Source organism: Urocitellus parryii, chromosome 10 (assembly GCF_045843805.1).
Source record: "Urocitellus parryii isolate mUroPar1 chromosome 10, mUroPar1.hap1, whole genome shotgun sequence".
Classification (NCBI taxonomy): domain Eukaryota; kingdom Metazoa; phylum Chordata; class Mammalia; order Rodentia; family Sciuridae; genus Urocitellus; species Urocitellus parryii.
The window spans coordinates 131,120,894-131,265,072 of NC_135540.1; positions in this window are offsets into that span (position 1 = coordinate 131,120,894).

Genomic DNA, 144,179 nt, shown 5'->3' on the forward strand with positions numbered 1-144,179 from the left:
CTTCTTCAGATGGGCACTTTGCTCAGAGCTGCACAGTAATAATGCCATTATTATATTAACTTGAATTGTGCTGTTACTCCTCCTGCTGCTGCTGCTATTACTCCTGCTGATACCATTACTAAAATCATCCAATGAGCTTTTATACATGTGATCCTATTTTAAATCCCCTTAACTCAGCAGCCCTATAAACTATGGATGTCTGGTCATTATTAGTGCAATTTTATAAATAGAAAAAGACTCAAAGTGATTAATTTTCCCTATATCATGCACACAAGCAACACCAAAAATGGAATTCATGGTCAAAAGCTAAGTCTTATAGGTAAAAAGTAAATCTTCTGCTATCACACCACACTGCCATTACCATAGTCTTTCCCTTTTCCAGGCATATACAGTGACAACTGAAAAATTAAAAAAAAAAAAAGAGGAGATTCTTCTCCTTTATGTTTGCAATGCTCTCAGATGCATAAGTGAGAAACAGGCCCTTTCACATCTGTTATTTCAAGTTTGAAAATTGTAAAATTAATTAAGGAGACTTATTATATCTGCTCATTTTCAAAGATGCTCTCATCAGAGAGCCAAGATCAGAACACTAGACATAGGGAGGCACATACTGAATCATAAAAGCACATCTTGCCCCTTCATCACTAATACATTAACTGCTGCCAGCTAATGAAAGCAAACTAAAAGCACGTCGCTTTATCTTAATATCTTATTATTCATGAGATGATGGGTTTACTAAAGGATTATCTAGGAAATTACCTTATAACTTATACCACACGTTAATCATAGGAACACAATATATTAAGCAAAACGGTCATTAGAAATGCCCAAATTAAATGATACAATTTGGTATTTCAGGGAGTAAAACATAAAATATTCAATGTTAAATGATAATAATGAATAAAAACAACACCTTTAAATATAATGCAAGATATGTCACAAGATAGGCTGGCAGTCTCATACTGAAAATGATAGGGACTGTGAAGCCAGAAAGACCTATTAGCTTTCCTGAGCTTTCTTTCCTATGGACATTTTCTGGATTATTACACTATTCTAATTCTTTGCATAATACTTACAATAATATGAGTATTCTAATTCTTTGCATAATACTTACAATAATATGAGTGTTTTCCTATTAGCTTATAGTCTCATTGCTTTAAAAAATGTAAACTTTCATGAGAACAAGGAACTTATATTTTGTTTATTTGGTTTTTATACATTTTAGGTCCTACAGGAGTTCATGACATAGACCTAATGAATGACTGAAAGAGTGAATTAATCAGTAAATTTTTCAATGATTATTTGTACAGCTTTGGGGTTTTCTGTCTACTTGGATTTTAAATTTGAATTCTAATTTCTCAAAGAATGATAGAGATTATTACATATAAGGAAATCATTCTTCCCAGTGATAGCAAGTATATAAAGCTTCAGCAAATGGCAACTATTTAAATAAATATGGTACTCTCACTTTCATTGTTCAGTCTGGCAATAATGGTAACCAGATGCATCGTGGCATAAGCCACATCTGATCAGGGCTTCATTTCCCTCACTTTTATTTCTGCCTAAAAATGTGCCTGTTCTAGATCAGGGCTCTGTCTTCTTTGGATCCAGGAGTAAACATGTGGAGCAGACCCAACTCAACTGCCAAATTGAACCTGAGATTCAGAGACCATCAGCCCACTCATTACATGAGTTAGAGTAGACTGTCCCTGACTTCATGATATTCCAACTTATGACTTTTTCAGTCTTGCAATGGTGCAAAAGTGATATGCATTCAGTAGAAACCAAATTTGGATTTCAATAATTCCCTAGATAGTGATGTGCAGTAAAATACTCTCCTGAGATGCTGGGCAGCAGCAGGGAACTTCAACTCCCATTCAACCATGTAACTGGTACTCTTCAGTGTACTATGTTGCTAAACTATGATGCTCTAGAGGTTAGGTGTATTAAATGCATTTTTTTAAAGAGAGAGTGAGAGAGGAGAGAGAGAGAGAGAGAGAATTTTTTAATATTTATTTATTTATTTTTAGTTGGCGGACACAACATCTTTGTTGGTACATGGTGCTGAGGATATTACCCGGGCCGCACGCATGCCAGGCTAGCGCGCTACCACTTGAGCCACATCCCCAGCCCAATTAAATGCATTTTTAACTTACAATGTTTCCAACACTCAGTGGGTGTTTTGGGAAGTAACCCCAATGTAAGGATTTGTTATTGAAAGCCACAAAGATTTTAGAGCTATTAAGCAGAATAAGGTATTGAATAATGGACTATTAAACTAACCATTGATTGTCAAAGGAAGAGCTGTCCAAATTAGAATGAAATGAGTTGAAAGTACTTCTCAAAGAAAGAGTTTGGTAATGAGACAAAGAAGATGGGTTTTAGGGAAAGGGAAACGGGCGATGTATTTTGTCTATATTTATCATAACCACAGTAATATATTTTAGGATGGGCTTATTAATTAATTACCTTTATTATCTTTAGTGATTAACACAAGACCTAGCATATAATATGTGCTCAATAAATACATATTAAAGTGTGTTGAATTTACAGATTACATAAAAGATTAAAAAAAATATGGTTGAGCATGGAGGTGCATGCCTGAAGTCCCAATGGCTCCAGAGAGTGAGACAAGAGTATTGTGAGTTCAAAGCCAACCTCAGCAAAAATCAAGGCTCTAAGCAACTCAGTGAGACCCTGTCTCTAAATAAACTACAAAATTAGGCAGGAGATGTGGCTCAGTGATGGAGTGTACCTGAGTTCAACCTCCAGTACGCCCCCCAAAAAAAATCTGGAAAGAAATATTGTGACTGAAATATAGCATGTAGAGAATGTAGTTGTTATTCTTAAATTTTGATGAATTAATTGGGGGAAAGGTTTTTGAACAGCGGAGGAGGCATTGGGAGGATTTTTAAGCCTATGATGGAGACCTATTTGTCGTTGTTATTGTTTATTGTATCAGCACAGTTTCAACATTATATATCAAATCTTTTCTGTTCTTTACAAAGTCATCTTCAATTAGAGAATTTCTGCTTTGGGGCCAGAAATTCATGAAGGCCTAGATAGATATAGCAAGAACAATGTCAACAAAGGAGAAGATAAAGGAAGATCTCTGTTGAATTCCTTATTTGAAATAAATACCACTTCACTTTTTTAATGTATTCTCCAAGCAGACACGAGCAGGCACAGGACACAAGAAAACTTGAGTCTTTGCATAAAAGAAAAGCTACCTGACATCTAACCTATTTTCCTGGCATTGCCACTTACCCTCATAGCCAGGAATAATAGATAAATGATGAAAAAAAAAACAAACAGAAAACATTATAGTTTTGTTTTTTTAAAGAAAAAAAAGATGGAGAAATAAAAGAAATTCCTGAATGCGTGTAAAAAAAAAGGAAAAGACTAGAGCCCTATCTTTCATGCTACATGGAGTTTTGTTGTCAAGGATCTTTTCAGTTGGGCCTTACAAATGCTAAGGCTAGTGACATATGATGCCTTGCTTATAGATTTGGAAAACATATTAATTTTCCATTTGCTTTTATGTGTTCTCAGTTGGAGAAATGCATTTTCTTTTAATGCCAACAAAAGTGTGTTACAAGGAAGACCTACTTGGCTGCCACAAAGAAATGAAATGCTGAATGGGACCATCAATAATTCACATGCTCTGTGTAGAAGGAACAGATTGCTTGACTGTATAAAATGATTTCTACCTTGTGCAGAAAGAATGGATCACTCCTCTTGGGTCTCTTTGATTCCTTCCTACCTGTGTCTTTTATGTAGAAATCATGTTTCTGTCAAAGGATATGCCAATTACAGGTAGAAAGAGCTCATGTTCAATTTAGTTTTAATGAAAGCCAGACTGATATTCAATTTCAAAAAGGTTATGTATTGGAAAAAATAACCTATATATAGTTTCATTAAAATCACCCATTTAAGTATTTTTCTTAATCACAAATGTAGAGATTGATATAAAACTTAAACTGGGTTATATGATCTTGATGTTGATGAATCAAAATATTGAGATGATTGATATTTTTTCAAGTGTTTTTTTCCCCCACAATTTTATGGTTCTATTGGTTAGAGTGAAAAGAATCTGAATTCACATAATGTTTCAAGGAAATTTGCAGATATAAGTAGAACCTTGGCAAAATTCCTTGAAACCCCTCAGATCCCCCATCATGATCTTGATTAAATGAATGGAAGATGTTAATGTACCATATCTCTCATGCTTCAAGGGAGTGTTTTCTCAAACTTGTGCTGTGATCAGATGGGCAATAGACATTTTGGGCAGTGAAAGAGGAAATAAAATCTGTTCAGTGAAGGAAAAGCTGAGAGTTGAAATGTTCCCAGGAATTGCAGTTCACCTACAACTGTGTATATAGGATTATTCCACAGAAGTAATTTTGCAAGTCTCTTGTGGCAGACATAGAATGATAGGGGGAACACTGTGATGTACAGGATGTTTCCATTATGTTCTATAAATTTGCATTAGAGGTTCAGAGTAACATAAATAATGTATGATAAGTTCTATCAAAAGAATTTCTGGCTAGGACGAGTGCACACAGGAAGCTGCCTGTAAGGCCATATTTTAACAGGCCTGCATAATGGCCTGACTTGCCTTGCTCACTTCCATAGAAACTCTGGGGTTTGCAAATTGTCAAAGGTTAATGGAGAAGCAAGAGAAAGAAATTTGATTTAAACTGAAAGCTAGTTTTCTAGGGGAAGATACAAACTCTTACCAAAGTACTTCTAGTTCTTCCAAATCCCTGTATAAGAAGAGCAACTAAAAATTTCTACTGGCCCATGGGCAATGCATGAACTCATGCATCCTGCATCCTCTCATCAGATGATAACTAGACAATGCAGAGTAAAATGTTGACTGCAGGGAGAGTTCATCCACATGCAAAGTGGTTGTAGTAGCTGAGGACTTTGCTCATTTCATGTATGAATCCATGCTAAGAATTTGATACATTACCTCATATTATCCATATAATGACCTTAACACAGAGGGATATCCCATCAAAATAGATAAATGTCTCAGAAAGATTAGATGAGTGCACTATAGGTACATCTATGGAGTGTCTACAACTGATTTCATTTTCTATTCTTCTAATTGTTCCATTTGACTGTTTAATAATAGGCATTGTGAATTTTGAGGGTAACTTGAGAGAAATAACTTGAAGGAAACATCATTGCCTGAATGAGAAGGAAAGGGTAGAACTCCTAGTGGCCCTCAGCAGTCATGACTGATCAAAATGTGGTAAGAAGTAGGAATGAAAAGGACAAGTGATTCTAAGGTCTATCCCAGGGATACAGAAAGAAGGTCCGCAGAACTGTGTGGACCAATTGATGGCCCTAGGAATTGGCAAGATTGGCAGAATGACCTGGGTTATCTGGAGAAAACTGAACCATTGGAGATAGCTTTTTTTAACCATGTTTCAAAATTGTTTTTTTATCTTAACAAATGCAAAAAAAAAAAAAAAAGAATTCGTTTAAATTTCTGTCCTCCCCATTTTTCTTTTCCCAGTATTTATTCCTTCTAAAAGGAAATGTATTGGCCCATGTTCTTCTTAGCTATTACTTGCTTCATGTTATAGTTTGGATATGGGAATATTCTCCAAAAGCTCATGCCTGAGAAAATCCAAGAGTATTCAAAGCTAAAATGACTAACTTATGAAAGCTGTTAACAGGGTGGTATCTGTAGGTGGGTAGGGTGTGGCTAGAAGAGATAGGCCATGGAGAACATACCTTTGAGGTTTATAGTTTGATCCTGGTAAGTGGAGCTGCCTCTGCTTCCTGTTGACATGTCCAGAGTCACTTTCGTCCACCATACTCTTGCACTATGATTCTGCCTCACCTTGGACCCAGATCTGTGAAATTGGCCATCTGTGGACTGAACTTCTGAAAACATGAGGCAAATAAGCTTTGCTTCCTCTAATTTTTCTTGTCAGGATTCTTGGTCACTGAGATGAAAATCTGACTAAAACACACTGTTAGATCCATTCTCCTTCTCCTCTGCTCTGCAGTGTCCAATATGGGGCAGGCAAGTGACCCTGTAGAGGGCATCCCTCTGTGCCTTCTTACTGGGTTTGCCCACTGTAGATTAAGAGAGGGAGAAGTCAGAGGATTTCTTTTCTCTCTTCATTCTTCCCTCCCGCCCCTCACTGGCCCCACTTCTTTGGAAGTAGCTGTTTTTCTACAGATGTAACTGCCAGTGGGAATGCTTTCTCTAAGGTCCTAGGTTTCAATAGCCTCCAGAAATGTACAGTTTCCTTTCCTGTTCCTTAAGCCCAGGCAGTGACAACAATTTACCACTGTGCTTGTTTCTGGGTGCTTCCCCAACCATTGTTTCGTAAAAGATGCTTTCATCATGATTGTGGAATCCCTGAAGTCTCCTTTGAGTTATCCTGAGTAAATTGTTTCCTAAATAATGCTAATAATAGTCTGAAAAATAATACTCTCTCTCTCTCTCTCTCTCTCTCTCTCTCTCTCTCTGTGTGTGTGTGTGTGTGTGTGTGTGTGTGTGTGTGTGTAAAAGGAAAGGATGGGAAGAGAAAGAATGCTTTTGCTCCTCACCCTTGCCTTTATGACCAAGGTTCAGGTTTTAGGTTCCAATTAAAAAGAAGGCAGAAAGTGACAACATCCACAGAAATCATTTTTCTGCTCTGCCCCTACCCGCCCTGTACAGGATCAGGCCACAGTGAAAAAGTACTGATGTGATTCAACTCTTCTTAGAATGAGAGAAAACTGCAGTTTGAGAGAGTGCACTACCATCATTAGGAAGCTCATGTTCCCAAAGATCTCACAACTTGATGTCAAACTTCCTTATCTTTTTTTAAATGATTTTGTATTTTTTCTAAGAAAAAAAAAATACTTTGAGTCCTTCAAACACAAGGAACTTTTATGTATTCACCTATCATTCAAATGGCTTCCTGAGTGGATTTTCCACATTCAAGTACAGAAGGGCCAATGGATCCTTTCTGTTCCCTGCTGATAAATCTTGTTGATGATTCCAAGACAGTTGTAACAGCCCCTGCAGCCAGTAGAGACTAGACTAAAAGAGCAGTCAGGATGTACATCAGAATCTGTGGGTTCCTAAGCACTAGTCTGGGGTGTCTGCACTGCTATGCTTTCAGTAGAGCACCTACCTCCATCCTGGCTCCAGCCTAACACCTGAACTAAAAAATTCTTGGTATACTGCAAATAACACTCAAGGAGTTGGAAACCAGCATATGAGTGAAGACAGGCCTGTTGTTAATCAGAAAGGCTATTTTTGGTGCCTTATCATATGGGAAGAAAAAGAAATACTCTCTCTTTCCAACTTTCTGTTGGGAAAAAAAATGATCCTTTTATAGCTTTTTATGGGCCTATAGTACATAAGGTTTTGGAACATAGGGTCACTATAGGAAAAAAAGTAGAAAGAAAGGTGAGGAGGGTATTTGTAATGTTCAGGAAACAGATTAATGAAACCATCTCCTGACTTTGTCCCACTTACATTTACTGATTCCCCTTCCGTGGCTTTCTGAAGATGGCAGTCAGCCTCATAGTGAGCCCTCAAAAGGTGAACCTCTGCAGGAGGAAGAATCATCAGAGAGCATACTTTCACATGTGTTTGATGTGTGTCCCTTATGTATTCCCATGTAGCATCAGATGAAGAGTTCTTGAGCAGAATTTGAGGCTAGAGGTGAGCTGGACATACATACAGAGGATAAAATGGTCACTGGCATTCTGTACCATTTCCTCTCTATTCTCAGTCCAATGAGGGAGATAGAAAGGAGCCTCTTTCATTATGGACAGTGTGGTTGGCAGTATGAGAGCCAGTCCTGTGCTGGAAGATCAAGAGAAGGATCCCGTGCCATGGCTGGGTCAACCTCTTCATCTGAGAGAGGAAGCCTAAATGAATTGAGCTGAGTTGCACCATCACTCAGAGGTAAGTGTTGACCAAGGCTCAGCTTCTGAGTCATATGTGGCCAGAGAGGAAGACAGAGGAGTATATGTAAAGGCAGAGGGAAGGCATTCTTTTCTCACTTTTCTGGATTTAAAGAGTTGGGTCACTGTGTAGTATTAAGATAGCTTATGGGATCTTGATTTGGGAAACTTCTCTAATCATAGCAGAAGATGAATACAGTCTACTACTACATGTGCAATAAAATACTTTGAAGAGTCTTAGATCTTCATGATTGTATCCCTGCTCCAAGAGTCAAAAGAATTACTGGAAGCCAAACAGCTTCCACAAAGCAAATGTATATTCATGTCACAGAAGTAAAACCTCAAACATTACTAAAAATCCACAACGTCAACTGCATGTGTATTTAAGTGCGATTATTTCTTGACCTGGCTGAATTTTCTGGAAGTATTTTAAAATGCTTAATGCAGATGCTTCATATGGAGTAGTCATTTAATGAAACAGGAACATTAATAAAATCGATTTTCTCTCCACGATGGAGACTTAAATAAAACGAGGTCACTAATCACAGGTATTGAACTGTTTTGCCTGACATATTTAAGCTCTTTGTGCACTAAACAAGTGTTGTTTTTAAAAATCTCAAACAAAGAAGAAACAAAGAAATATGGAATTGATAAAGTCCAGGAGGAAAGTGGATCTCCATTCACTTCCTAGCCAGGCTAGAGAAACAGGACTAGATGAATAATAAGCACTGATTAGATAACAGATAAAAGGCTAATTCCACCTCCAAAGATAAATAATTGCTTTTTTGTTTTCCATAGCTTGAGGGAAGCCTAAAGCCAAGAGTAATTTATATCTTATTTTCAATTGCTTTTTTTTTTCCCTAACATTTTATGAGTATTATGTCTGTGCTTTTAATCAGGAATGTTCAAGCAAAAGCAAATTTGTCTCTGACTTAGCAAATTGTTAATTAAGGGTCCAGATGTGTTTCACAGAGCAAAGGAAGCTAAAAATCAATGAGCATCTAACCGGAGGGTTAGGCTCAGGAAAGACCGGATCTATTCTCAGGCCTGACTAACGAGAACTTAAGTGATTGCTTGAAAGTGGTGCTATGGCAAGGTTACGTGAAATAGACCTTTATATATACTTGCCCCCATCATATTTTCTAACCCTGGAAAACATAACAATTTAATTCCTTTTGATGGTTCCCACTGGAACCACTAGACTTTTCTGGGAGCTGTGAAAAATGAAAAGTCACGTTCAAGCTATGTGCCTCAGGAGGACAAGCAGAGTGTTTCCTGAAAATCAGTTACGAAGAAGAATAGAGACCCCGAACTTTCTCATATCTGCTCCATCCTGGAGTACACGCTTTCCAAGATAATTTGCGTGTCCTGACACTGGTGCTTAGCATGCCTACAGAGGCCTGAAAGCATAATTCTTATAATCCATACAACCCCTAGAGAACCAGTGTGGATTGGTTGCTTCAGTGTGTGAGGAAGGAAATTCACATTTGGGAGAGTAATTAGGTTCCAGGCACAGTGCTAGGCACTTTGTACATGCCGCCAAATGTATTCCTTAGAACAATATTCGTGCTTAGTTGTAGAACATTTCCTATTCATTTTCTGATATGAAAATTCAAGCTTTGAAAATAATGAACTTTGCAAAGTTTTCAGTGCTAAGAAAGGAAAGAATTGGAATAACATGCCACAATAGCCTGTCTTCAGATCAGTGTGTGAGGAGTAAGCTCCTCAGTCCAGCCCAACTGATGAGAAACCTCTGAATCTTTATTCTGTGCCTGGTTGTCTCTTTCAGAAGAAAACTCTTCAAAATAGTCTTTGTAATCATATTGAAATGACACAACTTTAGGAAAGCTGTCTAACCTTTGGGCGACTTAATTTTCACATCAGTAAAATTACCCAGTTTCAAGACGTGATACCAGAAGCTACTCTGAGCCCTGAATGGTTTTATTATCCCACTCTATTGGCAATTTCTTCTTTCCCATTCACATCATTTTGTTTTTTTTTTTTTTCTCTCCCAATATGAACTTGACAAAGTTAGAGAAAATGACAATTTCTCTGAAGGGCATTTTACTTGACCAAGAAATACAGCTGACAGGAAGAAATCTGAAAATAAGGAGGCATTTCTTTCGGTATAAGAAGCCTTTTTGAAAGTTCATAATTCTAATTTACTTTTGAAGATTATGGTATATTTAATTGATTTTTATATCAAAATATTATGTTATTTCATTTTATTATGTTTTTTTTTAATTTTACAAATAGTCACATGGAGACAGACTATAATAACACAAAAAAATTACAGTTTTCTATATCTACCTTTCATTAATTTTGGGGACTATTAAACAATTCATTTCATGGAAGCTTTTAAAAGTAATTAAAATATAAAAACAATGAAGAAAAGATTCAAAGATCTACACAATCTACACAAACTGCCTTTAACATTATATATTTTAAAAGTTCCAGAAGGGAGGATTTTATAATTTAAAAAATGGTGGATGCATTTAAATTAGATTAAAAATCTAACTATACAATAGACAAATCTAAAATGAAATGCCACATCATGATTATAAGTAAAAAAGAATCTATAAGATATTATATGGAAATGAAAACACTGAAATAAAATACAGAAGAAATTATAGTTCATAAAGAATATAAGCAGTGTGTGAACCACTGGATACCCAGCACCAGGGAAAATAGAAGCAGCAAAGTTGAACTCATAGTAGAACTGAATTTGACAAATCAGATTTTAAAACTCTAAAGATACACAAATCTCCATTGCATAATTGACAAGAGGGACTAAATTCCTATTTATGTTGTCTCATAAACTATAAAATAAATATATTTTTCTTATAAGTAAAATTAATCAAGTATCAAATAACTAAGCAAACAAATAAACTGGTTGTAAAATAAAAATCTTAATACATTTCAGAGGGTCAAAAATTTAAAAGTCATATTTTTTGGCTAAATGTCAAAAAGTAGAGTCTTGTAAAAACAATAGAACACATTTTAAATCATGTATAATAAAAAATAATTTGAGTAAATAAAACGGATAGTAAACCTGTAGTTTCAAATTATTTAGAGATTATATGAGCATATGGAATGTGTCTAAAACCATACTCAGAAGAGAAGTTCAATCTTTGAAATACTTTATTAATCAGAAAGCACATCTGTTCAGTAACACTTAATAGTAAACTAAAAACAAATTAAAGGTAAAAAGGAGAAAAAATTATAGCTAAATTTAAACAAGAACTTCACAAGGAATAACCAAAAATACTGTTAAGAAAACATTAATAAAATTTAAAACTGGTCAAATCAAATAGATAATGGTAATATTAAAAACAAAAACTTGCAAGAGCATTCCAACATAATAATGTAAACAATTTATTTAAAAATTATGAAAACTAAATATAACTTAAGAACAATATTTTAGAATAATACAAATTTCTGAATTATTTTAATGATTTTAATAAGCAAAAAATATAATTTTCATGGAAAATTGTAATGATTTCAAGGTCCAACATTCAAAATTTGTGAATCTAGAAAAAGTTGCTTGTAAATTTTATCAACTCTTTTGAGAATAAAAACTATATGTTATAAAATTATTTCATAAAGTAGAAAATATTACTCTCTTGCATTTCTTTATAATAAAATATGATAAAGATGCCACTGGAAAACTATGGAAGAGAAAGACTCTTAAGTTTAAATGAAAAGAAGTATGAAATAAATGAGCAAATAGCATTAAAGAAAATCTGAATATTATATAGAAGTAGAGCTTATCTCAAGAACATAAATTGGTAACTTTAGGAGACTACTCATTTAACATGCTTGTATGAGTAGACACAAAAAGTCAATAATGTTCTATATTTGTAACTGATATTAAAATATTAAATTAAATCTTGATAGAACAAAATTTCCTTTAAAAGTTGAAAAGGCCTATATGTTAGACACAAACAACAAATGCCACAGTAATTGTATTGAGATGTCACACTAAATTCAAAATTAATAGGAATGAGAACTGACCACTCTGCCACTACTATTTAGCATTATTTTAGAATTCCTGGCCAAAGAAGAGGCAATAGAATTATCAAAGTATGATCAGCCATTTGATCAAAAGTCAGAGATGGGTTTTGATTATGGAACAGACATTTATTTCTTGGAAGATCTGGGAAACTCTTTAACCCTGCTAAGCTTCAATTTTCTCAATTACGGAAAAGGACATGTGTCTCTGTCTTTCCTAGAAAAATGTCCAACACTTAATAAATGTGATTGATAATATGCCTAGTGACACACTAAACATTATTATTATTATTTTATCTATGATAGCTACTGGTGTTTATTTAATATTTCAACCAAAACTAAAAAATTCAAATAGGTGACTGGACAGAAGGAAAATATACAAATTCAAGTTATTTATGTTGGCAACAGCAAATTAGAACATTTAGTGATTAAAAAAAATTCAAAAGAGAAAATACCAAATGAACAAACAAAAATCTAACATAAAATTACAAAATATTAAGATATAAACTTAATATAAATCTAAATAAGATCAATATTGAGAAATACATATATTTAAACATATCTCCTCAAACATTTATCCTTTCTCAAATCCTTTCTTTTAGCTTTCTTCAATATATTATACATAATCATTATATATAGTCACTCTAATATACAATGTCATTACCAGAACCTGTTACTTCTTTCCAATTATAACATAAATATACCCATTGACCACCTTTCCGATCCTTCCTTTCCAAATACTATCTTTGGATACTGGTAACCATCATTTTGCTCTCAACATTTATGAGGTGAACTTTTATATTCCACATATGAGTGAGGTCATGTGGTACTTACCTTTCTATGCATTGTTTATTTCATGAGTTGTAAAGTTTCATCTATATCATTGCAATTTCATCCTTTTATATGCATTGAGCTTTGGATATGTGTTGTCCCCACAAAGCTCCTGCCTTAATGCAGGAAGTGAAATGATTAGATTGTGAGATCTGTGAGCTAATCAGTGAATTAATCCATCGGATGGATTAATTATATGAAAGGACCTCCTTACTGGATGGGAACTGTAGACAGGTGGGACATGGCTAGAGGAAGCAGATCTTTGTATCCTTGGGGATTGTAGATTTTCCCTGGTTCCTCCCTGTCTGTCTGCTTCTGGGCCACCATGAGCTGACATCTTTCCTTCACACACTTTTTCATTATGACGTTCTGCTTTACCTTTTGCTCAGAGCAATGGAGTCTGCTGACCATGGATGGATCCTCTGAAACTGAGTCAAAATAAATTTTTACTCCTCTATGTTGTTCTATGACAATGAAAGGTGGCTGAATCATATTCCATTGTGTAAATGTGCCACATTTCCTTTACCCATTCATTATTTGATATACATTTAGGTTGTTGCCTTTTCTTAGCTACTGTAAACAGTGCTACAATAAACATAGGAATACAGATGTCTATTTGACATAATGAACTTATTCCTTTTGGATATATAGACAATAGTGGGATTGTTGCATCATATGGAGAAAATATCTACAAACTATACATCTGAAAATCTATCCAGAATAGATAATGAATTAAAAAACTCCATAGCAAAACAAACAAATAACCCCATTAATATTGAGCAATATATTTTAAATAGGTACTTTACTTTTAGATTTTGTTTGTTTGTTTGGATGTGATAATTGTCTTTCTGTGTCTGGCTTAGATTGCTTGAGTAATGTCCTCCAGTTTCTCAGTTCTGCTGCATATCTACCTTATATCTGTATAGAAATGTCACAGAGAATTCCACTCAGATATACAATTAAGGTCTTAACTAAAAATTGATATTAAAGAGTAAAACTAAATAAATGAGTAACCATTTCTAAAGGAACAGATATAAATTACCAAGAGGTACATGAAAAAAATGCTCAATGTCACTAGTCATCAGAAAAATGCGAATGAAAACCACAGGGAGATGTCATCTCACACTTGAAAGAATAGCTAATATCAAAAATAGAAAAGATATCAAGTGTTGGAGAGGATATGGAAAAAGGTAACCTTTCCATACTGTTAGTGAGAGTGTAAATTAGTACATCCATTATGGAAAACAGTATGGAGTTTCCTCAAAGAATTACAAATAATTATCATATGGTCCTGCACACCTTTTTATTTCAAACTCTGGTCTTCAGAACTGCAAGAACATACATTTTTATTGTTTAAGCCACAAAATTTATAGTAATTTGTTATGGCAGCCCTAAGAAACTAATACAAATGAATACCATTTAGATTTGGCAAATAAGTGGAGTGGTACTATTCCTCCAGCCACATTGAATTACTAGAAGGTATGCATATTAACATAACAAGGAGGCTCATTGAAAGCAAATATAGGGATTCTGCTGTACTTAAATAAACAATCTCTTCCTAATAGGATTGATCTTACCAGAGTTGCTTGAAAACCTAATAGTTCTGATGAACATATGTGAAAACCTTGACTGGGAATAATATTAAAGAGAGATAAATTGAGAAACTGAGAAATGAAGAGCAACATGTTTCCAATGGTGTAATCTTTACACATATATATTGCCATTCCTGGACTTTGATGATTCCTGAACTATTAAAATATATGAACTGATAACCTCCCCTTCCCTCTTGTTTATTGTAATGCAAACAAAAGTTTCTGAGTAACACAAGTATCTTGAGACTCTTTCCTCTCAGTCCAAGCAATGGCTATATTCATGCTAGCCAGATGAGAAAGCTGTGTATGCCAGGACTGTGTGACACACTCCAAGCTCAAATTGAGGTGTCAATAAGTATCTAGTCACTCAGTTCTCTACATTATTCGGGGTACTTTCCTCTCCCTCATAGACATTTAAGCTAAAAACATGAACAAATTTTGTAGTTGATTGGAGAAAGGGAAAAAAAAGACAATTAATAACCAGTTCATATCTTGGCGCTCATATCTCAGGGCTCTCAATGTTAACATCCCAAAGACATTGAGAAAACAGAAAACTTTCCCGTTTGCACTTTCATGAGGTTCAAATCCCCTTAGAAGTTGTTACGTCTCGTCTCTATTATTTTCTTACATACTTTAATATTATCAAGTCCCATTCAATTGAACTGATTTGTGTGGATATCTGATCTTTTAGGAGAAAAAAATTAACTGAAATATTTCTTGAGATGCAATCATCTTTATTTTATATTTGCTGAGAATAGAACTTTTAAAGTGTTATGCTTTAATTTGAAATATGTCCCCCTCTGTCTCCACCTCTCCCTCACCCAAGTTTTATTGGGATTGACAATGATGCCTCTCTGAACATATGTCTACCTCTGCACCATTTTTGACCATTCTTGTGCCCATACTTGTTCTTATTTTTATCTTCGCATTTAAGTCTGCTTTTATATATTAATTGATTGTGACCTTTGAAATTCAGTGTGTCACAGTCAGAGTTATAAACTAAATATAAATTGAGGAAACAGTTTGGCAACCAAAAACAATTTTGCAGTGGCTCAAAATAATTTCCCTGCTTTTTTCAAGTATTGTTAAGATAAGTCACTGAGTGTGGTGGCACATGCCTGCAATCCCAGCAGCTCTGGAGGCTGAGGCAGGAGGATTTCAAGTTTAAAGCCACCCTCAGCAACTCAACAAGGCCCTAAACATCTTAGTGAGAGCCTGTCTCTAAATAAAATGTTAAAAAGGAAAGAGGAAGTGGGTCAGTGGTTAAGCACCCCGGGGTTCAACCCCCAGTACAAAAAAAAAAAAAAAAGATAATTATATCACCAAACACTGCTTTATAAAAATCTTCCTTTGGCTTCACTTTTATTCCTGCACACCCCTCAGCTTTCCCTTTCCTCCATCATCCAGAATATTCTGTATAATGTTGTCAAATTATTGTAAGATTTTTCTTGTAATCTTCCCACTTGTCCTCCTGTCACCAAATATCCAAGGGCTAGTCTATAAATAGGAGGTCTTCATGGAAGGTTGAACAAAAGAGCTGTAAGGAGGACTGGGGAGATAGCTCAGCTGGTAGACTGCTGGCCTCACGGGCACAAGGCCCTGGGTTCAATTCCCAGCACCACACACACACACACACACACACACACACACACACACACACAAAGAGAGAGAGAGAGAGATGGAAGGAGAAATGAGTGAAATTGGGTTTGTAAAGATGAAGTCTGGGAATTCTTTTTGTTAATTCTACCTTGACAAGTGAGAGCTCATTTCCAGGAAACTTTAAGAAATACAAGGGAAAATATTTCTGAATGGATATTATTTTGATCTTCAATCACATATTTTCTTATAAATTTTACAATAGGCCTATGTTGTTACACATCACAAAAATATGTAGTAATTGAAGAAATGAATGTTTGAAAGGCACAAAGTTGTAAGGAAAGTAATACAAAAACTCTAAACATCCTTTGGAGATGTACTTTGAGAAATGTAGCAAACTTTTCCTAAGATTATCCCTGACAGGGAGCCAGGACTTACTGTTATCTCCCGTAGATCTCATCCCTCTTCTAATCTAGGTTGAAATTTCTGTATTTTCAAAATGGCATTACATAAAGCAGAGCTTGTTTCCTGAACACTCTTTAAAAGGACAACAGCAGGTTGATCACAACCTCTGGGTTTCTTCTGTACATTGGTGCTTCTGCTTTGCTTTGATGCATTGAACAAGATCATGGAGCATCTACCAGGTTGTTCACCGCCTCAGCTGCAGAAGCCCTACACGCTCAGCATCCCTCTAGGGCCTTCATTTTTACTATGCCTTCATAAATTGGATGAAGTACTCTTTTGTACCTTCATCTTGGCAGAGAGCCTAACAAATTAAGGCTAAGCTTGGCTGCCTCTAAAGAATAGAAGATATTTCCTTGGAACTCATGAAGGTCAGCCCGACTAGGTGCACATTAGTCACTATCAGGTAACAAGCAAATGTGAATGCATGTCCAGGATCTGACTCACTCACTCATTCGTGATGCACTACAGACACTTTTTTTGTGTGGAAGTGTTGGGGAGTCAACTACCAAGATGCATTCCTTGCCCAGGAAGATATACATGCAAACTTGAGGTTCAAAATATGAGTGCTATTATTAACAATGGAAATTTACTGAATTCCATTTACCATGTATCAGAAACCATTCCTAATCCCAAGTCTCATAGCATCTGTCAAGATTTAGTAATGAACTATTATTATTGTTGTTATTATTTTTTTGTATTTCACAGATAAAATAAGGAAAGTCCAACGAGTTTACGGCTCATTCAAGGTCACATAGTAATAACCTGGTCAGAAAAATTCCAATCCAGCACTTCAGAAATTTCATTCAAAGATGCAGGACAATTGGGAATTTTTCCTAGCTCCTCTGCTCACCATCAGTGTGACAAATATTTTCTTTTCATTATACCTAAGTAGGTATTAGCAAGACCCATTCACAGAGAGGAAAGTAAAGGCTAAGCAGAAGTAGGACTTATGAAACTAATAATAACAACCAGGGTATAAATTAAATTGACTTTACTCCAAGACGGGGTGCTTCCCATGCTGGCTTTCAGATGAAGGAATTATTCATGCAAAATTAAAGTAGTAAAGTGAAGGTGTATTAGTCAATTTGCCTGAAATAGCTGAGCTTGGATACTTTATAAAGTATCTTTTAAAGAAAAGAAGTTTATTTGCCTCACAGTTTGGAAGGCTCAAGCCTGTACCCCCTAGTGCCAGTTCTAGTGAGGGTTCTTCTTAGCTGTGTCACATCATGGCAGATAGCATTATGGTTGAAGTTTGTGCAAGAGGGAGCTATTACACCATGCAACAGGAAGCTATGGAACAATTCAAGGGTCAGACCACTTTCTCATACCAGCTCTTTCACTGGAACTACCCAAGGTCCCGGAGAATCTCATCCATTCATACCAAGCTGACTCAAAAGATTTGAGGACCTTCTGTTAGGACTCACTTCTTTTTTTTTTCCCTAATATTTTTAGTTGTAGATGGACACAATGCCTTTATTTTGTTTTGTTTGTTTGTTTGTTTGTTTATTTATTTATTTATTTATTTATTCATTAATCCATTTATTTATTTATATGGTGCTGGGGATTGAACCCAGTGCCTCACATCTACTAGGCAAGTTCTCTACCACTGAGCCACATCCCCAATGCAGGACTGACTTCTTAAATGTCCCACCACCTTTGACAACCAAGCTCTCAGTAGATAAACACTTGGAAAACATGCTCAAGCCACGTCCAACCCACAGCAGATCAGCATAGCTAAAGAGGTTTAGCAATTGTATAAGTTTGTTTGTAGGAGTTTTATTTTTATCCTTTGAAAAATAATAGTCCAGCATCTCTAGTTCAAAAAGCAAAAACAAGTTCATTAAAAGTATTAAAAAATAAGCTTTTATTTTTTTCTACAATATTTCTCTCAAATTGCATGGTCAGTTTTATTTGTTATTTAGTATCCTTAAAATTTAAGAAAAATTATAAATATAAGTTGTTAGCATATTTTTTTTCTGGTTAAAGTTACATTGTACAATGCTAGTACAAAACGTCCCTGAAATCATCAAAATTGCACAATATGTATTTGTAGGTCGTGTATGCATCTGTATACAGTTATTATCAAAAGAATAGAAATGCTGCTCTGACTCTTGGGTGTTTTTATGTGGTTTATTGATATGTGAATATTCTACCAACACTCAACTTTCATCTTCCTAATGAGTAGGAAAGACCTGAAAGAAATGGAACTAAGTATTCCCCCTATTTTCTGTATTTTCTATGTCATGGCTTTCATCACAAATGGTTGGCTAATATTAAGGAAGTGAATATCAAGTTTAAAAAAACGTATGATAGAGTTCCTTGGTCATTGGTGTTTCTTAGAACATCATTGCCTTCTTTCTGATGTTCTGGTTTGAACAGAAAACATGGTGTGTAGGGCTCCATGCCTCACGTAATCAGTAAAGAAGCAACACACCTCATTCTTGCTCTGAGACCTGCTGACCTCCTATGCTCCACAGGTCCATGAACATTCTGTGTCCACGGATGGGAGAATGGCAAATACTATACTCAAATGGAGTATATGGTGGACATTCATGTTTGTATTTTACTTATCCCATAAGACTTCAGTTATAAAATAAATTTTCCAAGATGACATTATTAATATGAAGACAATAGCATGAAACCAACAAGGGAGGATTTCTAAAACTGGGACTAGGATGACTGTACTGGTGGATTGCTCATAAAGCTACCTTTGGTAATAGAAAAACAATTAGTTTTAAAATACATTTTTGTTCAATCATTCATTCAACTAATAGGTATTAAAAAATAAGCTTCAACTACCTATGATGTCAGACATTGTTTTAGGTGTTTACAATAGTGGACAAGAAGAGAAAAATCTGCCTTCCTCATGGTTGCATTCTGCATATTTTGAGGAGTCAAGTGGATAAGGATATTCTGAACTACCTATTCTTACTTGGAGGAATATTAACTCCTAGAGTACAACTAAAAGAACCAGGTCGACTAGGAAGGACTTCAGTTTAATGGTAGAGCACTTCAATGCATAAAGCTCTGGGTTTGACCTGCAGTACCGTGAAAAAATAAAATAAAAATGAAACATATAACTAAATGAAAATAAATAAATAATAGGAAAAAATATAAAAAGCCAAGCCCTATGGAAAAAAAAATCTCATTATACAACTACATTTTCCCAAAATGATTGCTCATGTTGGAATGCACTAAATGTGTAAATGAGGATAAAGAGTTTTTTGCTCTTTTGATTGTTTTCCTGTTTCAGAATGCCAAAGGAGTTAATCAAATAATTCAGCTAAATGACTTCTACCCCATTTGTTTGTTTTGTTTGTTTCTTTCTTGGCAGCCTGTAGAAGCACAAACCTCTAATTGGATTTGTCCTAAATTTCCTGTGTGCTTTGGTAAAATGGATGAAATGAAACTCTTCATTGGTTTCCCAGAAAAATATGCAAGTGAGAAGAGTTCTATTTCACCATTAATAAATCACTGATTATGGTCACTGTTTTGGCAAATCTAGTTTTCAGCAAGGTGAGCCATTAAGAGGGCTTATATCTTAACAGAATACAGAGATATTAAGACTTGGTCTGGCCTGGAAGGTCTCAAATTTAGCAGGATTGCTGTCACCCAGAGGACTGGTTAAAGCATAGATTGCCAGATTCTACTCACAGTTCCAGGTGGTCAGAGTGGCGCTTGAGCATTTACATTTCTAGCAAGCTTCCTGGTGATACGGATATTAGGATATTACTGGTCCTTTGTAAGTAAGCCAGCTTCTCTGTTGGAAATCAGAAGACCAAGGAGCTCAAGTTCCCTTTTCACTTTAAACTTTTATACCTGAGAGAGAGAGAGAGAGAGAGAGAGAGAGAGAGAGAGAGAGAGAGAGAGAGAGAAACATGAATAAGAGACAGAAAAGCACATAAGGGGTAGGAAGAGAAAAATTCGCCAAAGAGGAATTAAGCAGTTCCCATTGGGAAGTAAAATAATAAAGTAGATTTAGCAAAAAGATTGTAGTTAGCTCACGTTTATTGTGAACAAGTTAGTAAAACATAATGCAATTTATCATGAAGCAATTTTATCAGCATCTCTTGCTGCTTTCTCTCATTTCCACTACATTGTGATCCTTTGCAATACCCTTTCTAGCTCCTCTTAGAGAGGAGAAAATTTAATTTAGTAGAGGTGAATGAAACATCTTGGGTCACATAGTTAGAGAACAACCAGTACTTGAAATTGGAGCACCTTGGTTGGATTTAACTAAACTTTCAGACAGGAAAGTTGTAAGTGAAGCGAAAAAGGTGAATTACTGAATAGATTATCTGCTTAATTTATTTGCTGTGAATGAAGTTATGTTGTTATTACAATTTTCATTCTTACATTTCCAATTAACAATTGAGAAGGATTTTAATAATTCGATCTGATGAAGTTAACAGGGATACAGCAAGAAAATTCCTCCTGAGCTTGCTAAGAAAGCCTAAAGTTTGGCAGGAGGTTAAGGCAAACGATTTGCACCTATGAGGTCCCGATTTGCTGGGTATTCTCTTAGCATGTTTCCCTTGTTGCTTTGACCTTCTAGAAAAATATTAATTACTAATGCTATTTAATGATAATGAATACTTAATTCCAAGTAAACTATGAACCACTGATTGGTGGCATTTCATCTTAAAAAATGAATTCTATATAGTAGGAATTTAATCATATATAAAAGTAAAATAAAATTTGATTTTTCTTCAGAGAATTTCAAGATACTGCTATTGATAAACTAAGCATTTGCATTTACTAAACTTTTTTTCTGTGATCACTTCAAAATTGTATTGAATAAAATTTCCACTGAAAACGTAATGAACCCTTAACTTGAAAGATATGTATAATAAAGATTAAAGAAAAGGAGAAAACCCAGTGGTCTTTCTACTATTCAAAGAGGACAATTAATACAACTTAGAATTTTTCTCCTGCTTTTATTGTGTAAAAGCCCAAATCACAAGATACACTCCTGTTTTCTGTCTTCAATTTTATCTGAAATAGTCCACTATTTTATAAAATCTTTTAAAGCTTCATTTTAAATGTATGTTTTCTTTCAAATAGATGGATACACGTGGGTATTTAATTACCTTTCCATAAGTGGTTTAATATTTTTACTAATATGCACATCATGTAAATGGACATGAATTAAAACAAATGAAATGAATAAATATATTATAGCACTTTGTTTTATTTTTTTGTGATCAATACATCAGAAATGAACAAAAGTGTCTTTCTCACTTGCAGGATTCTTAACACTGCTTTGTGAACAGAGGTGAGTTTACTGCATAGCTAGTGGAGCTAGCAGGACTACTCACTCCTGTGGTCTCTTCTAAGGTCCAGTGGAGGGCTCTAGCATAATAGTTCAATATAACTGCCAAAACCCTACTTTTAAATTCTTTTTTTTTTTATTCATATGCTCAAAAAAGAAAGTATATTAACTTCAAGCTCCATAAAGCTTGAAGCCATCCTGGAATTTAAGGTAGACTTTAGAACATGATTTGATGTTATTGACACAAGTGGCAAGTCAATAAGTTATACAAGCTCCGTGTTAAAATGAAAATTACTATAAGTGTGTGCTGAAAGTCTATTGAGTACGATTTGTGGGGAGGAGGTACATTCCACAGTTTCCTACAACCTGGAAGTGGAAGAAACCTCAGTGGTGTCTCTTTGATAAGTGGAGTAATGGAGATGAGAGTTAAGGAGAGAGACTTTCACAAGTCTGATCAGCCTGGGAGACATGAGGAGAGACACAAACACCACTCAGGCTTCTGGCTTCTGGTCTTTGTCCTCTGTGTCTCTTGCCAGCTCAGTCCTCAGAGTCTTCATTTCTTATTTTCTTTCCTGAGCCTATTTCATTTTGATCAAAGTCATTTCAATGATTTTTATTTTAATCAACCTGATGGATTTGAGGATGAAGTACATTATGTGTGTCTTCTGTAGGAAAATATTTGATGACTCTAAAACCCATATTCTTTGAGAATTTGTTATTGTCAAGTCTTAGGACTTTACATTTACTGAATATTAAATTTTTGTAGGTGTGGATTACAAATGAAAAAGGATAGAAGTGTAGCAAATTGCTGAAAGCTCTTTTGGAGATCATAATGAATAATGCATACTAAATCCATATTGCATATTTTTAGAAATTATGCAAATCATATTAAGTAAATTGCTCATGAAGTGAGGTGTTTTGATAAAAACATTTAATTCTCTTTATGCTACGGCATATAAGTGGTGTTTAAGCTAAGCACATTCTAAACTAACAGTGTCCTGTTAATTTATAAAAAATACGAGAATTTAATTATAATATGCTCTCTACTAATAGCATCAAGGTTTTGAGTTTTTAAATTCAAGTCTTTTTATTATTCTTTCCTTAATTCCACCAAACTAATAATGTGGCATTTATATACTTTCTAAAGTTATTAAGTTCTTCTTATCAGATTTATGATTTGAGCAGATTTAGAGGAAGCGACCTTCCTATTATCTATGCCTCTGTCTAGAGTCAGTTCTTATTGTAATTAGGTGGTAAAGGTGCATAATCAGCAAACATCCCCTGGATTCAAAGAAGTGGCTTAATTTCACTAGCAAGAGGTAGAAAATTTTCTAGAGAAGAGACTCAATGTAAGCCAGCAGGTCTGATCTCAGCAGTGTTGCTGGGAACGTAGGAAGGGAAGGGCTCTCCTGAATTTAGAGGAGACAAATGTTCAGTGAAGATGTCTCAGAGGTACTGATAGGTAAGTTGAAAATTAAGCTATGGGGAAAATTTGAAGATAAATATATGGTAAAGCAGAGAATTTGATACAGAGGAACTGGATGAGGGAATTCTAGAGGTAAGAAAAAAATTCAGATTGTCTTGAGAAAGAAATATCCATTCTGGGATAACAGACAGGTAAGGTAGATGAGGTATGTAAAAACATGTGGTAAAATCTAAAATACCCTTAATAATTGTAACAACAACAATAATAAATTTTAGTAAATACAATGAAAGTAATGAAATTTACCAAATCATAGAAACCCAGCACTGCTGGGCATGGTGGCACATGCACATGCCTGTTCAGGAGGCTAAGGCAGGAGATCATGAGTTCAAAGCCAGCCTGTCTTTAAATAAAAAATACAAATAGGGCTGAGGATGTGGCTGAGTAGTCGAGTGCACCTGAGTTCAATCCCTGGTACCAAAAACAAACAAACAAACAAACAACAACAACAAAACCTTTTAAGATCTAGTATTTAGTGTTTATAATTTCTAACTGAACATTAAGGAGAGGCAGATAGAAGCTACTTCTTCCAGATGAGGAACTTATTCCAGAGATGTTACACATATTTCCTTAAGTTTTAACAGGTGGTGGAGAGTCTTAATGTCACACTGAAGAACTTGTCTTGAGGTCTGTAGGCATCGGATATTCACTGAAGTTCCTGGGCTCAGTATGCTTTGTGCCTTTTTCCCACATCAAAAACAAACAAACAAAAAAAAAACATACTGTGAAAATACATTTTGTTTACAGATATGAACTGAATGTGTCTCAAGAGCCAGGCATATTCTCTCTTCTTCGTATGTATCAGTGAACAAACAGAAAAGGATGCCTTCTTGGAGCTTATATTTGAATGGAAAGAAACAGATTTTTTAATTTTTTTTTAAATTCAAGTCTTTTTATTATTCTGTCTTTAATTAATTAATGATGAAGATATTTCTTGTAAGAAGGGACAAGTAATGTGGAGGGGAAATGGAGCAGACTTGACAAGGTAAAGAAAGCAGGTAGAGGTTCAGAGTTCAGTAGAGTGGCCCACATGGTCTGTATTAGGAAGGTCAGACAAGACCAAAGCACTGAAGAAAGTCAGGAGTCAGTCAGGTAGAAATCAAGAAAAGTGTATCCCAGACAAGAGGACAGTTAACATGGATGATCAAGGCCAGGTTCCTGGGATGTTTGAGAAAAAGTGTAAAGTCAATGAGGTCAGAGGGGAGGTCAGAGAGGAGGTTAAAGGAATATGGGGAAGGCATGAATAACCTTGAAGTCCTGTAAAGGTGTTAGTTTTCTTGTTAAGCAAAATAAGAAGCTACTCTTTTCAGAGCTGTGAGATGGGGAGTGGGGCATCTACTTTACTTTTCCATTGAGGAAGGGCAAAATATATATATACATATGGAAGATTCTGCAGTGATCCAGAAGAAGGAGGATATGTGGGTTTGAACCATTATTGAGATAGTAGAGGTAGTGAGAATTGATAGCATTCTGGATGTAATTTTAAATTTAGATCCAGAAAGAATTGTTAAAATATTCCATGTAGAGTGTGAATAAAAGTATTATTATTAAAAATAGTATTATTTTTTAGAAGTCCTGGTTTGCTGATAAATTTTAAGATGATTGTGGTGTATACAATGACAAGATTCCAAGATTCCGTGCAATGACACACTTGTTCCTGACCTGTTTGAGGACAACTTGTTGACAGAAAACCTTCAGCTCTCAGCATCTCCTGGGTTGCCTCAGATACAGGGAGCCATCTTCTCCAAACTGTTCTTCCTGGGATGCCCTACATCAGTGACTACCAATGAGCAAGCATAGAGGAGTGCCACCTTGACTCTACTTGGGACAATTTGTAAGGGTCATTTTTATTCAGAGCTGCTCATAGAGTTGGTCCAATGTGGCTTTGATACCCACATTCTTTGGCTCATGGCCCCTTCTTTCATTGTCAAAGTTTGCAAAGTCTGGTGGAGAATATTTCAAATAACCTCACTATGACTTCAACTCTTCTGCCTCATTCTTCCCCCTAAAATGGTTCTTTTACGGACCATTAGAATTATATGCACTTACTTAAATAGTTCAAACAAATCCCCCACTTCTTTTTTAAAGAATTAAGCCATTAGATGCTATTTATTTATTTATTTATCTATCTATTTATTTATTTTTAATGAGGTGCTGAGAATCGAACCCAGTGCCTCACACATGCTTGGCAAGCGCTCTACCACTGAGCCCCAATCCCAGCCCAAATCCCACTATTTTAAGTTTAGCTGATTGGAAACCTAATTTGCCTTCTGGAGGTTCTGAGGGCTGGGGTGCGGATATACATTTGGAGGCCCGTTTTTCTGCCTCTCATCCCTGACCTGTCCCTCTGTCTAATCCCGCTTCCTCCCCTGCTCTTTCTGTAGGTGCCAAGTCTGCGTACACACTTTAATACACACCCAGCATGCTAAACTGTATCTGGGATTCTGTTTCCTGAGGCATCCAAGACAGTTAACCTAACAATGGTTAATGTCCTTGCATGGAAGGTAAGAGTCCACTCGAAGTCTTCAATTTGCTGCTGGCACTATCATCACTCTTTTTCATTATATTTAAACATGCCCTGCGTACTGTCTCATAAAAATGCCTCCATTCACTACTTTCTCGATACGAGCTTCCTCTCACATTTGGTGTATTATCTCAGTTTATCTTCATTTTCCATGACCACATGTCATGTTGCTTTCCTCATATTTCTATCACTACTGAGTTGCATCTCTTCTTCTACATACAAACTGCTGTCCAATGTTCAGTCATGCTCACATTTTCAGGTCTCATTCTCCTCAATTGCAGCACTTTGTGATAGCAATACAATGTCACAACACACAATTAAACCGGTCCGGGTCAATCCAAGTGAATTTTGGTGGACTAATTAAAGACACAGACACAGAAAGTACATTTTCTTTGGGTACAGTGACAGCTCCTCAGCTGCAGCTCCCACAAGAGGGACAAGGCAGGCAAGAAAGAGAGGGATCATGCCTCAAAGCCAGGTTTTATTGGGGGAGAAGCCATTCAAATGAGGGAAGGCATCAGGTTTCAGTCTACCTACAGGATGACTTGCTGTCAGATGATTGACTGACATCTTGGAAGGTCACACCCATCTCATGTGCTGTGGTGATAATCAAAGGCAGACCAAGCAAAAGGGACACATAGGTGCATAGCCCCGACAGAGACAGAGCAGCAGCATCTGTCCAGTCCACTTTGCGCACTCAAAATGCTCACAGCTCACACACAGAGCCCACAGCTGGCTCGCCACAGTGCAGTTTGTCTCATATTCTCCCTGTGTTTCGAATCCCTATGCTATTTGAGGGATGTTTAATCTTTTCCATTAATTGGCTTTTATTATTTGGTTCCTTTAAAGCACATATTCTATCATAGACCTCACAGTTACCCTGAAGGCCCCACGCAGTCCTTGAAGGGGGCTCCCACATATAGCGCTTTGTATTTCCCTTGTCATAACACTTGTGATATTGTATCCTAATTGCCTATTTAGTTATTTATAAGCTTGAGATTTCAAGGCCTATATTCGTTATATTTTGCATCATGATTGCCAAGGAATGTTTGCAGAGATATTTGTTGGATCCATAATGAATTAATAATGTTCTATCCTGAAACTAAAAGTTCTCTACCATATATATCTCTCACAATAGTTCTACTGACACTCGAAACCAAAAATATAAAAAAAAATTATTATCATTGTTTGTCATTTCTATTTCTCTTTCTGCTCATGATTTTCCATTTTCCTAATTATCAACACCTTGAATCTGTGTGATAAACATTGATTTTTTTAAATTCTTTTTTTTAACCCCTACCCTATACTGTGCCCAATGGCAGTCTAAGTAGTGAATTAGATTGTAAAGAATCAATCTCTAGAACATAACATATTTTTACTCTCTCCTTCCTCACCTCATTATCATTTAACTCGAATCGCCTGAGCCAAGCTGATAATCTATTATTAAATTGCTCTGCACCATCCTTCCCTTAAATGCCCCCGTATGTATCATTTCTAAGATAGGAAGCAATATATCACACAATGTGTCTCTTTTAAAAGTTAAATGCTTAATTTAATACTCTAGTAGTATTCAAATATAAAACTTCTTATTGCATAATTCAAAGCCTTGCAACAGCATTAGCAAGCTCTTAAGTTACAAGGTGGAATGCATAAAAGATAAACAGAAAGTTCCAGGATGATATTAGTTTTGGAACTGACTAATCTAACTAAACTTACAGATGACAAAATACAGCACCAAGTTGCTTCCATCCCTCTCTGTTGACCTCTTTAGAATTGATGATGGTAACCCATCCTGTAAGAGGGTGGTTTATTTCTCTAATCCCATGATTTTGGAATGAGCTCATGTATTATTTTGATTGATATAATGTGACAGAAAAGAAACTGTGGCATCAGAGCCTGGATCTCAAAATATCCCTTAGCTTTCACTCTCACCTTTTTGGAACACTTCTGCCATCATGTGAAGAAGCCTGAAATTTAAAAATTGAAAGAAGCAAACAGAAATACAACTGATTAAAAAGGAAAAAAAAAAAAAACTGTCATGAGAAGAGTATCCCAGGTGAACTCCATCTACCAGCCAAAAGCAGAGGCCTGAAAGAGCACCAACTGCTCATCCAAACCAGCCATTGGAGTCTTGATGAGTAGTGACATTTGCTCTAAAGCCTCTGTTCAGGAAAGTTGGTTATGGAACAATAGGTAAATGATAACAGGTATGTTTCCCTTTATTGGAAAACTCTAATGTAGATCAGTTCACTAATGCCAAAAAATCCGCACTGAAAAGACATGCTTAACTTTAAACAATCCAGTCAAATTTATTTGACTGAAACATCATTTGTGGTTGCTATTTTTCAACTTTGTTCAGATTTCTAGCACTAGCAATCTGTTTTGGAAACCCACAGTCTCATCATCCATCTGCAATCTTCTCTTTAACTCTAGTTTTTTTATTAACAGTATTTCATACACCATCCTTTTTTTTTTGCATTGAAGTTACATATAATAGTGGGGTTCATTTTGATATTTTCATAAATGCATATTAACATTGTCCATTTCAGTCCTTAGTATTCTCCTCTTCCCATCCATCCTCCTTTTCCCTGTTCTCCTTCCTGTACTCTGTTCTTCTTCTTTCTGATTATTTATTTTTAATTGGTGTACTATAATAATATAGAAAATTAGAATGCATTGTGATATTTTCATATGCTCATCACTAAATTGGGGCAACATTATTCTCCAGTTCTTCATTTCTTCCTCTCCTCCTCTCTTACCCTTCATTCCCTGTTTCTACTCAACTGCTCTCCGTTCTATTTTCATGAGGTCCCACATTTTTTACTCCTTACTTTTCTCTAACTTCCATATATAAGAGAAAATAGTTGATCCTTGACTTTCTGAGTCTGGCTTATTTCACCATACTGTTTTAGAACTCAGTCATTAAATTCTTGAGGATTTTTCATCTTGATCTTTGATGTTAATTTAAAGTGGACTTCTTTTCTATGAATCTTTTGCTAATCATCCCTTTCATAGGTTACCACGTGATTATAATAGATCATATATGAGAGTCAATTCAACAAAGTCCCTGATTACTTTGTGGATCTGCTGTGTTTCAGGAACAGCATTGATACCTGGAGTGGTAACTAAGCAAAGCAGAGCTCTGAACTCAAGGTTCTTGATATTGCCTTTTGGCTATTTGTATTTTCCTTTTCTGACTATTCCTTTAGGGCAAAAATGGTTTATTAAGGGCATTTTCCCCCATTTTGAACATTTTTTCCACTGGGAAAATTCTCAACAGCTCTATGTAGAATGGTAAGTGAATGAATAATGCAAATATAGTTTAATATTCATTACATAAACTACTGCATAACATTAGGTCCTTTAGAATTTACTAATTTTTTTTGCAATTAATTCCCTAAAGAATACATAAGGGAGAAAACTTGAAATGGTGCATAAGCAAGACTTTCCTCCTTGAACTCAAGCAATTGTTCACTGGAACAAGGAGCCGTGATATAAGTATAGCTAATGAACTCTTTATAAAAAAGTCATAAATACTTGCCCTCACTGTTTTAATTTAAAGTAATGTGATAAAGCAATATTTAAATTAAACCAGGATAAAATTTTATTTATTACAAATCAGTGGCTTAAAATTTATACAAATATATGACCTTATAGTCAGAAGCCTGACAGGGTTTTGCCAGGCTAAAATCATAAGGTTGGTGGAGCTGTGCTTATTCTTTTAGGATGCTCCAGAGAAGATTCAGCCTTCTTTTTCCAGCTTCAAGAGACTCCAATTTCTCCATCTTCAAAGACAGAAATCTGGCATTTCTCAGATCATTCTTTTTGTCACATCTCTAACTGACCACAGCCAAGAAAAATGTCCTCTTCTAAGAACTCCTACAAATAAATTATGTCCACCCACCTGATCCATGGTGCTTCCATCCTTAACCTTATTCACATCTGCAAAGTCCCTTTTATGAAGGTGATGTGTTCTCCAGGGTTTTGTTCTGGAGGTCAGTGTGTGCACATTTTTAAGAGACAATTATTCTCTCTTCTATCCCTGGGGGGTGGGAGGAGTCAAGTACTTTCAAATTTTATTCTTGCCAGGTGTGACAGTGCATGCATGCAATTCTAGCTACTCTACAGACTGGGGCAGGAGAATTGCTACTTTGAGGCCAATACGTAAGGGAGAAAAGCAACTTAACAAGATTCTGTCTCAAAAAAAATTAAAAGGGCTGGGGGTATAACTAGGTTATAGAGTGCCCCCCTAGGATAATCCCTAACCCCTCTCTCTGTGTATGTACATATCTGTCTATGGGTGTGTGTATAGCTCTATATACATGGAATCAAATTTTTATGAATTAGTACATATAGTCACATACATAAGACTCACAAAATTCTGTCTGGAAAATAGTAGCTCTGCTTTATAGATGAATAATATAGAACAGGTTACCTTGCTTAGAATAATGTTATCATTTTTCCTAAACTAACATAACAAAGTGATCAGCATACCAGACTAGAAAGAAAAAAAGATGGGTTTTATAAAGGCATTCATGAGGCATCAGTTGAAAATAGCAACAATAATAGTCAATTTTACTATTTTCCCTGAATAGAAGTCAGGTATATAAGTTTAAGTAATGAATTCCTGGTGCCTGGAATATGAGGGTGTTTTGTTTCTTTGCTTATTTCATTTTGTCATATTTTGTCCTAAATACAGAAAAGCAGAGATTGTAACTGTAATGAACTTTATGCTAGGTTTCAAATTCAGAGCACTATGTACCTGGAAAATATTTGTTATGCATCACATCTCAAGGTAAGTGCCAGATAAATAAGGAAAGGATATTGGGGAGGAATAACATAGAGACAAGACACTGTCTAATACAATGCAGTTGCTGCTACTAGAGCCATGTGCAATGTTACAGAAATATGTAGATACTTCTTCCTCATGTGCAGGGATAATGGTAGAAGATGGTGTTACAGTTTGGGTATGAGATGTCTCCCCAACACTCCTGTGTTATTGCAGGAATACTTAAGGCTTAAGGGATTATATTATGAGACTATACCCTAATTGGTCTATCCTAATGTAAATGAATTAACTGGGTGAAAACACTATTCAGGTGAGTTGTGACTAAAGGAGTTAGATCACTGGGAATGTGACCTCAAAAGGATATTTATTTCCTGCAGCCCATTTTCCTTTTTTCCCAGTGGACCATGAAGTGCTCAGTTTTCATCTGCCTTGTCCTCCCACTATAATGTGGTGCTTCACCTGCCTCATCACAGTAATGGATTCAGCTGACCATGGACTGAAGCTCTGAATCTGGAAGTACAAAATAAGCTTTTACTCCTCTAAGTTCTATATTTTGGGCCCAGTGATGAAAAGCTGACTGATACAGAAAATTGTTACAAAATGGTGGAATAGTTGGTATGAACTGATGATGTGGTTCAGATGCCCTTGGAATTGGTGTGCAGGAGGAGTTTGGAAAAGTTTGGAGATGTAAGCTAGAGGAGCCTTAGAATGTTGTGAATAGAGATTAAGTTCAGAAGAACAGAATGCTGATAGGACTGTGCTTGTAAGGTTTGGGGGGGAACAAGGATTCTATTGGGAATTTCACTAGAAGCCATTTGTGTTATATTCTGGCAAATAACCTGTGCATTTGCTCCTGTCCTGAGATTTTGTGTGAGATGAAGTGTAAGGTTGATGGACTAATTAATCTGGTGGGGCAAATTTTAAAGAAGCTCAGACTCCAGGAGGTGGCATGAATACTGCTATTGACTTTTAGCCAGGTTTACAGTGAAAATTCAGAGAAGAAAGAAGGGTAGAAGAATTTTGAAAAACTTTCTGTTTGATCAGAAAAGTGCAACACAACTGGGGCTAAGGAATATATAATATACCAGCCACTAAAGACACAGAGACAATAGGAAAAATGTCTGAAGGACATCACAGGAATTAGCAAGACCCATTGAAGGCTAAGGGTGTAAAAGTGAAAAAAAATCTTTGAGAACTTGAGGGCACCCTCCTCACCATAGTTGCCCTAAGATTTGTTCGTTTGTTTGTTTAGTTTTTTCTTGTTGTTGTTGTTTCACTGTAGACAGCTTCTCGGACACTCAAAAGCTGCTGTAGCTATTCACAGTACCAGGGAGTTCAGTTACTATTCCAACTGGCAGCAAAGCTTAGTGTTGTCCATATTGGTGCTGATTCTTCAGGAATGGACTCACATAATTAAGTCTTGTTTGGTTCTGGATCTCATAATCTAATCATTTCACCTCTGAATAACCCTTTATTCTCCCAGAAACTTTGCAGAAACACCTCACACACAAACCATAGTATTCTATTCCTAGACCCCAAAAGCCCATGTCCATCTTACAATGCAAAATACATTTTGTCAGTTTCAAGCGTTCTCATAGTGTTTGTAGTTTCAGCATTGCCTAAAAGTTCAAGTCCAAAGTATTTTGTGAGACTTAAGTCAAACTCTTGATATAAGCCCCTATAAAAACTGAAAGCAAGTTTCACATATCCAAAATATGATGACACACCATAAATACTCAGTTTATGCGGGAGTTAGGGAATCACAGAGGATTCCCCCAAGGTTTCAAAAAAAGGTCTGGGAGGACAGCAAAGTGTATCAGGGTCAACATCCCTGTGAATTGGGGAAATATATGAAGCCATGAAGGTGGAGTTGAAGCTTCAGTAGTGACCACAGGAATTAAGAGATCCCCATGATACTATCTGTTTGGGGAAAAAACAAAACAAAAAAAAAAAAAAACAAAACTATTGGATGGGGAGACAGCCACTCTAGGAGAGAGTGAATCCTGCAACCAGCAAGGCCAAAGAGGCCAGGCTACCCAAGCTTCTTTGAGAAAATGCTTCATCACCAGTACCCCAGATACTGGAGGTGAAATTACAGAAAATGTTTGCCTGATGGGGTTTATGTCTTGTTTGGTTCCATCCTTTCTTTCCTTGCCCTTATTCTTTTCAGAATATGTGTCATCATATATTGGCTATGTGAAGCTTGCTTTCACTTTTTATAGGGGCTTATGTCAAGAGTTTGATTTGAGTCTCACAAGAGCCTTTGGACTTGGACTTTTAGGCAATACTGAAGCTGAGAAGACTATGAGAACCTTTGGAAATGAACAAAATGTACTTTTCATTGTAAGATGGACATGAGCTTTGGGGGTCCAGGGAATGGAATACTATCGTTTGGGTGTGAGGTATTTCTCCAAAGTTTCTGGGTTAATAAAGGGATAGTCAGAGGTGAAATGATTAGATTTTGAGATACAGAGCCTAACAAGTCCATCCTAATTCCAATATACTAACTGGGTGGTAACTGTAGGCCAGCAGGGCCTGAATAGATTGGGTGGGTCACTGGGAGTGTGCCTTGAAATGGTTAATGTTCCTTCTTCCTCTTTGTCTCTCTCTGCTTCCAAGTGCCATGAGCACAGCAGTACTCTTCTGTCATGCCCTTCTGCCATGATGTTCTGCCTTATCTTGGGTCCAGAGTAATGAAACCAGTTAGCAATGGGCTAAACCTCTGAAACCATGAGCCAAAATAAACTTGTGCCTCTCTATGTTGCTTTCATTGAATATTTTTTTTTCACAGCAATGAAAATATTACCTACACAGACATCTTCAAAGAAAGAGGGAATGTTCCTTCTGAATTTTTAAGGATTTCACTATGAAAATTATCTACAAAAGAGGTATAATAAAAAATGTGCTACAATCAATAAAATGGCTATTATGGTGGATATTTCTGAAAGTGATCCTGGGCAAGTCACTTCACTGCACTGAGTGTCATTCTTAGTCTATGCATGTGTGCACTGCCAATGCCTAGCACTCATCCTGGCACTAACAAATATTAAATTGAACTGAATATTTTCAATCTACCTATTATAAGGGTTTAGAAGAATGTTTACATAGAAACGTTTATATTCAGAGATGCATGTTACTATAGAATAGTTTTCCAATGAAACTTAACTGCAACATTTGTAAAGCACCCATATTTCATCTGTAACAGGCCAAATATGATATTTGGAAAAAAAACTTATGGGAGCCCAGATGTCCAAGGGTAGGAGGAATAGAGAAGGGAATGAGTCTGGAAAGAATCAACAGATGTGGAAAGTATACTAGAATAAAATAGATGTATGAAAATTGTTTATTAAAGAACAACATACAAATTAAGTCAGAAGATTAATATAGAAAAATACATTTATACCTTGTGCCTGAAGAACTCAGCCTAAAGACAAGGATATTCCACCCTAAACCACAGGTGATGAATTGTCAGGGAGATGGGAAGGAGGAAGCAGAGAAATCAGCTCTATCATTGATTGAAAATGAAACTAATAGATTTTCAGAGAAGTCTAAGCATATTTGTCAGAAAGATTCTTAAGGACAAATTTTTAAAAAATAGGAAATCATTAAGTTTAACAATTAGAAAAAAAAAAACAACAAAGTTCAGATTCTACATGTTTTTCCTGCATTTGGTAGCCCGTATGGAGAGTGTATATAATAATGTTCCCATGGAATGATGGTATCTTACTCTCCGGAAAACTGATCCCAGGTAACTTAAGAGTGATTTTTTTCTAGAGAAAAATGGAGAATAGCTCTATATTTCCAAGGATGTAGTCTAAAAGTAGTGCTGAACTTTATGTCCATCTCCAGCATGAAACTTCAATATGAGGATTTGTGACCTTTACCTGTGTCTCTGATGTCAACAAAATTGGAGTAAGTCTGCATATAGAGAAAGCCTATTGTGACTTGATGGTCTACGATGTTGAGTGGACAGTCAGGCTTAAAAGCTTAGTAAGTACACAGCAAGAAGAAATCTGTTCTTCTATTACTGCATTTAGTAGGTTCTTATATGTGGGACTATGAATCACATGAAAAGCAGAAGTGAGAAGAACAATTGCTTAAGGTTCATAAAGTTAAGTGTTCAGATACTAGATTTTCCTCTTGCTATGTCATTTATATGGCCAATGCATTGAAAGCCTCACATCCTCAGTGTCCTTAACTGTTAAAATGAGTTAAAACTCTAGAATTGTTATAAAGAAACAGCATGTACAATAAGGAATGAAACATAGCACAGTTTTGGGATAGAGTAAATTTTCACTAAGTGAGTTCTAAATGGTAGATGTATGTTTCACTAAGTATGAACTCAAGAAGCATATTTCTTTTCTATATGTGTTTGGGAAATGGGAATCACAACCCAAATGGATCTATTTGGAACATTCTTTCACATTCTACCTGAAAAGGGGGTTTCATATGACTCATAGCTTTTGAAGCAGAGCAAAAATAAACATGAACAGGTCTGTTTTTGTAACTGGGCCTGTGAGTATTCTCTGCCCCCACCTCTATTTGCACATGTAGAGATAACTTCACAGTCAGATGCCTAGTCTATGGTTTATGTTAATAAATTGCTGTTCCATGACCTTTTTATACTATGAACTAGGGAGAGGCCATAGTTTATTATTTCTGTTTTATGGATTATATCACTGAAACCCTAAACCTTAAATGGCTTCATTTTGACCCCAATATTTTAGTTCATGGACTCTATCCCAAGTAAATAATCAGAGAAAGGGCTAAAGATTTATGTACAGTAATGTTTATCATGGTGTTACTTCTTATATTAAAACAGAGGAAAAAATCCCAAATATCTACCTCTAGAAGATTTATTGAATAAATTATGATCTGTTCATATGATGGAATTTATTCAATAGTGAAATTACATTTTTGAAGGCTATTTTATAATATAAATTCAAGTGAAGAAAGGATGATTCAAAACTCTTCTTATAAGTATAATGAAAAAGATTTAAAATTTTTGCAAATTATACACTAAATAGACTGGAACGATGTTTTCATTTCTTTTCAATGGTTGGCTTATAGGATTAAAAAGAAAGGGTTCCTATTATATATATATATATATATATATATATATATATATATATATATGCAATAATCCTAAATGATTTCATAATTCAAACAAGGAAAAATACAGTTTTTGAAGAAATCAAAAACTTTTTCTGTTAATTTAGCAGAGTATAAATATTATCTCTACTTTCTATTAGAAATGCACTGAATATTTATAAAGAGAAACTTTAATGATATTGATGTATTTATATGTACATTCGTGGAATCTTCTGTTAACATTACAGTTTTATAACCGAGTTAGTTAAATTACATGTTGCCTTTGATGATCTCTCCCTCTTTTTCAGCTTAGACCCAGGTTTCCTAAACTTAAAGGTGTTGGCCTTCTGGATTGGATAATTCTTTGTTGTGCTTAGGCTGTTCTATGCATTGCAGGATGTTTCAAAGCATCCCTGGACTTCACCCCTCTCTTTGAAAGATCTAAACTTGTCTGCAAATTCTGCCAACTTTCCCCTGGGGCAACTGTTCCCAGTTGAGAACTGCTGGACTAAACAATAGGTGTGTGACGGTGGCTTATAAATACGTTAACTGGAAAATCTCAGTGGTCTCATTTTCTAAATTATCTCATTTAGTTCTTGTGAAAATAACGTTTATTTTCATTTTATTTTGTTTATGTTGTAATAGTAATATCTAGACAGTCAATCTTGTTTGAAGATATCTAATTTAAACAAATAACTGTTTCAAAATTTAATTGAGTGGAAGGGCTGGTAATTAACTGCTTATTTGATTTTAATCATTTTCCTCCCCCAAATCAGTTTGTGTGTAGAAAAATATTCAATCTAACACATCACAGAAAATCCCAGCCAATGATTTACTCAGTTTTCATGGTGGAATAAGCATCATTTAGTAATCAGAAAAACATCTGTGTGTAGTCTGCCTGTGTAAGTTTGGGCAGATCGCTGTTTCTCTTGGATATATTCTCTTCATGTCTCAGAGTTTGAAGTTAATGTCAACATCCTCCAAATATTTTAAAGATCCAACAGAAAAGGGCAAAACATTATTACAGTATTAAACACAATATTTAACTCACTCTTTTGCAGATATCATACAACCTTTTAGGACTACAAAGGGACATTAAAGCTTTCACTGATTTTAAGCAGTTCATACTCGGGTGCATGAAACAGTCATGCAAACAATGACAAAACCAGGTGGGAACCATCCTGGTTTCTACAGGACTAAGCAATTCCTTGGGTGCAGAACTTTTGTGCTAAGATAGGGAATATCCAAGGCTGGGAGGTTGGTCATCACAATGATGCATGGCTTCCCTAGACTCTGCAAGAGAACACAAGAGCATTGGACTTCATTTTGAAGAGTGAGAAAAGATGTCACACTGGAACTGACTTTTTGAGGATTTATATGAAGGATATTGGCTTCCTAGTAAAGCAAAGCACAGATGCTGAACACAAAAGATGGGAGAGTAGATTATATACTGTGCAAATAATTATCAGGGGAACCCAGGGCAGCTGGTGGAGAGTATACAGAAAGCAAGATTCACGATGCAGTCTAAAACTGGTAATGCCAGCCTCAGGAGTCTAGGAGTTTAACCTTTGTCCTATAGACAGCATTACCTAACATTAAACTAGAGTTGACATGTAACTAACATTAACCTAGAGCTGACATGACCAAATATGTTTTAGGGAAAAAAAAATCTGATGTTAAAACAGAGGGTGGATTGACATTAGGCAAGTTAGAAGTCTCAGGTGTCTTGTTAAAAATTTGTTTCTGGAACATTGTGAACAGAAAGGATAAATTTAAGAAAAATTTAGGGGTATGGGATAAGCAGGGTCTATTAATAAATTATACACATTGTATAGCAGACAAGACACATTTGAAGAGAATCTCTGGGTTCTTGGCAGTGCTTAGAATAGTAAAGAGGGAGAGTCATTCACAACATTAAAAATACAAAAAGATATGGGATTGGATATAATGTATGGTCTAAAGAGAGGCAATCTACTTATCATTAGCCTCATTGAATTTGGGGTGCATGTGTGACTCTATCCAGGCAAGGATGTCCAGTTGGTAGTCTGAATTGCAGAGGGAAGAGCTCAGATTGGAGGTGGAAATAAATAGGAAATGGGATCTCCATGAAAGTTATTGTTGAATCTGTGAGGCTTTTGTGAAATCATCCAAGGAGCCATAGGGGTTACAAGGAAAATGTGCTGAGCTTTGGGTCACTGTGGGAAAAAGGTCACTCAGTCACTGTGAGTCTTCTCCTCCTGTCAGGGCGTACTGATTTGTCCCCCTAAGCATTGGATGATTTTGACATATTTGGTTTTAAGGAAATTTTCTTTCATGTTGATTGTGCTCTGCCTGCTAGTTAGTTAAGGGGAAACATTGCAAAACTTATATTCACCAATATCCAAAAAGAATTAGAAAAAAAAAAAGAACTACAACAGCAAAAAAACTTTGATTAAAATTAGTGTAGTTCAGAGAAAAAAAAAAAAAAAAAAAACTAACCAGCAACCAATTACCTCATTACCTTACACTTTCCTAAAGGATTCCTCCACTCATTTCTTGTTATTCTGGGTACGGGTGAAAAGAGACAGTAACTGAAATCACCTTCATATTGTTCAGCCCAAAGCTCTGCTTCTTAAGTGTAACTGAAGTGAGCGTAACTTCTTTCTGAGCCAAGAATCAAGGCAGTAAATTCAGCCATCAATTCCCATTGCATGCAATGTGTAATCTAACAAATTTTCAAACAAGCACTCTGGAAACAATTAAAAGTAAGCAAGCTGCCCTGATCAAAGCCTGCTGATGTTTTAAATTGCATTTTGGTCACCCACAAGCAGTCTTCCAGAATGTACCTTGCTCTATTGTGGTCTGGAGCATAAAAAAGAAAGTTTCTTTTTTTTTTTTTTTCCATCCTGCTACTTGGTGTGAGTTTAAGGCTGTGGGTCATTAGGAAACAAACACACACAATAATAATAATAAAAATAATAATAATAATAAAACATATATTATTAAAAACATATAATAATAATAATTATTATTATTTGGTTTTGAGTCACTTGGGGTTTCAGTTTGAATCCGATCTTACCTGTGGTGTGTTAGAAGGACATGAAATGTTCTATAAAATATTTGGTTAATATGTCACTGACAAAATCACATTTGATACTATTAAGTTCCAAACAAACATCTGCAATTTGTGCCAATTTCCAAAAGAGGAATACCATCCCATTTACAAAATGTACTTTAGATTTCCATACAAAACTGAGCAAAAAAACATTTTGTGTGCTCATGGCAGCTCTAAAAATTCCTCTGTTGTGAACTCAATTTGAAATTTGATATCCTGAGTAACCTTCATCTCATGGCCAGAGATCCTTCACCTTTGACAGTGTATATCCAGGGAAAGTTGGGGGGTGATGCCTTGTCCATTTAACTCTGAGTTCCTCCAAGAAACATTTAAATGCTGCCTACAGACTTTGAACAAGACACCCCCACCCCGCCTTAGGTCATTAATGTACTTTTGGTGCTGAGAACTCTTAATATGAAACAACAATAAAATTTTAAAAGAAGATGAGACAGGCCCATTGGCCAGCTTCCATGTCAGTAAACACACACTCATGCAGTTGTAATAATGGAAGGAAATGTAGCTATTGAGTCCAAGTCCTGACAGAAGAGAGAGCATAGCCAAAAGAACTTGAGATAATTTGCTGATGGTCAGAGAGTTAATTATTGGCAGATCCAGGACTGGAACCTGAATGTTAAATTATCTCTAGAATTCTTTCCAAAGCCCCATATTCACTTTATAAAAAAGATAAATGTTAAGAAGAAAAATCCAACAAATAATAACTATGCTAAAAATATAGTGTTGTACATAAGCAAATTAAAAGCACCTAGGATTTACAAAGTTCACTGTTATTTATAGTTGGGCTTCAAAAGTTCTTAACTAGCTTGGACACTAGCATTAAACTATTAAATGATTCCTTGAAACACAATATTATGAGGTCGGGTTGAATTATGGATACTGTTTCACTCCTTTAGAGAATTATCTTGCTTCCATACTCTTGTGGTAAGTATCCTTCTATGCACTTCATTTTGGGTTGTGATTTATTTGGAATGATTGTTTCCCAAAATAATTAGATGTTAGCAGACACATTGACAGAGACTTGGAATTAACTTGCACATTTGGACTTCCTTCCTGATCTTTCATATCCCATGAGAACACCATTAAGGGTAACCAATGGCACAACTCATGCAGAGTAAAGTTCAGCAAGACCAGCATAGATCAGCTGACACCTAGCTGACTACAAATACCTAAGCAATCATTGTTTATCATGAATGCTTGGAAGATTTGGCAGTAATCAGGTAAACAGCATTATTGTGCCAAAAATGACTAGAGTTCTCTATATTCAGTGTGACTCCACTTATGGTAGATATCCTTTACTGTCCATGTAAATATTAAACTGAATCATGAGATCAAAGAACCATAGTTGAGTAGAAAACATTGACAAAGTGAGCTATGCTAATTTTTGCTCATTTTATATCCCTAAGGGGTTAGAAGTAATGTATTTTATAATCATCTTCATTTCAGTTCTTTTCACAAGGTGGTATGTTAGAGACTGAATGTTTGTATCCCCTCAGAATTCATGTGTTGATACCCTAAACTCCAAAGCAATGGTATTTGAAGATGGTGCCTTTAGGAGGTCATTAGATTTAAATGAAGGTATGAAGGTATGGCTCTTAAAAAATCTAGAGTTCTCTCTCTCTCTTTCTCTCTCCATATTGCACTGCCCCTCTGGCTACATGAAAATACAGGGAAACTGCATCCATTTGCAAACTAGGAAGAAAGCCCTCATCACAAAATAGATCTATCAAAGCTCTGATTTTGGACTTCTCTCCCTCCTGGACTGTGAAAAATGAAAGTCTGCCGTTTAAGCCATAGTCTATGACATTTGGCTATGACAGTCCGAATGGACTCATATATGGTTCCATGATAATCACACATTGGAATATAGGATCCTTAAACATCAAATCCTTACCTCTTTACGGTAAAATTGCAAAATGGATCTCCCCAGTGACAAAATAAGATGCACTAGAGATACATCTTCTCCGTGGAGTTACATTTTCATAACTGTCTTTGTAAAACTAATTACAGATTGGCATCCTGGCTGCTGAATCCTTTAATGTTCTTTGTATGGGTATCACACAGTTGGTGAATTTTCAACTTTGTGCTAGCCATGCAGAACAGCATTAAGGCATTACAGAGGTGAGGGATCCAGGCTCATTTATTGAAAAGATGAGAACCGCTAACAGTAGGCTTGCCTGAAAAGTATACCAACATGAAACAAGGCCTGGCCCCAGGAGTCTGCTCACATTCTCTGCCATGGCTATATACTCTAGGGATTATTTATTAGACATGCCCTGTCCCCAGGTGAGACATACATTGATTGTAATAATGGAGAAAAAAACATGAGTAGTTGACATTACTAAGACGTAGTAGATAATAAGATGGGATTTGCAGGTTTCACTATTCAGAGCCTTCTGGTCTTTATGGTGATGTCACCTTAATCATTGAGGTCTTCCAGGATACCCGTATAAATTATATCTCCCACTCCCCTACTGGGCTTGACACCTCAACTCAGAAAATGTGTAATGTATTTTTATATACTTATTTTTTGAGTTTGTTTTCTTTTTTCTATCATAATGCAGCATTTCATCCTTCTTCCTTCTTTCCTCATTTCTTTCTTTATTTCTTCCTTCCTATTTATTTGTTTGTTTTTGAAGTAGGGTCTTGTTTTATTGATCTGGCTCATCTCAAACTACTCAAAACTAAAGAGATCCACCCACCTTCATCTCCTGAGCAGCTGGGACTACAGGCATTTTTCTCCATGCCTGGATTATAATGTAAGTTTTCTGAAGATACAAAAGTTTGCCTGGTTTTTGTTTGTTTGCTTTTCACTGCTATATAACCAGTGTCTAAAATATCTAGTGTCTGAAAGATCACCCAGAATATATAGGTTCTAAAAAAAAGTTTGTTAAGTGAGTGAATTCCTGAGAAATTCTGGAAATGTGAAAGTGGTCCTATTTACTTTACTTGAGACTGAAAATTATACCATGGAAATAAGACCCAAGCCAAGACTGGACATGTGATTAAGTGCTGGCCTATAATGAGTTTGCATACTCTATTAAGAGCACCAATGGTTCATGTTGATGCTACTATTGGAATAGAGCCTTGCTGCAGTTTATGTTTGGATACCTGACCCTCATTTGGATTTATAAAAAGAAAACGTAGATAAATACATGATTCTTTTTTTCCAACCAGAGATTTGATAAAACTCATTCTGACTCAGCTTCAAAGAAGAAACACTATGTGATCAGGAATTCAAAGTAAAAATCCTCATTATCTGAAAGTTGTCTCTGGTGAATGGAGGATTCTTGAGACTTGAGAAGTAAAATGGAGAGTCCAGCAAGGGTAACATTCAGAACCCATTTTCATGGGCTGAAGTTGCCCAGAGTTCCAGCTTCACATTGCAATTGGCCTTGAAATTGGAAACACAGGTGGGAAGATGTCTGAACAATTTTGAAACTGGAGGGTGCATGGGGAAAATATGTTCTGTGGTGGCAGCAGGTGCCTCTGCAGAGAGATCATATTTTACTGCAAAGATGAAAATATCCAACAGAATGACTGGACCAAAGCTAATACTTTATATTTTAAATATGAATAGAACACATTTTAATAGAAACTCTTCAGTCATTTACTTAAAGCTTACTCTTTCTATAGCTTCATTTAATTCCTGCAATAAATCCTTTGTGGCAAATATTTTTCAATTGTTCCTTTTGGAGGAAAAAGCTTTTGAAGAGGTAAAATAACTTATCTGACACCACTCAGCTAGAGAGTAGAAAAGTAGGAAGTATTCATTCATTCAATTTTTTTTTCTCATTTGGAAATAAACAAATATCAAGCATTTGCTAGCCCTTTGCTACTCTTGGAATGTACTATGAACAAAACCAACAAATGCTTGCCTTCCTGGAACTACAGTGAATTGGAGGTTTAAATTCAAACACTCACTGCTGGCTACTTGAATCTATGCTTTCAGCAACTAAAGTATAGGTGAGAGGGAGAGAAAGGGGGAAGGACAGCCTGACAGTAGAAGGGAGTAAAGAGCCCTGTGCAACTGGCCTTCTTATACACATGCAAACTATATCCTTGAGAAAGCTATTATTTGCTTTGTCCCAAGAGCTTAAGTAGATATTCATTGAATCACCAACTACTTCACTCATCCAACAGATCCTTATTGAGTACTTACTGTGATTCTGGACCAGCTCAGAGTGCTGGAATACAATGATACAAAGACAAATAGACATTGAATGAATAATTCAGCTATGTCAGATAATAATAGAGTACGTTAAATAAAAGCAAGGTGTTTTGAGATCAATACTAGAAGGGGGTCAAGGTAGGCATCTCAAAAATGAGATCTGACTATGAGAAGATGGTGTCTATGGAATTATCATTCCATATAAGTACATATAAGAAAATAAAAGTTCTAGGCAGGACACTTTGAGCATCTTTCAGGAAGAGAATTGGGGTGCATTTAAGGGGCCAATGAGTAAATTAGCATGATCAGAGGTGGTAAACTGGTCACATATTGCCTTTTTGGTTACAGTGAGGGATATCTGAAGAAGGGGGATGATGAAATACTTTTCCTTTTAGATTATTGTAGTTTCTCTCTTTGAAGGCTAAAAACCCCTACAGAAACTATACCAGGCTATATCTGACCTTCTGGAGATTAATAAAAATGACTCCATATTAAGCCTGGGAGAAGAACCTCCCTTAGAGGAATCATTTCTGCTATTGAAATACTATTTGGTGGGTAATGGGGGAGTCCACAGCGCTAGCTGAATCCAAGTGTTCCGTTTTATTTGTTGCACATGACTGTGCAATGCAAGATTACATAGCACTTTGTTGATAAGATCATTAATGGTTTTTCTAGTTGTTATTAATTGTTTTTCATCCATTTATAAATTGTGACTCTATAAACTGGCCCTAGGGTATAAGTACAAAAAATGAGCTTTGATTATAATAAGTAAAGTATTATTAACAAAAGCAATTACAGTTAATAGCTTCAACTAAGGAAAACAAAATGATAGCCTTTAGTGCTTTCCCACTGGGTAAACTAGATTAAAATCACTTGCAGGAGAGAAAAATCTTTATTTTTGGTCCCACCAAACATTATAAAAAGATGTTGCCTTTGGATAGTTCTTTCCCCTTTGTTCAAAAACAGAAACTTAAGATCTGAGCTTAACAAATTAGTCTCTGAGATGAGAGACCTGATCATACAATTCAATATTTTAATTTGAGTATTAATTTCCATGTTACAGGTGACATGACTGAGTTTCGAGGAGTTTGCCTAACTACCTCAATCTTATAAATGAGAAAAGTTCCACTGTGGGTTCAAGCTAAATTATTCTTCCTTCACTCCTGATGTTTTCCCTGCTCTCTCTAGTGTATGATCTAAACCAGCCATATTATATGACATTTAAGTAATTTTTAAAAGCATCAAAACAAAAATTTTAGTCTACTCAATTTCCTAATTATTGTAATTTTCTAACAAGTGTGATTTCAAGATATTTGCCTTTGTTATGTTTGCCAGCATGACCAGGGAGGGCTGTGAGTGATTTACATAGCTTCTCTAGGAAAGTGAGGCAGAGAGGTTAAGGGATTAGCATCTAACCGCATAGCTGTTAATGGAAAATATGCTATTTAAAGTCAGATATTCCTGTCTTCAAAATTCACCTCTTACCAAGAGATCTCAAGGCCACTTTACACAGGGCTTCTCTTTACATATAACACATTTCTCAGGTTGAAGGCAAACGGCTAGGAGCATCTGCTGCAAATTTTGTTCCAGCTCTCTTCTGATATGACATAATGCACATTTCCCCAGGCCTGACCCTTTGGCTAATTTGTGGATTTTAATCATGACATTATAAGTCATATCTCATTGAATTTGTCCCCACCTGTTCATATAGTTCCCAGCAATGGTTTCTCACTTCCATTGGGGAGTTCAGACCCTGAGCTCAATGGTTGTGTCTGTTAACTCAACTCCCTCTTAGCTTTCTTACCTGTTCCTGGTTCTCTTGCGAATGTCCCTTGAAGACTGAAGGCAACTGTCCTGCATATGTAATAGACTTGCTGTCTGCCTGGTGTTTCCTGTGGGAGGCCCCTCGTGCCATGCACTATTCTCCCTCCTTTCAGTTCTCACTTATGGAGAGAACACACACACAAGAGGCCTACCAGGAATGAAATTATGGACTTGTTCACATTGTGATTGGAACATCTAGTTTTTGCTCAGGGCTAAAAGGGGGTGACCTGATCCAGCACTACCAGATTTAAAACATCCTCTTATAAAATGCAAGCCTCCAGTGAAGGCTGATTTTATTACTCTTCCAGATTTAGATGGAGAAATTTGAACAGAGAGAGCAGAGAACAGCAGCAAGCCATGCTGGGTCTGTTCATTGCATGTAAAATGAGTCCAAAGTGACTACATTCTTCCCTGAGGACAAGCAGTTCAAGCCAGACAGACAGATACACAGAGAAAGACAGGGAGAAGATAGAAAGAGAGAGAAACAATAGGCATGGCCCAACTGTTTTCAGTGTAGAAATCATTCATAATGTTAAACACAAACAAACAACAAACAAAAAAAAAATCCACAAAATCACAATAAGCTCTCAATCATTCCCATTTATCAGAAAACTCTCCCCTTCTAAAAAGGAAGGAGTGGGAAAAAATGGGTGTTATGGTTTAGATTGAGGTGCCTTGGAAATTCTCATGTGTAAGAGAATGCAAGAAAGTTTAAAGGTGAAATGATTGGGTTATGAGAGCTGTAACCCAATCAGGGCATTGATCCACTGATAAGAATTTACTAGGTGATAATCACAAGCCAGTAGGGTATGGCTGGAGGAGGTGGGTCCCTAGTCATGTGCCTTTGGGGTATATATTTTGTTTGTGGTGAGGGCAATCACTCTCTCTTTCTCTCTCTGCTTCCTGGTGTGGCATCCTGAGACACTTTCTTCTGCCATACTTTTCTGCCATCATCCTGCCTCACTTCCAGCCATTAAGAATGGAGCCGGCTGTCTTTGGGGCCCACACTTCTGAAACTGTGAGTCCCAAATAAACTTTTTCTTCTCTACAATTGTTCTTGTCAGGTCTTTTGGTTACAGTGGCAAAAACACTGTATAAACAAAGGGTCTAATGGAGAGAGAGACAGAAAGAGAGACCCTCTGAACTGCTTTTCCCAAGAAGATGCATGTGTGCCTGGAAATTCCTTCTTCCAGAAAACAAGGATGTTGGCAATGCTACCAGTGTCCCCATCACTGTGGGTCTTCCTGGGAAGGTGTCAAAGCTTAATGTTCACTGATTGGAGTGAATACTGCTCTGGCCAGTTCTGTATGACTCTGTGTCACCTGGGTTCAAAAGCAGCACATACAGGTATTTCAAAGCATCTCATAAAAGGACACCTGGAGTCTCTTTTCCTTACGGTTTGGAGCAAGTCCTCACTGCAAGCTACAGAACTAACTGATTGTTTCTCAGAGAACTCTGACAATAATTAATTTCGTCCAAAACCATTTTGCAGCATCCTGCAAATCAGCCTATGAAAACGAAGACCTCCTAGAACTTCTCCTCCTCTGAAATTGGTGGTCATTACAGACCTGCATCAGGTAGAGGTTAGATGGCACCAAGTCTGGGATGTTCTCTGCTTGGTGCTCTGGTATTTCGTGAAGACTAAGCACTCTCCTAACTCCTCTTAAGATCAGCACAACTTTCTCCTTCTTCGTCTCTGTTATGTTATGTCATTTATTTATTTTTAATTGCTTTTATTTTTAAATACATAACAACGGAATGCATCACAATTTTTATTACACATATAGAACACAATTTTTCATATCTCTGTTTGTATGTAAAGTATGTTCACACCAATTCCTGTCTTCATACATGTACTTTGGATAATGATGTCCATCACATTTCACCATCATTGCTAACCCCCTGCCCGCTTCCTTCCCCTCCCACCCCTCTACCCTATCTAGAGTTCCTCTATTCCTCACATACTCCCTCTCCCTACCCCACTATGAGTCAGTCACCTTATATCAGAGAAAACATTCACCATTTGTTTTTTGGGGGGATTGGCTAACTTCACTTAGCATTATCTTTTCCAATGCCATCCATTTACCTGCAAATGACATGATTTTATTCTCTTTTATTGCTGAATAATATTCCACTGTGTATATATGCCACATTTAAAAAAATACATTCAATTATTGAAGGGCTTCTGGGTTGGTTACACAGTTTAGCTATTGTGAATTGTGCTGCTATAAACTTTGATGTGACTGTGTCCCTGTAGTATGCTGTTTTTAAGTCCTTTGGGTATAGACCAAGTAGAGGGATAGCTGGGTCAAATGGTGGTTCCATTCCAAGTTTTCCAAGGAATCTCCATACTGTTTTCCAGATTGGCTATACCAATTTGCAGTCCCACCAGCAGTGTGTTAGGCCCTTATCTTCATCATGTGGAATTAGGCCCCAACTTCCTTAATATGAATCTTTAGTACCAGAATTGAAACCAAGAATCAATAAATGGGATGGACTCAAAAGAAAAAAGTTTCTTCTCAGCAAAAGAAACAATCTGTGAGGTGAACAGAGAGCCTACATCTTGGGAGCAAATTTTTACCCCTCGCACATCAGATAGAGCACTAATCTCTAGGGTATACAGAGAACCCAAAAAGTTAAACACCAAAAAAACAAATAACCCAATCAATAAATGGGCCAAGGACATGATAAGACACTTCTCAGAAGAGGATATACAATCAATCAACAAATATATGAAAAAAATGGTCATCATCTCTTGCAATTAGAGAAATGCAAATCAAAACTACACTAAGATACCATCTCACTCCAGGCAGAATGGCAGCTATATGAAGACAAACAATAATAAGAGTTGGTGACGATGTGGGGAAAAAGGTACACTCATACATTGCTGGTGGGACTGCAAATTGTTATGTTATTTATTATGTCCTTTATTTTACTTGGAGAGAAATATATTCATAAACATACCTGCTAAGAGCCCCCAAATCAGAACGTTTATTGCTAGGGTGATCTTCATTCTTTATTCTCTACTTTATAACCTCTCTAAGCATTCACATTCCCTCTCCTCTGGTTTGCTTTGCTAGCTTTCTAATTTTTTTTAAACAACATCTGCTATCTGCAGTCTCTGCAACAAGGGTTCAAAATACAAATATGTTAGAGCTCTTCCTCTGCCTTTGAAGCACTCACACTTGTGGACAGGTCAACTAATGAATATTCATAGTCAAGCATAACTGGTGATAAGGTCAGGGTATGCACTGAGTAACAAGTCAGTTGACAATGGGATGCTTTCTGAGTTCAAATTCCAGTTCTCTTATCTACAGGTGATCTAAACTGGGAAAATCATTTATTCTTCCTACAATTCCATCTTCTCACACCTTAGAGAATATGCCAATCTGGGTGAGGTGTAGAGAGCATTCTGGGTAGAAAGGAGCATGTGTCAAAGGATGAAGTGTGAAAAGAAAAATCTTTTTATGCAGTATCCATGGGATGTGGGATGTGGCTGGAAAGTGAGGGAGATGCAAAGAAATGGAGAAGGAAAGAAATATGGAAAATAGGCAGAAGTCAGACCTTGGAGGATTCACAGATGTCATGGAAAGATGTTTGTACCTCACCACGTAGAAAACAAAGTTTGGGGGCATGTTGAGCAGATTTGCTTTGTCAAACCATGGCTGTCACAGTAGTTCAATGTTTTTTCTCTTTAAAAGCATGGAGTTGTAAAAGAAGGTCACAAATACATTTCCTTCTTAGGATTCTTTTCCCTTGAGGTGTGTCCATTTTCTTGTTTGAGGATTCTTTCATAAAAGGCAGCACATTCCTGCCAATCATCATGGGTTACATAAATGAACTAATTTTCTGGATATACTCATGTTTCAGATTGTTTTCCCATCTCCTCCCTCCCCAAATTCTGAGGGTTTCTTGTGGAACTCTTCGCCTTGGTCATGTTTATTCTTTCACTTCCTTTTTGGCAAGCATCCAAACCTCATGGTAACTAAGAAGAGGCTACACTATTTAGACATTATCCTTTCTGCAAAGTGAATCACAGATGAAAAGTGCTTTTTCTCCATCGGAAGTATTATTAGACTAACATTTGATCCAGGATTTGAATTCTGGAAGATTACTGGAACTCTTTGGAAAACTGAGTGTGGGTAAGCCCTCCTCACCTTGTACAACGTAGAGGTGCTCTTGTGCCTGCAATGAGAATGTTCTCACTCCCCAGTTCTCTGTTATTGGATCCTGTTCTTTTTATGTTTTCTCTTTACTGTGTAGAGATTGACCACAAATTTGTTGAGCATGACTCATCAAATACAATACACCTCTCTGCTGTAATGCACCAATGCCTCCAGAACAACCATGTCTTAGCAATATCAAATGCTATTACACAGTCAATAAAGTGTCCGGAAAATAATGGGATGACCTCATTGCTTGTGTGCAGATGGGCCCCTGTGTGAGATTACATTCTAAATCCTCCACGTGGCTCAGGTTAGAGTGTGCTTGTGCCCTCCTGCATGCATACACATGTTTGGCAGTAGAATTGTGGATGTCATATTCTTAACAAGAATATTTTACTCTTTCCCCACATGTTGTAGAACTCACATCTTTAAGAATGTCTAGTTTTCTTTCTATTTTGAATTAGATGCATTTATTTCCTGGGAAAAAAAATTTACCCTTCACCCAGCTCTGATAAAAAGGGAATAAAAACACAATAATTTCTTTTTTAGTTGTAACTTAATTATGTAGAAAACTGGATAAAAAAATATTTGTATCACTAGATACTCTATTTATGGATATGACCCTAGATTTCTGAGAAGGGCCACATCATAATTTTCTTTGTAAGGAGAATATAGGTCTGAATATAAAAATTCTAAAGACTGGAGGAGTGAAGGAATTAATGATTTCTCTGTCTGGTTTAGAAAGCACTTCACAGGTCAGTTGGCTAGACAGCCTGTCCAGTCCTGTATCTGCCACAATCCTACCAGGACTATCTCTCCTGACTCCAAAACCCTCATACACTTTGGCCCATTAACTGCCAGACACCAACCAGGATTTGGATAAGGATAGTTTTTATATAGTTCTTGCTTATTTAAAGTTCAAACTCCTATGGTTTCCACTTGTTGATCAAGACTGCATGGCCATAATTTAGATAAATGCTTAGCTTAATAATAAGAGTCGGTTGTGAAAATCCGCTCTCTGTTAGTGAAACAATCAAAGTGATCCAAAGTGATTCAGTGTGAATGTATTCCCATATTTTTTTCTTTGGTAACTTACTTCTCACCTCTTAACAATTTGGAGTTTATTTATTTATAGTTTTAAATATGTTCTCTTCAAGAATTTCTTCTGGATATTACAAATGTGGGCTACAATATATTAAATTTATTTTGAGAATACCAGTTCTGTGTTTTCTATGTGAGGAAAGTGACTTGTAATTTTCATTACCTAACATCTCCACTGAGGCATGATAGTACACACAATTTTCAGATTTTTCATTGATTTTGATCACATTGGCAGAGAAAGAGAATGGCACATTAAAAGTTTTGCTTCAATCTATCAGGATTAGAAGCCTGGCTCTGCATCTCACAGTATGATCTTAGGTAAGTCATTTGATTTTCCCATGTCCCCATTTATTAATACATAAAATGTTTAAAATAATGAAGGTCACTAACAAATCCACGTCAAACAATTTATTTCCCAGAAAGTGCTTTTCAGAGTAACTGCTGCAAAATAAGAAATCAGTAGTTGCAAATAATTTAGTGCCTTGCCTAAACCTTCTTCTCTCACCTGTCATGTGTATTCATTTCCATAATTCTGCAAAATCTAGACTAGAACTTCTACTAGGAACCACAAGAAAACAAGAAATTTCTGGAGATCTATATCCAGTTTTACTTTAATTTACACATTAGCATTTCTTCTTGCCTCCTGTCAGGGATGCTTCTTACATGGAAGTCAGGTTTGAAGGATACTAGAAGTATTTACTGAATGCATGAACACACCAAGCATCAAGCCTTTTGAACTGTATTTCATCAGATGAAGTAGTGCTATGTAGAATTGAGGAGAATAATGGGATAAATCTGAAGCAGAGTTAATAAAGGTATAGAGAGTGGATAAAATCTTGAACTTATTGAAATCCTACAATGATGGCATCTCTGTGCTTGAAAGTTTTATATTCATAAAATGTTAAATGCTTAATACATAAAATGTATAATATGTTTAATCATCAGAAAATTATGGAACAAAGACTAATAACTCCCAAATATAGCATATCAGCTCTGTATTGTCTTATATTTTCTCCTAAATAGAAGGAGTTTTAGAAAACAACTGTGTACTCCAGCATAAGCCTCAAAACCACAATATGACCAATTGCACCTCTCACTCTGATTGAAAGACAGGAATAACAGAAGCACCAACAAGCCATTCGGCTATCAAATGTCATAGAATAATTTTTAAATTAGGGTGGGGTGAATTGAACTTGCTCAGGGCATTAATAATGACAGGTGTAAAAAGGTACTCTCTAAAAGATTGTGACATCTTATTAAATTCCTTCTGTCTTACATCTCTTCCCCCCCCTTGCTCCTTGCCTCATGGGCAACTCACCTCTGTCTTGGATCAGAGCTTCAAGAGCCTGTGAAGTTACATGAAGACATCCAAGGTCAATGCCAAGTCTATCTCTCTCTCTCTCTTTTTCTTCTTCTTATATTAATTTATTTGATTCTTTCATGCATGGCATTTTCTACATTGAGGAGATATCCTGAGTCAACAATGTAGGGGGAAAATTTCTTTCATTTAGGAGATCTGAGCACATTTCTTTTCGTTGATTCACATCTAAAAATGTTACTTATATCTCCAATTAGGGGGAAAAAAAGAAAGTAATTTCAACCAAGAGAGGTTAGTAGAGCATAATGAGTACTTATAGCACCTAAATATCTATTTTATACCTACTTATTTATCCATTTTGAACTCAATTTCCTTCACAGAACAATCGTAGGTTGTGTTAGCAGTTAAGTAAGTTAGTTCACACAAAATGCTTATACCATCATCTAGTTATATTCAATGAAATTTAGCTGATCTTATTTTTGCCACATTTTTTACTATATTATAATTGTTTACAATACAACAAATTATAAAATATTCTTTCCAACTAATGTAATTCTTAAAGTTCTTTTAATAAATCCCTCTTTATTTAAATAATCTAGCTGTTATGATTCTTCTTTTCTAGTTGTAATTCCTTGTCATCATATGCCCAACATTCTTAATCTGTCATTCTTTACAAATTTCACTATATATATATATATATATATATATATATATATATATTCATTTATTTATTACTGAATTCTATATTTGTATTTTTTTCTTTTCCTTTTCCTTTGCCCATCGATGAGTATCTCATTTCTCTCCCACAATCCCTTGCAAATTTAACCATGCATTAGGACATGTTAGAGACTTATACTGTCAATATTTTAAGGGAAGATTTTTTTTGTTTTTGTGAACATAGCTCCCACAAAACATATATACATACACATACAATATCAGAATTCTGCTATATATAACTTCATATCCCTCTGAATGAAAAATACTGTGAGTATCCGAATTTTATTTTATTCACGGTCTGAGGATATCATTTTCATTTTTAAACTTGTATCTTACTACATTAATCCTAAAAAAACCCATTTGACTGATTTCCATTTGGACATTTGAGTTGATCAGAATTTCTCTTTGTTATTAATAATGCTGTGGTATATACGTTTGTATGTAATTCTTCTTGGCTCAACTAAGAGAAATGATAAAATGTATTATTTCAATGCTTTCAATCTGTAATGCCATTATAGTAATTATTAAAATATGTACCCACTAAATATTTGATGTATACTTGTCCCATTTCTACCTTTCTATATTTCTTCTGAATTTTTGTCAAGTTCAATTTAGGGGCCTAATTATAAATACAGAGAGTTACAGGATGAATCCCCAAAAGACTAAGAAAAATTATTATTTTGTCAAATTATCTTGATTTGTGACTCCATCTGTTGTAGGTTATCTGAAACTAGGGAATAATAGACTAAGTTCAATTAATAGAGATAGTTCTCATAATATCACAAGATAGATCGAAAATAATGACTTTTTGTTCTTTAATAATTCTAATATGTTAAAGGTGTCCTTTAACTTTAAGTAGATTAATTCTCTATTGCAGATACTCCATTTAAGATACTTTTTCCTTGTCTGACATATGTTTTGAGGTAGCTTTTGTTTTGTTTTGGGCCAGATTCTGAGAAATGTTGGCACAGCCATATGCATTTAGGGGAACCCTCAAGTGAATTTTAACTGCCAGGATAGGTCCATAACAATACCGCCCAAATACCAGTTGACCAGGCAGCCATTAAACCCACTTGATCTTGCTCCAGATGTTCCTGTATCCCATGAAACCACCTCTTAGAGAAGAGCACATTTCTAAAAATGTTCCTGTGTTTAAAATTTAGGTGCTAAACATAGATGTTGAGAATGTAGAAATCAAAGTTCAATTACTCATCCCAGTAACCCCCTGCAGATGTGTCTCTTTGCCAGATGTCAAATGGATTACTGATTATTATGGTGGCTTTTCAAAGACGCCCTTCCTTTTTTGCTTTTCTTAGATTCTGAGATACTTCCTTTCTCTTCATTTCTTGCAGCTGCTCTTAGGACATCTTGAACCAGGCTTTGAGAGGTTAAACGATGTCTTCTTTATGTTCCCTTCCACCTTCCTCCATGCAGACTGGTTATGGACTGACCTGAAGAAGGGAAAACAAAAGGTCAACTATTACATTGTCCTCTTGCCTTTGCCTGAGTCCCATCAGCATCCCTCAGCCTGAGAAAACACAATCCTGGCTTGAGACGATGATTTTCTCTTCCGCTATCTGAAAGCCACAAAATCCACACCCATTTCCTCTCCAGGCACAATCATCTCATCTTCAAGCCTCACAAAGCTTTGGGAAATGGCAAACCAGATATTTTGGAATACCAGACTTTCAAGATTGAGTTTCAGTTGATAGCCAGTGACATTCCGTCTCATTTAGCTTTCTTCTCACTTATAGTGGGAAAAACGTTTTTTTAAAATTTTCTAATATTGTGGACTACATTCACTTATCTTCTCTTTTATTCCAAAGCTGCTTTATGTACTATTTATAACTTGCTTTAAAACACAATACTTGAAATCAATGTCTTATCAATGTAACATTTTTAGAGTTGTGCTCTGCTATGCATGGCAGGCTTCAAAACTGGAAAAGCAAACTGTATCCAAACTAATAAAGGAAATGGCATTTCCCTTGTAGTTTTAGGTTGTACAAAGTTTCAACCTACTGTAGGTTTAGAATATTTGTTACTTAAGTTTATTTCCTCTGTTGGTTTCAATTTTTTTTAAATCATGTTGCATTGTTCTAATGCATTATGTTGGGAACAGTGAAAACAGACACAGCCCAAACATAAAGGAGCTTTTTCAAATGTAGCACCTGAAAAAATTAGCTTTGAGTTTGCAGAATTTAGGAATTTATTCTCAATTACTTACAACATTTCTTTCCTGATTCAAGAGGTTCCTAACAAAATGAAAATCAGAGCTGATTGTGAAACACACTGATGAGACTCATCCATGTCCTTAGGGAATTAGAGACCCCCAGACATTTCCATTCCCATCCCCTGAGTACATCACCACATCCCCTGGATAAGAGTAGCACCATGAACATGTTGATTCTTGATATTTAAAAGTTGTTTGAAGAGGTGTGGGAGTTTTCTTGGGCACTTTTATATTCTTTTAAACTGGGACTGATATAGTCACAGTATCATTTGATGAAGTTGATCAATGTAGATATTCTGGCTGAGTGGTTCTAGTTTCCCAATGGCTACATTCAAGTGGATGTTTTTATTGATGAAATTAAATAAGAGACATTCATTTCTTCAATTCTTTGCTAAATTACTTTAGCACTTACTTCATCAATCTCAGTTTTCACTACTCATCTAATTCAACAGTGTTCTTGTCCTATCAGACAGTCTGTTCATGCATTGGGCTTTTGTCATGCTCTGTTTTGTTGCAAATGCTATTTCCCCTGTATGTACCACAGCCCTCCTTATTCTCACAAGATCTTTTTCCAGACTAAGAGATTGAGGAAAATATCTTTCATTTCATATACATAAATATATAATATTTGGGACTGTAATACTTTGTCAAAGAGGCATCCACATACACATAGGGAAGTAATCTATTGGTTCTTCTTTCCTGCCTGAATCCTGGTTGCTAACTGATATAAAGTGTTAACTCTAGTCAATTCAGTTTTAGTTGATTCAGGTAATTGGGCTTCCAGTTTTTTTTTTATAAGAGGTTAATCTCTGTTTTCAGTGGCTCACTGATTTTCTTGGCCCGAAATGTTTTCACAATGTAATATTTCATGATGCATATGTGTGTACATGTTATGTTCATAAATAAAGCTTTTGACTTTATATTTCTCTATGAAATTTACATATTAAATGCTTCCTATGATACAGTTTTCTCATCCCCCTTCCTTACTGGCTCCTGAGTTGTCCACACTTAGCTCTATTTCTTTACTTGGAAGTCAATTCCTAAAGGTATGGTTTGTTTGAGTTCTCTCTGATTTTAGATCATGTTACCCCCCAAGAAGTTACTCTTTCATTTAAATGAAATACACCAAACTGTAATAAACCCTAAGCTAATCTTGAATTGCTATACTAAGTAAACTCATACTATTATGTTTTACTTATGATGTATCCCCAAGTGCTCATGTATAAGACAATGCAAGAATGTTCAGAAGTGAAATGATTTGATTATGAGAACTCTAACCTAATTAGTGGATTAATTCACTTGAATGGACTGAGTGGTAGTTGTTGGCAGTGTGACTGGAGTAAGTAGGTCACTTGGGGACACACCTTTAGGGTTTATATTTTGTCCCTGGCATCTAGCTTTCTCTCCCTCCTTCCTCACTGTCATGAACTGATAGTTTTCTTCTGCCAGGTTCTCTGCCATGCCCTCTACCTCACCTATGGCTCAAAGCTATGTAGTTAGTCAACCATGGACTGAACCTCTGAAACTGCCAAAATAAAGTTTTTCTTCTCTAAATTGTTCTTTTCAGAAATACTGTTCACGGTGACACAAAGCTGACTAAAGCATATAGGATGTAGATTTTATTGTACTTGTCACTAGCTAGATACAGAACTTAGTATTTGCTATTCTCATGCAATTCAAAATCTATAAGGAACCCAGTAAGTGGTTTGCTCAGTGGTAAGAATTTGGATATAGAAGTGAGCAAAATGGTCTCTTAAAGATGAATTTTATCTTTTGAATTAAGTTTTTCTCATTAAAGTTCTGTTGAAGATTTGCTTAGTCAGCTACTTTGATAAAATAAGATTGTAGTTCAGATAATAAGTATCTTCAGGTGAAGTGTCCTATTTTTCACTTACATCTTACTTTCAAAATAGATTCTAAAAATCAATATTTGAAGTGAAAATTTAGTTCAACTTTTCAATGAAAAGGAAAATTCTTATATACAGTAAAAACACTTGTAATGATCATAAAAGGCTTTGATTTTATTTCTCATAGTTTTCATAATTTTTTTTCATTTTATCTCTTGTACCATGGTTATATATAATGATGCAGTCATTATTCTTACATGACTTCTAATGATGAGTAAAAGGTTGAATTTGTTTAAGTTAGATATGCATATCACATTAAATAAGTAAACTTTATTTTTATAATCCATATAATAATTGGCACAGGTAGAAAAGTTTAAAACCCAAAATACAAATGAGCACATTCCCTTTTTCCTGTCAGTTTGACTACAGTAATGTATCAGGATGGTTTCTCTGTTGTTCCTGGTTTTTGAATGATTATGATGAGAACAAACAGCCCTCAAGTTTTAATACACAGTTCATTGCCATCATACGGTACTGCCTGATAGATGAAAGGTTATTTTGAATCTATTCTCCTACAATTTTCAACATTTTCCCTATACATTATTAGCCCTGGAAGATGGCTAGGTTCTTATTTTGTTAAGAAAATTGTAGCTGTTAAATTACATCTTTATTCCTCTACTAATTTTGGAAAAGTACCTTTGGAAACACTCATTTCTGTTAAAATGGCAGAGCTCTCATTACACATGTAAAGAAAAATATTATTTCATGCCCTTAGAATCATCAAATTCACCCTTTCTATTGAAATTCTTGTCTGTCTATCTACAATCTATCTATGTGATAATATTGTCTATTTTTAAATTCCCCAGACCAGCTACATCTCCTGCTGTATCTTTATCTCTCAGTGAATTTTATAGATAATTCTGTAGCATTTTTCTGTGCCTGCTTCCTCCAGAGTCTTACTTTGAGTTTTCTTCTATTATTCCCCAATTCCCACTAGTGCACTTAATCCAGAGAATTTCCAAGTACCAACATTTGCCAGATTTGGTGGTTAATTTTCACTCCTTTTGTCTACCACATCAACATGAAATGATTGATAAGGTATCCTATCTTGGATTGCCTTCTCATTGCTTTCTGGAATACCCTTTCTCCTGAGAGAATGCTATTCTCAACTTACTGGCTATACCCTCTCTTATTTTAGACTTTAAAACACCAAAGTACCCAAAGTATCCAAAGGAAGACAGTGTCAAGCAAATAGTAAGTAGTTGGCAAAATTTGGAGTGTAAATAAAAAGAGGTTTGATGTTAATCTATTGTAACATATAAGTTGGGAGCCTTTATTAGGTTATTAAGTAGCTACTATGTTTGTTAGGGTGCGTTTCACTAAAGGAAAACTTCTGTATATACCGTTGAATTATATTATCATTAAAACATTATCAACCATATTGTAATCAGCAATTTACTTATCAATCTCTCTAAACATAGGTGAAGCACTTGAGGCTTTATTCTCTGTAAGTGCTCCTATGTCCATTACCTATCACGAAGCTTGGTGTTGGGCAAATTAGGGAATGAATGAAGGCAATACATTTAATGTATTTTGAGTTTTAAGGTTACCAAATAACATGTTATTTTCATATCAAATGCTGTTGAACCAAGACTTCTAACTGCATTGAGTGGTTGTTCAGTGAACCTAAGTATGAAAAGTATGTTTTTCCAATATTTAAATTTATCTTGCAAATGTTAGGTTATTTTTCTAGCCAGAGTCATTTCAAAATCTCAACTATTAGAAGAAGAGCATTAACCATAACACATCATTCACCTCAAAATGTAATATGTATGATAGGTTTACGTGTAGCCAAATATTTTAGGAAACAAAAAATGTCGATCAGAAGAAAGTTAAGGGAAAATTATGTTAGGCATTCTCTTACAAACCATTTGTGCTGTTGAAAATGAGATATTAATCAACCCCTATTGGCCAACTTGGAATAATTCACCCGTGTGTGACTTTAGAACCATTTATACCGTATCCACCTTTTAAATACACTACTTTAAATCAAACATGTCACAAAGTAAACTCATTGCCTCCTGCCATTTTTTAATACAGTGTTTTTATATACTCACTCATTGTGACAGGCAGGAAAGATTAGAACTGTATGCAATGGAATTTCTACTCCTAGTACCAAGAATGATCCAAACTATTACAAAATCACAATAGAAGAGTGCCCGTCATGACTGGGCTTGTTCAGTGACACAAGCAAGTCTCTTAGGTCCAGGCTTTCCCCACACTTTTGTTCAGATAGCATGATCATACTGCTGCTTTTACAGATCCGTGCCATTATAGTTTGCTGCCAGTTCACATCTAAAAATCTTGTTCTTAAACAATATTTTAATATATGATTAAGAGGTAGGGACAATATATTTACTTTTATTAGGGAGAACAATAACCATTTCCTCCACATATTTCTGAAAATGTCTCATTGGCCATAGCAACCTCACACAGCTTCCTCTAGGTTTGAGGGAGGTTGGGAGTATCCGGCAAAGGGAATAGAATCGCTTTGATTAACATAGATGTATCATGTTTTCATCTCAGGGCTGGCTATATAACATTCCCAAACAAACCAGAATTCTGTTAGTAAGGCTGCTTGGGTAGGCAATTAACAGCACAGGCCCTCCCCTCTCTCTCCTTTTCTTCTCAGTCCTACTGATGCTTCCTTATTTGAAGAAACCACAGGACTCCCACTGAGATAACTACAAAAGTACCCCCTGTCCACTCTCTGAATTACAGTTTCTCCTTCCTACCAGCTAATTCCCCTCTTCTGGCACAATGCTCTCACTTTCTGCAGCTTCCTCCAACAGTCTTGCTGTTATCTATTGGCACTTACTTCTCTCACATCACACTCTGTCCTTCCTCACTATCTGGCACACAGAGGATGGCAAACACGCATTTCTGTAACAAATGGATGAGTGGGTTGCTGGTTGTTAGAAAATCATTCTGAAATGTGGTATTTATCAGTCTATTCACATAAACAGTGCTTCCCTTTTCTTTGTTGTGAGAATAGATGTTTTGACCCACCTTTCTGGGTATCTAGAACAAAGACCTATTCAGATTTCATCCTCTTTGGTCTTTAATAATCTCCCAGACCCTGTCACTTAGTTCTCCATTGGTATTTCCCAGTCCCACATGGAGTACTCTACATAGGGATATTTTGTAATGTGAAAGTGATTTATACATCATAAAATGGTCTCAGACAGGGCTGATCATTTTGAATCACTTCACCTCCATGTATATATGTAGACTTTCACCATCTCAGAATTCCTTTATTTTTTCTCCTGCCTTCTCTGAAATTCATTTTCTTTTACCCCTCCCTTTGGTGACTCTATCAGCAGCCCACCCACATCCTCCCAACCCTCATCTCTGCATACTAAAGGCTGTCATTTTTAATTATTTTTTTTCTGGCTGTGTGGCAGACTTTACCTGTGTAGAGGCAATCAACAGTACGGATGATTGCTGATCACTGAGATGCCTGTAGCCAGTGGCAATTTAATTCCTCTTCTTCCAGTTGGGTAACTGATGTATGTGGCATATTTTCTACCAGGATACTCTGGGGAATTTCCAGTTGTCCATACTAGTAACTTGCTTGTTTTACCATATTTTAAGTCATTTACCATAATTTTTTTTAAAAAAACTTTACATGCTCTTTCTTTCCTTCTCTCCTTTCTCACTTCTCTTTCATCATAGTTTAATTTCATCTCTTAAATAAACCACTTGAAGTTGAGTCCTTTTCTCCGTGTTGGTACCTATAGGAACCCAGGGCAACATAACAGACTTACCCAGATGAACCAAACCAAGACCAGCACATCTCCCTAAGTTTCCTCATTTGTGTTACTTTCACTAATATTCAGTCCAGTATTAATTTCCTCCCCCAGTTGTATTATCGTTGACAGCCATTTGTTATTTTTCTTCCATCTATTTTTGTACCTGACTACAGTATCTTATAAAATTTTCAAAATGTTACTTGTACTAATGTTTATTCTTTTCAGTAAGTTTCCAAGTTCCCTAGGGCAGGTCCTATTTGTTACATATATTCTCTAAAACCTCCAGCCACCTGGCACAGACCTGACCACCCAAGAGCTATGCCTGGAGTGAACTCAGGTTAGTTAATGGGCCACTTCAAGTTCATGAGATGCTGTGAACTTCTGATAATTCAACAGAAGCTGTAACCATAGACTTTCAAATAGAGCCTGCTGTTTTTTAATGTAGCAGCTCATTCATATTTAAAAATCATATCTGAATTTGGGTTCTGACTTTGTCAGCTCATTATTGCTGGTGACATTGGATATTGAGCTTTACTTTTCTACAAACCCTAGTTTCTTCCTTGGGTAAATGGTGCTAATAATTTCTACTCAATTTCTACTGCAATCCAACTATCAGAGCACATATTTAAAATAGAAAAGAATATATGTAATAGTAGATGGAAAAATGGAACACAGCAAGATGTTAGACTTGGGTGCGCCAGACAAGACTGCCATAATCAGCAATCCCATAGAACTGCAAGACCAAAAAAGTGGCTGGAAGTATTCCATCAAGAGTGAGGTCCTTAACCAGATCAATTAATCCAAACCTTCTTTTTGAGGTTGGTGATCAAAGGGGAAATGTTATCCTAAGAAAAATTCCAGAGGGTGGCCAGTCACGAAGTTTAGTTGAAATTGGCCTCATGCTGCTGCTTATTCTACTGAAGGCAGAAGATACACAGTCACTCAAGAAGAGAGCAAGGTCCATCTATCCTGACCATTCTCTGGGCAAGCCTCAGTCTGATGGTCCCACCAATTCAGTAGGAATTTTGTGGTGTAGAGCAAAAGTAGAGACAAGCAAGAGAATCCGATTTGCAACCAAGACTCTATTTCCCGGCTACTTGTCTCTAGATGAGGGGAGATGGTTGCATAACTAATTCCTCATGTGCAGAAAGAGGTATCAGAATTTCTATAAGCATGAGAACATAATTTTTTTAATAAGAATTCTCCTCCAGAGTACTTTTATTCTTTCTGATTTTGTTCTAGATTTTTACTTTTTTATTGAATAAATATTTATGATAAAGAAACATTTCAAGGAAAATAGGTAGCTGAGTCTATTATTCAGAATCTACTGCCTCAGAAGAAATGCCCATCATTTTACTGGTTCTTGACTTTGTCCTTAAGGTCACTATTTATAGATTCTCTATTTTTACATAGGAGGCTTAGCCCTTGAGGGGTGGGTGTAGAAATCTGTATGGATAGTCTATTTTACTAATTTCCTATAATTTTTTGAGAAATTCCTTATGGTGTCATTGATGCTAAGCATAACAATTATGTAATGGAAAATATGGAAATAGGATAAATATTGTCCAATAATTTTGGCTCACAGTGATCAGAGAATAGCAGCTCCAACGTATATTTGCTTTTTGAAATCAATAGAAAATTTTGTGAACATTTATGTTTGATGTTCTTTTTCATAAAAATTATCCTGAAAACCATCTTCCTACTGAGAACTATTTGTGAGTTATTACAATGATTTCTGTTAATTCTTTGTTCAGAAAAATTTATTTGGGTAATTCTCTTCAAAGGGACATCTAATCTCTCTGTGTTCTGTTGGAGCTAAATTCCAATGACCTTCAGGGCCAGTAAGTTTCTGATAAATGGTGGCTGCTATGGAAGTGGACTTTAATTGCATGTCTAGGGGAGGACTGCTGGATTACATTAGTGAATATATTAGCATTTTATGGAAATGCAAAATATCCAAATGATTTACTTCACAGGACTAGCAAAAACAAATCTTTCATTTGAAAATCACCGTGGTCATTTGTGTTAATAGAGCCGGTTGACTCTTATGCTCTCTGAAATGAACTGTTATAAAACATTCTGGACAAGACCTGTGATTGCAGAATAATGTTAACTTGCAATTAAACTCTGACATGTCCTAAAAGAAGAAATGCATATTTCAAATGAAGAATCTCCAATCTATTTAACACTGATGCCTTTCCTTTTGCAGTCAAATATTTATTGTGCACCAGATACATTAGAAAATGTGTGAGATATATAGAAATGAGTGAGACACAGTGCCTGGCCTCAAACTATTCAGAGCCTAATGGAGAAAGACACGTATGATTAGATACTGTGCAATAAGTGCAGTAACACAGTATGATAAGCACAAGAAACAACTGGCAAAGATGGACCCTGAGAAATCTCATCAGTAACACTTGAGCTGTGTTCTGAAGATTAATTAGTGCTTCTGTATGTCAAAGATACAGCATTAACAAGAATCCAGAGAGAAGATATAGCAGTGCTCGGGAAAATTATTCAAATATTAAAATTAAAAGTAAATATTTTAGACTTTGTGGGCCATACAACCCCTGTTCTGATTATTCTACTCTCTTGCAGAATAAAGGCAACTATACTTCATAGATATGAATGTGACTGTGTAAAATTAAATGTACAAACAGGTGTTTGACTCATGGTCCATAGCTTGCAGACACTGCTTTATGCAAATACTTTCCCAAAAAAACCATCTGGGCATTTCTTTTGGCAGTTCCAACCATTCATTGCTAAGCTCAAGTGTAGAAATCCTTATAAAGTCTTCCAAGGTTGTAACAGTTGATACCTGATTCACAAGGGCATGCATCAATCATCCTCATTTATGTCCCTGTCATCTCCAAGGTATTGGGTGTGTATACACTCAGAACCCTGTGTAGAATCCTTTGTACCTTTTGGATGGTGGAGATCCAAAGAACTCTAGGAGGATCCTACTCTTCTTTAACATGATACAATCTATCTCTTGTACTTGCTTTCTCATATGCATCAAATGACTTTATTTTCTGATGGCTGCCGATTTTGAGAACCAAAGGCTGGTTAGGGTTTATACTCTCAATGCCAAGACATCTATGTACCACAAACATACATACATTCCTTCTTGTTGCCAGGCCAGATTCTCTTCCCTAAAATATTGGCATGTCTAAACTCTCCTTTCAGAAATAGCATCCCTCCTGAATCATCTGGAATTTATTTTTATATGAGATGTTATCATTTAACCCAATCAAAATTGTTTTCTGTGTTTTCCTTTTTCATAACATAGTGTGAATTTTGTTCATAGTCATAACCTACCTGATATTTAAAAATATATTTATATTTTTTATTTTGTAATCTTGCTTGCGTTCTGTTAAGTACAGTGAAGATGCAGAGCTTCCCAGTCCTTTTCCCAAGACTGTTAGACGAGTGAATAGCTCATTAGTTCATAACAAACATTCAATAGATATTTTGAGTAGGATGTGATGGATTTGACATACAACATAAAAATAAAAAGAAAACTATGACTTTCTTATATTTTTTAGAGGGAAACTTCAGTCAATGTAGACAACTAGATAAGGTAAGTAGAAAATACAAATAGAGAAGGGTAAGGACAGAACACTGGGAAAATCCAGAGCTTAGAGAAAAGGCTGAAGAAGAAATGTCAGGAAGCAAATCCAAGAACAATACAGGAGAGTAGAACTTTCATTGCATAAAGGAAAACATTAAGTAAAAGCCATAAAGCAACAGAGCCAAAAGCCTGAGAAAAGTCAAGTGAGTCTGGACAATCATTAATCTTTGTCTCACATGTCATTTTTTTTTTTTTTGCAAAATTAGGGAATTCCTTTTTAAAATGAAACAATGCTGCACCTGGTTACATATTTGGAATGACTCTCAGTTCTACTTGTAATTCTTAGGGTTACATGCTGCTGTGTCCCATGGTCACTCTCTTTTGGAAGCATTTGGAAGCATTGTTATGACCTAATATTGGCCCTAATGTTATAGAGGTGTGCCTCCCAAATATCACCCTGTGTCATTATTGTGTGTTATCTTCTCTGTGATTATGACACTTTTTATTCAAATCATCAGTGTTATCTAATTTTAGAGTCATAAAAGTTCATTAATCCATTTGAAGATGTAAATTTAGTGTTAATTGTGCCCAAATCATATAACTACTTGCTGGGGATTTAGGAAATGAATAAAAAGATGCATCTTTTGCCCTTGTGGATCTGAGATGGAAACAAAACAATTGCACAACGTACTGTTTGCATTATATTGCAGTTAGTGCTATGAAGGAGGCTTATGAGGTCAAGAAAACACTTTTTCATAGAAATTGAGAGTTGAGGAAATGAGGAATAACATTTTCTGGGTGACATGGAAGGAAATAGAGATATAGAAACAGAGCTATGCACCTACTATAGGGAAATATCTGCAATTCCTGAAGAGACAAGTCATGTTCAAATTTCACATAACAGGAAAATGGAGATGATAGCAAAGACTGAATGAAGTCAGAGCACAGAAATTGAGAAGGCAGTGGTATGAAATTAAACTGATAGGGCAATCAAGGGCCAGATCACTCAGGAATATATCATGAACATGTAAAAAAGTTGCTGTTGTTGTTGTTGTTCTTCTTCTTCTTCCTACTACTACTACTACTACTACTACTACTACTACTACTACTACTGTGTAGAGAACTAGAAGCAAGGAGAGGTATGTGGATGCTCTGAAATTCTTCACATGAGAGAAACTACTGGCTGGCGCTGGTGATTGTAGTAGAGATGTATGAATAAAAATAAATCAGTATGCAAAAAAAAAGAAAGAAAAGAAAAGAAAGAAAGAAAAAATATCAAAGAATGGGTTATTATTTTTAAGATTAATACCATAATGTCTATATTCTGCTGTATGTTGCAGCACAGAGCAAGATCTCAATGAAGGCTAACAGAATTGGAATTATTATAATCAATGCAGGATTCTGAAGCATCGTGACCTACTGAATATGAAACACTTTCTGGAATTTGCTGCCAAGTGAATAATCATCTCTGGGTATCAGAAAAAGCAACCAGCCAGGGGGGTTCTGGATATCCTTCAAACCAATGTTGAATGACATCTTTTTCAGGGTCACCTTTCTTCTTGTAAAACTTGCATTCTGCTTCTTTCTCTCTGTAAGAGCCTGGGTATAACTTTTCACAAATAAAGCAGGGGCTGCCATTCTAAGCTGATCTGCTGATAAAATGTGGTTATGCTTCTTGGGTTCTGCTGACCCTGTTTTTGAGAGCCCAGTGACTTTGTTTTCAATAATATATTTGTAGTAAAAGTTTCTCTTCTAGTTCATTTGCCATTCAGTGCTGAAGTCTCATCAGCAAGGTTGAATGTTGTTTCCAAAATTTGGAAAATGTCACTGTGTGCTCCATAAACCAGCTGTACCATCCGGGTCTTACAAAATAAACATGATCCAAACCATAGTATGTGAACAGCACAACTTTGAAAAAAATTAACAACCCCGATAGAACATAAATTAATCTATTGTGAACTTATAATGACAAAACACCCATGATGAAAAGCGCACTTTTGGCAGTGCAATGATTTCTTCATATCTTTTCAGTTTTCTTTTTTAAAAAAGCAGAGTTTGGAAAAAAAAAAAGCAGAGTTTGTGAGAAATCTTAGGAAATCTTTGTAAAGGAAGAGTTAAAGTGAGTGCTTACTTGTTCAGGATCTGATTTGTGTCCTGTAGACAACATGGTTGGATGGACAGGGAATTGGATTGAAGGTCAAATGATAATAAAAGGCTTCAATGGATAGCTTTTAAATTTATAGCATTTGTTAAGTTTAGCCTGATTTAAGTCTATGTATTTACAAATCCTATAGGTATACAGACAAATAGGATATAGGTATACAGACAAAACCTTACAAAATTTTAACTATTTGGATTATTCAAAGTCCAAGGTGATGTTGGAAAATTATTTTATTATCTTCTATTGCCACATTTGCTTCCAATGGGATTCCATCCAAGTTATAAGTCAATAATTCAACCCTTATATGTTAAGATCTTGCCAAATGCTGGATATAACTGGAGTTGTTCACCAAGCATAATCCATTTTGGATGATGAGCACCCCTTTCACAACTTTTTTAGTGAAATCAAAATGATTCAAGTGGGAAAAATCCTAAATTGGTGCAGTTGAAAGGAAAGAAATAAAATTACTATTAAGAATTTAAAAATTGTTGCCTATTTCTCATTCAAATGTATATTTATTGAGCTTTCTCAAAATTCCAAGAACTATTCTAGGCACCACAAATGCAGTGGTAAATAAATCAGTAAAAAAAAAAAAAAAAAAAAAAAATCCCTACGCCTTGGATCTTTTCTTCTAGTGATGAATCAGCAAACAACAGATATCTATTTCAGGTTGTCAAGGGGAGCCTCACTGAGAAGATTACATTTGAACAATGAATAAAATAAGGATAAAGCCATATAGATGTATAAATAATGGGGAAAAGGATTCTAGGAATAGAAAATGGCAAACATTAAGGCTTTGAAGAATAGCTGGAGTTCAGAGGGAAAATAGGAAATTTATTGATGATGAGAAATGAGTCCTTACTGCAGAGAGCTTTGAAGATCACTACAAGAAACATTTTTCCCCCAATAATGAAATGGAAACTGGCAGATTAAACATGTTAACAAAATCTTGACATTCCTTCCATGGAGATGTGGTTGTGTATATGTCCTTTCCTTGAATTTCAGTGAACTTTGTACTTGATGTGACCAAAAGAACACACACACACACACACACACAAAATGGCATGGTGCCCATTTCTGGGCCCTGATATTTACATACTGTCATCTTCTAGCTCATGTTATTTGAAATACTCATTATAAGAACCCAGTCATCATGTTCTGAAAAACCCAATCTGAAAAACACATATAGACACCAATAATAGGTAATGTGATTGAAGCTATTTAAGCTCCCAGTCAGATGCTAACACCTACTGCCAACAATGTGGTAGAGTTGTCCTGGATATCCACTTCATTCCACCCATCAGCTGACCCCAGCTCCTGCCATTCTCTTTTGCATTTAGTATGCAAAAGGAAGACTCCAAACTTAGAGCCACTTTAGTTAAACCAGCCCATACACAAATCTGTGAGAGAGACTGATGCTGCAAGATGCTGTACAGCAATAGGTAGTCATAACAGTATTGCAGGTTCATGAATGAAGTAATAAAATTATTGAAATTTCAAGAGGATGAATCTTTTTTCTTTATTAAGAATATACCGTGCTTGATACAATTAGAAAAGGAAAGAATATTAAGGAGACTTTTATAATAATTCTGATATGAAAGTTGAACAACTTGGACCAAGCAGTAAATTTAAAAGTAGAATATCAAGCAGTCATATTCTTAACATATACTTTAAGACTGCCTGTAAAATAAATAGAGGGATCAATTATGTCTCCAAAATTTATGTCTGCAAATTGAACAACAAGTTTGGCACTAGCAGTATTGGTTGAAGAAAAGAATATTGTTTTGGGGGGCATTAAATTTTGAGACATTGGTTAAGCATCTTCATAGAAATGTCAAACTGGAAGTTATATACTTAGTTTGAAGTAGGTGGACAGACTCTGTAAGAGAGAGGCATTTGGTAGGCATCAGTGGCTGGGTGAGATTACCAGAGAGAGCCAGAGATTGGTAAAAGAAGAAGCCAAGGAATTTATCCCTGGAATACTCCTATATTAAGTGATGGGAAAGAAAATAACAAACTAGAAAAGACAATTAAAGAAGAAAGGTCAATGAAATGAAAGTGGTATGAGGATGGTAAATTCAAAGGAACAAAGTGAATAAAAGATGAAAGAGGTGCTGACTCTCCAATGATGCTGACAGGTGTGGTTAGATGGGGATTGCATTGATCCCTGTGCCTAATAATATGAAATTCATAGTGACCTTGTTAAAGCAGCTTCAGTGTGGTGGTGGAGACAAAGCTCACTTGGACTGGATTCAGGAGAAAATGGAGATGACAATTAGAGTTGCAAACATCAGCATTTCTTCCCAGGGGCTTTGGTATTAAAGGGAAAAGAGAAAGATGGGCTATTGCAGGAGAAGCAGGGTTAAGAGAAGTAGAGGTTTTTTTTTTTTTCTTCTTCTTCTTTTGTTTGTTTTATTTTTAAGATAAAACAAGTAACAGCATGTTTATTTGCTGATGGAAATCATCTAGTTGATATCTAGAAATTGTCACCTGACTGAGGAAAAAATTGCTGGAGCCAGGTCCTTGTGAGGAAAGTTCATTGAAGGCGTGAGGAGAGAGGACGAAATAGGCAGAACCAATACAATTAGGTGGGTCCTTGTGAGATGTGCGACTGCAAAGCTATTTCTTGGTAAAATAGGAAGTTAGGCCATCAGAAGAAAGTGAGAATGGGAATAGAGATGGGGAGTATTCCAGAGAGAAGAGAAAGCATGGGATGCTTACCTAGGAGAGAAGAAAACTAATCAGAACAGAGAAATCGGTCTGGGAGGCTGAACAACACTGAGGAATCACTTGTTTTTAGGGATCTTCTATATAAAATGAGACCAGCCAGCATAGTTCTAGTCTCCAATGATGTTTACCTGTGTAGATCAACATGCAAAGTGGAATTTAACTAGGGGTAATTATAAAGTGAGAAGTAAAAATAAATAAATAAATAAAGGAAGGAAGGAAGGAAGAGAGAGAAGAAAAAGGAAAGAATGAATGAACAAGAGAGTTGAGATTGTGTATATATATATATACATACATACATACATACATACATACATACACAGGGGCAAGATTAAAATGATTCTTCAAGAAATTGAACCTGGAAGTTTTCTAGTGTTGTGTTACAACATTAAAACAAAAACACCTTTTCATTATCGTAATAGAGCTAAACTTAGGTTCTACTAAAGCTTTCTTTGCTGGACCATTTTACTTCAAGAAAACTCTCAAATTAATTTAATCAACATTTACAGAGTACCTGTTCTGTGGATGATAAAGGATTATGGGCAGCTAGCTCCTGGGAGCCATTGTGACACAAAGGCAGAAAGGGTGATTTTTGACACTGGTTACAAAGACATGATATTACTCTGGGAATTCTTTAGTACTCATTAGAGAGGCATTTTCATGACTCAGATTTAGCATCCTCTTAGCATTCACAGTGAGCTGAGACCTTTATGGAAAATATAAACAACATTCTCTCTGCTTTTATGGCACTTTATATGCTACTCTGTGTTTTTGTCAAGTGCCTAATAAAGACAAGAAGAACCTGTTCTAAATTTCTGTTGTAACAATGCAAGAATTGGGGTTTTGTTTAGAGCAAGTTTAAGAAGTACTTTGCAAATAAATTTAAATCTAAGTTCACTTCTTAAATTATCTTGCTTTGACAAAGGTTACTTACTTTGTCTTGAAACATATGCCATCTTAGAACCTGTAATGCTAATGGCTTTCCCATTCATCATCCTTAATTCGTTATCAGAAGCATATTGTATTTTCTTCTATAAATCTTTATTCTGATCAAGGAGTCAATTAAAGAAAGATTAATCTTCCTTCCAGTAGGAAAATTTCTCATTCTCTAACTTGAATTGCAATTGCAGTTTTACTTTCAAATCAACTAATAGATGCTAGGAGAAAAGGTGCATATAACCTACATTTTACCATTACCAACACAGCTATTTTGTAGTGGCATTTACATTTACCTTAGTAACACTGCCATAAATAACTCATATATTGTCTCTGTCTCTCTATCTATGTAATTTGAATCTCAGTGGGAGTTTTGTCAAAGGATTTATATTCATTGAATAAAGGGTGGCTGAAGGTTCTTGCTAAACTTATGTCTTTTTAAGAGTCTGAATTCAACTTTCTCCTTTATATTGTGTTCTCAAACTGCTTTACTTGCAATCCTTCCCAAATTGCATTGTGATGGTTCCCAGACTTTGGTATTCTTTTGAAGACTTATTTTATCAAGACAGATAACTTGAAAGAAATGCTGAAGCTTATTCCCACCTACACACTTAGAAAAAAAAAACTGAAGGCATGTCATGCAAGGTCTGGGTAATGAGATTCTACTTTTTAGATATTTTAAAACAGATCATGCAAACCAATGCTATGGTATTAAGCTACAAAACCTAAATTCTCTTGCCAAACTCTTTCTTACTGCTATAACAACCCAAAATAGAGTGTTTTCATTTGGAGCTGAAAGGAATCTGTGTCTTAGACTGTTTGGACTGCTGTAAGAAAATATCCTAAACTGGGCAGCTTAAAAGCAATGCACATTTATTTCTCACAATTCTGGATACTTGGAAAACCCAAATCAAGGCACAAACAGATTCAGTACCTGGGTAATGTCTGCTTCCTTAACCCTAGGTGACTTATCATTTTTCTGTGTCTTCACATGGTGAAAGAAGACGAGGGCATTCTTGGGAGCCTCTCCTATAAGGGCACTAATCCCATTTGTGAGGTCTCCATCCTCATGAACTAATCACACTCCCAAAGGTCCTCCCTCCAAATCCCATCACATTAAACTTTTGATGGTATGCAATTATTCAATCTGTAGTAAAAACTTGAAAGAAATCCCAGTGACTTTGGGTTCAGTCCTCTACATTTTCAACTACACTATGAATTTTGAGACTTTCTTAAGCTTATAAATTAATTCATGGAAAAACAGGGTCTAATCCATTTCTTGTTCACAGTGGTTGGTAACATAGAAGCAGAGTCCCCACAATCTCTGTCATTGGTGGGAGAGGCAGGGCACTGCCAGCTTTGGCAGCCTTAGTGGGGCAGTGGTGCTGTAATGATGGGTTCTTGGGTCATCCTTCATATAGGTTCTTTCTCAAAGAAAAGTTGGAATAGAAAAGAAAGGCCCAAATCCGCGGAGTGATTGTATTCTCTAAAGGAACAGAATATACCCACAGGATGCCCAGAGTGAGTTCAATAAAACAGTGAAGAAGGCTCTATCTGCAGGACTTGGGGGGAGCCTGGACCAGATGGTATTGAGAATATCCCAAATGCTATGCCTTGAAAGAATGAAACATCCTCTCTGTAACTTGGTACCTTACTGAGGCTAACACTGACTAACTAAAACTGGTGAATCTGAAGCCCTTGGAAGGTAATTAGGCAACTTTCAGCAGGCTAAGGAGTCATTAGCTCTCCAGGAGATATAAGAGTGTGTAAAAGAATGCCATCTCTCTGTTGTGTTTCCACCTATAGACCTGACACTTGGGATAGTTTTCCTAGCTTCCAGTTGCAAGTATTCTGATACTGATAGTAGTATTATAAATCTAAGTTAATTTTAATGAAATCAATAAAACTATAGTTTAGGCTTTTTCTTTCTTAAATAGAATGTATTGTTTTCTTTCTTAAATACCATATATTATGAATATAAATTAAATAGAATTTGGGCATGCAGAGATAAGCATGTTTACATACTTTCTAGTAATGTAAGCATTTTTTAAACTATTTGTATTTGTTCATTTCTTTTATTTTTGATAAAAATAGCTTCAGCATTTAGTCACAAATAGTATTGTTAGAGTTTGGATGTGAGGTGTCCCCAGAAACCTCACGTGTGACAATGCAAGAATGTTTAGTGGTGAAATGATTGGATTATAACAGCCTTATCCCAATCAGTAAATTTATCCCCTGATAAGGATTATCTCCATGGTGACTGTAGAAAGGTAGGGTGTGGCTGGAAGAACTGTGTCATTAGGGATGTGCCTTTGGGATATATATTTTGTCTTGAGCCTGGTGCACATGCTGCCTATCTCTCTCCCCCCCTGCCCGGGTTCCTACTGCCCCATTCCAAGCTGCTTTCCTCCACCACACACTTCTGCCATGATTTGCTGCCTCACCTGGAGTCCCAAGGAATGGAGCTGGTCGTCTCTGGACTGAGCCCTCTGAAACTGTGAGCCCTCAAATAAACCTTTCCTCCTCTAATTGTTCTTGTCAGGTCTTTTGGTCACAGCAGCAAAGAAGCTGAATGAAACAAATATGCACTATTTTCCTGCACATGAAGAAAGCTTCCTCCGTGAAGATTTCATAAAGAAATTATCCACATGATTGCAGCTATGGTCTGCAGCTAAGGGTTTAAACTCTGAAACAGAACAAATCTCGAGAGGAGAGAAAAATGTGATTGCATGTCTCAGTGGTAAACTCTGAATCAAGAGACGATCTTCCTGGGTCAACATGAACATTTTACGGTGAAACCTATCTAACTGCTTTCTGAATCACAAAACTACTTTTAAAAAATTGTAAGTATTAAGAGGTACAGCATGATGTTTTGCTAAATACATAAAAATTACAGTTATGGAAAGAATGCTATCACTTCCTTGGTTACCAATCTATGTGTCTTGGTGGGTGGTGGTTGTGGTTGGGGGGCAGGACTTAAAAGACCCTGAAATCCACTCTCCAAATTATCAGTACACAATTCAATATAGTTAAGTATAATGCTTATGCTTTACTTCAGAGTTTTAGACTTCATTCATTTGACCCTTTAGTTTCAATCATGTTGCTAAAAATGGCAAGAACTCATTCACTTTTAAGGGTTAAAGGGATTTCATTGAATCCCTCATAATTTCTGCATTCCTTTATCCATTGGTGGAGAATTTATTTTTTTCATATCTTGGCTATTATTCCTAATGCTGCAGTGAACATGGGAGTACAGCTATTTCTACAAGAGGGTGTTTTCATTCTCTTTCAGAATATCCCACACAGAAGATTTGTTGGATTATATGATAGTTCTATTTTTAACATTTTGAGGAATGTCCATCCTGTTTTCTGTAATGGATGAAATAACTTTTATTTTATCAACTGTATACAAGATTTCCATCATCTTGAATAGGTCTTCTCTCTTGGTGTTTAGATAAACAAACACACTAACAGGATTCAGAAATATTTTCCTCTGCTTTTGATTTTTATTTTTCTGATGAGTAGTTTTGAGCACATTTCCTGTAACTTTTGGCCATTTGTATGCCTTCCTTTTGGGGAAAATTACCCAAGTCCTTTGCTCATTTTCATAGATTATTTCCTTCCTTCTTTCCTTCCCTCTCCTCCTTTTTCCTTCCTCTCTCCCTCCTCCCTCCCTTCCTTTCCTCCTTCCTTCCTTTCTTCCTTTTTCTGCTGAGTTTTACAGTTGTAGGATTTCTTCACATAGTTTAGATTATCAGATTTCAGTTGGCAAGTATTTTCTCCCAATCCACAGACTTTATTTACATTTCAGTGATTGTTTCCTTTCATATGTGGAAGTTACAAAAAGTCTTTATAAAGGTTCCAGTCTCAACACCTTGATTCCAATGGAACAGAGAATCAGTAATACCCACCACCTTCAATCATCTCACTGGTTACATTCCTCTTATATCCAGAAACAAGTCTTGGAATTGTTCTTCAAGTTGAATGTGGGGATTAAGAACTCTATCAGCATCTAAGTGAAGGATATCCATGTACAGGTTGAAGAGCAGACAATAAACCTAGCGAGTTCTCTGTTTGCTTAAATAGAAAAATCAGGATAGAAGGAAAAATCACAAATAGAGAATTTAAACCTCCCAGCTCTGGAACAACTAGATATTCACAAGAAAAGCAAATGAATCTAGACATGGATCTTTCAGCCTACACAATATTAACTCAAAACAATCAGACCTAAATGTAAAAGGCAGAACTACCAATCTAGATATTAACCTAGGAGATAATTTAGGTGATCTTAGGTTTAGCTACACCTTTTAACATAGGTCAAAGTTATTATATAAGAAAAAAATGAATTGATAAGCTCAACCTTAGCAAAAATAAGTCATTTCTGCTGAACAAAGACAAAAATAGGAAAAAGATAAGCCATAGATTAAAAAAAATATTTGAAACAGACATATATGGGAAAGGTCTATTATCCAAATTATATAAAGAACTCTTAAACCTAAACAAAATAAGACACAAAATCAGAATTTAAAATGGCCAGACATAAAAAGACATCTCATCAAAGAAGAGATGCAAATAGCCAATAAAAAAATAGATGTTCCATATCATGTCTTTTCAGAAGACACAAACTGCGACAACAGTAAGATAACACTACACAACTATTAGAATAGACAAAAATATAGAAAACTGAGTCCCCCAAACACTGGTGAGGGGCTTTAAAACTGGAAGACTCATGCATTGCTGGTGGGAATGCAAAATGATACAGCCACCTTGGGAAAGAAGTTTGGAGGGTAACCCCAACACTGAACATATCCTTAATATATGATCCACCAATGTATTTTCCCCTAAAAAATGAAAACTTATTTCTTCGTGAAAACATTCACATGGATACTTTATAATTGCCAGAACTCGGAAGCAACCAAGATGTCCTTCAGTAGGTGAACATAAACTAATAACCTATGTCCAGCCAGAAAATTAAACTGTAATACATACAGACAATGTCGTATCCATTTCCTCACAGCACCCATAAACTGTACTCAGAACTAAAAAGAAATGAGCTTTCAAGCCATGAAAAGACTTGCAGGAAATGTAACTATAAATGGTTAAGTGAAAGAAATCACTAGGAAAAAGCTATGCAATGTATGATTCCAACATTATGAGATTGTTTAAAAGGCAAAATTATGGAAACAGGAAAAGAATTGATCAGGGATCGCTCTGCATGGGGGGAAGGAAGGATGAAGAGATGGTGCACAAAGGACTCTCATGGTTCACTGCTCTATATGAAACCACAATGGCTTTTACACCAAATAATTGAATTATAATTATTTCCAAGCCTATAGAATGTACAAAATTCATGAAATCAACCCCAAAATATGGTACCTTACTCCATGAAGAAAACGGCAGGAGAAAGGCAGTCTCACTGACCTTCACTTTGTCTCTCTCCTGAATTAGGCCACAGAAACTAGATTTTATTTTTATGTTCTTTCTCTTTCAGAGAAGGCTAGAAAACCTGTAAAGGCCACTATCTGACCTTCTCCATGTCTTCTGCTCTAAAGAACTTCATGTGACAGGTGTCTTGACTTGTACTCAGAGGGAAGGACTCTCATGCAGAGACACAGGAGAGTCCAAAGAACAGTCCACCTCACCAGTTTATGGGTTTCGATTGCAATGTTTTGTCTTCCCACCACAATTGTGAACAACAGTGCATAAAAATATACAGATCTCCCTCTTTCTTAGGGTTACATGAAGTTTATATTATCTCCGTCTTTTGTTAAAGGGGATTTAGCCACTCACTTGGTGATAGGTGAGGGAAAGGTAGTAATTTTTCCTGTACATGTTAAGGTGAGATCATATTAATAATGAGACTCCTTAAAGTATACGGGTGATGTGAGCAAATAGATCAAGTACAATCATCACATGAAGATATGATGCTCTTCTTAGGGTTTAGTTTGTCTTTACCCTAAAAATTGAGACTGTTCATATTATTTTCCTATTGATTGACCAAGCTAACTTATACTTCAATATTACTAATATTTTTTGCTGTTGATCTTATTAATAAAGTATATCAGAAAATTTCTGAACTCCAGGTCAAAGGCAGCTGGGCTTTTTTTGTTAATACAGGCCATCTCAGCTACTACTGAGGTGGAAGGGGTGGGATTTGAGGAAGACAGGCTACGTTGAACAGTAGAGCTGTCCTAACACAGGTATAAGAAATTTATGCCATGAGAAAATTTGGGGGAGATTTATAAACATGCTCATTTAGCTAATTATTAGCATTGAAATTTTTACTTTGAATTGGGATCATCAAAATATGCCACAACCAGTTAATTTGTTATCAAATGCCTCTTCACATTAGCTAGCTGAAACACCCTGTGTAGCAGATGGTGGAGGTCTATAAGGTCAAACATGGCATATTAAATGCTGAGCTTCTGAACATCTGGATAGTTTAAAACAAGAAGGGAAAAAAAAAGAAGGAAAGGTAAATATATGTAGGTGTCATTAGTTCTGTATCATATTAACATGACAAAGTATGCTTCCTTACAAGTCAGCCATGGAGATTTTGAATATGATAGAATACATCACAAAAGGAGACTTGCCTCTGAGCATCAATTCTCCTTTCCCCATTACACCTGCACAGGCTATTTATCTGCAGCACCTCTGGCAATGAGCAGCCTGATGGTGATGAAAGTCATCAGCATGCCCACAAGCACCATCTGTGCAGGAACTAGGCTAATGAGCAAAGTAAGTAGGGGTTGGCAAGGGACAAGGAGTGATGGGAGAGGGAGAGGTGGTTGGATTTAACTTGAAGCAATCCGGCGGTGGACATTTATGGAGAAGTGAATTTTATGCTGGACTGTGCATTAGACTTGCAAGGGGAGCTATTTTAGACATCTCAGGCTTGCATCCTATTCCCAATCAATTGATTCTGAGTCATTAGTGATGGAGCCCAGATAGTAGAGGGGGAAAAATTCCTAGGTATTTTTTTATGGGAAACCAATTATTAGAACTTCAATGCTAATCTAAGTGTATCCCAAGGCCACCAGCATTAGACTCACCTGGAGTTTTTAGATTTGAAGCACCTTAGAGTTGCTGAATTCTAAGATCCTCAGATAATTCCTATTCACATGAAAGTTTGACAAGCATGGAATTAGGATGCTCCTTTTTGTGGAAAATCTCTAGAAGGGAACTTAAGTTGCAAAGCATCACATTTTTCATTCTTTCAATCAATCAATAAGGCTTATGAAATTCTATGGATTCTTCACATGCTGCTGGGCTCCAGGAACACAATGGTGAACCAATTCAATGTGTCCCCATTCTCATAATGATTGAATAGTACATAAATCAAATAATCATATACATATATATATATATATGCATAATGATCAACCCTGTTAGGGGTCCAGTAGGGGCACTCCCTTCCCCTATTCTCTCTCCAGCCAGAACTCCTTTAAAGGTTCAACAGATTCCAGGTTAATACTAACACCTACATCAGGTCTTCATGGTTTAAGGGTAACACTAGGTTATTTTTTTTTCTATACTTGAGGCACTCTAGACTTACTAGCATTTTCTTTTCTACTGTTCTTCATCCACAATCCACAAGTCCTTTGAAATGCTTGTTCCAATCCCCATCACTCCCACATCTGTGGTGTCAGTAACTCCTTCTTACCCATCAAGTGTAACTCAAGCAACTACTTTTCTTTCATCCCTGTGGATAGATCAGCCTTCTTATTTATAATATACTTCCTTCCAAGATTATCTTGATCTTCAGCTTCCTTTTGCTGATCTAAAGTCCACCTAGCGGTGACTTAAGCTCTGAAACAGTGCATTGCACTTGCTGGTGCCCAGTGTTTTATCTTCAGTGACTCCCTAATGCCCAGCAACTATGATGTGGTCAATAAATAATTATTGGATTAGTTAATACATACTTAGATAAATCAAAGCACCAAAATCTCTCAGGAAAGGAGATCAATAGTGCCAAATATTCTTGAAGAGTCAAATAATGTGAGTGCCAGAAAATATCTATTGAATTTAGTAATATGTGGGTAAGAACCTATTTGAGCTGAGTATTTAATCATCCTTATATAAGTGCACATGTTTTATTAGCATACTGAGAGTACTAGGGGATATTGTATTAAAGCTTTCTGACACAGTGGTTGTAGTATTTATCTAGCCCCAAAACCCTCTTGCCCAAGATGCAATTAACATCACAGGCTGTCATTATTCTGGTGAACAGTATTTGAGATGCTTGCATACTTACCGGAAGCCTGATCTTAATACATGGGAGCATTGGCCCCAAACATGCTGGCTCCTAAATCCTTCATCTCAGACATATCACCTACTCACATTTTACACAAGTTGAAGAGAAATATAATAATACCAGTGCTCAAAGGACAAAGCAAACATGTATTAACAAATTTCCATAATGACTTACAAATCACTTGGTCACCTTAGACACATTTACTCAAACTGGATGTCACTAAAATGTTAATTTTTGTCTACTCTTCTCTCTACTGCCACTCATATGCCATTAGATGAACTGTATTCCAGAATGTAATAACTTTTCTCATGCTCAGCTGAAATATTTCCAACTTGACTGTACACATTGTACAGACAGAGTCTTTGTCACCATGAATGTGTCCAGGGCTAACATCAAGACACTTTAGGAATGAGTGACTTCCAGAGTCAATGCTTTATGCAACCTACTATTTACCTCTCTTGTTAGAAGGACTGTGATTCCAACAGCAAGTTCAGGCTGAGCTCACAGAAGACAATCAGTGCTTCCTAAATTTTTACATAAACATATGGAACTACTTTAAAAAAATGAGCCCAGTTTCCTTTCTCAGAAGAAGGAAGGTGTATTTTATGACAAAATACACCATCTGAAAAAGCAGCAAGCCTAGGACTTCATACACAACAAGGCAAAATAAGTATTATCTCCCTATCTTTTAAGAAGTGAAGGCGAATTAGTCCTTCTACAAGGATAATACAATCTTTCAGGAAATTAATTTCTTAGCTTTTCCACTAATTTTTAGCCCTGATAAGGGAAATGAGAACATGATACTTAAAAGTTAAATTTGATCCTTTAAAGAAAATAGGAGGTAAACTTTGATATAGCATACAATACTGGATAGGATAGTTGGGGAGACTTTATAAAAATTAATGTATACCACCTAGGGTACACATTTCCTGCATGAGTCTTCGAATAGGTATATGATCACTTATACATGAGGAAAACTATGCTATTAGTTTAAAATGCTAAAAATTTGTTTTAAAGTAAGTCTTAAAGTAGTTGTCTCTTGCTTGGGAAGGAGTGAACTGAGAGGGGTGTTATGTACAACTAATAAATCTTTTCCTGCTTATCTTTCAATCTCCCTTTTCTCTGTGAATTGCATCTATTTTCCTTAGGAGACCATCCTGAATTAACTTAATAGCCCATATTAGTCAAGAGGAATTGGCATCAATCTCTTTTTGACCAGGAATGAGCAGGTGACTCAGATTTTGGCAAATACAGTTCATCCTCATTGTTCATGGCTTCAGTTTTTGTGAATGAATACTGATATAAATTCCTTTACAATTTGTTTCTATCTTCAGACTAAGTACATGCAATGTTTTCTTCATAAATCTCAGATATACAGAGTGACTAATGATTTGAGTCACCTGCTGACATTCCTAGCTGTGGTTGTACAAGTTGAGATTATTCTTTTTGTTTGAGCTCTCATACTATAAGCAAGTGTTCTTTTGATGTTCACTTAGTGTTCAAGGTTTTCAGGTTTTGTGGTGGTGATGGTGGTGTGTGTGTATGTTCACATGTGTGATGATGCCATTTAAATGACTCCAAGCAGGTGAGTGTGTTGGCAAATGTCTATAATCTCAGTGACTTTAGAGGCGGAGGCAGGAGTGTTGCACATTCAGAGCCAATCTAGGCAACTTAGTGAGACCCTTGGGAACTTAGAAAGAACATGACTCAAAATAAACAAACAAACAAATATATATATATATATATATATATGAATGAGGCATGTGGTTCAGTGATAAAGTGCCTTTGCACTCAATCTGCATTACCAAAAATAAATATAGAAATTAATTAATTTATTTAAAAAATTACCCCAAGCATAATACTGAAGTGAAAGCTAGGATTCCAAAGAGCCAGAGGCTCTCACGTGTCTTATGGAGAAAATGAATAATAAAAGTTTTACTCAAATTGGAAATATAGTGCTGTTGACTTTGAATTTAATGTTAATTAATAAACTACAGATACATGTATGTATGTATTATATATAATGTATAAGCATGAATATACACACAAGAGGCTCACAGAAGCCTAACCTTTTATTGTATTTTACCTAGATGCAGTAATTCTATATTTCTAAATTCAGTGTTCATGGCAACTTTCTAAAGCAAAACTCTTATAAATAAAGAGAACTGACTATCATGCCACAGGCATTTGTTGGAGCTGATGGAATCATATTCTTCATTATTTTCTATTACTGGTATTTTTGGATATAGCCCTAGTGGTGTTGGTGGGCATCTTGAAAATTTTAGAGATAGCTTCTCTGAGAATAGAAACAACATAAGGAAAACAAGACCAAGAGATAGAAAAAAAAAAAACTCAAGGAAGAGAGAAGAGGAAGGAGGAGGATAGAAAAGAGGAGGAAGAGGAAGAGGAACAAAGTAATCTCAAGTTGAATTCACTTAAACCCTGGGTTTTAGCAGAGCTTACAAAAACTTAATTTGACCTTTTTACCTCCATAACACTCATTTATTATTGTGTTTTATCATTGATTATTCAATCAGAATTTGATTTCTGCTATTTGAAATTGGAAGAGCCCTGAAGAAAAAAAATTAAAAGATAAATGCAAGAAAAAAATTGACTACAGAAACTGACTACCATATTATTCTTAGTTGCAAGAAAAGATTGACTAATAGGTTCCTAAGAATGTACATCAGTTGTAAGCAAAATAGAATCAAGCAATTGAACATAAATTAGCAAGCATAAGGATTTTTTGCAAGATGTGTCAAAATTATTCTTTTATTGACTTTAGAAAAGAAATACAATTGATGATTCTGTGATCGGCTGGAAATAGGTTTATATGATAACTTTTCTTTCCCTTATTGCAATTAGAAAAACTTCATTTTTAATTAGGCTTTTCTAATAAAAGTTTGGCATGTTAGGATTAAAATATGCCTAAATTTGAATCCTGGTTCTTCTATTTACTATCTCTGTGACTTTACTTTTCTAAGCCTTGTTTTTCTCATATGTATAACAGGAATTTAATGTGTACTTAGATTTCTACACAACAAGTACTCATACTTTTTCAGCCATCTATGGACTAAGACTTTTGAAACTATGAATCCCAAAATAAATTTTTCCTCCTCTAATTGTACTTGTCAGATCTTTTGGTCACAGCAGAAAAAGAAAAAGTGACTAAAACAACTCTGTTGTAGGGACTATAGAATTTGCCTAAGATTATATAAGATAAAAATGACAAAATTTATTTTCTCAAAGAATTTTCCAACCAGCAGATATATGTGACTCAAGCTAGATTTGTTTAAGTGCCATCCTTGAAATATATTTTTTCAGTTAATATTGGGTTTTGAAGGAAGGAGAGACTTGTATATGGAAGAAGTTGTGTCTAAGTGGGGACTGAAAAAAAATGGATCAGATTTACCAGTTTATGGCAAGTCTGGGCAGGGATTGTGGTGTGTACTTTAACAGCTAATTGTAGATAAATAGGACTCACATGGAAATGTCCTTGAGATGATGAGAGAGAAACTTTTTGTTTTGTTTCTCTGTCAAGAAACCAATGAAAGAATCTGAAGATATTTCCCCTTCAAGACTAATATAAGCTGAATGATGGATGGTAGGCTCTCTGACATCTTGCTCAAACAGAAGATGTTTTGATTCTGACTAAAATAAGACACAGTTTTCTTCCAAAATTTTACATTGTGCATCTTAAAAATGAAAATAATCAATGCTACTTTCTGTCACTTTCTCAATGACTTCATAACTATTATAAAAATCTCATATGATCTTACATCAAATTCGCATTACCTAACTAAAATCTTTCTCTGGCTTTAAAAAAAAAAATGAATACAGATTCTCCTTTTCCCTGCCCCCTCTTTAACAGCCAATTAGAACATCACAAATTAAAAGTGGTGCTAGGCTCAAGATGGTGACTCTAGAGTTTTGCTTAGCTGTTATTTTCCCTCTGGGTCCTACTGCTAAAGAATGGATCTTACAGAAATATAAGAGGCGCTCTGTGTTGCCTGTCAGTTTCTGTAGCTTCACAGTAGCTCCCTTTACACATGCACACTGGGTTGCATTAAGCCACTTGTTTAGACCGATCAGACCAAAGGAGTGTAAGTTATACAAGCTGCTGAAGGCTTCTTTTCTCATTCTCAGTCCAAAAACATTTGATGGGGGAGATGGGAGCAGGAAAGCTGATGGAAGAGAAATGAAAAAGAAGCTCTAATCACCGCTGCTTTATTAGCACCCCAATCTCACCTTTACCAAACCCCAAAGCTATCTGACCAGTGTGAGGTGGCTCTTGTACAGTCTCATGTTTCAACCCTCTCTTTTCCCCAGGGATTTCTTTTTTTATTATGAAAATAGTGGAAATACTTTGGGGGGAACTCATTCATAATCTGCGTATATACTTTAACATTATGTAGTTGAGCTCCATGAGAAGGAATTATTTTAATTTTTACAGATTCCTAAATGAGTTGCAGAAGGATCTTAACATGTCATAGGACAAGAATGACTTAACATGCTTGAAAGCTTCTTTGACAAACAGCAACCCCAAAACATGCACATTCGTGCACATCAGTAACCGATAAGGAAGACAGATGTTGGGCTGGCCTCTCCCCTCCCTCTGGAATGAGGCTGCTGGGGGGGGGCACTTTCCTGCAGCTGTTCCCCACTGGTCAGGTGGGAAGCCGGGCTGTGCAGGCCTCGCAGTAGGCACTGCAGTAAATCAGATAGCATCTCTTCTGGAAGAGGGCCAAGCTGCCCTTAAAGATGTTAGGTGCAGCTCCCTGGTAGCTCAGGGAGAAGAGTTCCATTTCAATCATTTCCAGGAACATCCCCAAAGCCAGCTTTCTTTGGCAGGACTTGCTGTGTGTTGTAGTAACTTCCTGCTGAAGTTATAAAGGAGAAATAAAGCCCTACACTCATTCCACCAGACTCTAACACCACTTGAAACTAGGTTCTGGGCCAGGATTTAGACACTGAGTTCTGTCTTGACTTTTACTTTCTTCTCCTTTATTTGCTACCTCCTTACAAAGCGGATAATCCCTAAATTTGTAGTTGAGTGAAAGAAAATATAAAATAAAACAAGATCTCTAGGCAATGCACACGGTACAGTGTTCATTTATGCAATAAATAGCCTGCAGTGCCAAGTGAGCCTCTATAAACCTCCAGAAAACTCATGCTCATGAGCAATCCATCTGGTTGATGTTGGTGGGGAACAGAAAATCTGGAACAAATTATTGATTACATATTCCTGTGGAAAATTCATGGGCTGTTTTGCTCTGACAAATCTGGATTTAGGACCTAGCTTCAGTACAAATTCAGAGTATAAACTTTAGTGATGCTCTCCATATCTTGGGTTTCACTATAAAACAGAGATGTTACTTGTTCACATTGTTAGAAAGTCTCTATGAGATAATGCAAAGATGTGTATTAGTTTCTTACTGCTGCTACAACACATCATCACAAATTTGATGGTGTAAATTAACAGAAGTTTAGTATCTTTTATTTTGTGAGGTCAGACAATGAATATTATAGGGATAAAGTCAAGGGGTTAGCAGATATGGTCCATGCTGGAGGGTCCAGAAAAGGATTAATTTCTTGCCTCTTCCAGCTACTGAAGACTGTTGTCCATAATTTGGCTCATTGGTAAATTACTCCAATCTTGTGATTTCATAGGGTTCATCAGGATAATGTATCCAATTCCAGATCATTAACTTAATCACAACTACAAAGTGTGACTTATATTTTCAGGTTCTAAGTATGAGGATGTGACCATCTTTAGGGGTCATTATGTGTCCTCTTATAGGTAAGTCTTACAAATATTGGCACCAATAGACATGCAATAAATTTCAATTCTTACCTCCTCTTCTTCTGTAAGAATTAACTCTAACTCTTCTTTACACCAATTGGCATTACCTGAAGATGCTGGTACAATTTCTGAGAGTAAAATAAAAATAGCTTTCAAAACTTTAAGAAAGCAGAGTTATTGTTTTTAAGGTATGTGCTTATTTTTTTCTTTGGTGATTGTTTCCTGACAGTGTGTTTTATTTATCAGAGGTAGATTTGGAAAACATCTGAAAGAGGACCAAATTATAGGCCAATCAGAGGTGTAAAACCATCATAAAGAAAGTAGGATTTTTCTTCTTAGCGTATTATAAAACTAGCCATTTGTTTTATGAGAATGAGAATGAAAGGATCATCCTAGATTTCAGAGTTCATGAGACTACAGGGCTTTTGATATGAAGGAGTTGGAGCTGCTAGGTATTTTCAGCCTCTGATTTAATATTCTTTCAAATTGCACTGACATCATAATCATTTATCTTCCAGGAAAGCAGAGGGAGGCCAAAATAGTTTCAGTTTCTCTCTGTTTTAATGGTGAATTCCTATCCTTTTTGCTGATGTCCGCTATAAAGTGATAATTCATGCTGCCATCACGTGAAATGAACCAGCTAAATCAAAATATTTTTCATAGGGGAGTAACCTAGGGAAGTGAAAGAAATAGCATGCTGGACTTCTCATGCTGGGCTAGTTTTGGATAGCATTCTTCAAGGATCCATTTAAAGCTAAGTTCTACAGAAAGCTTTCTTCAATGATGCAGAAAAAGATACAGAAGCTCACAGCTACTTCCAAAAGTAGCCTGTTTACTGCACCTGACTCAATTGAACAAACTATATAGGGTTCCTTTTCAGTGTCATAGTATCTACAAGGAATATAATTATGTAAATAATGCAGGATTCATTGATTCATTTAATTTTTTTATTTCAGAAAAAGTTCTCTGACAAACCTATTTGTTCACTCATTTGTTCGTTTAGTCATTCATTCCATCTTTTCAATAATTTTCAATTCATTCATTAACTCACTCATCAAAACTGCATTGATTAACTTAGGCCTACTCATGCTGTGTTTAGGAGAAGAGATGTAAAAATAAATGAAATATATGCAAAACATACAACCTCTAGCAACTTACCTCTTGGCCCATTCTTTAGTTGAAATAGGAAAAAAAACAAAACAAAACAAAAAAAAACACCTCTGACTGTAGATCAAAGAAGTGCAAATAGATTTTGTTGATGACCTAATGATGTTCAATTTAAACTAGGCATATAAATTGTGATAACAGAAAGACTAATTGAGATCATTGGGAATCTGACTTTATACCATCCAAATATGCAGGACTGCATCCTCACTCACTGTGTCTTTGGTAACCAGCACAAATCTTGATGGAGATTTTCCTCAAACTTTGTGCCATACTCCTTAATCTGTGACTAAAAACTAATTAAATTACTAGACTCCAAAAAAATGCAGATTTTATTCACTGATTTGCTGTTATTCTGGTCAGTATCAGTGTGGAAAACACTGAAATGTACCATCTCATATTTCTGTGACTGCCAAGTGTGACTGATAGATCTGGTTTGAAATAGAAGGGGCCGGATATCACTGGCTGCTGAGTAAAGTCAGAATAATAGTCTTCTTAATGATCAGTCTGGCCTAGATTCTCAAAAATGGTCCTCATCATCATGTCATGCAGCTAAGGAAGCCTGGGCTTGGTCTAAGACATTGTCTGATATATTAGACATATGGCTGAGAAGTACCTGGTCTCTGGCCCATGAGCCATCATAATCTGACCATCATTTATATTTCTAAGGTCGAACTCTCTCATATCCTAACCTGCCTTGCCTGTTTATCTAGAGGGTCTTTCCTGTTTCTCTATACTCTTATTGGGATATAAAAATCTTTTCATTTTTCAGATATTTTTCTCTTTTTTTTTCCTTGCTTCTACTGCTATAGGGCCATTTTTTTTCTTGTCTCTCCCCTGCTTCCAGTATTACCTTAGGGATGCACAAGCTATAACATAATATCATCAATTTTTATGGGTGCATATTAATTATACAGACCAGTAGATTTCATTGTGGTATATTTGTAGTTTTGCATAATGCAATTGGATCAATTTCACTCCCCAGTACCTCCTTTTGCTTTCCCCTCTTCTCTCTTTCTCCCTTCCTCTCCCTAGTGGTCTCCATTCTATTTTCATGAGATCCTCTTTACTCCCCCTCCGCCACTTTTTTTTTTTCCTCACTAGTTTCCACATATGGAAGAAAATGCACACTTATCTTTGAATCCAGCTACTTTTGCTTAAGATAGTGCTCTCCAGTTTCATGTAGTTTTCTGCAAATGTCATTCTTCTTTATGGCTGACTGAAGCTCCATTGTGTATATATACACCATATTTTCATTATCTGTTCTTCTGTTGATGGACACCTAGGCTGGTTCCTTAACTTGGCTATTGTGAATTGTGCTGATATGAAAAGGAAGATGCCTGTTTCTGTAAAGAATGATGCTTTTAATTATTTTGTATAAATAATGAGGAATGGAAATTTTAAAATATTTGCTGTATCATTCTCTCTTCTGTCATTCAAATGTACATAGTTATCTAAAATTTTGTAAGAGTCCAGCAAATTATCTTTTATATTTTCATACCTCCCATTGCTATGACTCAAGTACTGAACTGATTAATCAGACTATTTGGAAAATGTTTTTGAGAACTTGTGAGATACCTCTATGGCAATGGACCACTGATTACATTACAGAGTTCCTGGTCTTCTGGAAAGCCTGTAGCTTTATAATAGAAATTCAGCCTCCTTTTGCTCCTTATTTCCTCTCATTTTCAGAAAAGACTTGACCTTCCACATGAAGCTATCAATGATTTTAAGCAAGGGCCATGATTAAAGATACATTCCTGATGATGAGAGGTTATATCACTAGTTTTGCAAACAACAAACTAGACATGGATACCAGAAGGGAAAATGAGAGTCCAGAAATAACAAACAAAATGTAATAAAGAAAAATATAAACACAAGTGAGTCCTTAAGAATACTGGATTAATTAAATATAAATGATGTTTCAGGCACATCTAAATACTTTACACATATTAATTAAATTCATTCTTATAATAACTTTATACCATGAGTATCATTTTCATCACAATACGGAGACATAGAAGTTAGGCAATTGTGTTCAAGGTCACAGAGCTAACAAGTGGTAGAAGAATTAAAACCCATATCTTTTGACTGTACACACTGTGTTCTAAACCAGTATGTAGTGGAGAGAGAGAGAGAGCGAGAGAGAGAGAGAGAGAGAGAGAATCTTGCTATTATGACAGTGCATAGAAAGACTTAGGGTGAGGATTGGTGCCTATGAGTTTGAAAAGCATCAGTTTTAAGAAGAATGAAACTGGCATGAGTTCTAATTCCATATTTTTGGTCAAGATAGCATAAACAACATAGCTTCAAAGACTTGAATATCTGATTAAAAAGTAAAGAAACAATTGACTTCCAATTATCTTGGTTTTGAGACTTTTACCTCATTGTTTGGACAGATAATGAGAGGATCTCTTTTGTTAGAAAACCAGCAGTAGATTATGAAGAACCAGTTACTTATAATTCCAGTTTTTAAATATTTATTTTGGCCTTTTTTTTCCCCTTAAAATAATTGACTGTTACATCTGGACAAGTATATTTACCTATAAAAGTCTATAGTAGGAGCAGGATAAGAGATAACAAACCAAAATAAATAGTTACTAAGCCATTTCTTACCACTCCTCTCTCTGCCATTTAAGTGTGTGTGTGTGTGTGTGTGTGTGTGTGTGTGTGTGTGTCTTTCATCTGAACTATTGTGTAGGCTTTTGGTTCTGCTTTGGAAGCTAAGGAATGTATAGAGGTTTGGAATTCCTTTCATTTGGAAGGAATCCAGTTCCTGAGGACTGTTTACAGTGGACACACTGCACAAAAAGACCATCAGGAAGACTTCCATTTTCAGTTTGCTTGAAGAACACTTGGTAGAAGAACCAAATGCAATTTTCTATGACTCGAACCAGAGTGTCTTGGGTCAAGAAAAAAAAACAGTTGAAATAAATTCCACTTTTATTTGTTTATGTGTATTTTGTCAGGCACAAAACTTGCTGAACAGTCTTGCAGGTTTGATGCAATCAGATAGTGTTTTTCTTCCTTTATGTTTCAATAACAGTTCCTACAAAAAAAGAGGAAAAAAAAAAGAATGTCATGCAAACAGAAGAGCATTACATGCACATTTTTTTTGCAGTTTTTATTTATTGATACCTGGTGATCACTGGAAAAAATTGCTGAGTTACTGGTTACCTGAATGAATGATTCATGACTTAAATGTTGTGTCTCAGATTTTGAGTTAAATCATGTCGTTTTGAGAGTTTAGCAGCCCCGGTTACTTGTTCCTATTTTAGATGTATGTTAACCCTACACAGGTGTTATGCACATATCAGTAGAGAAAGAAAAAGACTTAGAAAGTCTATTGTGAGAATAGGAGAATGAGACAGTGTTTAGTACTCACTTAAAGATATGAAAGATTAATTGTAAAGGATGAAGTCAGGAAAAAATTTTTAAAAAAGAAAAGATTGCACTTCCCTGTTGTTTCTTTTATTGTGTTTTTTCTTCCATATTTTTCCCCTTTTAAGATTGTTGTTACTCTCCTACTTTAAATCTTCCAATGGCCTTCCAATGAATCTATAATAAAATCCCTAACCAGGCTTGGAAATCCACACTTACCCTGGTCCCCATGGATCTCCTTGCCTCATCTCATTCTACTTTGCTTCCTATTCCTTCCTCTGGACTTTTCCACTATTTCTGCCTGGAATTTTCCTCCATCATATTTGCTTGACTGCATTCTTTCTCATCTCCAGGTTCCAACCACATTAATTCCTGAAAAAGAGACTTGAACACTCTCTAAATTGTTCCTGTAGTCACTCAGTATCACATCATCTTATTTTAACTCTGCATAAATCTTGACATGTTGAAGATGCCATATGTTTGCATCCCAGCTGAGTCTGCCTGAGCCCCAGCCATTCAGTTCTGGTCCTGTCTATGTAGGTAAAGGAGCCATCTTGAAAGAACATTCTCCAGCCCTGCAGGTCCATCTTCAGGCTCTCATGTCATGGAGCCAACAACCATCTCTGCTGGACCTTTCCAGAATTCCTCTAATTACTGTTGAATTTGTTACATAGAAATAAAGAAATCATGTATTCACTGATAACAATCTATAATTATGTTGTTATTTGTAGACTTATAGAAAACACTCTCCCTAAAATTGTGTCAGTTTATGGTAGCAGGCACTTTTTTGTTTACTACATATTAGTTCTTGGCACAGAGTAGGTACTTCATCAAAATTTGCTAAACACATAGATTACTTTCTTGATTAAGGTAGATAATTTTACATTTTGATCTATTCGAACCCATTTGCTGATTCTGTATCCTATTATCCTTTTACAGATGAAATAACTGAATATTGAAAGGATTAAATGGTTTTCCCAAATAAAAGAGGCAATAAATCACATAATTAGAATTTGAACTAATTATACTTGAGACTTTTTCATTATAATCCTACAAAACAGATGTTTGGATTATCCACCCTCAAAATAGACTTTTAACTTTAAAAGGCTATAGTGAAATGATTCAGAGTATAAAATATAAAGCCCCACTACTTTGGTTCTTTGTTAAGTCTTACTTAAATGGTTTTCCCTCAACTTTCTAATTTATAAAGTGACAGAATTTAATCTTTCAGTTCAGTTTGAGGATGGAATGAATGAATATACCCAAAGTATTTAAGTTTAGTTTTTGGCACCTTATAAGAGTTCCATACCTACTACCTTTTATAATTGTATCATATAATATTCATGGATATTTAATAACTAAAACTTATTAGAACATTTCATGTGAAATATTTATTAGAACATCGGTCAATATATGCATCTATGCTATGAAGTGAGTGATTGTAACTACAAGTATGGTTATTTTATTCTGACTTCTGTAGTCTACTTGGATGTGACATTTTTTTATAGTCAGGTGGTCTTAACTAGGAAAAAAGTTATGTTTGAAATTAAAAGTTATATAATTGAAACTTGTAGACTACCTTGAAGATGATCTCAGCCAACTCATTTCTTAAATAAGGAACTTGATGACAATAAGGGCACAGGACTCCAAGATCACATAGGGTATTAGTACCTGCTCAGGAACAAGAGTAGGTAGCTAGCATCCCAGTCTGGCATTTTCCAGCCTCATCATGTGGCTATAGTGCCAACATGCCGTTGTGAATGGAAGACAGTTTCCCAAGTTAACTAGTCTCCAAAATAAGTGTGACATTTCCTTGGTACTCTGTGTGGGTGGGAATTCACTGAGGGTTCACCAAGAACCTTACATTCAACTCTCCGTCAGTAAAAGTGATAATAATGACCACAGAGAAGGATGGAGGGATATCTGATTCTTCTAGGTTAATCTTAGGTCATGAGAATCAGTTCATATATCGAAGGAATTAAAGATACCAAAGGATATGAGATAGATGTTCAAGAATCTGCCTTCTCGGATGCCTCTGAGACTGTAATTAGTGGCCTGAAGCTACTGGCCACAGCAGTTGAGGCCCTCCTTCAGCAAACAGCTGTCTTTCTTTTTTAGGAAGAGCTATATAGGGCAGGCAAACCACACAGACTTCCTTTGAAGCAGCTAGAACATTTTGTCAATATCATCTTTTATCTCTTTCTTTCCCTTCAGAAACTCTGAGAAGAGATCTTATCAAAGAAAGAATCAAAGCAAGCTTAGGATGTTACTATTTCCCAGACAACCTTCTGGAATTCTTAAGCATGGAGCCAGATTCTTGACAGTCATGACATGGCCGGCTCTCGTGTTTTCCTCCTGACAATCTCTCCATAATGTTTTCAGGCTGTGTGGACAAGAGTCGAACATACATTTCACCTTTGCCTTGTATTTTCAGGAGTTGGAGATTCACATCGGCCTTATGAACTTGTAACTCACTTTTTTTTTCCTTAAGGCAAATCTGAGGACTCCTAGGTAATAGGAAATAGGCAAATGATATCTCTTCTCCTATTTTCTACAAAACTGTAAAAAATTAATTTTACTTTAACATCATAACTTCAGAAATTCTAGCAGTTACTTCAAGACTCTGGGTCACCCTTTAATTATATCCTATGAAAAGATAAATATGGCAATGTTGTCAAGACAGTTATTGTCGAAGTTAAACACAGAATTTTATTTGATAGCATCATACAAATAGAGCACCATACAGGGAAATGATTTTCTCACAAACATCACACTTCTGAATTTAAAATGTGTCTCTAGTGTGAGAGTGTTTTCTTGTTGAAAATGTAGCTTAGAGATAGTTTTGCTTAAGTCAGGACTTTTGATTGTATTCAAGAGAAATTATTCTGGCTAGTACAAAAAAAAAGCTTAAGAAAGAAATTATCTTACATGATTAACTTAAGAAAATCCTATTGGAAAGATTCATAAAGAAGGAGGGTGGGAAATGTGGTTCAGTCTATGTACACACCCATGGGAGGCTAATGCCTGTGAATACCTCTCTATGTGCCAGACACATTAATTAATACAATACTTAAAACAGCATTATGGGATAATATCTATTACAATCCCTGTTTGACAGATGAAGAAACTGAGGCAGAGTTTTTAACTGTAAAGTATTAAATAGTGGGGATAGAACGACAAACCAGGTCATACATAAAAACTTCTTCAGATGCCGTTTCTGCCTCCTGGTATCCTTGTAGTTTTTCCCCTCAACATCATCATTATGAGGAAAATGAGTTCCAAATAGCCCATTACTTTGAAATAGTTGTTTCATATTTAAATATCGACTATAGACCATGTCTTATGTGCACATGCCATCTTAGCGGAGACTGGGAAGCAAATATCTTGCCTTTGATGGTGAGACTCACAGAAAAATACATTTCTTCAAGCTAGAATGGGAATACAGATGCTTAGCAGGAATAGTCATAGCAATTAACAGCTAATAATCTTGGATGAAAAAAATCTAAACCCTACTTAAAGACTACCAAGGCGATTGGAAAAAATTGCTACTGTGGATAACGTTAATTGATTACAAATGTAAGTGGTTTTGTTTTTAGGAGATACCATTTTGATTTCCATCGTAAGCATAAACGGCTTCTAATCAGCTGAAAGAGAAACTGCAGGGAATAATCGCAGGCTTTCGATGGGTTCTGTCGAGAGCTAATTCTATGGGACTTCCACTCTAAAGCATATAATTTCTTTCAATGTGAAGTTCAAAGTGAGATGGTGTAGGAAGTGAGCAGACAAAGGGAACTGAGAGAAACTGAGAGGGTGAAGGAGGTTTTAGCTGTAGAAGGCCTCTGCCCTGGTCCAGGCACTGCGTCACAACTTCAAGTTTCTTAATCTTGGCACTAGAATAAAGTCCTCCGCAGAGGACTTTTTTCAAGTCCAAAAACATGACACTTCAGAGCTCTAACCGTAACTTCTCTTTTTATGTCTGCGGGATTTACAGTGTTTGCAGATGGAAGTAATTTAATACCGTGGTGATCTTTCATCCGGCCTGTTTCCTTTCAGTGACCTTATGTTTACTATAAGAAAACACCAACAAGGTGTCTGATTTCTTCATGGAAAAATGGCAACTATTTAAAACAAAAGGATTTTGTCCAACCGAATCATAAATCTTTCACTGTTTCTGTAATTTAACAAAAAAGGCTCATTTGTTCTGTGAGGAGTGTTTGCCTGCGAGACAAGGCCAGTATGACTTTCTCATAAAAAATGCATTTTGGGGAGGTGGGGGTAGATAGCAGGAGAATAGAAAGTCACTGTTCTATCTATGGCAGAAGAATCAAACCTTTTAATATCCATGGCTTTGCTTCAAACTGTCCATAAGTTATCATTTCGAAAGAAAGCTCTAGAATTCTTCCTAGCATTTCCAGGGATGCTTTGAAAATAATAGCAGGTTCTTTGTGCCCTTCACACATCTCTGCTAAAGCATGTGTGGTTCCTGCTGATTTTAAATCCCTTCTTACTCCAGAAAGCAGACTCTTCCTGGGATGAGAAAAGTTGCCCGTGACCACAGTAACACACCTTTCCAGGGAATCTTCCCATTGACATTTAATAGGTCGAATCATAAATAATGGAATAAACTCTTTCAGCAGAAGACCAGAAGCTGCAACTGAAACTCTCAGGAAATGGATAACAGCTGTCTTTAAGGTGCTGAGATGCAAGATGCGTTCCTATATTGGAGGGAATTTTTCTATTAAGGGAAAGAACTTGAATCTGTTGTATCCATTCTGTTCCTACTGTGGGTCAGGGAGATGAAAACACAGAATACTCTTGTGAGTGCAAGACCACATCCAAACACATATTGTAGACTCTTATATATAATGTAGAATTGGTCTCTACACAGCAATGGCTTATTCAAGAATTATTTTCATATATGTATTTTGATAATCCTGAGTGGATCTATTAATAGGATGAAATGTACTTTCTAACACATCAGTTGTGTGTTGACTACCTTATGCATGTCAAACGGCTCTTGTCCTTGGAAGTAGAACAGGGAACAAATCACACTGGAGACACAGACAAATAAGAAACAACGTGTAAACAGGTACCTGAAGGTTGACTAGTAGTACAAAGTGGGAAAAACAACAAGAAGGTACAAGGCATAGCTTAGGAAAGAACTTCAGTGTAAAGAAATCATGGTGTACTGGGGAACTGAAATTGCTTCAGCATGTTGGTGTCTGGCCAAAAACCAAGTTTATTTCATTCAGCATTCAAAAATCTCTATTTTTAAAAAATTTCTGTGATATGGCAGGAAGTGTTCCAGGTGTTTGGGGTGGGATTATGAGCAAAGTAGAGGAGCAATGTTCCTGGTCATTGTGGAGCATATTCTGCGATCCATTCTCACTGTTTCTCTTCCCTTCTATTTTCTTATCATGGAGAGGTTAAAAATACAAAAGACAGGGCAAACCTACCGTCTTAAGGTTTTGTAGTGCTAGCAAATTCCTTACATTAAATTTGTTTCAATGGATGTGTGGCTTCAATAAAATATAATGGGATCCCTAAAATGTACAAAGTACTGATCTATATCCAGGCAATAAAAATACTAAGTTGAACTGTAAAATTCATGATATCCTAATGAAATTCTTTGAATTATTTTTTGGTTATTGACAAGCTGAATCAAAATTTTATGGAAAGGAAAAACACTAGAGGGGTCAATATGATAGTTATGGAAAAGGTGAAGTCAGAGAACTGACACTTGACTTGAAGATTTACTCTAAAGCTAAAGTAGTTAAGAAAATAGGTGGAAAATAGGGAAATCAATAGAAAAAAGTAGGGAACCCAGAAATAGACCCCCCTCACACGTAATCACCTGCTCTTTGACACAGGAGCATAAATAATCCAAAGGAGAAAGCAAAACACCAAAGGTGGGTACTAGAACAATTGCACATCCACATGCAGAAAATAAGTCTAGGCACAGACTTCAAATTTTCACAAAAATCCTCTCAAGTGGATCACAAACCTAAATATAAAATGCCAAGCTATAGACTTCCTAGGAAATCATATTGGAGAAAATTTATGTTATCATCGGTTTGGTGATTCCTTTTAAAATACAGCATCAAAATCATGGTCAATGAAAGAAAAACTTAATGAGTCTGATTTCATTAAAATTAAAACATTTGCATCTATGAAAGGCAATCTTAAAAGAATGGAAAAACAAGCCAGTCTAGTGGTGAAATCTTTGCAAAAATGGTGTATATTCTAAAAGGCTGTTATCTAAAATATGCAAAGAACTCAAGAAGAAGAAAAAACAAACTCCTAAATTAAAAAATGGGCAAAAGATCTGAACAGACACCTCATCATTGAAGATATGCAAATAAGACCATCAACATCATATGCCAACATCATATGTCTTTAAGTAATTGTAAATTAAAACAGTAATAAGATGCCACTGCATACCTATAAGAATGGCAAAAATACAAAATACAGAAGTCGTCAAATGCTAGTGAGGGTCTGAGCAACAGGGACTCTCATTTCTTGTTGGTGAGAATTCAAAATGGTCTAGCTATTTTGAGGACAGCTTCGTAGTTTCTTACAAAACTAAACATACTCTTGCCATGCAATCCAGCAATAACAGTCCTTGTCAGTGACTCAAATGAGTTGAAAATTTATATTCACATAAAAACCTGCACACAAATGTTTATATGAATTTTAATTTTAATCATAATTGCCAATTCTTGAAAGCAACCAAGATGTCCTTCAGTAGGTGAATGGAAAAATTTACTGTGGTACATTTAACAACGAAATATTAATCATTGCTATAAAGATATGATATAATCTATGCTTGTAAAATTTCATCAAAATGTATTTTACTGTCATCTATAACTAGAAAGAACTAATAAAAATTAAAAATAAAAAATAATAAAAACAATAAAAAACTAAAAGAAATGAGCTATCAAGCCATAAAAAGACATGGAAGAAACTTAAATGCAGGTTGTTAAGTGAAAAATGCCAATCTGAAAAGGGTTTCATATTATATGAATTCAAATATATGACATTCTGGAAAAGGCACAAAGAAATTTGAAACAGTAAAAATATCATCAATAGGCAGAATGTAGGGGAAGGAGGAAGAAATGAAAAGGTAGAGTAAGGAAGAATTTTAGAGCAGTAAGGTATGCTATGTGATAACTGTATGGGTGAATACATGTCATATATTTGTTAAAATCCAGATAAGGCATGAGACAAGAAGTAAACCTTTATCAAACTATAAAATGGGGTTAATAATTATATGCTGTGTTAGTTCTTCAACTGTATTATACGTATTGCACTGGAGGAGATGGTGTGGTGCTGTGCTTTTGGATGGAAATTGTGAATTTTGTGGTTTTCACTCATTTTTCCTGAGACCTACAATCACCCTAAAATCTAAATGTATTAAAAAAGAAAGCAGTAAGTAAATAATTCCCTTTTATGTTGGAGTACTCCAGTTGAGACAGGAAAATTATTTAACTATCTTTTTACCTACCTATCATCTATTTAACTGTCTAAATTATGATTTGTGTTATAACAGAGAAATTAAGAAAATTCAATTCAAACCCAGGAGGCATTGGTCAAGATTAATTCTTGTGTCTTTTGTGGGTAAATATGTTTTGAAAAAAAAAAAAAAAAGAGCTAAGAATAATCAGTGTCATTTGTTTTGAACCATGAAGGATCAACTGGAGCCCATGAGGTTGAAACACAGTAGAAAGCAGTGAAATATACTGCAAAGTGAAGGGCACAATAGTGCACTTGGAGGGTGATCAGAACGTGACATCCATGGGGGGAAGACCTAAAGGATGAATTGATTGCTAGTCAGGAGCCTCAAGGTCTAATCTGGGTGCCTTGATAACCCTTGCAAACTCCACAAGGTGAGTTTCACCCATTGATTTTACCAGAATGCACTGTGAGCAGGGAAACATGCTAAAAGGCCTGAGTCTGGAGGTTAGCAGGCTTTGCCCAGAGATCAGAGAGCCTGAGTAGAATTATGAAGGGGTTGTTGCAGGTGCCACCCAGGGGAGATTCTTGGGGATGCTTTCTCAGGTACAAGGAACACTTCTCTCCACACCCAAACCTCCCTACTTCACGAAGAGCCTGGTCCTTCTGGAGAGCTGGCATGCTGTGTCTAGAAGTTACTGCTAAAAGGCACTTTTTCCTCAGATATTCCAGGACTGAAAATAAACAGGAAATTGCAAAATGGTCTATCTTCTAAAAGGCCATGATGATACTGCCATAGCAGTGGTAGTGTCTATACCATGGCTTTCCACAGTGGTGACTCACACAAATTTAGATCTTAGAAAACATCACTTCTGCAGTAAACATTTACTTGGATTCAAATAATATAAAATGCTTGTCTCCCCCACTCACATATGTGAGTGTTGGGAACAGGTCAGTGAAGAGACTCCACTCCTGTGGAAATGATCCTGCAGGAGAGGATTTGAGAGAGGAAAGTGTGAAAAGTATGGAGAAGAAATGTGAAGGACCCCTTTGAATGCTGCTTTACCCTATGAGATGGATGGAAAGTTGATGAGGTCCTTTAATTCTTGCCATCAAGGATGGATAAGGCAGTTGGTTGTCTCCTGATATGACATGGACACCTTCCACTTATGTGAATACTGACATCTAATAAACATTCTCTATGTGTCACCTGTTTCAATCTGATTACCCTAGTTTGACAAGGAGGTATGACATTGAGATACCAAATAGTTCAGAAATTTGCCAAATGTGATCCAACAAATAACACATAGCATCAGCATTGAAATAGAAACTCCCCAACTCCAAAGCCATAGTCACTTTTAGATATGCACCTGAGGTTGCTTGTTCTGCATCATAGACAGTTTAGAAGCATTTCTGTGGTTGGCCCATTTTGCTAAATATTTAATCGGGTATTAATTATTTTAGGATGTTTCCTTGAAACGATTCCAATTATAGGTTTTATTAATTGTCGCACACCCACACATTCAATCAATAATTCAGAAAACATTTACTTGGATTCAAATAATATAAAATGCTTGTCTCCCTCACTGCATTGTGAGTTTCAGCAGTCAAGCACAATGTATAAATAGCATGTAGTGAAGCATCTGGCATGTATTAATGCTTAATAAATATTCTTGCATACATTAGTTTCCTCTGGCAAGGTGGTTTTTTTAGAAGCTATGTAGATGCCAGGCAACAATAAAGAGCCTGTGGTTTCTTTCTCTGTATGTCAGAAACATTGAGACCACAAAAGAGGCAAGATGCAGCAGATAAAATCTGTCATTCTGTTAGATAGACCGCGTTTGAGGATCTGACTTCAGCTTCATCCCTTTTCCCGACCCATAGCCTTTATCTCATCTGTTTTTCTTCTGTGCCTGTTTCCATGGTAAACTTTTTCTTTCTTTCTTTTCATGGTTTGCTGTTGCATCAGCTATAGCTGCCCTTTACAAATCACCTCTAACCTTCGCTTCTGGTATTCTCTCCTGCTTGTTCCACTCTGGCTCAATGCACCTGACCCTAGGAGGCTTCCTAGTATCTTGGACTCTTTTCTGAGAACAACTGGCATTTTTAAATAGGGGACATAAAGATGAATGTCACAACCTTCTTGTGTGTCATTTACTAATGCAAATGCAGAGTGCTCAGGTGTTTGCATTTGATTTTAAATACATATTTAAAAATAGTTTCGGGGATTACAGAGAAGGAAATATCTATTCAGTTACATCTGATTTTAATGACAATAATATTATGTTCATTTAAGTTGAGTTCTCTAAGCAAGCAGAACCTTGCTTTTAAAATATTTTCAGCAAGCAGGGTTTCATGTAGTAAGTGTTGTTTATATTAATAGTAGTTAGTTTTGAAACAAAGAAAAATGGCTGGAATTTTATAAAAGTTATTTTAAAGTTGCTTATAATTTATAAGGAAGGCCAATTTCTATTTAGCATATAATTATTCAAATGACCAAATTAAATGTGATTAATGAGAGCTGTTTCTTTTTGTAAAAGTACCAGAAATCTAAAATCTAAATGTTTATTCCATTTCTGATTTAGAAAACATATTCCAGGGCTGGGGATGTGGCTCAAGCGGTAGCGCGCTCGCCTGGCATGCGTGCGGCCCGGGTTCCATCCTCAGCACCACATACAAACAAAGATGTTGTGTACGCCGAAAACTAAAATAATAATAATAATAATATATAAATATCAAAAAATTCTCTCTCTCTCTTTAAAAAAGTATTCCAGTATTATAAATTATTTGGATAAAATAATGTGTATATATATTTTTTATTCCTCTGGGAAGCCAGGCCACTATGAGAAGAAAACATTCTGTGGCCCTCAGCTCTAGAAAGTCAGTGGACTCCTCTGGCAGGGCATGAAGGAGTCTGATCCTTGGTCTAATTAAGGAGACTCTCTCTGGGCCTCTGCTCAGAAATCAAAGTGAAGGCTTGCCTTGTTTCCCCACAGCAATGGGGAAATCCACTTCAAATCAGCAACATCCCCTTGACTGGAACATTTGCAGACGTGGATGCAAGCAGAGCAAGCTCAACGAGGAGACTCCTGAGATGACAGTTAGTGAATTGGCAGCCACCCATCCTAAGCTTTTTGGCCTGAGGAGGCCTATTCCCTCCCATGAGGATGGAGTCAGAGCCATATGGTCCAAAACCCAGGTGGCTCTCCTCCCTGGTTTGTGGATTCCCTGAGCCTCATTCCCCAAACCTGAGGCTTGCTAGTATTTTCATTGAGGTGGAAACATGCAATCAGGATTTTAAAGCTGGGAGGAAGGAAGATGTCAGAGTCAGTCCCACCAACAGGGGCCTTGTATCTTCTATATGTCAAGTGTCAGCTATGAAGTCAGAAAAGGAGGTTCTGTCTCCACTCTGAGTCCCCACACAGAAGGGGCTTCTGGTTTCATGCCTCCTTCTGGGCTAAGTAGGTCTGACACTCTACCTGCTTGTAGGGAAAATAGGAGCAGAGATCTTTTGTTAATGGAGTATTATGATAATTAAAGAGCATTGGATTTGAAGTCCCGTGACACTGTTTAATATCTGTTTAAACCACTTACAAGTGATGTCCTTGCACAAACCTAATTAATTAAACACATGTTTCAACACTGGATATGTTTTCCTCTGATTGTGAGGTTTTAAGGATACTACTAGAAATGAGACATGATCACTCTCTAGAGTATGTTTTCCACCTGAGTTTAACATTGTATCATCTGCCAAAAATATGATAATAATAATTTCTGCCCTTTTTAAATCATGGAGCTATTTGAATAATCAAATTCAATAATAAACATGAAAAAATATATTTATTTGTAAAAGATTGTACAAATGTGTACATTACATTTATATCTTTTACTATGTTCAATAATTTTTTTTACAGTGTGGTGTACCTAAAACATAACCCAAGTATAAAAGTAAACAAAAACAAATTTAGAACTTTCAAACCAATGGTTTGTTCCTTACCATCAAGGTTCTTTAAGTGAGGTCCCTGGACCTGTAACATCAAATTCTCTGAACATTTATCAGAAATGAAAATTCCCAGGCATCATTAAACCTAATGAATCAGGAACTCTGAGAGGGAAGGCAGAACATGGGGTTTTAACAAGTCCTTTACCCAGTTAGGGTGCAAGCCACAGTTAAAAGAACCATTGTGGAAGACAATTGTTTTTCCCTAGTAAGGTCATCATGTCTTTCCAAGATACCATTTAGGGCAGCAATGTTTCAAAGATATGTTCAAGTGTAGAGTTTGGTTCTGATAAGAGACAGAGATGTAAGGCAAATCTGATGTCTGCAAAAGATAACTTCATATCTCTTTCTTTCTCACTAGTCAATAAGTTCACTCACCAGATATTTATGAAACACACATTAGGTGCCAAGCAGGGCTTTCAAGTCTTTTTCTTTGCTCTGTTTCCCACATGGTTCTGCTTTTGTAAACAACACTATATGCTTTAAAAAACTAAAAAGTAGAATATTATTTTGACATTACTCTTGAAATCCAGTAGATAACTTTATTCACTTTCTACTCAGAGATACCTTTTCTTAGTCCCCTGGCCCTGACTATTATTTATTCTCCTTTTCCCTTCAATAAAAAGCCCGGGAAGGCAATGGGGTTAATATGCTGATGTATTTTCCTCGTGCACATGAAGACCTCATTACAAACTCTCCATGGAAATCGCGACTTTGTTTTACTGCAGTCCCACAATAACCTGGCGACCCGGAGGAGGCAATTCTAGCTTGAAAGCTAAAATATCGTACTGCCTGCCAAAAGCAAGAGGGACCTGCACTTTGGGATTTGGGGAGATTTTATGTATTTAGAGAAACATTCCCTTGATTATACCTTCTTCAGAGACTAGAACTAAGGCATTCAGGCACAGCTGTACATTGGGAAGCTGCTGGGGTTGATTCTTCATGTTCAATTAATTGGTCCCACATAAGCCTTTCGGAGAGGAAGGTTTCAGAGCAGTTGCTGGAACATTTGAGCTGAGCTGCAAGAGTTCATTTTGTTCTGATCACTTTGTCATTTCTCCTCATTCTCTGCTAGGGAGCTAATTTTGGGGGAAATAAGTTGAAGGGTTCTTTGCCCCACTTTTTCTTTATCTGTATCCCCATGTCTTTTCTGATTCCTCTCTCTGAATTTCTCAGTCCTTTTATGAAGGAGAATGATAACCCAAGGTAGCTAATATACACTGAGGTGACCCTGACCTAATGTGTTCTCCTCTCAGACTGTCAGGATCATTCATTAAAATACTTTCATACAGTAGCCACTTATTAATATATGTGGATAAACTCTTTTATATTTTATATGAAGAAATAAAGATCTATGCAAAAAATATAAATACAATCAATATCTGCTATCTTCATAAATGAATGTGGAAAATATTTTGCTTTGAGAAATCAAACAGTTTTCTGACTGCCCCTACAATAATATTAAAAGGAAGAGCAACAGAAAGAATAATGAGGATTTAATAGTAAATGTGTTATTGCTGAAAAGTAAATCACTTTATTTCTCACAATCTGCCATTTTCTTACTATTCTCATATTTCTGATATTTCCAGATGCTTGTTTCATCTGAAAATGAATATCATTAACAAATGCCTGCTATGCATTGTTCTAGATGCTTTCCAACTATTGACTAGGTTACACTATCCCTTTGATGGTGAATTTTGTGTGTCAACTTGTTTGGGTTACTGGTTGCCCAGACATATAACCAAACATTCTGTATGTGTCTATGAGGGTGTTTCTGGTTGATATGAATGTTTACATCCATAGACCTAGTAAGATTCTTAATGTGTGTATGTGTGTGGGGGGGATAATGCAATTAATGTAAAACCTGAAAATAATAGAAGCATACCAAAGGGAAACTCCTTCCTGCCTGTGTGTGTGTGTGTGTGTGTGTGTGTGCACTCATGTCCTCTTCCCTCTCTTCCCTGTTACATGGCCACTATCAGTAGCTCCATTTTAAAAATGAGGAAATGTACTGAGAAGTTGAGTGTTTTTTCTATGGTTATTTAAAAAAAAAAACTATTCACAGATTCCTTAATACTCTTCAACAGGTAGGGCTTAATTCCTCTCCTTGAATTTGGGCTGAACTTGGTGGTTAATTTCCAATGAGTAATATGCTGAAGATATGATGCAGATCCCTTTCATAATTAAGTTGTAAAACCAAGATGACTTCTGTTTTGGTCTCTCTTTTTCACTCAGATCCCTTGCAATAGGGAAAGCAAGTAACCAAATGTCTATGAGCAGCTCTACATAAAGACCCACACACTAGGGAACTGAAATCCACCCATAGCCACAGCAGTTAGCCTAGATTCCCAGATCCCTTCAGATAATCTCAATCTTAGGAGAGACTCCAGCAAAACAAGCTAGGTAAGCCTCTCTTAAATTGTTGAACTTCAGAAGTGGTGTGTAATAAATGTTGCCTTTTTAAGCTGCTAAATTCAGAATAATTTGTTACAAATCAATAGATCCATTTGCTAAAGCTCACATGGTTTACAATGTCCTAATCAGGATGCAAATTCTGTGTTTTCTGCAGTCTGTAATTTTAACCAGAACCTCCTGTTGCCTCTTTTTGATGACACAGTCTCACAGACCACAAACCAATCCTTACCATCCCATTTCCACCTAACCCTGATAAGGCAGGAGGCCATTGCCTCTGAACTTCACTTCAAATAGTTCCTCCAATTGGGTTTCATGATCTTCCTGACAAAAAATAAGTAAGTAAGTAAGTAAATAAATAAATAAATAAATACATAAATAATCTAAGAAACACAATTCAAAATTCCTTCCTTCCTTTCTTTCTTTCTTTCTTTCTTTCTTTCTTTCTTTCTTTCTTTCTTTCTTTCTTTCTTTCTTTCTTTCCTTTTTTCTTTCTTCTTAATGAACCTCTCATTTAACCTGAATTTACACATAAGGGGCAGAGGCTCAGTTGTGCCCTATTCCAAGGGACAGCCTGGAGGAGAGTCAAAATCTTGTCATTCTTCTTTTCTTAGTATAAAATAACATTTTAGGAGATGCGGTATAATTAATTGAGGTCTCTGCTTAATTGAGATCTCATTTAATAACTGTCTAATATTTTCAAGGAGTAATGAGAGTGTGACATAACAGAGCCAACTTCCCCAGAGACACTTCTGATGACAGTGTGAGAAGCTTCCTGATGGGTTGCAATTCCCCAGGCATCCAGTTCTGCTCACCTCCAAGCCTTTGCTCAGCACTGCTATCCCGGCATTCTATGGCTCAAGAAGAGACACAGCATATGTCAAATTCTCTGGCTGCCTCCCTTTTAACCTTCAAGACTTAGGTACACAGTCATTGTCATATAGGTGGCTTCTTGTTATTATCATCTTTACCTACAATTCTCCCTCCTAGGCTCCACTAGCAATTTAGGTGGCCTAATTCCAACTTAAAGCTTGTATTTTGGGGAAAAAAAATATGAACGTTAGTTTTAGTCAAGCTTGTGATATATACTAACTGTGTGTCCCTGGGTAATCTTCCAGTCCCTTTATACCTTGATCTTCTATCAGAGATGATGCCATTTGAGGATTGATTGGTTATATAATTGAGAATGGTGCCTGGCACTTAAAAGATCCTGCATAGTTATGTAAGCTATGATTTTTATCATTTTAAGTGCATATCACAATGCATACAGAATTTACAAATACTCTGTTTTAGAATAGATGCTTTTTAAATGAATGAATATAATTCTGCTAAGTCTCTTTTTGTCTTTTTTAACAGTGATGATGATGCCCTGGAATTGAGAGTAATTTTTTTTTCACTTACCCATATTGCCATTTTATTTAAAATATATCCCCTACTAAATTCCTCATATTTATTTTTATCCAATCCTCTTGCCAAGATTTTAGGTCTTAACCTCTGAGTCATAATAACCTCCCCCATTTCTCTCTCTTCCACCTGTTTAAAGCATTTTTTTAAGTTACGCACATTATATCTTTTGCATAACTGGAATATGAATTTCAGTAATTCATATTACTCACTTTCCTTCATTCTAAGGGCATCAGTGTAAATCTGGAATTCACTTTCTCTAATTCTCTTGTTTCATTCACCTCTAGTGATTCACAGCTTTCCCTACACCTGTCCCTACCACCTAACTCTTTTCCATGTATATTTTTATTACTGTCAGCTAAAAATACTTGAGTGTCTGCTTATGTCTTAAAAATGGGAAATTTCACGTATGTGTCACAGACTGAGTGAAGATGTTTGTCTGGTTTTTACCTTATTCATTTTCTCTCCTCCACTGTAATGAAATGGTTGATGCTTTTCATAATGTGCCCACCCACACTCTTCCCCCTCCAGGTTTGCTCCAAGCTCTTCCCTTTCCTGAGAAAGCCCTTTTGCACCAGTTTTGTTTGTGGAGGTAATGTCTTGAAAAGACCACTTTAAGACCCCTGGCCCCGTGATCTTTCCTAATCGTCTCCCCTTTCTCATGTCCTGATGCCCTGGTTTCTGCTTCTTTCTCCGTGACTCTGCAAACCTGGTTTTCAGAACTGCTGTTCTGTCTCTGTCCTAAAATTCTGTCTCCTTCCCTTGCAAATGTGTAAGCTTCTTGTATTTTAAGCACCTTGATAATTGTCTCCCTGCTGAAGCTAAACACAGTGCTTTGTATTGACTGAAACTCAGATCCTAAATCAAATTGCATTATATAACCATTTTCAACGCTTGGTAATGTAAATATAGTTAGAATCATTTTGTGTGAACTTAAAATTATTTTATTTCTCATAAAGGTTGGGGAAGTGACAGCACTGTTGGTGTTTAGGCATTTCTAGCATAAATACCTTTATCTAAAAATCATTACAATACAGAGAAATTACCATTGTATATGTTATGGATAGAAATCACTGCCTACCTGCCTCCTAGTTATGGCAAGACAGAAACTAGCCAACTCAAAATGGACTTTTAACAAGACACTTCCCTGTAATGATAATTGCTTTGGGCCCCAAACTGACTTATTTACTAGCTTTTCAATTTGGAAGTCATTTCTTTTTAGGACCTAAAGGGTTTTTGCACAGCCTGGGGAATCGCACAGCCGTCTTTAATTAGAAAAAGGCCAAGATACTCAACATCAGCTAAGATTTGTGACATTTGTGATGGGGCTGGGGTTAGGTGAGGAGAAATTGTGGGTGAAGGAGGAGAAAATTATTCATGTTTTACTTTACTTAATATTTTCCTGAGTCAGTGGAAGGAAGAAAAAAAAAACAAAGTATTCTCATTTGTGTTTGCTAAACACCAGCCCCCAGCTAGACTCTATGAAATGTAATGGGACCTCTATCATCAGTGCAGACTAGCATAGAAAATGCTCTCTGCACAGTTTCAGGAAAATGAAAACTGTTCAAATGAGGAACAAACTTGGGAAATAAAATAAATGTTTTCAAGTACACATTGTTAATTATTTTTTTTAAATTGAAGTTTGCATCCACGTTTGATCCAATAATTCTTAACCTTAATAAAAACGGCATGTTGCAGAATTCCCACCAGAAAGTTCAGAGGTATCTGGAACACAGAGGACAGGTTTGGCTCACAACACAAAAGGCCCTTGACTCCCAGAGGCAATATTTTTCTTTGAAAATTATTATGCCCTTCAAATTTTGTTAATAAATCTGTTTGAAGTAAAAATGTTAGCTGGGGAGAATATGCCATTGCTAGCTAGAAAATAAAAATGGTGCCTAAATTTGTCTACAAACCTGGAGTTAGTCCTTTCTTCTTCTCAGTGTGTGTACTACACTGATACAAAAGGCAACATGGAAGAAAACTGAAGCCCTGAAAAATGTCAAGTCATCTTTGAAAAGCAAGTTTCTTTCTTTTTCTTTTCTTTTTTTTTCTTTTATTTAAAATGTTAAGGATTGTGAAGTCAGTAAAAAAATTTCAGTTAGAAAAGAACCTTAACCCAAACGCAGATGTTAAAAAAAAAATAAAGGAAATAGAATTCTCCCCATGTGTCTCTAGAGACCTGGGAATATTATCAAGGACTGAAATAATTAATTGCTACTAAAGGACACATTTCTCAAATATCATTACATCCAATCTACAATTTCTTTACCCTCTATATTTAATAGCCAATTAAGATGCAAAAAAGTTCCTGTTAAATAATATCACAACATTGTTAATAGTGAAGAAACAACCTTATGAAAGTTAATACAGTTGCTCCTTCTGAGGTTTTTTTTTTTTTTTAACAAAGGGATTTTAGCATCGATAACTCTCTTTTTAGATGCAGTAGAAAATGAAATACATCACTTCCACATGTTTCTGTAGCACACAAAATGTATTTGGATTTAAGGGCATCTTAAAATAATAATTCAACTTTACGAAATTGTCACATCAGGAGAAAATTGCTTGCCTTAGGAAAGAATTCTCTCAATCAATTGCTACTGTGTCTCTAAACAGTATGTTCCTTACTGCTTTTAGTAGGTTATTTTAAGATAAAAAATTATGGAGGCCAATGAAAGCATAACTGAGGATAATGTAATGCAGTTTTTATTTGTATGTGTTTCAATGTAGCTAATCCTGTGAGCACTATTTAGTTGTTTTATGGTGTATGGTGCATTAGTAGTGGACAAACTTTATTCCTACAGAAATTTTTCTCTAAGGCTAATAAAGTTTCCATTTTTTAAAGACTGATACCACACACACACACACACACACACACACACACACACACACACACGGATATTACAATTCATTGATCCATTGGTGTACAATTGAGTTATTGCTAACTTGAAGCAATAATGAATAAAGCTGTTAAGAAAATTGTATAGATATTTATAAAGACTTTCAATTTCATTTTTGGTTCTATTTACTATCACATTGGTGGATGTCTAAGAGAGAAATTTCTGAAACTTTCAGAAATTTTATGTTTAAATTTATAAGAAACACTTAAGGTAATTCTTACATTCTCCAAAGTATTTTTCATATTTTATACTCTCCTTCCAGTGCATAATAATTTCTGTGCTCCACAACCTTGCCAAGACTTGCTCTGTTGGTGTTTTTAATTTTAACCCTCCAGTGAATATATCAACACCTCCTGTTTTGATTTGCATTTCCCTAAAAACTAATATTGTTGAATATTTTTTTTCATGTGACCATTATCCAGTTGTGTTTCTTTGGTGATCACATCTTTTGCTCATTTTAAAAATTGGGTTGTCTCTTTATTATGAATTGTTTATATAATAAGTATAAATTATCTTGGAAAATGATGCACAAATATTTTCTCCCAGTGTGTGGTTTGGCAGTTTATCTATGAATTTTCTTCAAAGTTTTTCAAAACAGATTGTTTTTTAAATTTGATGGAATGAATTTTATTATATATTTCTTTATAGCTACTACTCTTGAATCTCTGTCTAAACAAACCCGGTTTCCACATAACCATAAAAATTTCCCTTCATGTCTTTTGAAAACACTTTTATAGTTTCAAATTTTGTGCTTAGAGATATGATCTATTTTAAATTATCTTTTTCATGGTGTGAGGTAAGGGATGTGGGCATTAATTTTTGAAATATAGTATGCAATGCCACAACATTTGTTGAAAAGATTTTCTTTTACTTATTGAATTATTTTGGTGCTTTTGACAATAATCAATTGAATTTATATGGGAGCTCTATTTCTGGAATCTAGTCTGTTTTATTGTTCTGTGTATTTATCCTTTCTCAAAATTACTCAGATACCTTTTCAGTGCTACATTTTCTGCTTTCTTCCTGTGATTCTAATCACATGAATGTTAGATCCATTGCTATTTCTCCTGAGAGCTCTGTGGTCCCTGAAGTTCTGTTCATTTTTGGTTCTATCTACCATCTCTCTAGTTTTCAGATTGTAATATTTGTTTTGATGGATCTTCCAATTCATTGATACTATCTTCTGTAATCTCTATTCTTTTACCGAGTATGTCTAGTAAAGGTTGTTTTTTAAAAGTCATTATTGCATTTTTAATTTAAAATTTAATAGTTTTATTTTTTGCTTCACTGAATTTGTTTCATCCAGAATGCTTATATTTCTCTACTTTGGTTGACTGTGGTTTGAACTTTATAATTGCTTTCTAGAATATTTTTTTAACCATAGTTGCTTGCTTTAGTCTTGTTGTGCTGCCATTAATAATACCAAAGACTGGAATAACTTAAACAACAGAAATTTATTTTCATTTTTCTGGCTGCAGCAAATATAAGATCCAGGTGCCAGTGCAGTCAGGTACTGGTGTGCTGGGAGCTCTCTGGTATCTCTAAACTCTTTTAGACACTAATCTCATCATGCCAGTGCCCCATCCTCATTACCTCTCTAATCCTATTTATCTTCCAAAGACAACATACATAATATCACAAATATGTGGAGCCCAAACATCAAGGCCACAAAGTTGCTTTAAAAATCTAAGTCAGAAGCCAGGTGTGGTGGAACACACCTGTAATCCTAGGGACTCTGGGGTCTGAGGCTGGAGGATCACAAGTTTGAAACCAGCATCTACAATGTTGCAAGACCTTCAGCACCATAGTGGAAACCTGTCTGCAAATAAACAATAAAAAGGACTTGGGTTATAGCTCAGTGATAAGGTATCCTCTTGATTCAATTTCCAGTAAAAAATAATAATAATAAAATGAAAATCCATGTCAGATAATTGCACCACTTGAGTAATCTCCGTGTTGGCTTTGTTGATTGCTTTTTCTCATTATAGTGAGGTTAGAGTGGTTCTTGCTATAATGATTAAAATTGCATTTTATTCTGTGCTTTCTGAGTATTTAGTTATGAGACTATGCATCCTATTAGTGCAATATCAGCCTGTTTAGATTCAGAATGCCCTCACATGTCTACTTTGGTTGACTGTGGTCCAAACATTAAACCAGTTGTCAAAGCCTTCCTATTGGTAACTAGGTGGCCCCACTTGTTTTTTTTTTTTTTTCACAGAGACTCACCCGAATCCTTGCTATTTAGTGCTGATCAATGTGCAATTTTTAACTCTGCAGAGAGGAAATTCCATCCTTGTTCCACAAGTCCTAAGACTCCCAGACACTCTTCCTATTTCTCTAAATTTTGATATATTTTGTCAATTGTTTTGGTAAGTTGTCTATATTTTTGGTGTACTTTTGTTAGGTGAATATGTTGGCATGTAACAGACATCCTATAGTCTCCAGATATCTTTTGATGTATGATTTAATGTCATTGAAAATTTGTCAATTTTTCGGTCATTTTTTCATGTTGGGGGAATTGTTTTTGACTTTTTTCAATGCTGGGAACCAAATCTAGGACCTCATATATTAGGCAAATACTCTACAATAGAGCTACACTCATTGGCATGTTGTTATTCCTTAACATTATTCATCCCACATTTTTTTTTTCTTCTGGCCTCCTGGGACTCCAATTACACAGACTATTTCTTCTCACTTTATTGTCTGCACTTTTTATTCTATCTTTTGCATCTTTCCATCATTTTTGGATTTTTCTTCTGATCTACCATCTACTTTTATGTAATTTCTTTTTGTGTCAAGTCCTTTCTTGAGACAGTCTATTGAGTTCTTTATTTCTGATGGCACATTTTTTAGTTCCAGTATTTCTGTTTGTTTTTATTACTATTATCATTTTTAATAATTTTCAGTTCTATACTCAATTTTTAAATCTCGTCTTTTCCACCTTCAATGTACTCACAATAATTAATTTGAGGCTATACTAACTAACGCCATTATTTGTTGTCCTGTCCCTTAGGTCATCTGTTTTTCTGTGTATCAGTTGGTATGTTATTAATTGCTGGGACTTTTATTGAACAAACTGTAAGGTAACCTGAGACTTGCTATAATGTCATATTCCTCTGGAGAAGATGAACACTTGCTTCTTCCTGGAGGCCAGGGGTGCTAGTGCTGCCATTGAACATAGTCCCATGCTAAGGACAAATACCTGTAGAAGCTGGATTTATCCATGCAGGAGGCTTTCAACTGCCAGTTTACTCCACGTTTATGAAAGTAGTCTTGGGGGCCTCAACCTAATGTGTGTGGTTTATCATGCCCTGACCCCCAGCAGACTTGAGCTCCACACACTATTTCCCTGAGCTCATGAGTCTCTCAAGACTTTGTTTAGCTTTTCAGGCTTTTAGCAATCTGCACAATTGGCCAGCATGCTATCAACTCCTCCTAAATCCTAGCTCTGTCCTTCTTATTACTACCTGGCTTTTGTCTTTAAGAGAGTTTATTTACAATGTTCCCTTTGCTCTTTGGAACTCTGTTTTCAATCTTTCCTGCCTTATTTTTCCTATTAGAAAATAAAGCAAAATTCTTCCCATGCTCTTTAGCCAAAGACCTCAAATATACAACTGTTACAGTTCCCCCCCCCCAACCAATATTTGAAAGAGAGGTATCTTCTTTTTATATATTTATTTTTTTACACCATATAAGTAAGACACCCCTCCCATGATATAAATTCTGGTGCCACGTGTAAAAATCATCTATTTTCACTTTTTGCACTTTATAAATGTCTGCTTTCTCCTCCTCCAAGTGGATTATCAGTTCTTAGAAGTAAAGCAATTGAGCCTTAAATTTTTTAAATCACTTTTTCATCTATTACAAACATTAAACTGTTCAAGAAACTTACCATAGACTTCCTGGTTCTCAAGATATAAGTTTGTGTAGATGACACTTAGAATTACTAACACTTTTTTAAAAATCTCAACACTTGTGCACACACACAAGAACACTCATACACACAGAAATACATACGAAAACTACATTAAAAATAAAACACATTCCTACAATACTTGTATATATGGATTTGGTAGGAAGATTAAAAAACTTCTTTCTGTAATCACAGAACAGATAATTCAGGGTCTAATCATATGACTAACTTCACTAAAATAAAATTTGATATTTACAGAGTTCTTTCTGGATATTTCACTCATTCTTATTTCTTCAAAATATCTCCAATACCTTAACTCTTTCAAGTTTGTCTCTAGCTCTGATTCTACCCTCCAGTTTCCAATTATCTATCTGACATCACTGCTGTCACTCTCCCCTTTAGTTACCTCTAACTTATCTATGACATAAAAACTCCCTATTCTACTTTTTATTTTATTTTATTTTAATATTTATTTATTTACTTTAGCTTTTTTTAGGTGGACACAATATCTTTATTTTATTTTTATGTGGTGCTGAGAATCAAACCTAGTGCTAGGTGAGTGCGATACCTCTTGAGCCACATCCTCAGCCCCCTACTTTTTATTTTCTATGAACTTTTAGATGGCTTGTTTGTGTCCATCTCCATGATACCATGGTACTTGTGCTCTTGAGTCACACATTCTGTTATATGAGCTAACTATGTTACCATATTACTAAACAGCAAAAACAATTTCAGAGAATATTCTATACAATGCCCTCATTGTTCCTTGATAATGCTCTTTGTTTGACATCTCACCTACCTCCTCAGACTTCAGCATTAGCACCTCTTTTCCCTGGTCTAAATAGGAAGGGCAGAATCATATCCACCACCTCCACCTATAAACACCCTTTCTATTGATTTCCCATTCCTCTTGGCTTCTGCCTGGCTTCTCTGCTCTACTTTTATGACCTACTTCTCAGCCTTTTAATCACTTCCTTTGCCTTTGCCTTCTCTTGTGCATTTCTCAAGTTGCTTATGTGCCCCTGTCTTCTACAGTAAGCTACAGGCCCAAAGAGTGTAACATATCTTCCAACTGCATTTGAAAAAATCCAGTTGATTAAAACAGAGAACAACTAAGAAGACTCTGAGTTGAGGACAACTATAGGGAGATTTTCAAAGCTTCACCATCATGTCCCAGTTTTTGATAAAAAATCCATTAGTCAAAGGTTCAAAGATACTCATCCAGAGTGCCCATCTCCTGCCAATGGATCACTGATGTCATATCACTAAAATAATAGTGGACTTTCCAATGGCTTATTTTCCAAGGTGTACATGTAAGGCATGACTTTTGTCTCAGGACAAATTGTGACAACCAATATTATTTAAACATTATACAGTATCCATTTGGTGAAATCACTAAAAAAAAATATTAAGCTTAGTATAATTAAATACCAGAAGAGAAATGGGGGTATATATGGAGCACCCAAAGAAAAGATGATAAATAAGGAACACTGGTGAGAAAGCACTTTTCTTGGCTTGTGGTCAAAAACAAAGCTTTAAACAATTTCAGAGGACTTTCCTCAGACATATTCTGGGAAGGAAATTCAACTAAATATAAATCAAAGGAGTTCTCTTTATTATCATTCAAGGATGCTATAATATAGGAGGCAAGGGAGATTATCAGAGGAAGAAACAAATATTTCCTTCCTAATAGACAGATCTTTTAAAGCATGGGTTTGCCACTGCCGTTCTTCCAATTCTTTGATGCTACACTATGGGCCTATGGAGAGGCATTTTGGAACCCTAAATGTGCACATTGGTGAGGACATGCAGTAAAGTGAGGCACACAGAGTTAAAACTCCTGCTTTAATGTTACCTGTGTGCAGCTGAGTAAGTCACTGGATCCTAAGAGGACAGTTATAGTAGCAACCCCAGAGGATTCAGTGGTTAGCATAGTACTTGGCACAGAACAAACACACATTAAGCATTACCTTTGACATTACCTATTATTAGACTTCCTTAACATTTTTTCCCCATTATATGTGGCTCTCTGGCTGGCCATAGCTTATTTAATTAGCTCATTACCAGTCACCATTTCCCTGAAACCTTGGTCTACCTGCTCTGAGAAGTCTTGGACTTGCTCCTGACCATGGTGGTGTTTCCAGCACATATTTGCTCACATGTGCTTTCCCCATACTTGGTCTAATCAGCCCCCACTCTTTACTTCAGATGCATTTCTAACCTTTAATTCTTTGCTTCTTCCTTGCAAAATTACTAGATAAGTTTAAGGGTTTTTTTCTTCTTTTTTTTCTGTTTTACCAGGACTTTGTTTAATAATATAAATATAAACATACACATATTATAATCTGTTACATTCTTTGAATATTTTTCTCTCAGGTGAGATAAAAATTCTTAAAAGCAAAGACTATGTACTATTCATTATTGGGTCTCCCCAAAACTAATACTCTGCCAAGAACATAGAAAGCACTCAGTAAGTATTGTATATATGAATGTATTATACACAATACATATGGAAATGATACAATATGAAATGATAAAAAAAATTTGGAAATAGTAGAATGGTAATTTAGACTAATAGCAAATAATTACAAATAGAAAAAAAATAATGATGTGAGAGTTAGTTTTTTTATTAGTGCTGAGAAAACTCCTTAAGGAAAGACATTAAAAACAATGCTGATGCACCAAAATTATTTTTACTGAATATAGTATAAAATATTTATATTATAATCTAATTTATATACAAATATAAAAATACAGAAAATAAGTGCTCCCATATGACTGTACAGATTGTCTGCAAATGACACAATTAGAGGTGAATTACATTTCATGTTTTTCTGTGGTTCCAAAATCTATAAAAGTATTTTATTGTTATTGCAAGTAAAGGAGATATATGTATATACTTTTACATCCTTCTGTAATGTTAAATAATTAGAAATGCATAAATACTGATTTTGAGCACTATATTCAAAGACTGTCAATTGGTTAAAAGTAATGTGAGAGAGGTTTACACCTTTTCAGGCTATTTTTCAAACAGAACAGTAAGCATCTTTTTAAATTCTGTCTCTACATTAACCTGTGTTTTCTTGTATGACAATGTCTGCTGCAAACTGTAGCTGCTGACCCTATAAACCTACAGGTTTAGTTAGTGGTCAAGGGGCCTGAGAAAATGTATAAAGCATGAAGTCATATTGCCATCAGGTTAACAACAGTAATGAAAGCCTTATCATCTTTGAGGTCATTAAATTGAATTTTTACTCTACAATGGAAAGTGCAATTTGTAGTCTTTTAAGTGTAAAGATAAAAAAGAAGGAGCTCAGAGAGGAGAAAGAGGTGCATAGTTACACTAGTTAGTGATGGTTAGGACTAGCTGGACAACCCCATGGTTTTTTCCACTTATGAAACATCACAGAGCTATAAAACTAAAGAAGAATCTCAGGATGTTTTCCCTATAATCTTTCATATTACAAAGAGATAATTGAAGGCTTAAGGCTATTCAGTATTTTATCCCAGTTGACACAGCTTACTGGAATTTGACTCAAATTAGCAGGCAGGATTCCTGTGTCCCCAACATCATTTTTTTTTCTGCAAAAGCAAGATATTAATTTAGCACTCATCTACTTATTATCAGTGGCAGGATTTCTAATCTTGCTTCAGTATTTACATATTATTCACATATCAAATTGAAGTCTAATTTTGTCCTAACCAAAGAGGAGTAACTATGTATCAATTATAACAGCACATTGTATCTTGATGCATTTTTTTGTATTTCTCTGAAAGATATTATCCATTTTACTTATCTTCCTATGAAATAGTGATCTATGAGAAAGTCAGTGAAACCAATAGGTAACATTGAATATGTGTCTATTTTTTTGCATAAAAATGCTTTCCTGAGCTCTTTAGAGTTACAACAGTTGTGGTGCTTTTAGTCTCTTTGGAATCTTGATTAGTAGACATATGGTCATTTGACTTCATATTAACCTAGAAGAGCAAAATGTGTGGAAGAAAATTATCAGACAGGTGCATGAACCTACGGTTCCATAAGTATAAAGTAGAAGAGATCCCAAGTTGCATCACAAAGTACATGATGTGATCAAGAACCTGAACTTTCGTTATGTTCTTTCCTGAAATTAGCTCAAGTATCTAGAGAAAGGCCTTCTGTGTTTCCAGATGTCAAGCTCTTCATGATTTCCATAAAGGTTTCTGTGGAAATTTATTACTTTTTAACCCCTGGTAATAGTCCAGTCTCCTACTTAGGCTTTTCCTAATGAGTAGTCAGAAGCTAATCAACTTCTGTGCATTTTAAGCAAGTGATGCAAGGTCGGAGAGAGGAACAACAGAGACCACATTCATCCAAGAGATAAGAGAATCTACCTGTAGTGAGAAGTGGACTCTTTTCTTAATTTTGAAATGCTCCTGGTCTTAACCGTATTCTAACACTTCAACTGTGCTAAGACTTATTAGTATAATACCAGGAAACTTCCTTTTTACTTCAGAGACAAACTGGTTATGATAGATGATTATTATAATATATGACTGTGTGTCTATAATTGAGACATTCTCAAACCATCAATCATTTTCCTAAGGAAAATAATATTCGATGAATTATACACCTATTAATTCCAAGGCAAACTCCTTTTTGTTAAATCTTATATGCATTTAATTGAAAAGCAAAGATAAGGAAAATATGTGATTTGATGTCAGAACCTAGTCTCATGTGTATACCATTAATTATATCTGCCATTAACTATTTGAAGAATCTTTGCTCTGAGGAAAACGTGCATTTCAGATCAAATCACCTACCTGCTTAACACTCTGCCAATCCTTTACTAGTATGACCTAAGTAAAACCTTCCTCAGGCCTGTTGAGCTCTTGAGTGTCCTTATCTCACCTCAGATCTAATTTCATCATGATACTCTTCACAGTTGAGTGAGGTCCAAGACTACCATCTCTTTTTGTCCATTAAACACCCCAAATCCCTTTGTCATGTTAGAGGCTTTTGCTAACCCTGCTCCAGGATGCTACTCCCTCATATCTTTGCCTAGCTGACTCCTTCCAACCTTTCAAGTTCATGTGCAGAAGCCACATCCTTGGAGAATCTTCCCAGCTTATCCCGCCTAAATTTCCTGCCCCGCTTTTATCTGGATCACACCGCCCTTTTTATTTACTTTACAATTCTTTTCACCAAGTTAGGGCTGCCTGAATGAGGTCTGACAAACTTGCTTATGTGTTTGCTCTCCTCCTGGCAATATTATTGTCTCCTTGGGTACAGGGCTTGCTTATCTTGCCATTTCTTTACTTGCAATAGTTTGAACAGCACCTTCCACAAACTAAGAACTCCATAATTAAGAGTATGATAACACTAGTAAGTGAATAAATGACAAATGGAATATATCAATATGCTTTAATGCAAATTAAAAAAATGTGTGTAACATTATTAAAGTCCATAATTCCAGCACAAGGAACTAGTGCATGAGACACCGTCCATTGTATTAGAACATCTTTGGGCCCTTGATTCTCTCACAAGAAACAAATGACCTGAAGTAGCAAATAATAAAAAGTGAGGAAAGGAAAAAAAAATACACACAGTTCTCCTATGCCCTATTTTTTAATCTTTTATAGCTTCTTCCCTCTTTCAATGACCCTTCTCTTGAATTTATGCCTACAATGTCAGGTTTTGTTTGTTTTATATTTATTACCAAATTCTAACATTCTTTGGCTTTTCAGCAAAAATGCCAAACAACTAATTTTGAATTACTTTTTTTTTTTTACTCCATAGCTGGGTGTTTTGCGTTTTGCATTGTATAGGGAGACTTAACAGAATAGTACAATCAAAGAACTACTCACATCATTAGTGAGGAAAAACTTCCTTCATAAAAACAAAACCCAAAACCAAAACAAATAAGGACAATTGTGTCATTCTTTGCTTTCATACATACCTTATATACTGACACCCAGCAAAACTGAATCTTCAAATTTGTAACACTTCATGTCCCTGGGTTTGATTAATAGTAATTGTCAGTCCATTAAAATGGATTATGATGATTCCCAAGGAATTGGTTGTTAACATAATTAACAGCTGGCTTTACTTTCAAGACATTAATCAAAAGAGCAAGTTGCTGGAAATGACCAGGTTCTCACAAATGTTGCTAATTAGCAAAGGCATTGAAGTTGTTTGACAATGAGTTGTTATCTGCATGATTGTATCACAACTTTTAATACCTACAATGTGATATGCTTTCTAAAATGTTGTTAAACTAATAAGCATTTGAATATATTTACTTTAAAAGAAACAGACCTTACATTGTAACTATTCCATTTAGGGGAAAAAAAAATGTGTGTGGGGGGGGCGGGGGAGGGGGCATTTGCAAAATGGCAACCATACATGATACATAAAAATTTCTATTCATAAATGGTGAATAAATTTTATATATGCTAATTATCCCTTAAATAATTCAATATAACCCAACTAACCCTGTCATAAATGTTACTTTAAGAGGCAGAATAAACTGAGTCATTATCTGCTTACAGCTTATCTTATTATATCTTCATATTATGAAAATTATACATGACAGAAACTATGGGAAATGAATAAAAAAAATAAATTTTAAAATAATGGCCCTTCTTCCACCAAGTAAAACAAACCTCTCTAGACATTTTGGATTATCTGTATCTAGTACTTTTTTGCTCTTAAACTCTATCATGTTGTAACTATGCATTGTATGAAATTTGGTATCCTGATTTTGATAACAGTAGGTCACACCCATTTTCTCTCACATATGAAATAACATTTTGTTTGACACAAATTATTCTCAAAGAAAGATATCTTCCATTTTGCTTAACAATTCTCATAAGATTGTAGTCATAAACTTTACTTTAAAAAATAATGGCATAGTAAAGTATCAGAAGCAGTTAAATAAAAACTTTAGGTTCTAAAGTGTTTTTGTATTTGAATCCTAGTTCAAAATTACTTACACCCAACACTGGTAGGTTGTCAGATTTAACAAATAAAAATTTGAATTTGAACTTTAGAATAATAACAATTTTAGCATAGTCATACCCCATGCAATATTTAAGATATAATCCATAGAAGATGGTTATAACCCTCCCCCCAATATAGCTTATCTAAAATTCAGATTTATTTGAGCATCCTATTAACTGGCAGCTTGCAATCAAGATGCTTTCTATATATGGTAGTAGGCAGAGTAATGGACCCTATGAAAGAAGTTTGTGTCCTAATCCCCAGAACCTGAAAGGAAAACAATGCTGGAGATGAGGTTGAGTTTGCTGATATACTAATTCTGATATGGGAAAATTCTGATTATATATTCTGGATTGCTGGGTGGGCTTAATGTAGTCATAAAAGTCCTGTCTGTGAAAGACTGAGGCAGAAGAGGAGTCAGACAGATAGCAACATGAGAAGGACTTAGCCCAAAGCTTCTAGATGGAGGAAAGCATCATAAACCAAGGGAAGTTTAGAAGCTGGACAAGGAAAGATCACAGATTCTCCTCCAGAGCCTGCAGGGAGAAGTGCAGCACTTCCAACATTTACATTCTAAGTCAGTGACACCTCCTTAGACTCTGACCCCTAGAAGTACAATATACTACACTGGAGATGTTGCTAAGACACTTATTTTGTGGGGACTTTTAAGGGTGGCTATAGAAGACATACGTATATTTTCATGAAGATATTGTTGGCCATGTAAGGTAGACTGAATCCCTTGAATCTTGAAATTTGTTTGTTTTATAGAATAGGTTAAAAAATCCAAACCAAGAACTAAAATGTCTGTTCTTGGAAGCTTTCTGGGTTAAGTATCTTCCTTTGTCACTCCCATTCATTCCTTATTTAGCCAAACCTGGAACACTGCATAGGGTGATTTTAAGTCTTGGAAAGCTAACATTGTTTTGTTCTTTTGTTAGTGATTGCGTGTGAATGGTTTGAGGAGCAAAGAGACTGTAATTCAAGCAATCAGCAGCATCTTAGAGCATTAGTCATGAAATAAACTCAAATCAGAAGATTCCACAGGGAGTCAAGCTACAGATTAAATCAAAGACAGCTGAGATAAGCAGATATTCTTCACAACAAAGGAAACTGAGGTGATGGTAGGGACTATCCAAGACCCTACTTTTAGATGCAGAATATTTACATCTATCGATTATAGTGTGGAATATAACCTGAAAAAAAAAATATTGCTTTCCTGCAGGGCTATGAAATACAAGGGAGGATTCTCCCTCAGTCTGTAGTCAGGCTGCTTTTCTGAAAGTGCTTCACAGCTGACAAATGTGTAATTAGGGGAGGGAGGATTTTGCAATGCATTTAAAATGTGCATGTTTCCAATCAGATGTAGCATTGTAGTGATGGTTAAGACAGAGCCCTCAAACTCAAGAGGTTTAAAGTCTACAGGGTGACACAGACTCAGGACCAGATAATGGCTGTATAAGTTATAGATGTCCCAATAAAGGAAGGCACAAAATGATGGGGAGCCCACTAAAAAGGTAACATTTAACATACAAGTTGAAAAATGAGCCGGCATTGTTCAGGCACATCTATAGCCTGGGTTAGGAAGTAGGAAACTTTGTGATATGGCCTGGAGAGTTTCTTCTTTGTTTTTCCAGTTGCTAAGGTTTAGGTGTGAAGTGTCACCTAAAAGCTCATGTGTGAAACAATGTAAGAATGTTTACAGATAAATTATTAGGTTATAAGAGGTTTAACCTAATTAGTGCATTAATCCCCTGAGAGGGGTTAACTTGGTCATAACTGTAGAAAGGTAGGGTGTGGCTGGAGGAGGTGTGTCCCTGGGGACAGGACTTTGGGACTTAAATGTTGTTCTGGTGAGGGGAGTGTTCTCTTTCTCTCTCTCTCTCCCCCCCCTCGCCCTCCTTGTGCCATTTGCCCAGCTGCTTACCTTGCCACACACTTTCACCATGATATTCTACTTCTTATTAGGCCCCAAGAAAGGGAGTCAGCCATCTAGGAACTGAGATCTCTGAAATCCTGAGCCCCCAAATAACCTTTTTCTCCTCTAACTATTCTTGTATGGTCTTTTGGTCAAAGCAAAGAGAAAGATGACTAAGACACCAAGAAAAGACTACTACAGAGCAGCATGATCCTATTTATCTGATATTCAAGTTGAATGTTAGGTATACCACAATTTCTTAAAATGTGTTTTATTTTAAAAATGGGTATTTATACTGAGAGTGACAGTAAGAAGGCAACATATTTATTAAAATTAGGTATAAATTTCATTCTTTGCTGAGATGGGAACAAAGAGAATGGAGTGAAAATCAGAAAGATTATCTTGAGCTCAGTTTTGTACATGTTGAGTCTGTGGTCTTTTTGTACATGCCTGAGTCTGTGAAATAAGAGGTCTGAAATGTATATATATATACATATATATATATATATATATATACACACACACACACACACACACACACATACACACACACAAGAAATATATATATTTAAATATATAAAGATAAATAAATAAATGCACATATGTTTGTGTATATATATAAACATTATATATGTGTGTGTGTGTGTGTGTGTATATATATATATATATATATATATATATATATATATATATTTAAAGTCAAGTGTGTGGCAGAAAATATTGGCTTAGGAATTATTAAGACTGTGTGACAAATGGAACCCTGAAAATGCCTGGGATGGCCTAGAGAGAAAGAACTCTTCCAAACAGAGTGCCACAGGAAGCAATAATATAGAGAGACATAAAGATGAGCAACATCCAAGAGAGGGAGACAATCATCAGAGAGGCACAGGGAAAACTAAGTCAGAATACTGGTTGGGTTCTATGAGAAGAGCTCAATGGTACAGAGTGTGCAAGGCATGCGAGGCTCTGCATTTATGCTAGCACCAAAAACAAAATGGAATTGAGCAAGATCTGAGTAGTGTTCATTTGATTTTCTCACAAGTTCATCAATAATGATTTCAGTAGAAATAACTTCAGAGTTTACCTGTAAACGCACAAGTCAGATTGACATGGTAGTAGCTTTTGGAATGTAGGGGAGTAGACAACAGTGACAAACAAATTCATCAAAATGTTAGTGAAAAGGAAGATAGAGAGTAACAGCTCATGGTTGAGGATATGTCTGAGGGAGCCGATTGATTTAGTTTTTAGGACTCTTGAGCATATCCATGTCATGGAAAGAAGGAGTCAGTAGAACGGGCACGCATTCTGGACTCTTCTGATGCAGGTCATAGTTATTCATAGCAAATGATGTCTAAAAGAAAAGTTTGCCTATAATCCCAGCAGCTCAAGAGACTGAGGCAGAAGGGATGTGAATTCAAAGCCAGCCTCAGCAAAACCAAGGCATTAAGCAACTCCATGAGACCCTGTCTCTAAATAAAATATAAAATAGGCCTGGGGATGAGGCTTTAGAGGTTGAATGCCCCTGAGTTCAATCCCAGTATCACACAAAAAAATAAACAAATAAATAAATACTGACCCAGAATCAGTGATATCCTGAAATGGGGCTGACTCAAATGATTTTGTTTCACAAGTTACATAAATAAAATAAATTCTCTCAACATCAGCATGTATAATCTCAGGGAAAGACTTTGACAAGACTTGGACTCACTGTCCATTTCTGGCCCTTCAATGTTCCTAGAGGATTTTAAAACATAACTGACCAGGTCTTCAGTAGCCACTACCATGGAGACAGAAAGTGGGACATGCATGACTTGGAATCTCAAGGTGCAGTTAGAGATGGTAGCTGAATGGGTCTTAGTAAAGTGGCTGAGGTTTCCAGAGACGGAAAAGAAAGAGAGTGCACAGCAAAAATAACAGAAGAATAGTGGAGAAGAGGAGTGAAAAGCTGCAACTCAGAAAATAATAAGCTTTTGGAGGAAGAGCTCGGATAGAGCTGGAAGAGATCTAAAGAACAGGTAGAAGGATCAGCTTTAAATAGGAAGCTGTAAATCCCTCCCACTATCACCTCAGTGAGAGGCCTTCTCTGTCTATCCACCCAATATCCCTACAGCCTTTAGGAACGTTTCCACCCCTTGACTCTTTTATTCTCTTCCCAATACCTAAAATTCTCTAAATTTATTGCACCTATAAATTGTTTACTTGTTAAGATTTGAGCTTTTCTGCCTTTCAAATTAAGTTCCATTGTATAACAGGGAACCTATTTGTATTGTTTTTTATTCAAACTCCATCATCTGAAATCTAAATGACTACTAGCACATGCTTAAGGCTTAATTCACTGTTGAGTAATATGAGAGAGAATGTTTGACACATTTCACTGCTAACAACAGACCTTTGTGTTTTCCTTTATACTTTTGAAATGGCAAATGAGGTATCATATTCCCATGTGTGTATATGTGTATTTCTTTTTAATTTAAAATATATATATTTGTTTGGGGATCATTGAAAACAAAATATCAAGGGTGAGCTAAAATGTAAAATGTTTCACTGAGTACGGAACACATCCAATGAGATTTTATGTTGTTTGTTGGTCCTGTTTTATTGCCTGTGTTTACAGTGAAGGATGTCCTAGTAGTAGGAGCAAATTTTACTATAAAATGAAGATAAAATAATATGCTCTAAAATTTCATCACAGGCCTAGACCTGAAATATCTAGATTTTATTAGTAAAAAGATTCTCTAAGTTAAAATATAGATTTTAACTTTTATTCAAAAACTCCTTGAATAAAATTGTTCCCCAAATTTCTCCACAGTGAAATTGAATAAAACTGCCTTCCAGTGACAGCTCTGGCAACTCAGTGTGTTCTTGTCTCCAAGTTAGCAGTAAGCTGTAAGTTTAACACATGTGGAAACAATACATTAGGTGAACTTGCAAAAAGGCCTTTGACAGCTACTCTCCTTGAATGTCTAATAGGAAGAAAACTTTTCTGAAAACCAGGAACGATTGTCTGTTTTCATTTAATTCTCTGTTGATAATGTAGGTCATGCATAGACATACACAAGAAGCTTTTCCTCATGGACACTGTTTATGTGTCCATATCTTAGGAACTAGTGTGTGTGTGCGTGTGTGTGTTTTAACATGCATGAAAGTTTATATTTTGGAAAAAAATCTGAAATAAAGTTTTATTACATAATGCATTATCACAGTCATTTTAAAACAAATTAAAATGGTGAAACATCTACCAATCTTGTAATACATGTCTGAACAGTAACATAAAGAAATAACAGCAATATTTCTGTATAAAATAATACAGATTTTCATGCAATCTATATAATATATAAATAGATAAAGGTGAATTCTTAATTATGTATGGCATAGAAATAAAATGTGAATAATATCCTAAACCAAGAAAACAATCTTATCTTGTTAATAGTAAGTGAAGATATCTAAAAATCAGATTTTTGCTCTTGAATGTCAAACATCTCAATCACAATGGGAAATAATATGGACAGCTGGAAGGGTACATTTGATTTAAATCCTAAAAGAAAGACTTTTAGCCTCTATAGAAGTGTGATGTTTGGATATGAGGTGTCACCCAAAAGCTCCGTGTGAGAAAATGCAGGAGTCTTTATGGTGAAATGATTAGATTATAAGAACTGTAACCTAATCAGTGGATTGCCCCATTTGATGGATTAATAATTTGAATGGATTAACATGTACTGACTTTAGGCTGCTATAGTGTGGCTAGAGAAAGTAAATCATTAAGGACGTTCCCTTGAGGATTATGTTATTCCTGCACCCTTGCACTCAAGCTTTCTGCTTGCTGGCTGTTATGAACTGAGTAACTTTCCTCTGCTATGATGTTCAGCTTCTCCTGGGGTCCAGAGCAATGGAGTTACCCAACTATGAATTGAACTCTGAAACCATAAATCAAAAGAAACTTTTCAACCTCTAAGTTGTTCTGATCAGGTATATTGGTCACAGTGTTGAAAAGCTGACTAACACTGAAATTGGTACCTAGATGTGGGGTTCTTGATGTGACTAACCTGACCATGTGACTCAGAAGCATTTGGAACTGGTTTGCAGGAAGGGTTTGGAAAAGTTTAAACATTCAGGCCAGAGAAGGCTCAGAATGTTGTAAATGGTGCTTAATGAGTAATTCTGGTGGGAGATCAGGAGACTAGAGCGCCAAAAGGATAGTGGATAGTAAACACAGGGCTCATGATATTTTAGAGATCAATGGGCACTCTATTGGAGCAGAGTAATAACTCTCACCTCTTTTACTCTTATGCTCTTGAAAACAGCAAATGCATCTGAATTCTGTGAATGTTTGTGCCTGTTCTGCTTCTAATGTTTAAGAGGAATGTTACTTTGGAGTCCATGGAGGATTTGACAGTGTGCAGTTTAAATAGAAGTGAAAACAAGCTGTTTAACTTGTCAGATTATTTTTCTGAAATAACATGTGTACAACTTATTCTTGAATATAGAAACCTGTTCAATTTCTTGTATATCCAAAGTATCACAGTATGTGGTTCATAAATACTTTTGTACACATATATAATACATAATATTACTTCAATATCATAATTTTACATAGATTCTTAGTCTAATAATTGGATTATATTCTAATGTGAATAGAATTCAAAATTAAATGGAATGTTAACTTTGTTTAATATAAAATTGATATTAATTAGTTAAGCTTTGTATTTAGCTTTTTAATTTGATAACTTTTTAAATATTTCCAAGGAAAATATTTTTAGAAAACATAAAACCATCTGAATTCCTTTTATTTTCAAGACAGTTTATGTTATTTGTGAATATATATATATATATATTCAGAATATATATATTCAGAATATATATATTTAGAATATATATATATAAATATATATATTCTGAATATATATATATGTATTCAGTTTGTAGATATGTTAACACAATTATAATCCATTAAATTATGATAACTAGAACAATACACATTATGAGAATATGCTGATAATAGCTACATAATTAGAAATTTCACTGAAATAAAGAAAACACAGGCTACTACATGTGTATATATATTTTCATAAGTGTATGTACACATATATGTATATATACATATATGTATATATATACATATATGTATATATCTAAATTTCCAGTGCTTTTTAATATCATTTTTTTTCAAGTATCTACAGACTGTTGGTGGAAGACCAATAAACTTTTAATAATTTATTAATTTTTAGCAATATTTTAAACTTTAGTTTTGCAAATCTAGAGGTTTAAGTGTATCAAAGTAAGCAAATAGATATTTCTACTAAGACTTGTTAAGGTGAAAAATCAGTCTTATGATTTGAATCTCATGTCCTCCAAAGCTCCTGTGGCTTAGTTCTCAGCTGATGGTGCTATTGAGACGTGGTAAAAACTTCAGGTGTTGGGGCATTATTGGAGAAAATAAGTCATTGTGGATATATCCTAGAAAAGAACACTTCACCCCAGTCCTTTCCTTTCTCTCTCTGCTCCCCAGCTGTCATGGGGTGGGCATCGTTGCTCTCCCATGAGCTCCTTACCATGGTGCTTTGTCTTGTCAAAGGCCCAAAAGCAATGAAGCCACCTGACCATAGATGGAAACTTCTGAAACTGTGACCCAAATTAAATATCTCCTCTTTTAATTCTGTTTATCTCCGGAATTCCTTCACAGTAATGTGAAGCTAACATAGTGACTTTCTGTTAGTGAGGGTCTTAATTTGAATTTATGTTTGAAGCCACAAGAAGGTTGTATGCTACCCTATAAGATTTATCTATTTTTTAATTTAACAAATAAATAATAAGGTAAATTATTATATTATTCCAGACAGTGTATTTCAGCACTGAGGATATAATGGGAAAAAAATAAATATGGACTCTGCTTTCAAAGTAGTTATTATTTTGCCAGAAGAGGTGGGAAATAGGCAGTTGTAAGTCAATTTGGTTGTGCATTATGGGAAGAAGATACACCATCTGACAAGATTCAGGGCATGCTTTCTAGTGCCAGTTGTTGAGCTGGATAATTAAAGGATGAGTACAAGAGTCAAGAGAAGGAAGGGGGAGGTAAAAATATATAGTTCTGGATGGAAAGGAAAAGATATTGGAGTCCTGGATGTAGGAATACTTCTCTCTATATAAGAGGAGATAGAAAATGTCCATTTGTATCTAGGTACTGGATAATATCCACTCAAATTCGTCACCCACCAGGGTTCTCTTTTGCACTATGTTAGACTGCAATTTAGTAAGAAAAGAATGAAAATTTTAAATAGTGCCCCTCTGTATTCTAATTAAGAGCAATAGCAGTACTTGGTTGCTCTTGGATGGTATTGGTCTGTGCCAGGCCTTTAAGTATGAATAGATTTTACACCCTAGCCCACTCCATGCATACAATCTCAGTGGTGTGTGCTATTTTTATTCCTATTTAAAGATGATGTATCCAATTTGAAAACGGTTTATCAACTTATATTCTGTAACCAATAAGTTGTAAAGTCAGGATGATTCAGAACTAGAAAGTCTGGCTTCAAATAACACAAATAATGATAAAATAATGGTAACAATATAAGCACCTCAAAATATTATAATTATGCTAATATAATATTCGATGCATCAATTGCATAATTTTAATTATTATTTAATTATTATATGATTAATTATATATGTATTGATATATAATTATCACAATTTACTATTATAAAATTAACAACTTATAACATGCATTTGGTATTTTTAATTTTATTATCAATACTATATAACTGGCACCGTACTAAGTAATTACCATTCCTTACTGCATTTAATCTTTAAATTGTTATCATCTTTCTACAGATGACAACACTGAGTCTTACAGAGGTCAAGCAATTTATTAATCATCACACAGTTACAGTGTGGGATAGCTGGGAATCACACCCTTTTATTCTAATCACAAAAAGCTGATACTTTGCCAGGCAAACTGTCATCTAAGAGAAACAATATTTTTAAGTATTGTTCACAGTGTTATTATGCAGATTAATAGAATTCTCAGAAAATCAAAAAGGTCTTCTGATTTGCTAATAAGGAAGACTGTGGCATTCCTCTTATTTTTTTTTTCCTAAATAGTAAAGATAATTTCAAGACAAAAATAAAACTAGATATAGTTTCTTCGGCTTTCTTTTTCATCACATATTGCAGAGCGAGAGCAAAACAATGTCTTATCTATGACACAGTTAACTAAGAAATGAGAAACGGAGTGCCCTGGTGCAGGCCTGCAGTCCTAGCTACTCAGGAGGCTGAGACAGGAGGATCCCGAGTTCAAAATCACTCTGGACAATTTAGTGAGGCCCTTTCTCAAAATAAATTATAAAAAGGGCTAGGAATGTAGCTCATGGTGAATTGCCCCTGAGTTCATTCTCCAGTAGAAAAACAAAACAAAACAGAGAAAGAATGGAGAAACTGTAGCTTTTCCCACTTTATTGGGGACACCATATGTTTTGCTTTTAATAACAATGTTTATTTCAGCTACTGCTATGAAGTCCTGACAGTCAAAAAAATCTCTATGACTCAAGCCTTTCCATTATCCTTTTCATTATAAAATGTAAGCAAGCTAGTGTCATTTCAAGCCTCCCCCTTTCCAAATTTCATAATGCACTTTTTTTTTTTCATTTGAACCATAATCTCTGTTTCATTTCCCATAAGCACAATTGCGGACTGTCATGAATTCTGTAGAAAAGATGTAACACAAACTATTTTAACGAGTTTTTGGTCAAAGGACTGAATTAATGAAGCTTGGCCTCTTGGAAGCCAAGTCTCAGAACACATCCAATTGTTCCTCCAGAATTGGTTTTATTGGTGGAAAAAAAAAATACTCTATAAACAGTCTTCCTACTGTTATGAAATTTATAAGGTTCCACCTCACCTCAATTTTATCGGTTCTCTGTCAAATCTTGATCGAAACAAGCTGAATGATTCAAATTTGTCTAAGGAAGTACTAAGATTGGCACACATAAAAATGCATAGGTTATGGCTTCACATTAAAACTAGCTGGTTTATTATTAATGGGTGAATTGCTCAAGTGCAAACTAAAAGGAGCAGTTGCAATCTCCTTCACTATGATAGCATTATGAAAAGTGAATAAGGTTTATGGAGGTATCTATGTGTTAACCACTACGAAAAGGTGTAAGTCTGCCACTGTCTTTAAAATCCAAAAGTGCATTATATAACAGATTTTTATCCCATAATACTAATGAGGGAAAGACCTAGCAAGTATGATAAAGGCACTGAAATTCACATATCCAACAAGTAAGGTGAGAATTGAAGTCAAAGTCCAGGTCTAGACCATTGGAATTGATGAAGGGAGTATCTGGTGTTTCACGTTAGTTTTCCATAAGATTTCCAGAGACAATATTGTCATTTTTTTATCTTTGGGATTGTCTATTCCATTCTCCAGTCTATCACAAATTACCTATTTGTCCTAGTCAATAAGAATTTTTCAACTAATTAATGTTTGAGACCCCAAAATTAAGTGTACAGGTGAAATTTTAGACTCTGTCAAATCCTGCAATAGCAAAATCTTTTTCTTTGGCTTGTGTTTTTTTTTTTTTTTTGGTACTGTGAATTTAATCCAGATGTGCTGTATACCTGAGCTCCATCCCCAACTCTATTAATTAATTAATTAATCACGTTATTTATTAATTTGAGATATGTTCCCACTAAGTTGTTAAAGTCCTTGCTAAGTTGCTGAAGTTGGCCTCCAACTTGTGGTCCTCCTGCCTCGGCCTCCCAAATCAATGGGATCATGCATACTATGTCTGGCAAGCAAAATATTTTTTGAACAAATAAAGACAGCTATTATTTATAACACTTACTAGATCATGACTAGTTTTCCAGCACTCTGACCAACTCAGTATCTATTAAATACTTTTTAGAAACACATTCTGTATTTCCACTAAAATGGATGATTCATCAAATAAAACTTTACAGAATTGTTAATGACTGCAAAAGCTGATGTCACATAATTATTTTTTCAGACTTTCAAAGAAAATATTTATTTTATATACTTTAAAGTAGAGATAAAGAAATAATAATTCCAACAAATTTCAAGGGAAAAATGCTAACTGAATAAATTTTTGGAACTCAGAAATTAAGGATAGATTTCAGGAAATCAAAAACTTTTATTAAAAATAAACCATATGAAATCATCATTTTTCTTTTCATAATATGAATAGGTTATTCTATCAATAGCTGTTTTTCTTTCTCTTTCTTGCTTCCTTTCTTTCTCCCTGATAGTCTCAAGCTATCAACATAAAATTTGCGCTACCCTTGCAATTAGGAAACACCATGTAGGATTAGTTGACACTAGGAAAGAAGAATTTTAAGTGCAGATGATTCTGAAATGCATGGGGATTTGAGAAAATGTTCCTTGGTCCTTGGGTGTTCTGTAGTGGGTTTCCTCCAGCAACCTCTTCCTCACTGGCCCGTGTGACCTCTAGAAAGCATGCAAGAGTGGCTTATACTTTGGAAAATTCAAAGCCATCTCAACAGGTTTGATCATTAGATCAGAAAATATAAGATGATATTTAACAAAATGACAATCAAATCACAATATAGTAAAAAATGTCCATGGTATACACTTGTCGGGGAGGAAATATATGAAAAGTTATGTGACATGATGGGAATTAGTGGCCTACAAATTAAATATGCTGCATTGATTCATGACATACTGCTCAGAGAGAAAAGAGAAAGTATGATTCATAGATGCACTAACACCAGTGCATCTAGATTCAAGGAACATCTGGATTAAAGGAACAGGTTTTAACTGCTGTACTCTGTACTGGTTAGATTATATTCAGAATCAGGTATTTATTTTGGACAATGCACTTACAGGAGGATATTCACAAGTTGTGTTTGTTAGTCATTTGGGCATTTACTTAGTGGATATGAAGGGCCTTGTATGTCTTAGGAACAGTGCTAAGCACTGGGTTTAATAATGAAAAATATGTTTAATGCTTTTCCAATTACCAAAGTTTAGTGTATAAGAAAACTTGGCAGTATCTATATAAACAAATACATCTATCCATAAAATCCAACAGTTTTGGTATGGATGTTGTGATATTTTTAAAAACAGCTAGAAAAATTACCACAAAATAGGAGGATATATATTAGATGATATCCTTTTAAATTGAAGATATACAACATATGAAAAATTGTAAGATTTTCCCAGACCTGCAAAATTAAGACATAACAACAGGCCCATACAAGACACTTAACAGATACTCAGATTCCATGAATAAGTAAACTAGAGGCTATTTCTAATGAGATCCCCCAAATTCCTACTGGTTGAATTATAGGTGCTGATCTTAATTCACTTGTCACACAGAAAACTAACTACACAGCAGGACCAGAATGAAATCCCGCCCCCACCCCAAGGACACAAGTTAATCTAGCTAGTGAATATATAAGAGCAAAAGAGTAGTTAGGAAATCATGCCAGGACTTGATGGGTCAGGCCCAGAAATGGAGGATGATGAGCTCTCAGATCCAATTTCAGGGACAGAAAATGGGATACTTGTAAGCAGCGAGGAGGGAAAGAGGACTAACTCAAGTCAAAGCCAGCGTATGTTCTTCTTTTACCAAAATACTGTTCATTATTTTTGTTTCATGAGCAACTATTATGGGTGGATGATTACCTTCTCATTCAGTAAAGTCACTTTAAAAAAAAAAACTGAATATGTAGAAAGAAGTCGGCTTGTAGTTTGTAATGGCATAGACGTCCTGTGACTTGAAGATAGAATTCCAGTTCACACTCTCACCAAGGCAGGTAGTACCCAGTACATTTTTTTTCTTCAAGTTGATTATATATTTTCTTTCTTTAAAGCTGTAGTTTCTCACTCTGTTGCTTTCTTCTGCTTTTATTTTCTCTCTCAAGGACCAAGGTCAGGTGGCCTGTTGAGTTTCTCACAGTCTGCATTTTGTTGATTGCATGTCTGTGGTGTGATCCACCGTGGTCCTGTGATCTCTGCATTTACTGCAAAGGGACTGCTGAGTCCAGACAGTTGACTCAAGTTCTGGCCTGACTATAAAACGTGAGGTGGCTCTGTCCTTTTGCATCCTAATATCTGGGACTTACTATTATGTGTTGTTAGCAGTTACTGATATTCAATGTCTAAATTCATTCATTTGTCAGGAATTATAAAAGGTTGATAGTATAACTTTTTGATTTAGTTTTTTATCTTAACAGATAATTTTATAAAAAGTCATTTTATGTAGTTACTATTTGGTTTCGGAGTTGTTGTTTTTTCACACAGTAGACAGGAAAAGTGACTTCCTGACTTCTTTCAAGACAATAAATTGGTGCTCTGTCATCTTCAGAAATTACCAGTTTTTGTTAAATGTCATTATTTGTACATAAATTAAAATAGATTTTGTGGATTTCCATCCATTGCCATTCTCATCCTGCCCGAGTTCAATTTTTCCCAGATGATCTGGTGTTGACCTCTTGAAGTTTGCTTCTGACCTACTGATAGGAACCGGGTAGTCTCTGACACCCTGTAGTATATAAAAATGTTCATGTTCACTGCACATTCCTAGCAGCAGTATTGGGATCAACTCAATTTTACAAGCAGCATCTAATTCTTTTAATAAGAACTAGTAGTTCAAGACCAAAATGAGGATGCTCTTGATAGAGGGGTCATTCCTTGTTTATAGATAAGTGATATACACTGAGTTCAACTGATATTTGTGACTCAAATTCCAGGAACAGTGTTTTTATTTAATCTATTCTGTATAACATCTTTATTTCCCTTCTTCCACACTGGGAAATTCTGTTTCACAAGGGTACAGTGTTTTAGTAATACTAAAACTGTTAAAAATCGTTTATGTATACTATTCCTGATCCCCCTTTTTAGTATTTGCCTTTACTCTCTTGTCAGAAAACAGTCATTGCACTTTTAAAAATCCCCTACTTAATCCTCAATTGTCCTCAATTCTAGAAAATACTACATATTTAGTGATCACCAGTAGTCTTAATGTACTTTGCCTCTAATCATCTTGGCTTCTTCTAATCATTCTTGGCTCAGTAGCCAGTGATCAGTGTTATTTTTGTTCAGTTCACCAAACCTATCACAATTAGAGTTTCAAAGGACTCAGACTTTCCTGGAGATTCACATACTGACCAAGATTTATTTATGCTCTTTATACAGTTTTTTTTTTTAAGATTTTACTCTATTATCTTCTGGCATATATTTATGTCAAGATCTCTTATCTAAACATGATGTTCTTTGCCTTAAATATCATGGGCCATTTTTGTCTCATTCAGAGAATTTTCTTTTGCTTTATCATGAGTTTACTAGACTGTGTCTTGGAGTTGATTTTTCTAAGTTGATACATAATGTATGCTTTGGACATACGGTGGTGTTCTCTCTCTTTCTCCATCTTTAATTTTAGAAAACTTTTTCTGAACTGTTACAGCCAATATTTCTTGTCTTCTCCTTCCCCTTCTTTTCTCTTTTTTGGGAAACTTTTATTGTGTATAATTTGCATTTTCTTTTTCAACTTTTAATATTTTCTCCTCTCCTGAATACTTTTAGTTCCTTTCTCTTCTTGTTGTTTTCTTTTTAAGATTCCATTTCTCTGGGGTCATTAATTATAGTGTTTTTTTTTCCTCCCTAACTTTCATTCTAGTTTTTTTTTTTTTAATTTCTGAAAAGAAAGTTTTATTTTAAATTATTTTTGACCAAATTCCACTCATTTCTAGGGTTCCTTTTTGTAAAAATTAAGATTCATATTTTTTAATCCTTGTATGAATTCATAATGTATTCTAGCTTGTTTTAACACTATACCATACATTATTGATGTTTTCTAGCATTTTTATCTGACATGCTTTCTTGATTTCTAGAGATGTTATTTTGTTCTTATTCATTTTTCCCTCTTGTAACTTTGTGTGAGGAATTGAATTGATAAATTAATATACCTTATGTTATGTGAATTTAATTAAAAAAAACTTATAGCTAGATATATTAATCAGGGTTCTCTACAGGAACTGAACCAACAGGAGATATAGGTATATACATATGTATAAACATGGTTTTTTTATATATACTATATGTATATAATATATATTTATGTATACATGATATACTTTTTGATTATGAAAAGGGGATTTACTAGATTGGCTTACACAACCAGAAATTGGATAGTTACAAAATTGCCCTCTGCAGATGGGAGAGCTAGAGTAATCAGCCAAAGCCTCAGAACAAAAGGGATCAATGCTGAAGCTTCAGTCTGGGACCAGAGGCTTGGAAATGCCCCCTGGAGAATCACAGGACAGAGTAACCTTTGAAAGACTGGAGGAGCTATTTTCTGATGTCCTCAGATGTTTTCAGCAGCAATCAAGAACCCCCTCAAGAAGAATGAAACTTATATCAGCTGCTGCTCTCTTGTCCTTCCAAATTTGTTCCATACAAGCCTCCAAGCCATTAGACAATGCTGCCCACACTCAGGGTGGGTCCCCACCTCCGTTTGTTGTCCCACATGTCAATCACTCCTAGAAACATCCATTTTGACACACCCAGGAGTCTCTTAATCATAGATGTTCCTTAATACAATCAATTTAAGAATTCAGATTCACCATAACCGTGGAGTGAAAGTTCAGTCAGATTTTCCCCTTTTTGTTTGGTTCATAGATTCATCTAAAATATGTCTTGGTTTTCTGAATTTCCCTGGCTCTCTTCCCTTCTTCCACTCTTACATGGGTCATTTCTATTTTTCATCTATCTTCATCCCGCCCAATTCAGGTTTTCTTCACTTCATAGCATGTTCCTCGGTGTAAGGCTGCATCTTGGAACAGCTCCCCATCTTCTCAGCATACAGAGGCCATAAGGTATAGACAACCTCAGTTCACAAATTCTACAACAAAGGATCCTGGTGCTCACCTGTATCTTGAGCAGGCAAAGTGCCTCCTGCACTTAGCTGCTGTGGTCAAGGGCCCTCCCAGTGTGTCCAGTCACAACATGAGAGTCTCACAACTATTGGTGGTTTCTTGGCATCTTCTCATATTTTGAGTTTTATGAAAATAACTTATGATTTTTTCTTAAACATTCTAGAGGTTTCTAGATTTTCTATCCATTCAATCTCTTTATTTTATGTGAGGATTTGTGAAAATCTAAAATCTATGCTGCCACCCTAGTGTTCATTAGCACTTAAAAATACACACACACACACACACACACACACACACATTTAGGTCAAAACCTTATGCCTTAAGATTTAAAAATTATTTGGGGACTTTTAGAATCATAATTAGTTGTTAGAGATAGATTCTGGGCTTTCTGTTTTAGAACAACCATTTCACGTTGAAATACCCGATCTCCTTTCTGTATTAGCAAGATCAGTCACAGAATAATGGTTTTGACATTTGTAAAATGGCAATCCCCATATCTCTCCATAGAAAGGTTCAATTTAGAAAAATTAGCATTGGTTATTGTAATCATATCACATCCTAACCAAACAAAATGTCTTACTATGAGTTACCAGTCTCTATTATGTAAAATAAACAGTGAATTTCAAAGTAATCCAATTATCAGATTTAGGTGAACATTTCTCATCTTAAAAACACGGACCTCCATCGACAGTCCATGTCAAGAACTCATATTCTTGGACCTAGAACAATGTACGGTTCTGTGTTGCCAAGAGTCCTCCCACTGTATAGGGATATTTTAAGATTTGAGGCACATATGAGTGAGGTGAATATCTGATGGACTCATTCCATTTACCAGGCCAAGCTTTTGTAAGACAGAAACAGCCAAGGCCCAGAATATTTCCCGGCCCTCGGCCAGCGTAGCCGGTTTCTTCCCAAACATGAATTCCATGTTTACTATGAGGCAGCAGAGAGGGCTTCGGTAGATCACATTTTCTATGTTAGAAACTTCTCTTCCAGATCAAAGGTGTAAGGGCACAGGTTGCTGTTCAAATGCCCACAGATATGGAAGGCACATCCTACATAAACAAATGGAGTGATCAAGAATAATGAACATTTCTATTTTCAGCCTTGACACATTTTGCTTAGGAAAGGCAACAAACTCTCCTCTTCCATGTATCAGTGTCCTTTCTCACATTTTGTTTGAATCACAAGAACTTTTTGTGCCCACTTTTTACAGAGACTTTACAGAGACACAGGTGACAGCAATATATGTTGTTCCTCTGACCTCAACCACATAGCAGACAGCATGACTGGACAACACTGGCAACCCCTGATGGCACGGGACACCCGACTTCACAACACAATAGCAGGGCTGTGGGGATATTTAAAACTGGTTGGCCTACATCCCCTCCAAAAGGGACACTTCTGCTCCCCTCCAGCTGACTTTTGTCCTGCATTCATTACAGACCCAATATTGCTAGCTCTTCCATTTTTTCAAAAGTAGCAGGAAACTCAGATTATTGTGTGAGATGTTCCAGGATTTAAATGTTGACAACTAATTCAATTAATTTTTAAACATTGTGTAGGCAAATATGGCGTGGGCCAAACAAAACACATCTGCAGGCCATGTATATGTGCATTACCTCAGCTTGCGAAGTCCAGCGAGGTTTCTATCATTCCTTCCTGTATTCTCATTCTCCTATTTCAAGACCAAGCTCCAGACTGGCTTCTAGGTGAAGTCTTTTTTGAATTCCCTCCATTGGGTATATGTTTTACTTCTTTTTGTCCCCACTCCTCCCTGAGCAGACAGCTGCCATCGTATCCATACAGTGCTGGTCCACCTGTGTTTGCCTGCTAATCCCTCATATTGCACTGTAAACTTCTTCCGATTAGATACCATCCTGGATTACTAGTGTGCCCTTCCTCCAAAGCACACCAGTTTTCATATCATGTGAATTGATCTAATTTGGATAGGAAAGGGGTTTTACTGGTACAATTAAGTCAAGATCCAAAGATAAGATCATCCTGAATTATCTGAATGGTCTCTATATCCAAAGAGTCATATCCTTATAACAGACAATGAGAAAAGACACAGAGGAGAAAGCCATTAAAACCAGGGACAGAGATGAGACCAATGTGCCCACAAGCCAAGGAAAGACTAGAGTCCCAAGAGGCTGGAAGAGGAGAGTGGGATCTTTCTCCTGTTGCCTTCAGAGTAAGGTGCTGTTTATACATTGATTTCTGATTTATTTTCTGCAAAACTGGGATAAAAGATGTCTGTGGGTTTAAGCCACCTCACGTGTGGAGATTTGCTACAGCAGCCTTAGAAAGTTAGTACAGAGTCTCTGTTTATATAATTTTATAGCCCAACACCTAGCATACAGTCTGGCATACTGAAGGCAAGCAGGAAATGGATGTTAATTCTTTGGAATCAAAAGTGTAAGTTGTCACCCCTTCTGAGCTTATGAGTTTCCTTGCACACTCCGTGCACTATAACAGAATAATATTATTTCATGCCTCATAAAAAAAGATTATTGAATGGACTCATTTAGGCTTAGTAATCAAACCAGTAGCACTTCATTAGTGTTAGGAATCTCTAGGACCCCTTCCTCTTAGCAGAGGTATATAAAGTGCGCCTCCATAGATAAGAAAAGGAGAATTACTTCTTCCATCTCAGATGTTGCTGTGCTGCACCCATATGCAGTAGGAAAGATCCTTGTCCCTTTCCTAAGTAGTTCACTGTCATGGAAGACAGGATAGCAGGCCAGAGCCAGTGGGCTGGCAGCGAAGAGAAAAGGACTTGGATTTGAACCACAGTGCTACTGGCTACATGCTTTAAGACCCTGTGTAAATGACTTCATTCGCCTAACTGCGGGGTAGTGGTGGTGGTGGGAGGCCATGAGCACTCTAAGTATTAGCAGAATTAAGTCTGTTAAAGTTCTTACCAGGTATCTGGACTCAGGGAGAGTTGTAATTGTTACCTGCTTTCCACAGATTTCCAGAATGCTGTTTTCTCTTGATTGAGGAATTAAAGTTTGGGAAAATGGATTCCCTTAGACTACTGGTTTGAATTTAAGGGTATTAAGTTGGATTTCCTACTCTTAAAATGCAATCCAGATTTCCCTAATTCCTAAAGAGCTGCTTGGAGGGTGAAACTCTTCGTACGTACCACAGATCCACGAAAACCTGGAATTGTTATTTTCCTTACTGAAAGTGAGAAGGAGAATCCGTGTTCTGCCTTGGCTTTACATTAAACACCTCTCTTGCTGATGATTATTAATTGATGCTCATCCTCAGCATTATGATTCAGAATAAAAAGGTCACCACGATGAAGTCATGTACCTGCAACTAGCATCACTTCAATGTCAAGACTTTTTTGTGAGAAAGCAGGTCTTGCCAATTATGTTTAGCTTGAGCAACTCAATTTTCTCAGTTGGCAAAACATTCAGCATCACGCTAGAGATGTTGGAATTATGCAAGCTTGCCTATCATTCTTTGTAAAATAACACCCACCCACAACACAACCTGTTGAGAACAATGGTTTTTATTCCACTTCTTGTGAACCAGTCCAAAGGCTTATGCAAGCAGCAAGCTGCTGGCCAAAGGGAAACATCTTTGGGCTTGTCGGTTCTGACAAATACGCAAAGAGTAATTAGGTTATGTAAGTAATTTGTTTAAATTGGTGCTTCTCAGTTGGGGGTGATCTTACTTCCTGTCTGTCCTTTGAGAATGTCTGGGGAACATTTTTGACTGTCACAACTGGGGGAGGTCTGAAGTTCCCGGCACCTCGTGGGTAGAGGTCCAGGATGCTTTTGAACACCTGGAAGTGCATAGGACAGTCTCCAAGATAACAAACTACATGCCTGTAATGTGAGTACTGTTATGGATGAGAAACCAGGGACAGAGAAACATGAGAGTCAGTTAACAAAAGGCTCATTTCAATTTAGTGCTGAAATTGGTGCGATGGGGCATACCAACCCCAGAGATAGGAGTAAATCCTAGAGTGAAAGAGGAGGGCAACCCTCTTGAAGAGACTCTGTTAGGTGCTGTTTGGCTTTGGTTTGAGGGTAGGGGTACTTGTCAAAGCCTAAAGATAGACTCTCCTCCTGGACTGTCAACAAGAAGGAAGAAACAACAAGCCCCGGATTTATCATAAACACATTTGAATACCTCTGAGTCTTTACTACTTCCAGAGAGATAGGGACCACCAATAAACAAAAGAAATTGGCAATCTAAAAATTGATTTCATAAAAAATACATAGACCTAGACCTCACACGTGATCTATTAACTGTATAAAATATTCATATTAAGTGGACATTAACGAATAATTCTTGAAAGCCCAAATTCTAACATCTGTCTTTCTTTAAATAAAATATGAAAATTATTTTTCACATGAGAGTATTTGGAATATAGATACTGCCTGATATGCAATTTCTTAAGCAATGGCCTTATAATTTTTTGGAAGGCTTTTAATAGTTTGTATGCCCACTTGAAATTAAAAAAAAAAAATCCTTTAGAGGCTAGAAAATTTGTGTTTTTAGGAATTTTCTTGTTCTAGATTACTACATAAAATGTGCCTTTATCAAATGAAGCTAACCTCAAACATGTTTTAAAATATAATTAAGGGAATCTTGGAGAAGCTTATGTGCCAATTGGAACAGGTGGGTTCTGTGTTATAAAGAACAGGCAGTTGGTATAGTTTATTCCATTTGTTTTCTTTTCCCTTTTTCTTAACTTTGGTTATTATTATTTTTTTATACTTTCTGCTAACAACCATATTGATCCATGAGATTACCTTTTGATTAAAGCACATTGGACACCCAATCCATGGAATCATAAAATTCATATATATTGGATGAAGATTCTCAGAATGTGTAAGATGTCATATAATTTTAATATTATAGAATTAGGATTAAAAAATGTAGTTTCCTGTGGACTAAATCCTTGGGTACCTATGAAATTCCTGTGTTTAAGCTCTAATTCTCTGTGTGAGGATATTTGGAGATAGGCCTTTGGGAGGTAAATATAATTAGATGAGGTCATGAGAGAGGGATGGGATCAGTGCTCTTATAATAACAGACATGAGACTGATTACGCCCTCTCCACCATCTGAGTACACACAAGAAGGTGGCCATCTGCAAGCCAAAAAAGAACCCTGACCAGAAATAAGCCATGCTGATGCCTTGGTCCGAAACCCCCAGCCTTCAGAAATGTGAGGAGTTTAAGTTGCTGAAATCTGTGATGTTTTGTTATGGCATCCTGAGCAAACCAAGACAAATTTCGGTCTAATTGAGCCATACAGCAATTCAGGAGGCTTGGGAATAACAAAAATGAAATATGCAATCTGACTTGGAGTCTGGACTACAGTGATATCAGTAGATAAGACTAATATCAAAAAATAGACATAAGGATAAAACTGTAGATGACCAAATTGGAAGCAGGGATGGATGGCATTCAACCTATGGCTATAAAGCATGAGAAGATAATCTCAGACTATCAAAAACTTCCAGGTAATAGGTAGACAAATTCATCTTCCACTGATTATTACTACAGTCAATAGATAATTTACTAAATAATTTTTTAATTTAGATCACCCTATCTGTTTTGTTGATGTTTTACTTGTCCTATTCAATGGCAAGAGTTGCTTAAGGAGGCAGATGTGTGAGTATGAGTGAACGACTAACTAACCATATCAGTTATAAGCAATGACTATCTTTCTCCTATCTCATAGTGATGTGGAGAAAAGAATCAGAATTTAGGATTTCAAAGGGCATGGTTTCACAAAACAAAAAGCCCAAGTTTCTAGCTGGGATAAGGTAGAAGTCAGGTAAAACTGGAGATAGACAAGTGCTTGCAAAGAGGACTTATATTTAAATCAGCTCAATTCCAACTGTGTTAAGATGATCAGCCCTCATTCCAGGTGCTGTGAATCGAAAAAGGAAAAAGTTAATCTGTTTTGTTTTTTGGTACTGGGCATTGAACCCAGGGGCACTTAACTACTGAGCCACACCACTAGCCCATTTTTATATTTTATTAGAGACAGGATCTCACTGAGTTGTTAGGGCCTTGCTAATTTGCTGAGGCTGGCTTTGAACTCACAATTCTCCTGCCTCAGCCTCCCGAGTCGCTGGGATTATAGGTGTTCCCCTCTGCACCCAGTGAAAAATTTGAATCTTATATGCAGAACATGATATTATTCAAGGATTAAAATTATTCCTTCCTTTTTTTTATAAATGGTGTCCAATGTTCATTAAAAAAAGAAGAAGAGGAATCAGGCATATCAAGAGACCAAGATAAAGAATGAAACAAGAGAAAAAAAAACAGGAAATAGAAGTAGACTTATTATAGATATCAGATCCATAATTATCAGTGATTGGAGTTAATATGTGAATAGAAGATTATCTAGCTAGTATGAAAATAGAAGAAAAGATGAAGAATTGTATTTTACTATGAAATCTATAATAAAGAAACACAACCAATTTCTAGATCTGAAAATATAACTAAAATTAAAAACTCAATTTAGAATATTTGCCTCAGTGGAGGAAAAAGCACAAGGATTTGTGAAAAGATAGGTTGGAAAACACAAAAACAAAGCAGTAACAACTAGATAGGTTGAAGCACAGAAGAAAAATAGGAAAATTTAATATTGATTTTTGAGTCATGGTAAAAGAATTTAACATTAAAGTAATTCGCAAATATTGTTGAAAGGAGAGACTTTAGCAGAAGGAACTTTTGAAAAGATAATAGCCAGGATATTTGCAAAACTTACAGAGAAAGAAACCTGTTGATCTACAAAGTTCTGTGAACTCCATGTAGTGTAAAGCATATTTAGTTGTATCTTAGTAAATTTCATGGCAATGAAAAGCAGATTATAAGCAAAAAAAAAAAGTTGCTTTATTCAAAGAAGCATTAAAAACTGAAACTAAACCAATTTGGCTCACCCTGGAAGTGTGGGAAGCCAGAAGCAATGGTATGATAGTATCAACAAGTTATCAGTTAACAGTAGAACACAGTGGTGATGTCTGTCTTAAGATGCCAGCTCTTCTGCCTACTAGCTGAATGGTATTCAACAAAGTTTTTTTTTTTTAATTTGTTTTAATTAGTTATACATAACAGTGGAATGCATTTTGACATATTGTACACATATGGAGTACAATTTCTCCTTCCTCTAGTAGAACATGTTGCAGAGTCACACCAGTTGTATAATCATACATGTATATAGGGTAATAATGTCTATATGATTCCACTGTACTTGCCATGCGCACACCCTCTCCCTCATTCTCCTCTGCACAATATGAAGTTTCTCCATCACACACCCCCCATTATGATTCAGCATCTGCTTATTAGAGAAAACATTTGGCATTTGGCCTTTGGTTTTTTGGGTTTGCCTTATCTCACTGAGCATGATATTTTCCAGCCCCTTCCATTTAACTTTAAATGCCATAATTTCATTATTCTTTATGACCGTGTAATATTCCATTGTATATATATATATACCACATTTTCTTTATCCATACATCTGTTGAAGGGTATCTAGGTTGGTTCCATAGTTTAGCTATTGTGAATTGAGCTGCTATAAACATGGATTTGGCTGTGTCTCTGTAAAGTATGCTGATTTTAAGTTGGCACTACAACAGAGACCTTGCACCTAACAGAAGAAAAAGTAGGAACAAATCTCCCCTGTGTTGGCTTAAAAACTAACTTCCTCAATCAGACTCCTAATGCATAAGAAGTTAAATCAAGAATCAACAAATGGGATGAGCTCAAACTAAAAAGCTTCTTCTCAGCAAAGGAAACAATCAACATTGTGAAGAGAGAGCATACAGAATGGGAGAATGTTTACCACATGCACCTCAGACAGAGCATTAATCTCCAGGATATATAAATAACTCAAAAAATGTAATACCCCCCCCAAAAAAAACCCCACAAATAACCCAATTAATAAGTGGCCCAAGGAACTGAACAGGCTCTTCACAGGAGAAGAAATGCAATCTATCAACCAACATGATAAAATGTTCATTGTCTCTAATGATCAGAGGTACTTAACAATGTTTTTAAAATCTTTGAATCAGATTTGCAGATGTGTGACACATGGAAAATGACGATATATTCTCCAAAGGGATTTTCTTCGTGCATATTAATTATACAGAATAATGGGTTTGTTTTGGTATATTCCTATATGAATAGAACATGGATACCTGCTCTATTGTTCTTCCCTCTCCCCTTCCTCGTCTTTAATAGTTTCTCCTTAGGGTTGTTATGAGAACTAAAGGATATAATATGTGAAACACACTTAGTACAGTACATACAATGTCTGGTTGTTTGTAAGTGTGTGTTAATGATTTATACATTCACCTTGATATGAGACCGACCTCATGGACTCTTCTCCCCAAATTGTAGCTCCACACCTCTCACCTTCTCTCTCCTGCAGCCACATACCTCATGTACCTGACGACTCTAGAAACCTCATACCAGTGTGTGAAGTCTGTGCAGTATCTGCCTTTTTGTGACTGGGTTTATTTCACTGAGTGTAATGTCTCCAAGTTTCATCTGTGCTGTGGCATGAGTCAGGATTCCCTTCCTTGGGTTGAGTAATATTTCATTATATGTATATACCAAATTTTATTTATCTATTCATTTATTGACGGACATTTGGGTTGTCTCTACATTTTGACCATTGTGGGTAATGCTGCTTTGAACGTTTGTGGACAAATATCTGAGTTGCTGTTTGAACACTTTGGTTGCATTCCTGCAAATAACATGGAAAGAATATAAAGAAGGCCTGTTTTTTTTTTTTTGAGGAATTACTATTATTAGATTTTCAGTTCTTACTTATAAATGTTTTCACCAATTAGATTGAAAAGACCATGATAAAAAATATAAGGTATGCCAGCATATAATGAAATCCTTTGCACCTGTCCTATGCTGTGTATACAACAAATATGTGCAGATTAGTCAATGTTCTTGAGGGCCAGTAAACTATGCAATGAAGGTATGGGAAGAACATGGAGGGTCAAGTCCAAGGAATAACCCAACCTACTCATTGATCTGACTAGGCACATTAGTGACTTAATTTCCTGACTTTCATTTTTCTTTCATTTATAAAAAGGAGTAAAAGGCTCTGTTGTGCAAGTAAATATGTGATTTATGTGAAGACAATCTGAAGTACTTTGAGCCAACTATGATACTTCACTCAACTTTTTCTATTATTCATCTGAAAACAGCTATTTCAGCATTTTTCCAAAACACATGCATCATGGTGTGACATTCATTACACATTATTTTTGTAAAGTATATTTTTAAATTACTCCTTTGTAAAAATAATGAATCCTGGTTCTATTCACTTACACAACTAAGCACGTTAAATTATTCTTAAAGAATCAAAATATTATTTTTTAGTTGCAAATTTTTCTGAACATCAGGGTCGAGGTTACACTAATTATGTGAAAATGCTGGGGGAAATCTACATAATAATACAGCCTGAAAAAATATATGAGAAGAGAAATAATGAGGGGAGATAATTTCTTGCAATTGCATTAGTACTACAAGATGCTTTCAAATCCATATAACTTCTCTCCTCATTGTTAAGTCTGGCAACCCTCTAATAAGAAAGATAATCTTTTAAAAATAAAAGATAAAAGAAGGGACATACATACTCCATAGTCAGCTGATTTAATACTTGAAGAGGACAGTCAAGGAGATATAAAGATCAGAAATTTATCACATCCATTTTTCTATCTATATGCAGAATAGTGTCTATGAACCCTATCAATATATAACAGAAACTGAACTTTTGAAATCAGTAGGCAGCACGTTTCAATATTCATGAATGATCTTTTGCAGAAACATGGCATTTTTTTAACATTGATGCCAGGACATCAAAGATTGAAAACCCAAGAGAAAACCACATTGAAACAATTATCCAACCCTTGACTTAGGAGAACTGCTAGTGATACTGGGACCAGGCATGCAGACCCTTTTGGGAACATAACACAGAAAAGTGAATGGCTTGGTGCAGCTAATGTTTAAAATAAGTTCATGTGCAATTAGGGCCACTTCCAAACCTTGGCAATATCTTTGCTCTCTATTCTCACATGTCATGCACACGTTACTTTTCTAAAACCACCCTACACATTTTTCTCCCTAAAATTTCTCTCATACATTATTTTATGTGATTTCATGAATGCTCAGATGTTAAAGGTGTGCTGCCTTCCATCTGTCTATCTGGGACTGTGGCAGGATTACAATTTAATTAACCTTAACAAGATAGTGGATGGCAGACTGGTGTTCAATTGCCTGCCTGAATCTTAGGATTCAATGGAAGACAATCTGCTAAATAAGAATAAGGCACTGTGCAATCTCGAACAGTATTAGTACTTTTATCTGTGGGTCAAAGCTATTTAATTTTAATGATATTAGTTGAGAAAATGAAGTAGAGGGGATTAGTATTCTGACTCCCAGAATCTTAGTAAGGGTTGAACAAAAAAACTACTGAAAGGTCAGAAATAAATCTGGAGATCAAGAACAACTGGAGCCAGAGACTCAAATGCCACATATCAACCTATGTGTCATGCATGTCTTTTATTTTTAGAGATCATTCGTCTTCAATTTCTTCCATTCTGGTTTTTTCCTCATAAAGGGACATGAGTGTGCCAACAGCATATCCCACAACCTCTCCCCCCAAAGAGGAGCTGATTTTATTTTATTTTTTAAATTAGTAAACTTCATTTTCAGTGCAGTTTTAAACTCATAGGAAAATGATCAAAACTTTCAAAGTTCCATATACCATACAACAAGATGCCCTTCCCATTTCCACTATTATTAGCTCTTCAATTACTTTGGTATATTTTTATAACTAATACATTGGTACTCACTAACATTCATGGTTTACATTTGGATTTCCTCTTGGTGATGTACCTTCTATGGGTTTTGACAAATGTTTAATGACATATATTTACCATATTGACTTACATATTCTACATTATAGTACACATAGTAATTTCATTGTTCTTAAAAGCTATTGGACTCCATATAATCATCATCCCTCCTGAATCCTAAGCAAATCCCTATCAGAAAACACTGATAATTTTACTGTTCCCATAGTCTTGCTTTTTCTAAAATGTCATAGAGGTCAAATCATAGAGATTCATTATTTTTGTATTGGCTCTGATACTCAGTGATATTCATGTTAAGACTCCTTCAGATATTTCCATACTTTAATGCTTGTTCTTTTTCTTGATGAATTATATTACATTGTCTGAATCTACCATAGTTCTTTTCCCATTCACCTACTGAGAATACAGGAAAGTACATACCAATTTGTGCTGCACCTGAGTCATCTATCTGGGTCTATCTCTTAGCAAATACCATATTCTATACTTCACCTTACAAACGTGTGTGTGTGCGCGTGTGTGTGCGCATTCCCATGAAAAGGA